The 144,179-nt window shown below is 36.0% G+C and overlaps 5 protein-coding genes and 1 long non-coding RNA gene across 11 annotated transcripts in view; 2 read left to right on the top strand and 4 right to left on the bottom strand.

Annotated features, from left to right (window-relative positions):
* LOC140136206 (uncharacterized) overlaps nucleotides 1-14,797 on the top strand; it is a 40,814-nt gene extending 26,017 nt beyond the window's left edge. For all 3 annotated transcript variants that reach the window (XM_072157924.1, XM_072157925.1, XM_072157923.1), the window contains 4 exons: nucleotides 10,126-10,182; nucleotides 11,334-11,506; nucleotides 11,740-13,848; nucleotides 14,273-14,797. In XM_072157924.1, coding sequence (XP_072014025.1) covers nucleotides 10,126-10,182; nucleotides 11,334-11,506; nucleotides 11,740-12,422 — 913 coding nt within the window. In that variant the 3' untranslated portion in view covers nucleotides 12,423-13,848; nucleotides 14,273-14,797. The remainder of the gene's footprint in view (nucleotides 1-10,125; nucleotides 10,183-11,333; nucleotides 11,507-11,739; nucleotides 13,849-14,272) is intronic.
* A 33,088-nt stretch (nucleotides 14,798-47,885) lies between these two features.
* Nucleotides 47,886-127,275, bottom strand: LOC140136203 (uncharacterized). The gene is made up of 10 exons (XM_072157920.1): nucleotides 127,195-127,275; nucleotides 126,802-126,870; nucleotides 125,484-125,627; nucleotides 124,771-124,839; nucleotides 124,342-124,416; nucleotides 123,716-123,790; nucleotides 122,551-122,607; nucleotides 119,684-119,862; nucleotides 48,536-50,620; nucleotides 47,886-48,120 (listed from the first exon to the last, which is right to left on the bottom strand). Exons 1-10 carry the CDS (start codon nucleotides 127,272-127,274, stop codon nucleotides 47,957-47,959), a joined length of 2,997 nt encoding a protein of 998 aa, XP_072014021.1. The 5' UTR covers nucleotide 127,275; the 3' UTR covers nucleotides 47,886-47,956.
* Nucleotides 62,786-69,224, bottom strand: LOC140136202 (uncharacterized). Of its 4 annotated transcripts, none has more exons than XM_072157915.1 (6): nucleotides 69,068-69,223; nucleotides 67,616-67,836; nucleotides 66,612-66,692; nucleotides 65,397-65,519; nucleotides 65,012-65,064; nucleotides 62,786-64,816 (listed from the first exon to the last, which is right to left on the bottom strand). In XM_072157915.1, the coding sequence occupies exons 2-6, from the start codon at nucleotides 67,806-67,808 to the stop codon at nucleotides 64,733-64,735; spliced, it is 534 nt and encodes a 177-aa protein (XP_072014016.1). In that variant the 5' UTR covers nucleotides 67,809-67,836; nucleotides 69,068-69,223; the 3' UTR covers nucleotides 62,786-64,732. The 4 variants fall into 4 exon arrangements, with proteins under 4 accessions (XP_072014016.1, XP_072014017.1, XP_072014018.1 ...); XM_072157916.1 differs by lacking the exon at nucleotides 69,068-69,223 and adding an exon at nucleotides 69,000-69,019; XM_072157917.1 differs by lacking the exon at nucleotides 66,612-66,692 and having other exon boundaries at nucleotides 69,068-69,224.
* On the top strand, nucleotides 69,299-98,523 carry LOC140136201 (uncharacterized). The gene is made up of 18 exons (XM_072157914.1): nucleotides 69,299-70,987; nucleotides 71,882-71,941; nucleotides 72,815-72,883; nucleotides 75,389-75,460; nucleotides 76,163-76,234; nucleotides 76,391-76,465; nucleotides 82,082-82,144; nucleotides 84,088-84,168; nucleotides 84,767-84,853; nucleotides 85,542-85,610; nucleotides 87,431-87,574; nucleotides 89,650-89,718; nucleotides 90,085-90,159; nucleotides 91,964-92,038; nucleotides 93,228-93,284; nucleotides 94,857-95,035; nucleotides 95,276-97,333; nucleotides 98,248-98,523. The coding sequence occupies exons 3-18, from the start codon at nucleotides 72,852-72,854 to the stop codon at nucleotides 98,412-98,414; spliced, it is 3,375 nt and encodes a 1,124-aa protein (XP_072014015.1). The 5' UTR covers nucleotides 69,299-70,987; nucleotides 71,882-71,941; nucleotides 72,815-72,851; the 3' UTR covers nucleotides 98,415-98,523.
* Nucleotides 115,646-117,872, bottom strand: LOC140136631 (uncharacterized). Its single transcript, XM_072158315.1, has 2 exons — nucleotides 116,722-117,872; nucleotides 115,646-116,315 (listed from the first exon to the last, which is right to left on the bottom strand). Exons 1-2 carry the CDS (start codon nucleotides 117,674-117,676, stop codon nucleotides 116,152-116,154), a joined length of 1,119 nt encoding a protein of 372 aa, XP_072014416.1. The 5' UTR covers nucleotides 117,677-117,872; the 3' UTR covers nucleotides 115,646-116,151.
* Nucleotides 127,276-128,194: 919 nt separating the features above from the next.
* Nucleotides 128,195-132,512, bottom strand: LOC140136630 (uncharacterized). Its single transcript, XR_011856710.1, has 4 exons — nucleotides 132,441-132,512; nucleotides 132,228-132,302; nucleotides 131,817-131,876; nucleotides 128,195-128,269 (listed from the first exon to the last, which is right to left on the bottom strand). It is a non-coding gene; the product is annotated as an uncharacterized lncRNA (long non-coding RNA).
* Between the last annotated feature and the right edge of the window lie 11,667 nt (nucleotides 132,513-144,179).

Raw genomic sequence — 144,179 nt, 5'->3', positions numbered from 1 at the left:
ACAAAGCCCTCTTAAAAGGCTATTAGGGAGTTTGTTTCCCCCCAATTTATATTACAAGGAAAACAGATGAAACCACAGGGTCCAGCATTGTGGTTTGAGAACCGCCCTTTCGGAATTTGCTAATCAACTTGATAATTTTTTTAGCTTTTTCGGATTGAGTCATCACATGATTATAATAGGTCTTACTGATTGGTGAGTAAGGTCAATACAATTGTTTACTTAGTGATAAGGCTGAACATATAGGAAAAATTACACCACATTTCGCCATAATACATTCTAGAAACGCTTGCTGTTAGAATAAGAAAAATTTTAATGCTAATTTATTGCACATTCTAGGGAAGCGTGGTTACCTTTTAAAATAACCGAGTGAGAGGGTTTTCAAGAAAATATTTTTCCTGTCAAAACTGAAGCATCCTCTGTATAAAAGAAAATATGAATATTAACTGCACATCATATATAACGATTCGTGATACCCAATTGTGGCACATTTGATGTCGTTTATGAGGCAGAGAATTTTATTTCAATTTTATATACGCCAAAATATTTTTTTTATTTATCAAGAATAAGGATAGAAAAAACGTTGAAAATTCTATGTATAAATAACATTAGACCCGGCAAAAGATTACTGTTTCGTTTTTATGGTAATCTAATCTTTTATTTCCTGAAAAAAAATTTTGGGTCTAATGTCGAATATTCACATACTTGATCAAAACATCGAACGTGTATACAAGAAAATGGTAGGTTTTTCTCTATAGTATTTTACTGACCATGGAAATGTACTGAGACACAAGCACGTGTCAAAATCGATATAATGTATTGTCCATATAGACGCCCAGTTATCATGCTTATCGTTGATTTTTTTTGTATAAAACACGCAGTTAACAACAATTGAGCGCTAATAATACACATAAATGTTTTTATTTGAAATAAAATTCCAAAATATGGTACGTTTTCTGCCTTTGCTTGTCACGTGGTAGGCCTATGTTGAAGTTGCGATTATCTTCAAATAAGTTTCAACTGAATTCCAACAAGACAAATGGCCGAGTGGTCTAAGGCGCTGATGAGTTCATAGTGTGTCCAAAGCAGTACGCCGTCGTGAGTTCGAACCCCGCCTCCGCCAAATTTTAATGAAGTAAAATTAAAATTAAAATTTTACTTTAAAAAAATTTCATATTGGGGAAATGTGACTGGCAGAATTTATGTATGGCGTGGAGTGGTGTGAGGAAAAATACACTGGATATTTTCAGACAGCCGATTTACTGCCCACTGAAACTTAGTCCACGTTCATGATAAAGAAACTACTGTCTGTTCAATTAGCTTAGATTCTTGAATTTTTAAGATATTTGAAAAAATAGAAAATTGTGGTCAAAGTCATCAAAGAAAAGTGTTAGCACAGCCTTAGACCTAACATGATTTATACTTTTCAAATTCTAAAGTTCAGTTTAGAACCTCATTTCTTTTCAATTTTGGTCTTTTCCCGCGATATTTTTATAAAAAGCCGTAGAACGTCGGGTACCATAAACTTTTTTGAATCAATCCATTTGGAGCAATGGGGACGAATGTCATAATGCCCTGAGATAGTATTTATCCACCAAAAAACGTTGATAACGTAAAGAAAGCAGCAAGTTTAAAAAGCCCCCACCTCGGCTCACTTTTTGAAACTTGGTCCCATTTGTAAAAGATACTGATTTAATCTTTGTCATAATCATCAACTTAAAACATTTCCAGAAGTGTTATGCATCTTTAATGTGCCGATGCGATATTAAGTTGGAACGATCAGAAAGGTTATTATGTTGTTCTTGGCCAATATCCTATATATGTTTTGTTTTATAATAATTATTAAGTTCATGACCAATGATTGAATTAAACGAATAACAAGTAGGCATGTTAATGGCAATGATGCTATTGTTTAAACGTTAAAAACACCGATTTGCTGTTGATATTCAAAATGGGACCAAGTTTCAAAAAGTGAGCCGAGGTGGGGGCTTTTAAACTTGCTGCTTTTTTACGTTATCAACGTTTTTTTGGTGGATTTTCTTTCTTTTTATGAATGTAGCCAAGCAGCTCTAAGCTTGGAAAGTCATCGGGTTACGAAGTACTCCATAAAACGAATAAAACGAAAAATAGATGTTTGAAATTATGTTATCCTTGATTTATGACAGTAAATAATTTAATAAAACTTTATCAGCCGTTTATTTTGAAAACTTGCTGGTCACTGCTACCGCGTGACTGTAATGTTAATAGGGATACATATACATTTTAATATACTTTAATTATTCAAGGCAACTAAGAAAATGTAAATATGAATAACACATACCCAATGTTGACGATGCCAGCGAGACACAGAGTCAGTCCGATTTACTTCAAATTGAAACTATGTAGCAAGGCTTATACTACGGAAGCGTCTAAGTGCCACCACTTAGCAAGATAATTATGTTTTAATGATTTAGTGTTTTAATGATATCCAAACTTCGCGGTCGATAGTTCTTTGTAGCCCTGCGGGGCAATCTAGTTGGATTTCCCGATTAAGCGGCGGTTGTTGGCGGTCTTTTGCGGTTGTAGTTTTAATTTCCCTCATTCTTCATGCCCTACCCTCTATCGGGGGTTAATTTATAGTTTAAGCTCGTTGGATAACTACGGTCGCGGTGTGTGGGTCTTTGTAGCCCTGCGGTTGGATATCCAAATTTCGCGATTGATAGTTGGATTTCCCTATTAAGCGGCGGTTGTTGGCGGTCTTTTGCGGTTTGTAGTTTTAATTTCCCTCATTCTTCATGCCCTACCCTCAATCGGGGGTTAATTTATAGTTTAAGCTTGTTGGATAACTATACTTCGCGGTGTGTGGTTCTTTGTAGATTTGCGGGGCAATCTAGTTGGATATCCAAATTTCGCAGTTGATAGTTATTTAGATTTAGAGATCTAGTTGGATTTCCCTATTAAGCGGCGGTTGTTGGCGGTCTTTCGCGGTTTGTGGTTTTGATTTCCCTCATTCTTTATGCCCTACCCTCTATCGGGGGTTAATTTATAGCTTAAGCTTGTTGGATAACCATACTTCTTTGTAGCCCCGCGGGGCAATTTAGGTGGATATCCAAAATTCGCGGTTTGTGGTTCTTTGTAACCATGTGGAGCAATCTAGTTTGACATCCCTATTGAGCGGCGGTTGTTGGCGGTCTTTCGCGGTTTGTGATTTTAATTTCTCTCATTCTTCAAGCCCTGCTCTCTATCGAGGGTTAATTAAATAGCTTAAGCTTTTTGGCTATCAAAATTTCGCGGCTTGTGGTTCTTTGCAGCCCTGTGGAAAATCTTGTTGCACATTCCTATAGGCTGTGCCAAGTTGTTCTGTGTGTCTGTGGTGGGGACAGTCCCTCCTTTCAATAGGCCTTTGTGTATTTTTGCCGCTTTGCTAATTTGTCTTTACGTATGACTTTAATGGCCTTCCATATTTGGTTGTCTCTTTTTGGATACGTTTTTGTCCCTGCTGGCCTTCCATATTAGTGGAACAATTTTTCACACATAGAGTGTATGCAACAAACCAACCGGAACGGTATAAGAATTGAAATGACAGTCATGTAGGAATACAGTTCTACGATAGCTGAAGATGACAGAGGGACAGGTCTCTAGATCGATTCAACAACCATTCATACATATTACATGTTTTATTGTCCTATTATCATGCGAATGGCCCCGTGGTAGGACAGAACTTTATTTAAATGAGAAAATATTGGTAACCTGATCTAGTTTCTTGTGTTATTCAGATTGTTGTGTTGTTCAGATTTAAATAAATAAAGAAAGTAATAAAGAGATTTCTTTTATTATTTGTTCTGCTAGCGGCTGCACTATAGGTTTTTTTAAATAGGCCCTTAATATAATAAATAATAAACCTGAGAATCAAATATCTTGCTTTGATAAAAAAAAATAATATCACAATAGCACTGGATGATTAAAATTGTGTTATCCTTGATTAATGACAATAAAATTATTGTTTAATACAATATTGAAAAAAAAACACCAGTCGGTCATCGGGTTTCGAACTCGGATCCCCGGATCCGGAGTCGAACGCCGAAACCATTGAGCTACGGGACTCTGATATAAATTGCTGTGTCGAAGTACATTATTTATTATATGAATGGGTGCATCGTCCGGAAAGAACAAAAGAATTGTGAAAAACTTGATTTTTTTGGCGAATGGGACACAGAATTTGTATGTAGGGTATCTCAGAAAATGCTAGGGTATAATTGGAAGTAAATCTGAAAAAGTAGTGTGTAGGTGATTGCCCGCTAGTGCTGTAGCCTTGTCCAAAAATTCTGGATCAGCATTATTTTCCACTAATTTTGGCTATGAAATACCGGGTGAAATGAAGCAAAAGTGTTTGTTTATTATTAAACAATGGTTGACTGTAGGATTGGTGTCCCTTTTGAATTAATGAGTTGTCAAGATATTACATTTGGGACTCTAAATAACATTAAACATGGTTTTAGATACACTTTGTACCCAGCGAAAAATATCATAGAACAATAGAAGTCAAGTGTTTTAATGTTAGGTGTAAATATAGTCTCGCGGGAGCATCTTATTAGTCTTCTTTAACAGTCTTTTAAAAAAAAAAAACTTGCTGGTCACGGCTACCGCGTGACTCTAATTCGACCATCCGTATCAGGAAGTATTGTCCATCAAAATAGCTATATTAGCCAGTATGCCTAATTTGTGTTGAAACCCTACTGTTGAAACATTACGTTATTATTTATGAACTAAGCTGTTCTAAAATATGCCCAGCTTATATATATAAATACATTCCTTGTGTATTTATTTATTTATTTATTTATTTATTTATTTATTTATTTATTTATTTATTTTACGAATTGTTCTGAGAAGGTATAGGCCTATAGGCCTACTATAAAATTACACATTTATTTTCAATTTGTTATTCCGGGTTGTTTTTTTTGTATGAGAAGGACATTTGGAAACAAAAGAATTTTTGCATCAGAAAATATTATTTAAAACAATCAGCTTACAGGAAACAATCAGGTTACAGAAAACACTTCTTGTAAAGTCACTGTATCTGAAAATGTCAAGCGAAAGCTGATATTCCTGGGAAGGAATAATGGTATTAAACAAAACTCAAGTTACATTGTAAACCAGTTGAAATAAGAACGAAATCCATAATTTTAATGTCATTGTTTAGGAAAAAATAATGCTCAGAATAATGTTATGCATAAAACGTAATCGCGCCATAAGTATAGTTTCGTGTAACAAAAACCGGTGGACCATCATCACCTATAGAACCTATCCAATAACCGGAACGATATAACAATTGGAATGGCAGGACAGATTGGTGGACAGATTGTTTTGCCAAATTGGATAGGGTCTATGCCCTAAGTTGAGAATGGACCGTCCCACTCGATTTGTAAAAAGGTCGCGAACCCTTATGGTGGACCCAAGTAACTGCCTAAAATGAGGCAAAATTGAAAAGAAATGGGGTTTTAAATTGAACTTTGGAATTTGAAAAGTATAAACCACATTAGGTCTAAGGCTGTGCTAACACTTTTCTTTGATGACTTTGGCCACAATTATTTATTTTTTCAAATATCTTAAAAATTCAAGAATCTAAGCTAATTGAACAGACAGTAGTGACCTCGTACCTCCATGCTTCATAGAATTTGAATACATGATCTACCAAGTAATGCTTGCTTACCTTTATGTCAATAATTGGAACCCTAATAATGACAAGTTTTGGTATTTATCTAATCTTCCTGAGTCCCTGATTTGTGAAAGTATAGACCTAATTGTCCATGTATAAGTAGCCATCTTATTAAGGCCTTATCTGCATTGTATAATTGAATATGATAGTGATATTGATTTGAAAGCTTATACAGTTAGCAACCTGGACAACCGATTCTTTTGTTCTGCAAGGCTCACTCAGTCATTTAATGAGGCAATACAAACGATCGAATTTGGTGTTGAAATGAGCTAAATTTTGAGTCACACCTTTTCAATGTAAAATTAATTTTCTCGGCCAAATAAAAAGCAATCATTTTCATTTTTTCAGTAAATGTCAGGTCAAATTGTAGTGCTTGATACTGTATTTTTTTTCAAATCCTAGTGTTAAACTTAGGCGTGAAATTCAGTCATTTCGTGTAAGATTTTCGATTTTGATAGGCTTAAACTCTGCCCGCGAGCCTTTTTTGGATCAACCTTTAGCTTTTCAAAGTAATATAGTTCGCTAATGAAGGATTTTTCCCAACTTTCTAACGCACATCACCGTGAGCGATATATCATAGTTTTGTCAGAATTTCCGTTTTGATTTCACCATTTTTACTCCCGCCTGAAATTTTTTCAAAATCAACGCGTGAAATCTAAGGCTAATACTAGCATTGTGGATCGATATCCCTGGGTTTAATAGGAATACCGGCATGGGTACAGTGTTGCCAGAGCTTCAATATAGCAACGAAATTCCCAGGCCTAATAGCGCTCCAACTGATCACAGCGGCGTAGCTGGGATTTTTCCAAGGGGGGCAAGCCTGTATGGGGCGGGGGCCCAAATCCACCAAATTTCCCTGCACTTGGGGGAGAGGGGCGGGGGCCCAAATAGAAAATTTTTGCCAGGCTTATTGAATATAATCGTATGGTATTGCATATCGTATGGATTCTCCATCTCTCTGCCCCTCTTCTCCCTCTCTTCCCCTCTCTCTCCTCTCTTTTTCTTCTTTCGCCCTCTTTTTTCCTCTTTTTCCTTGCACTAGGGGCGGGGGCCCAAATAGGCAAATTTTGCCAGGGGCAATTGCCCCCTGCCCCCGGCAGCTACGCCACTAACTGATCATGTTTATAGCACGATGAGGATCTTTCATGATCATCGGACCAATGTGTTGAAATTTGCTTCTCCTCAAAACAACTTTGCCCGACAATCTTACATGCAATTGGGCAATATTTTTAACAAAACTTTCTTTTACAAAACATAATATTACGCTGTATGTTTTATGATAAAGCAAACTGTTTGGAACACACTTCCAAATAACCTTCGTAACGCCCCCAGACTTTCGTTATATAAACGCCAGCTTGAAACCAATCTTTTATAAATTGATTGTTTTTATGTTTGTTTGTAAATTTCGTGCTTTACGCGCTTTGAGTTCCTCATCAGAGATTGTGCCTTATAAGAACCATTCATTATCATTGCTAACTTAAACAGGTTTTTTTTTTTTTTAAAAAACCTGTTCAAGCAATTATTTAAAATTGCTTGCTTAAAAACAGAATAACTTGGATGTTAATACTTGACGTAGTGTTTCAATTGTCACGAAGGTGACTGGGTATGGTGCCTTTTGTTTGTGTTTGTTTGAAACTGCTTTTGGAAACCCACCGAAAGTCATAGGCCCTAATGAAGCAGCTAAAACAATACCAGGTTAAACATGGAAGTTTATAAAAACCTGTTAAATAACCTTAAGGAAAAAAAAAAACATTTGTGGCAACAATAAGCCTTGCATTAGAAGTCATGGTTAAAGTGTGTTGAGTACCACCCCAAAGTTTTCCTACATACACCCCCACTACCCACCTCACACACCTCTGCACCCACCCCACCTCATAGGCCTACATGTACATGATGATATTACATAATAATATATGGCATAGCTATACATTTAGGTATACGCCTACATCTCAAATTAAAAACAAACCCGAACACAAGTCTGAAGGGTGTAATGAAAATGGCAACCCGCGATGGGGGGGTAGGTCATACAAAATTCACCTGGAGATAGGAGGGACAGAAGATTAAAATCCCGTATAATAACACGCTAATTTTTCTAGGTTTGGACCGTGGATTTTCCCATGGACCTCAAGCGTGCGTCTCTTTTAAGAGAAAATACGGACTAACCTAGGTAAACAAACAAACAGACAGACAAAATGGTTTTCATAATCATAGAATCCATATAAATTGAAATTGCAGGCTATCACGGGAGCAAATTTTAAAAATTCACCTCATTTACCAGAAAACCCGATTTGGGCTACTAAATGGCTGGTCGGGCAATATTTGCTTTTCAATGGAAAATTGCCCTGGATGACAACAATGAAAATATCGACTATTTCTGCTGGTTGCTCACGAGATAAAAGTAGTGAGTTTGACATTTTCGGAGCATGAAGGGAAAAGGGTAAAATAAAACGGAAATTCTGACAAAACTATAATATATAGACCCACACGATGTGCGTTACAGAGGTGGGAAATATCTTTCTTTAGCAAACTATATTAGTTTGAGACGCTAAAAACCAATTCCGTAAAAAGCTCGCGGGCGAACTCAACGCCTATAAAAATCAAAAATATCACACTAAAAGACACAATTTGATGCTTAATTTTAATACCAGGATTTAAAAAAAATATATATATCCAAGCACCAAGTTTTTAACTGACATTACTGAAGAAAAAAAAATATTGCTTTATATTTGACCGAGAAAATTAATTTCATAGCAAAAAGGTGTATCTCTGAATTGTGCTGATTTTAACATGTATCGATCGACTTTTAGCGCGACTAAGCATTTCTAAAGAATCGGTTGTGCAGGTGGCTGACTGTATATTTGAAAAGTTTCTTGCTGGCGAGTTGTATTTATAAGCTTCATTAAATACATCATGGATATAAAATAGGTCTAGAAGTTGTCAGTCTGTACCTATAGGGACTTCTGCACACTATAAATAAAGTTCAGTATTAAAAACAGTAAAAAAGCTTTAAAAAATACAAAATGGAGTTTTTGTTAAATTATTTTCCAGAGTTTTGATGTAGGTATCATTATGCCTCAAATCGTGGGTCGTATCACATACTGACGTATTCCAAATTGTTAACATTTTTGAGAAAACTGGTACAATAGTTTGTTATATTCTACTCTATATATTCACCAAATACCATGCCTCAATTTAATTTTGTCGTACTTGCAAAACCTTGAAATGTCTGCATCACGTATTTGTCGATCACCTATACTGCGCAAGCCCAGTTTGTCGTATCTGCAATTTGAAGAATTTGCCGTTTCACATAGTGACATATTTGCGCGACGTATTTGCGTGACTCTGTCATTGCACGGTAAAATTGCTGTTTTGTCCTTTTCACATAGTGACGTATTTGCGCAACTGTTTCACATAGTGACGTATTTGCACGACGTATTTGTCATTTGAACGGCGAAATTGTCATTAGTACTTTCCACATAGTAATGTATTTTATTTAATATTGATTTTTTTGGCAGAATAAGCTATATTCTGATAGTGATAAGTGAACTACATTGAAAATATAATATATTTGCATTATTCTTAACCGGGTTTTAACCGACAATAATGTTTTAATAATCAAGATTATACAGCAAATGAAAATCTTTAAATTTTAAAATGCGATTATTTCGAAATGCGTATTTTGCAAATACGTCAGTATGTGATACGGTCAACGAAATCACTTATTTATTGTAAAATTAGTGCAGAGTAGATTAGATAAGAAAATTGATCACCTGATCCGTAAACTGTGTATTTTAAAGACCCATCTTGTTTCTTAGTCACCAGACCATCTACCCAGATTCTGATCGCTCAAGAAAGATTAGCCGCGAAAGTCCACTAACCACGCCGCCCATCAAAACGCGCTATAATCAGAGACTTAGTAGATGGTCTGGTAACTCAGAAGAACGGTATGATGACGAAAATGATAATAAAATGGTAGTTATGGCGATGATGATGATTATAATGAAGATAATAATAACGACGACTATGAAGATGATGAAGAGGATCATGACGACGACGACGACGATGATGATGATGATGATGATGATGATGATGATGATGATGATGATGATGATGATGATGATGATGCTGATGATGATGATGATGATGAAGATGAAGACAAATCCGACGACGGCTATGATGATGATGAAGAAGAAGAAGATGATGATGATGATGATGATGATTGATGATGATGATGATGATGATGATGATGATGATGATGATGATGATGATGATGATGATGATGATGATGATGATGATGATGATGATGATGATGATGATGATGATGATGATGATGAACGCCATACCGACGACGACTATGATAATGATGTGGATGGCATTTATTACCATTAGTTTTCCTTATTTTGAATCAATCGGTAAAATAATTTCTTTTGCAGATATTATCCAGTAGACTATCTACAAAATATACCCCACTTTCCACCTAGTGTTGAAATGTAAGTCAAGTATCGATCCGTATTCGCCACTTGCACGGTTCCGCCATTATGCACTATATGCGGGAGAGCCTCGAACTGGCAGCATACATGAAAGGAAGAATTACGTAACCTTACACAGAATGTTATATGACTGGTTCAATTCCCATTCATGTATGCTGCCAGTTCGAGGCTCTCCCGCACATAGTGCATAATGGCGGAACCGTGCAAGTGGCGAATACCATGATACTATTAAGCAGGGGTTCGTGTCTCTGCGCAATTTTTTCAGCAAGATTCATAAACACTGACGTTTAAAAGAGAATATGATAATATCGTCCACTTGTTCAAATAATGAAGCGCTCATATTTCATGACGTGATTCAATCAGCCAATAGGCTACCTCCTAATAAGCATTCTTAGTCAGTGGGAGTGGTCTATAGTTCGTAGACACATTTCTGATTGGACATTCGCATGATTTCGGGTGCCGTCTATCAGGCCGTAGACGACCCCACGTCATCATGCGTCTTGATAATGCGTAACACGCGTGTAGAGATGCGCGTATGTATCGCGCTGGATGCGTAGACTAGTGCGGAATACGCGAACGCGCTAGCAGTACGCGCAACAGAATACGTGAAGTTGTAAACAAGTTTCGTTCATTTTATAATGAGGGGAGTTTTAATGACGGTAACTTAGTTTTTACTTTAAAAAAATTGTTTACAGTTATTAAAATAATATTTAACTGACTAAGAATGAGAATAAACGATAGGAATTTTTATTTTGCCTATCCTCTACCTATGATAGACGACAGGCAGGTCCAATATTTTTATCGTAGTGGATACCGGCTGCGCCGGCATCCACTACTCAAAATATTGGACCTGCCTGTCGTCTATCACACGGTAGAGGATAGGCAAAATAAAAATTCTATCGTTTATTCTCTAAGTACATGCGCTACATCGCCAAAAAGTGTTCATGAACTATAACAAAGGGTGTAGATTTGTCCTGATAATTCAAACCATAAGAATGTATAAAAAAAATAACATTAACAATAACAATAATTTCTGTATTACGTTGTATCGTCCTCTTGTTTTAGTAATATAGTATGCATCTTTCAGTCAACAAATTCTAGTTTCATAGCAAATGATAAGGAGGATTTGGTATTTTCCTTTGATTTTACAGGTCTGGAGTTGGAGATAACATCAATACTTTCTTGGATGCATTGTCTTTCACATGGATCTTGGAAAGAGGCATGATCATATCTGGTTTCCAATGCAAAGGTTCAACTTGTGTTCCATGCAAACCGGGTACCTTCGGTGACGGTATTAACTACGGCTGTATTAGATGCCCGGCTGGTAAGCTTTGAGATTCAAGAATCTGTTCTTGTTTATCATAGAAATGCCAAGTCAATTCTACCAGAAGGAAATCAATATTCAGTGACCTTTGTACTTTTTTTAAGCATGAAAGCTGTCGTTTTGGCTACAATCCATTGTGAGTATCAGTTTAGATTCCATTTAATATCATTATAAATAAAATAGATTTCTCCATGTTCCGCAGCTAAGGTATTTAATATCTTTGTTCATTTCAGGTGGGTATTTTCAAACAAGACAAGCTCAAGTATCAATGGAAGTTGGAGGTATTGGGTGTGATTTGTGTACTAATGGTACTTTTGTTTCGCCTGAACGAGCTCCCGGAGCCCGCATATCAGATTGTCAAGTATGTCCGGTGGGAACCGATAAAAATAAGTTTGCAAGACTACGTGCCTGTCCTTGTTTAGATAAATATTACCGAACAGATAGATTTGGTCCTTGTATGCCCTGCCCCGCAGAAGGTGTCATTTGTAGCAATGAATCGCAGAAGGTTCAGCCTGGATATTGGTGGACATGGGATCGGAATTTGTCGAACACCACCCACGTCCTTGAATTTGCACAGAATAGATCGAGTACAATGTATAGTGCGTTTGTTGAAAATCTACTAACATTTGACAGGTCATATGATCCTGCAAGTACAAGATTTGAAGGTACCCTTCCCAAACCATTTCGTTGCCCAGGAAGAGACGAAGCTTGTCCGGCTTTAAATGGCATAAATGAAAGTTGTGGTGTTGGTTATGAAGGATGGGTTTGTTCCACATGTAGCATAGGCTACTATTCATGGTTTGAATATTGTGTGAAATGTCCTCCACTCTGGCATCTGATCTTGGAGCTGTTGCTTGTAGTTATTCTAATGTGCATACTAGTTGCGATAGTCATTTTGGATCTCAAGAAAAGATGAAGGAGCGTGAGCAACATAGAGATAAAAAGTCGCTCCAAAGATCTCTGGTTTATGTTCTAATCGCTCGATTTAAAATAGTTCTGGGTTATTATCAAATAGCCGGGGCTATATTTACTTCTCTTCATAACATTCATTGGCCAACGAAAGTGTCAAATCTTGCTTACGTGTTCAAGGCTCTAGAGCTGAACATATTCAAGTTACTAGCAAAGCCACGCTGCTATATTGATGAACTTCAGTTGAACATCTACACAGAATTCCTTATCGGGTTAGTGTTTTGTATTCTTGTTGTGTTTTTTCCAAGTATTGTCTTTGCATTTAAATGGTTGTTTCTGCGATTTGATAAAACATTATCTGTCGCTGAAATGAAAAACAAACTACGCAGATTCAGAGGGAACTGCTGCTTGGTTGTCGTCGTAGTTTTGTTCATCTCTTACCTGAGTTTATGTGATGTGATCTTGTCTCTAATGCCAGTGGCTTGTCAAGAATTCTGTGTCGATGTGAATGATGATTACTGCACGGAACGACTGCGATCTGATTATTCAGTTGACTGTAATACTGAGAAACACAAGAACTACGTCACAACAGCCTATGTCTCATTGTTTTTTGTTTTCGGATTATCCCTTGGGCTTGTTCATTTTGATTTTGTCCCAAAAAATAACATTTCGTCGGGAAATGGAGCAAGTCAATGAATCTCCTCAGAACGTAAACATTAATACTGAAATCGGCGGAAATGAAGCGATCGAAAACATTAGAAGAGACGAAGGTAATATCGCAACTGCAGATTTCGATAGCCAATCTGATACGACTCCTTTACTTGACAACCAAACTGACGATGAGCGGTCAATCAATCTCGATGGTACGGAGTTGGATTACGAAGATAATCATGCTTTGAACAGAATTGGAGCTAGTATTCAGAGAAACGAAAGCATTGATTATGAGCAGTCAATAAACTCAGAAGAAGATGAAAACGTGGAGTTGGCAGCATGTAATAACGACGTTCAGAATGTCCAGACAAATGAAGCTAGTACGCAGACAACTGAGAGTATTGACTATTCTAAATACCCATTGTATGTGCAGTTCTTCTGTGAAAACTACAAACGAGAGTACTGGTATTGGGATGTAGTAGAGCTATGCCGTAAAGTGTTGCAGACATCACTTGTAGTTCTCTTTGGGTCAGAGGACCCTCTTACCTTAGGGGCGACTGTAGCTGTGTCCATGGTGTTCATTACAAGTCATGCGTATTTCAAACCAATGAAAGATTCTTTTGAACAATTACTGCAGATGACTTCTCTTGTTGCAATCTTTCTCAACCTGCTCTGTGCTGAGATTCTACTGGTTCCACTAACAGACCCATCTGGACATCGACAAGCAGCAATGTCTGTATTCGTAATTTTACTCAACATGTCGGTTGTGCTCCTTGCTGTGGGTAAGTTTACACTACAAAGTGTTTTATGATCACTAAATGAACATTAAAATATATCGTAGAGGATAATGGAAACAGTAATATGGTTTTTGATAATTTTTAATATTGTGATTAAAATCATATCACCTTTTACCATGCGTGTGAAAGAGTTCCAAAGTTAATGCTGTTAATTAAGTATCACTTCCTATCTTAGGATGGGCTAAATGCGATCAAAGACTTTAAGTTTTGCTAAAGAGCGCAAAATCGCAGAAGAAGAAGAGAAAACACACCAAAACAGGTTTCACGCATTTCACTGTAACAAATTATTTCACTCGAACAAATATATGCGAAAATATCAATATCTTCATAGTCAAGATTGTGTAAACGAATCAAGCATGTTTTTTGCGTCATGTGTGTATAATATCATTTTAATCATTTAATGTTGCAGGTAACTCAATTATGATATTGTGGAGGTCGGTGAAGGAACATGGGTGTAGTGGAGCGTGCTCCTGTCAAAATTGTTTGTCCATCGCAAATGGAATCCTTTCCAGTGCTTCTAATGGCATTCGTCATTGGCCCGCAAGTAATGGAAATAATCCTGCACCAGTTTAGCGAACAATGAATGTAAAATTTGGGAACATTTCAACGAAGCATGTAAAATATTGAGGCAGGCATTATATACCGAGCAATTGAGATGCAATGACCTTTGTCATTTAGGTTTGCATTTTTGGGGGGAATAAAATTAAAATTTGAATGAACTATTTTATTTAGTATGCTTAACGCGCACTCTTGACGTTGTTTTTTTCGATAAATTGAGCTTTATAATAATGTACTTTATAATATTTTTTTACAAGCAAAGAAAATCCAGATTTGTAAACTCCAACTGCATTTTTATGGATATTATTTCACTTGTGCTCGCAATTTAAAAGGAAAGAAAATCTTTGTAGAACCAGCGGAATACACGCGCGCACCAACGCATTCCTGACACTAATATTCAATTACGACATTTTAATTATTCTTCGCTTCTTTGCTTCCCTAATTATATATATATATATATATCCCTATGTATATATATAGAAACACATTAGTGTCAGGAATGTAGGAGAAAACAGAACACCTGTAATATAGATATTCAGTCGTTATCAATATAGTTAATTGATAATTGAACTTGCTACAAACGGGATTTTTATTTTACCTATATTCACGGCATATTATATTATCTGATGTCTGTGGTGTTTATTAACATTTATTAATGGTATTAAGGGGTCGGTCACCCACAATATTAGAAAAAATTGTTCGAACACTTTAAAGGCCTTATTGGAAATGGTCCCCTTCTACCCCCGTACAATGTTGGCATACCCAATATGCTCATCTTCACCATATCTTCTCTCAACATTGATTGGTTGGGAAAGGGGAGGGGATATGCTTAAGATGAACATTAAGAGAACTCTATTATAATTCTTAGTTTCCAGTGACTCATATAGCGTGCGCACTATACTAAGATGAACATGTGAAATACAGTGGGTGTTCGAACACATTTTTTCCGGGATTGCACCATTGCACAGTATTTCGTGTGGGACATGAGAGCTCATCAGACATATCGAATTGCATTTTGAATACGAGGAATGTCCTTCTCATATCAAATAATTGTGAATAATTTGCCATAACATTTGTATTATATCGCAAATTAAAAAAATAAATCGAAATTATTAGATATCAGAAGGACATTCCTCATATTCAGAATGCAATTCGGTATGTCTGATGTGCTCTAGTCATGACCCACAAAAATACTGTGCAAACGTTGCTATTCGAACCCTTAAAGTATTACCAAACACTTGTTTTTGTACAAGCTGTATCAAAATGATGGTTCTCGACACATATGAATCATTTTCAAGAAAATATTCAAATTATATAATCATTTGGAATTGAAATAGTTTGGCAAAACGGGGTTCCTGGTAGGGTCACCGAGCGGGCCGAGCGGCGATGGCGGGTTAAGGTTTGGCCGATAGAAGACCAGGGTGGTGGCTTATTGGTAAAAGTAACTGAGTCTACACACAAATACAATATTTCTTAACTTTTTTCATAAAACAACAACAAACAATGCACACCAATAATAAGAGAAATAGAACTGCCATGCCAACTGCTCGACTCTACAAATGTGATACTAAAATCCACATGTAACACGCTGTCAGCAATATGGGAAGTCAAGCACTTAGCACAACATGATAATTACAGTAATATAAACGTTGCATTATTTATTCATGTATGTAATAATGTTGCAAATGACCACCTAAGGTGCACATTAACTTTTTGTATTTGCAATTTTAACACTGATTAGTTCCGATTATGTCACTCATTTCACGATTTCACCTGTATGCATGCTCCACGATCGCGATAGGCCTATTGCTGCATACCGTTGACTACGATTTAAGGTCCCATACTCACTCCACTAAATTAGTCCAATCTGGCTCAAGGGTTATCACCGTCATAGGTCTCCACAGAAATCACTATGTCAAATCACAAAATCGTAGGTCAAATCACACAATCATCCTTCAGTTGCAAAATTAGTTATGAATCATACAGCTGTTCGTGCTCTTCTATGCAGTCAAAGTCACACGAGCACAAAATCATGCAATACCATGTGGACAGAAGTAACACTTCACATTGACGCACTGCTATTAAATAATGTCAAAATCACGCTGGATCGCTGCAATCAAGCAGGGCGATAATGTCATTACATTACACAAATTAGCCATCATGATTGTCCCTTGATAGGAGATGAACGTTCTTTTCGTTTACAGTTTCACATTATTGCGTCTAGATTTTTCTCATCTCTCTCCAAAGAAACACAGCAAGGATGAGAGAGAGAGAGAGAGCAAGTCCTACAACACAGTCCCCAAGTTGCCAGCCAGTCACAGTTCAGCGATGACACATCCTCTAACTTGAGTGTCAAATGTTATTTATGCATACGGGTCGCGGCTGTCCAATTCTCAGAATGGTTTATTTGAAGGTTATATTTTGTTGTTTGTCCCTGAGGAAGGGCAGTTTATCTGCTCGAAATGTCGGTTGTATTTTTGTTAACTTTGTCCACTATCCCTGTGGTTTTAGATTTTTACTAGTGCAGTAACAGTGTACACCATCATGGTTTACATACTGTATTAATTATTATCTTGTCTTTGTCTTGTTCCCCACACCAAGTTGGTATCCCTGGCTCGAATCTTTCTAATATTAGTAAATTTAAAGTCATTGTTATAAGGAAACTTGATACCTATATTAATAGAGCAGCAAATATTAAAATTATAATTGACTTTGAATCCCCAAAGAAGGATCAATTATTTGACATTCAGTACATAACTTTACTTTTTTTTACTATACCATACATGTGTATATTCTGAAATAGTTTTAAGGTTTACTTACCTTTACAATATAAAATCTAACAAATTTATATAATGATATTATATCAAAATAAAAATGTAATCCAAAATATGCCTTAGTGTGTCAGTGTGTTGCAAATGATTACTATGGGACCTTAGGCTACCTGCCCGTGAAATATAACGCGTCCTAAGTCTATGATTTGATTTTGGTATCAGTGAATTGGTATGGGTCTCTTATTTCTATTTTAAATACCAAAAAGGTACAAACATCCAGATAGACGTAATCTCAAAAATCTCTGAATTCAACCAAAACCAAAAATCGTTTGATTTTTTGCCGTATTTATATCAGTTGAAATGACCCCAACTCTTATTTCAAAATGTGTAAAGTATCTCACAAGTCAGTACCACACAAGGATTGTGGGTGAATAGGTGTGGATGTGTATGTGCCAAGATAGTTAAGCTAGTGCCCCGTGTCATTACCCCTCCGGTTTTTAAACCGCCGAAGCATACGATCAGAAAAAAAACAGGAACCACCACACAAACCGATCGCCGGTGGTTGCAAGAATTTTCGCACCACGCACGTCCAAGTACACTTTCAAAGGGCGAACTGTAGTTAGCATAACAAAAATGACTGGTAAGAAAGTTAACTAGATTACCCCCCAAAAGGTCACGTCGTCTGTGGAAATAAAAAAAGGCCGAAATTGTGACAAGAATGGTCACCCTTTCAAGCGACTGAAAATACAGCTTATTTAAGAGCCGATGGCAACATGGGATCATCAGCAGAAGTATTTTACTAACATATTGGACTAACATTACAGGTATGCGGTTCTTCACAATATAACAGTATTAATGGTAAGTAAAGTCCAAGAGTTCGTCATTTTTTGGCACAAATAATCTTGACTAAAAAAGACGTCACGGACGTAAACATCAATCTCCTAATTTGCATATAGCCGCCATTCGTCCAGTTAGCTCGTCCAATTCCAAGGGGTGCCATGTCAATGCATGTGTCCACAAGAGCATAGAGAGGTATTAGGTCGGGTATGTTTTAGGTCAAACGTCACATGTCAAAATTCATTTGAGGCCATTTTCTAAACTTGTTCAACATGTTCATGCAATTTCATAGGAGTAATGGGTCCTCAGAATTTGGGGTCAACGGTCATTCCCAATTCCAAAGGCCTCTATCCATGTAACATGGACAGAGGGTAAAGATGTGTTACGTATATAAGGTATGTTGTATGTCAAAGGTCGTTGTGAAGTTATTTTTCAAAATTGTTCAAAATGCTCCTTCGTCCACAGAATCCGATGGATTTTTATGCAACGTCAGAGTGAACCATGGTTCATCACCCAAGGTTCACCCCCATTTCCAAAGTTTGAGATATAAAAGCTATGTCGTAGGTCAGAAGCCATTATGCCAAAGGTCATTTGAGCTTATTTTCCAAAAATTCTCAGAATGCTGCTCACACATTCATTCATATCTTTTACATTACTTGACTTATTTAATGGTACAATGTTTTCACCAACCGATAGACTGGCTATATGACTCGTAGTTCGGCTTTGTTGACACAAAAGATTATAGCCTATTAGGTATGAATTATTTTATTTTATTTTTTATGGTGAACATGTTTTAAAGTATTGCTATTTGATTTGTAAGGATAAGAAAGTATGTTTTGCCGTTTCAACGAACGAAAACGAGTGAGTATTGCCAAAGTTATGTTTAAATTAATATTATGACTTTAAAAGTTATAGGTTAGGCCTACATAGGACTACGGTATCATTGACCACTGATACCACTGATATGAGCACAGCAATATATGTTTGGCAGTGCTTGTCAAAACTCTTCCATTGTCTGGGGAAGGTGTGGCTCCTTTCTAACCCTGCGCTTCAGTAAATCCCAAACATGTTATATCGGATTTACGTCCGGCGAGCGAGCTTGTTACGTCACTCCATGCGCTCGATGCCTTCTTCCTCAAGGGAGTTCTCCACCAACCTGGCCGGCCCTGTGGGGACGAGCATTATCGTCCATTAGAACAAAATATTTGCCAACAGCAACAGCGTAAGGAATAACAATGGTACGGAGAATCTCATTCAGATACCGCTTACCAGTGACACCACCTCTGGGAAAGATAAAGAGATCTGTACGTCCTTCAACACTGATGCCACCCCATATCACTATCGAACCACCTCCATAATTGTCATGTTCAAAAACACGCTCTTCATGATATCATCATTGTCCTCGTTCTCTCCAGACTAGTGCACGTCTGTAAGAGCCCAGTACGTAACAAAATCCCAGTACGTATCAATTTGATATGTATTGGGCTCAACCTCTTCTACCTAGAACAAAAAGTGGCAAAAAATAATTCATCCCGCCCAATACGTAACAAAACTAAAATTTGATTAAAACTACTTTATTCATACTCCCTCCCTCTGTAGTGGTTTTTGTTACGTATTGGGCTCTATACATTTTTTTTTTGTTACGTATTGGGCATTGTTTTTCAAGCAAATTATGGATAATATGTGCATGTGTTTTTATAGAAGTACTTTATATTGACCCAGTAACTCATTTTGAGTCTTTCTAGAACAAAATATTTGACAGTGTTTTATCTCTAGACTTGGAATTTATTTGTTACGTATTGGCCTCTGGTTATTTTAAAAGGACATTATCATGATTAAATGCATGTTTTTGTTATAGAATTACTTTATATTGACTCAGTAAATCCTTTTGAGTCATTTTGAGTCGTTCTAGAAAAAAAATTGACAGTGTTTTTCTCTAGACTTAGAATTTTTTGTTACGTATTGGGCTCTGGTTATTTTTAAAGCAAATTATGGGTTTTAGGTGCATGTTTTTGTTATAGAATTACTTTATATTGACTCAGTAAATCCTTTTGAGTCATTTTGATTCTTTCTAGAAAAAAAATTTTGACAGTGTATTTTCTCTAGACTTAGAATTTTTTTTGTTACGTATTGGGCTCTGGTTATTTTTAAAGCAAATTATGGGTTTTAGGTGCATGTTTTTGTTATAGAATTACTTTATATTGACTCAGTAAATCCTTTTGAGTCATTTTGATTCTTTCTAGAAAAAAAATTTTGACAGCGTTTTTTCTCTAGACTTAGAATTTTTTTGTTACGTATTGGGCTCTGGTTATTTTTAAAGCAAATTATGGGTTTTAGGTGCATGTTTTTGTTATAGAATTACTTTATATTGACTCAGTAAATCCTTTTGAGTCATTTTGAGTCTTTCTAGAAAAAAATTTTTGACAGTGTTTTTTCTCTAGACTTAGAATTTTTTTGTTACGTATTGGTCTCTGGTTATTTTTAAAGCAAATTATGGGTTTTAGGTGCATGTTTTTGTTATAGAATTACTTTATATTGACTCAGTAAATCCTTTTGAGTCATTTTGATTCTTTCTAGAAAAAAAATTTTGACAGCGTTTTTTCTCTAGACTTAGAATTTTTTTTGTTACGTATTGGGCTCTGGTTATTTTTAAAGCAAATTATGGGTTTTAGGTGCGTGTTTTGTTATAGAATTACTTTATATTGACTCAGTAAATCCTTTTGAGTCATTTTGAGTCGTTCTAGAAAATTATTTTTTACAGTGTTTTTTCTCTAGACTTAGAATTTTTTGTTACGTATTGGTCTCTGGTTATTGTGGTGATTTGTTGCATTTTTGTTTGCTATAAACTTATTTTATATTGACCCGGTAACTCATTTTGAGTCATCTTAATACTAATTATGGCGTGTCCGTCCGTCCTCTGTCCGCGCGCTATTTTCCCGTTCGCGCGGTGCGTTATCGCGTACGCGCGGTGCGAAATCGCGTGCTCGCGGTGTGCTATCGCGGAGTATCAACGGGGGTGTGCGCAGAGTACCGCATCGCGTAACAGTGTGACAGGTGCATCTCATCGGACCAATATAGGCCTTTTTCAAGATGATTAACATAAAATCATCAGTTATGGTAAGGCCTATATATTAACCCGTTTGCGTTCACATTTCTCCCGATTGAATTGACGGCCTACATCCAGATAGGCCTACTACTAGAATCTCTGGTATTTTTGGGTCCTCCAATGTGGTAGCAGGACAGGGCTTGAAAGAGGCGAACGATGTGTTTTCAGATTATGGGTATACCGAAGTAAACCGACACAGCTACAAAACAGTTGTGAGAGACGTATATCGTAGTAGTTTGAAAGGTATTAAAAAGGTTTTAAAAGTATTATGGGTAACGGTGTTAGTATTAGAGATAGGCCTATCACGAGAACCGCCCAACCCGAGAACCGCGAAATCTAGTTTTGAATAATTCTAGAACAAAGCTGATTATGGTTATTAGGTGCATGTTTTTGTTATAGAATTACTTTATATTGACTCAGTAACTCATTTTGATTAATTTGGAGTCTTCTAGAAAAAAAAAATTGACAGTGTTTTTCTTTAGACATAGAATTTTTCTTGTTACGTATTGGGCTCTGGTTATTTTTAAAGCAAATTATGGTTATTAGTGCGTGTTTTTGTTATAGAATTACTTTATATTGACCCAGTAACTCATTTTGAGTCATTTGTGACTCTTTCTAGAGTCATTTTGAGTATTTTTAGAACAAAATGTTTGTCAGTGTTTTTCGGCTGGATTTTTTTTGTTACGTATTGGGCTCTATACATTTTTTATGTGTTTTGGGGTTACACTGTCGGTAAAGCTCTTTTATCCGGATTTTTTCGCATATATGGACTTGAGCTGACCTCCAGTTAATATTTATTTATCTATACATTTTTTATGTGTTTTGGAGGTTACACTGTCGGTAAAGCTCTTTTATCCGGATTTTTTCGCATACATGGACATGAGCTGACCTCCAGTTAATATTTATCGAAGAAAGAAAACAATTCGAGTGGGTCTAATTTTTTGTTACTTATTGGGCTCTTTACATTTTTTATGTGTTTTGGAGGTTACACTGTCGGAAAAGCTCTTTTATCCGGATTTTTTTGCATATATGGACATGACCTGACCTCCATTTAATATTTATCGAAGAAAAAAGAAAAAAAAAAATTCAATTGGGTCTAATTTTTTGTTACGTATTGAGCTCTATACATTCTTTATGCGTTACACGGTCGGTAAAGCTCTTTTATCCGGATTTTTTCGCATATATGGACATGACCTGACCTCCAGTTAATATTTATCGAAGAAAAAAAAATTCGAGTGGGTCTAATTTTTTGTTACGTATTGTGCTCTATACATTTTTTATGTGTTTTGGAGGTTACACTGTCAGTAAAGCTCTTTTATCCGGATTTTTTTCGCATATATGGACATGAGCTGACCTCCAGTTAATATTTATCGAAGAAAAAGAAAAAATTCGAGTGGGTCTAATTTTTTGTTACGTATTGGGCTCTATACATTTTTTTATGTGTTTTGGAGGTTACACTGTCGGTAAAGCTCTTTTATCCGGATTTTTTCGCATACATGGACATGAGCTGACCTCCAGTTAATATTTATCGAAGAAAGAAAAAAATTCGAGTGGGTCTAATGTTTTGTTACGTATTGGGCTCTTTACATTTTTTATGCGTTTTGGAGGTTACACTGTCGGAAAAGCTCTTTTATCCAGATTTTTTTGCATATATGGACATGACCTGACCTCCAGTTAATATTTATCGAAGAAAGAAAAAAATCGAGTGGGTCTAATTTTTTGTTACGTATTGAGCTCTATACATTCTTTATGCGTTACACGGTCGGTAAAGCTCTTTTATCCGGATTTTTTCGCATATATGGACATGACCTGACCTCCAGTTAATATTTATCGAAGAAAGAAAAAAATTCGAGTGGGTCTAATTTTTTGTTACGTATTGGGCTCTATACATTCTTTATGCGTTACACGGTCGGTAAAGCTCTTTTATCCGCATTTTTCGTATATATGGACATGACCTGACCTCCAGTTAATATTTATCGAACAAAGAAAAAAAATTCGAGTGGGTCTAATTTTTTGTTACGTATTGGGCTCTTTACATTTTTTATGTGTTTTGGAGGTTACACTGTCGGAAAAGCTCTTTTATCCGGATTTTTTCGCATATATGGAAATGACTTGACCTCCGGTTAATATTTATCGAAGAAAGAAAACATTTCGAGTGGGTCTAATTTTTTGTTACGTATTGGGCTCTATACATTTTTTATGTGTTTTGGAAGTTACACTGTCGGTAAAGTTCTTTTATCCGGATTTTTTCGCAAATATGGACATGAGCTGACCTCCAGTTAATATTTATCGAAGAAAGAAAAAAATTCGAGTGGGTCTAATTTTTTGTTACGTATTGGGCTCTTTACATTTTTTATGCGTTTTGGAGGTTACACTGTCGGAAAACCTCTCTTATCCGGATTTTTTCGCATATATGGACATGATCTGACCTCCAGTTAATATTAATCGAAGAAAGAAAACAATTCGAGTGGGTCTAATTTTTTGTTACGTATTGGGCTCTATACATTTTTTATGTGTTTTGGAGGTTACACTGTCGGTAAAGCTCTTTTATCCGGATTTTTTCGCAAACATGGACATGAGCTGACCTCCAGTTAATATTTATCGAAGAAAGAAAAAATTCGAGTGGGTCTAATTTTTTGTTACGTATTGGGCTCTTTACATTCTTTATGCGTTTTGGAGGTTACACTGTCGGAAAAGCTCTTTTATCCGGATTTTTTGCATATATGGACATGACCTGACCTCCATTTAATATTTATCGAAGAAAGAAAACAAATCGAGTGGGTCTAATTTTTTGTTACGTATTGGGCTCTATACATTCTTTATGCGTTACACGGTCGGTAAAGCTCTTTTATCCGGATTTTTTCGCATATATGGACATGAGCTGACCTCCAGTTAATATTTATCGAAGAAAGAAAAAAATTCGAGTGGGTCTAATTTTTTGTTACGTATTGGGGTCTTTACATTTTTTATGCGTTTTGGAGGTTACACTGTCGGAAAAGCTCTTTAATCCGGATTTTACGCCTATATGGATATGACTTGACCTCCGGTTAATATTTATCGAAGAAAGAAAAAATTCGAGTGGGTCTAATTTTTTGTTACGTATTGGGCTCTATACATTTTTTATGTGTTTTGGAGGTTACACTGTCGGTAAAGCTCTTTTATCCGGATTTTTTCGCATACATGGACATGAGCTGACCTCCAGTTAATATTTATCGAAGAAAGAAAACAATTCGAGTGGGTCTAATTTTTTGTTACGTATTGGGCTCTTTACATTTTTTATGTGTTTTGGAGGTTACACTGTCGGAAAAGCTCTTTTATCCGGATTTTTTTGCATATATGGACATGACCTGACCTCCATTTAATATTTATCGAAGAAAGAAAACAAATCGAGTGGGTCTAATTTTTTGTTACGTATTGAGCTCTATACATTCTTTATGCGTTACACGGTCGGTAAAGCTCTTTTATCCGGATTTTTTCGCATATATGGACATGACCTGACCTCCAGTTAATATTTATCGAAGAAAGAAAAAATTCGAGTGGGTCTAATTTTTTGTTACGTATTGGGCTCTATACATTTTTTATGTGTTTTGGAGGTTACACTGTCAGTAAAGCTCTTTTATCCGGATTTTTTCGCATATATGGACATGAGCTGACCTCCAGTTAATATTTATCGAAGAAAGAAAGAAAAAAATTCGAGTGGGTCTAATTTTTGTTACGTATTGGGCTCTATACATTTTTTATGTGTTTTGAAGGTTACACTGTCGGTAAAGCTCTTTTATCCGGATTTTTTTCGCATACATGGACATGAGCTGACCTCCAGTTAATATTTATCGAAGAAAGAAAAACATTCGAGTGGGTCTAATTTTTTGTTACGTATTGGGCTCTGGGAGGGCGAGTTAGCGCAGCGGTAGTTCCCTCGCTTTGCACCACTGAGGTCCCGCGTTCAAGCCCCGGCGCGGCCCAAGGACTCATGTGCACTTGGTTTATCCCGATTCCATGCTCGCTCTCGCAGGTTTTCTCCGGGATCTCCGGTTTCCTCCTGCTTTCAAAAAATCGGTGATTAGTTGTTTGGTTATCAAAACTTCCTTCACCCAATGGAATTTGGGGAGCTGCACAGATAATTGGTGGATGTTACAATCTAAGTGCGGATAGGTCTGCGCCTGAGGTTCGGCTGCAACTGGCCTAGATGATGCGATCTGATTGTGATGATTCACCATGGCAGCGAAATTACAGCGCTTTGAATCCTTCAAGATCTAGCTGGAAAAAGGCGCTATATAAATCCGAAATTTATTTATTATTTATTATACATTCTTTATGCGTTACACGGTCGGTAAAGCTCTTTTATCCGCATTTTTCGCATATATGGACATGACCTGACCTCCAGTTAATATTTATCGAACAAAAAAAAAATTCGAGTGGGTCTAATTTTTGTTACGTATTGGGCTCTTTACATTTTTATGTGTTTTGGAGGTTACACTGTCGGAAAAGCTCTTTTATCCGGATTTTTTCGCATATATGGAAATGACTTGACCTCCGGTTAATATTTATCGAACAAAGAAAAAAATTCGAGTGGGTCTATTTTTTGTTACGTATTGGGCTCTTTTGCATTTTTTATGCGTTTTGGAGGTTACACTGTCGGAAAACCTCTTTATCCGGATTTTTACGCATATATGGACATGACTTGACCTCCGGTTAATATTTATCGAAGAAAGAAAAAAATTCGAGTGGGTCTAATTTTTTGTTACGTATTGGGCTCTTTACATTTTTTATGCGTTTTGGAGGTTACACTGTCGGAAAAGCTCTTTAATCCGGATTTTTACGCCTATATGGACATGACTTGACCTCCGGTTAATATTTATCGAAGAAAGAAAAAAATTCGAGTGGGTCTAATTTTTTGTTACGTATTGGGCTCTATACATTTTTTATGTGTTTTGGAGGTTACACTGTCAGTAAAGCTCTTTATCCGGATTTTTTCGCATATATGGACATGAGCTGACCTCCAGTTAATATTTATCGAAGAAAGAAAAAAAAAAATTCGAATGGGTCTATTTTTTTGTTACGTATTGGGCTCTATACATTTTTTATGTGTTTTGGAGGTTACACTGTCGGAAAAGCTCTTTTATCCGGATTTGTACGCATATATGGACATGACTTGACCTCCGGTTAATATTTATCGAAGAAAGAAAAAAATTCGAGTGGGTATAATTTTTTGTTACGTATTGGGCTCTATACATTTTTTATGTGGGATTTTCGTGTTTCCAAAGCATTGAGTGAGAGTTTACCAGAAATTCTATTGAAATTGGAAGGTTTTTCTCAACACTTTAAAAATAATCCGGTAGAAGTTGGGTACCATTATTTTGGAATGTCTCATTATACAGATTTGTAGGTATGGTGATTTTGGATAGTGAATGGATGAATAGTAAATTAATTATACTCCTCACCAAAAAACATTTTTCTTAGTGTATTCGCTGTCGTAGTGCACGTTAGAATATGACCGTTGCCAGGTCAACTGGATCACGCTTTCCTTGTTACGAACCACTGATCGAAATGATCAAAACACAAAGCCTGGCAAAACAAATCATGGCATATCAAAATTCGGAACAGGTGCTTGAGCCCAGGCTTGGAGCAGTAACCAATGGTTACTAACGTGCACTACGACAGCGAATTAACTCAGTCCCAGCTGTCCCTCAACCAATTGCAACAATTCGGCGTGGTATTTGAATCTTCTATTGTGCATGCTTTTGGCTTGGCCCAATTCTAAAGGCCGGCTTACACGATGCAATTTTCCATGCAATTGCCTGTTGCACAGACCTTGGAAAAATATTGCTCCGTGTATTTTGGATTTGCAAGGAATTAATCCCCCAAGCATCAGGCAAATTAATCCCCCAAGCAACAGGCAAAAAGGTAGAGACATGCCAGGGGGGTGACACTAAATTCACGGCTTTTATTTAGCCACGCAAACCTATGGAAATTTTGTTGGCTTGCTCTCAACAAAGTGAGGCAAGGTATCGATCGGAGATGATAATTCACATCATCTCCTACTCAGCCCATGTGATTGAGGTCACCACATAAAGGTGTCGTAAGTTTAGCGAATCGAACCTGTTGAAGATAGTAAAAAGCGCCCCCAAGCAAGGTTAGACCGGGCGGAAGTGGGTCAACTACTATGATCCCATCAGGCCACAGTGATTTGTTTCTGCAAGAAAGTCTTTTAATTTGATAATGGAATGTCTTGTTGATATAGTAATGTCGAAATTGAGACTAACTATCGATAATACAAAGGAAATATACGACAAGCATAAGATATGAAATACAGTGAGTATTTGAAGTCAAAAATCATGTGACCTTCCAAAATGGCACCCGCGGCAATAGTTTTTGCCATGTGCTTCCTCCCTGTGGAAAAGTATCCCGAAAAATATCAATCTGCCCTAATACACTTATTGGTGTAGCATGCCAGTATGAATTATTGTTGAAAAGTAGAAAAGCACCGTAATTTAAATTTTGACATTTAATTGTATACCGCCACTAATAATCCAAAAATCCGATCTTTATTCATCACGTCTATTGGCTCATTTTCTTACATTGAACTATTATAGGCACTTCAACATCGATGATAACCAGCGTACACCACAAGACCCCAGAAAAAAATCATAGGCTCACGTCAAACCGTCTGTACCTGTCTTCAATCATATAATAGATTGAATACAATACCGTTCTTTTCAAAGAGCCTAATCTTACAGATGCATGTGATTAGCATTTCTTTGACATCTATGGTTCAATGCATCGGTAGGTCCTACTGCATGAACGTGAGTGCGGGCGATATAGTCAAAATTGTATTCATCTATTGTTATGGTAGTTAATCCGATTTAAATACGTCACTTCGCCAGCGTGCCTATAAACGTATTCTGTTAGGGAGTAGCCTACATTAAACAATTACAATTTCAAACTTTGTGATTGGCAATAGGCCCCTACCGGTATGCAAAAAGTATGCATGGCACACCGTCGACGTCCTATACGATAAATATAAATTTAATACTCCGTTGGTGAGCGACGGGCGAGTGGTAGTGAGCGACAGGCGAGTGGTATTTCACTGAACGCAAGAAAAGGAGTTCTATCTGATTGGCTAGCAATCGATCGCTTAGGTCGCTCAGTAGTCAACTACAAACTCATGCATTCAATTCGATTGAAATCGATCATTCTATTATTGACGAAGATAAAGAGCGTGATAGTGTGTCAATAATGCACATTGTATTGCAGCTGGATTTTACATGCATTCTTTTATATACATTTTTCTCAAAGAGTTGAATATGATTACAATTTTTACTCAGGATTTCAAATTTTTACCCGCAAATTGCAGTTAAACATATCCACAGCAAAATACCGGTCCTCACTAATTAGTACATTTAATTTCCAGTTAGTACATTTAAACGAAACCTGTGATTTACGTGACAACAAATAAAATTTTCTTACAATAGAAATATCATATGGGATACTGATATGGTAGGCCGCAACCGCCACAACGTGGAGCTGCTACGCGTAGCTGACTTTTTGTTCCGTGGAGCCAAATTGACCAATCATGTTAGAGTTTTTCATTACTCGGAGGTAAAACTGACCAATCAAGTACGACTTACTCATTACGTGAAGCGAATTTAGTCATTAAGAATTTGCCAGACGAGCTTCACGTAGTTGCAAGATATCCTCGGTCACGATAGTTATGATTCAAAAAGTAATTTATGAAAAGTACGAACCGACTTATTATTAAGATGGACATGCACTCACAAGAAACTCATACAGTATTGTACACAACTATATAGCTAGGCAGAGTGGCGGTAAACCATGCACACAATTCTGCGATCTGCAGTGTATCGCCGGGAGCTGATTTGTACATCTTGCGCGGCGTGGCCTGCGGAATTCGACCTTCAGCAAACCAGTTCGGATTTACTTTATATACTAGTAGTAGGCCATACATACTGTACTGCCCGTTTTCCTATACACAATACTCAGTGCGCTCACCATTGACGCGTGACCTAGTGTATGTTAGAAGTATTATGCCATTGCCTATATGACGTCACTGTGTAAAAATAACCAGTCAATATTTAAAGTATTCTCTGAAATTCTAGAAAATATAGTTTTGTAACATTTCCTAAATTTTTAGCTAATTTAGGTGTTTGGAAATATTGGTACTTTTGTGTTTTAGGAAGGATATGTAAACGACAGATAACACCAAAAAATATGAACAAATTATTTCTAAACCGTGTTAAGTCTGCAAACCATTATGTTTCTCATTTTCAAGAACGCTGGTTAACAATAAGCAGACTATTGTCTCATTTCGTAAACAAAAGCCCAGACAGTATTGTTACCTTGCGTTCGCTTTATAATCATTCACCCAACTGAAACTATAATACCAGCTCATTGTTCATTGCACAGGTAAAACAGACACAAGTGCAGTGTGTATTTAACCAGAGAAGATCTGATGTAACATAGTTGAGCTGTTTTCATTGAGTGTTATCTTGGTTTAATAGCTTTTAATGGGGTTTAAGTCATTCAAAGGTCGTGGTGAATTCTACTGTAGACATGACTGCATCATGATTATTTTAAAGTCAACAACATTCAACAATATGATCACCGTGATAGTATGGCAGTATCAGTACCGTGGGTGTCAGTGATCCTGGCCTGACACAGTAGACAAACAAACAAACACGCCACACACATGGCACATGCATGCAAGGTAACATTGACTATACACTAATCAAACACTGGTATTGATCCTGTACAACTGTTGGTGGTTTATTTACATTAGATTCATTTAAAATCCACATAGTAAACATTAATTTTGGCAAGAGTTTTCTCTCTCTGGAACCACACCACTCCACGCCATACATCAATTCTCCCAGTCACATTTCCCCAATATGAAATTTTAAAAAAAGTGAAATTTTAATTTTATTTCTTTCAAAGTTTGGAAGAGGCGGGGTTCGAACTCACGGCGCGCCGTTCTGCCTATCACATATACCATATATGACATGTATGACCAGCGCCTTAGACCGCTCGACCACGAAGGACTTGATAGTGTCATCGTGAAAATTTAAACATATAATATTAATAAATCGCAACTTCATTACTACATCATATTTTGGAAGTTTATCTGCTTAAAACATTAATGTGTATTATAATAAAGCTACCATTATTTATATTGTTGAATTCTCAAGCGCATAGAAACAATTAATACGAGGGTCCTATGAATAGGCCTACATACACAATACATAAAATCGATTTTGATATCGGCCACGTGCTCCGCTGTGCATGTGGTTTCCTGCAGTGGCGGAAGTAGTATTACGAAGTGCATCCGAACTCCATTTTGAAGCAAATGCTTTTGATAAGGCATTGGATTGTTCCAGTTTGCATCCTAAATCCACATTAGACCCCTAATTTTACTTACAAAATCAAAAGATTAGATTATCATAACAACAAAACGGTAATCTTTTGTCGGGTCTAATGTGAAAATTACATTAAAAAAATACAGTTTTTACAGAATTAATTTTCACTTAATTCCAAAAAAAATGGCGTATATAAGATTGAAATAAATTCTCTACCTTCTATACTAGATCAATTGTGATGCAAGTTGTTATCAAAAATTGTTGTGATAGATGTACAGTTAATATTCATATATTCCATTACCTATCTGATGGTACCGTTTTTACACAGAAAATATTTATTTGAAAAACCTGCCACTCGGCTTTTTCCGGAAAGGTCACAGGGTCGCTGTGACCTGTGCAATAATTACAATTAAAATTTTTCTTATTCTAACAGCAAGCGTTTCTAGAATGTATTATGGCGAAATGTGGTGTACTCTGGAACGATGATGCATCAACTGGCTCCGCGTAATGAAAAGATCTAACATGATTGGTCAATTTAGCTCCGCGAAGCGAAAAGTAAGCTACGCGTAGCAGCTCCACGTTGTGGCGGTTACGGCCAGCCATATACTGATCATGCGAAAATCGTAAAACATAGAATAGAAACAGTGTGGCCGGCTCTCAAAATCTCAAATTGTATGCATAGCCTGAGTCGCACGGCCTATCTCGAACAAAATCACCATGCGTATATGTTGAAAAACGTGAGGATTTATCGTACTACCACGGCAATTTTTAACACGAAGATATAGGGATGTTGACGGTGTGCATGGGTGACACCCAGGAGCGATTATAGTATTTGTTTCCTTGCTACATCATATTTTGATTGTTTCCGTTTGCCATAATTTAACACAGAATAAAAGCAAAACTCACTGAAAAATAACATTTGCTGAAAATCAACTAAGTTTAGGAAGTGTTCAGAAATACTTTGGTGGGGGACAATATATTTTTTCGTGTTACAAATTGTTTAACCCCCCTATCCCCTCTTCGTGAACCCAAAACTTTGTTGACCCCCTGTCTCACAAGTTAATGGACCTAAAACTGTTATGACCCCACCCTCATATTAAGTACAAAAATATTCCCCCCAACCTGTACCATTGTACATCAAACGATAGAGGAAATAATATTATTAAATAATACTAAAACTTGTATTCATGTCAGTGTTGTGAGTCGGTCTTAATTTACATGGTAATTTACCGCCATCTTAATTTACCATAGTAAAATAGGGTAATTTTTTTTAAATTAAAACTTCAAATAATATTGTTTTTGTTTGTTTGTTTTAGATGACAATTACAGTTTCATGCAAAAGAGTTATGCAAATACTTTAAAATGTACGTTCGGCACATAGGCCTACGCGTCATGGCCTATACCTGCCTGGCAAAGCTAGTCTGGTCGGAATGTGCACAATAATTATGTTTCGTTCGGTAGCCGATACAAACGGCAACTACTCTGTCCCTTGATCAAACGTCTATTATATTAACGCCCTCTGGCCAGGTAAGACCATCATTTTAATAACAATATGCTATTAACATATGAATTGGACACATGCAAATTACGAAGTGTCACATCCTGATTTAATAATCCTTGGACATGCTCTACTTTCAAGGTTGTTGCATGCAATCTAACCTCCTTCAGCCAATCAGCTGAATGAGCACCGGCTAGTCACTGCATTCATTTGGGAATGTGTAGGGACCAGCTTGATTCACCATCCACAACATGATAAATGTGTGCACATGCTACATTATAATACACCTGTAGGCCTATGTTGTTGTTGTTGGTGGTGTTTAGCCCTTTTGATCTTAGTTTTCCTTAGCCTTTATGGAAAATTGTATAGATATACAGGAGAGGATGGCAATCTTTTGCTTTCAGGACAACACATGAGCCATTTTGATATTAATACGAAAATCAATAACCAATACTTATGTTTTGAGTATATCCCAAACCTATGGCCACGCTCAAGGAATTGCAAGGCCGAACATTGCTTCGTCTATTTTCATCAATTGCACAGCTTCATGGTCAGTGAGCACATAATCTCACCCACTAATGGGCCTTGCAATGGAAATTTCATCGTGTAAGCCCACCTTAAGGGGTGGGGTATGAACGTTTGGACAGTATTTATTGTGGGATATTAGAGCACATCAGACATATCGAATTGCATTCTGAATACGAAGAATGTCATTCTGATATCAAATAATTTTGATTTTTGAAATTCGCAATTTAATTTTAATTTTATGGCAAATCATTAAAAATTGATATTTTTGATATTTAACAGTACTTGATTTACTTCGAGGACTGTTATATATCAAAATTTGAAAAATATCAAATTTTATAATTTGTCATAAAATTTGTATTATATTGTGATTTTCAAAAATGAAAATTATTTGATATCAGAAAGACATGCTTCGTATTCAGAATGCAATTCGATAGGTCTGAGGTGCTCTCATGTCCCACAAAAATACTGTCGAAACGCAATAAATGCTCATTTTAGAACCCTTAAGAAAATACAAATTGTATGCCCTGTGAATGTTCTGATGTTCACAAAACACTCCAGACGCACCCCAACTTGCCCTATCATTTGTTATAATGCACAAACTGTGACATCTTTTGAGTTACAGAGGTTGTGCATGAAATTATTGATTGGCTCCAAACAAAGGATTTGAACCGGTGTCCTTCACCGAAATCATGGCACAGTGCAGTCCATTCAATCAAATATTGTCATCAACCTATTTGATCGTAGTGTATTTGTTATGCGTGTGAGACAAACTCTCGCGGCAGATTGCAAATATGCTTTTGTTGAATGCATTTGAGTAGACCGCCATTATTGTGAATAGAGGCCTTGCATGTGACGTATCATCCCGTAAATATGGCGGACTACTCAAATGCATTCAATAAAAGCATGATTGCAATCTATCGTGACAGTTCGTCTCACACATAACCCTGCACCTGCCCTGCACTAATATCAAATAGGTTGATGACAACATTTGATTGAATTGACTGCACTCCGCCATATCTACGGTGAAGGACACCGGTTCAAATCCTTTGTTTGGAGCCAATCGATAAAAGAATGCAGGGCCTCTATTAGTAAAAGGATCAAAGAAAACAGGGTGGAATCAATGATCAATATGCATCATTACAATGTTCAAACACCCCTTACTGTAAAATATCCCATCAAAAGTTTCAAGTCGTTAGGCCAAAAAAAAAGGTTCGTCTTAAAGCTTGCGCGCGCGTTTGTAAAATCCACGATTTGACAAAAACAAATGCGGACATTTTTTTTTACTTTTTCCAGAAAAATCGGCGAAAATCAAACTTTTTCTCAAAATACCATGAAAAAAGTCGGGAATAAAAAAAAATCGCATTTCGCATTTGTTTTAAATTTCTCGTGAGCTTTGAGACAAACCTTTTTTTTTTTGCCTTATATAGGAATATTCGGATGGACCCAGCCCAGATATCTTGCTGTAAATCGGTCAAAATTGAACAAAAGGAGACAAGGAAGAATATTTCTTCATCGCTTTACTAATTTCTGTTGGGTCTGACCGTGTTTAGCAACTTTTCTTTCATGACTTTTTGCCAAAGTGAAAACTTTTCGAAATATATCCTAAAAACCGGGTGTCTAAGTTATTTGGACACACAGTAGTTGATCAGGCATGTACAATGTAACTAAGCTGAATTTATACTCAATCGCCGAGCGATTGCGATTAAACGCTTTTGAAAAGCGATGAGCAATCGCCGAATTTTGCGATGCATCGCTCATCGCTTTTGCATTTATACTTATCACGGCGATAGCGATTGCAGACGACAATTAAAATATTCTAAATGCCACAAAATACATTTTTAAAACAACAGTTGCTGTCAATAATTATTGCTTTGAATTAATTCATCACCAAAAATTAATAATCAAGAAAGGTAAATTAATAAGCAAAATAATAGATTCAGATGGTTGTATATGATTGGTTTACAGACGCATTCACGTGTTAAGCGATATCGCTGGGAAGTTGAGATTTCTTCAACTTGCAAAAGCGACTTGCAAAAGCGACGTCGCTTTTCTGCAATAGCGATCGAGTATAAATTCAGCTTAACTGTCAGCACTCAGAAAAAATACATAGAGCCCACGTATAAAAAAAAAGTCCAAATAAAATTGACAAATTATTTGTTCTAGAAAGACTCAAAATTACTCAAAAGTTACTGGGTCAATATAAAATAATTAAAGAGTAAACAATTTACAACCCTTAATTTGTTTTAAATACAACCAGAGCCCAATGCGTATCCAAAATAAATGTATAGAGCCAAAATACGTAATAAAGTTAGTCCATAGGAAAGCCAGTGACAACTAATTTGGTCTAAACAGACTAAAAGGGCGAGTTTCCCGACAAGAGTCTTAGTCTTAAAGGGCGAGTTTCCCGACAGGAGTCTTAGTAAGCCTTGAGGCTACTAAGCCTAGCCCGCTCTCGAAGCACGAGTGTTAACTCTAGCCCAGATTTCTTAAACGCAAATCAAACCTAGTCTTGCAGCTTAACGCTTGACAACCTCGTCCCTTTCTACCAGAGCCCAATACATAACAAATAAAAAACAATTCTAAGTAGGTCAATATAAAGTAATTCTACAGCAAAAAAAAGTATATGGAGAAAAAGCACTGTCAAATATTTTGTCTAGAAATACTCAAAATGACTCAAATTGAGTTACTGAGTCAATATAAAGTAATTCTATAGCAAAAACATGGAGAAAAAAATACTGTCAAATATTTTTTTCTAGAAAACCTCAAAATGAGTTACTGAGTCAATTCTATAACAAAAACATGCACTTAGTAATCATAATTTGCATTGAAAATAACCAGAGCACAATACGTAACAAAAAATGTATAGAGCCCAATATGTAACAAAAAATTCTATAAGTATAGAGAAAAAACAGAGTCAATTTCTTTTCTAGAAAGACTCAAAATGACTCAAAATGAGTTACTGAGTCAATATAAAGTAATTCTATAATAAAAACATGCTCTTAGTAATCATAATTTGCATTGAAAATAACCAGAGCCCAATACGTAACAAAAATGTATAGAGCCACGTAACAAAAAATTCTATAGGCCTAAGTATAAAGAAAAAACACTGTCAAATTTTTTTCTAGAAAGACTCAAAATGAGTTACTGAGTCAATATAAAGTAATTCTATAAAGAAAAAACACTGTCAAATTTTTTTCTAGAAAGACTCAAAATGAGTTACTGAGTCAAAATAAAGTAATTCTATAACAAAAACATGCACTTAGTAACCATAATTTGCATTGAAAATAACCAGAGCCCAATACGTAACAAAAAATGTTAGACCCACACGTAACAAAAAATTCTATAAGTATAGAGAAAAAACACTGTCAAATTTCTTTTCTAGAAAGACTCAAAATGAGTTACTGAGTCAATATAAAGTAATTTTATAACAAAAACATACACCTTATAACCATAATTTGCTTAAAAAATAACCAGAGCCCAATACGTAACAAAAAATTAGACCCACTCAAAATGTGTTCTTTCTTCGATAAATATTAACTGGGGTCAGGTCATGTCCATTATGTGAAAAAATCCGGATAAAAGAGCTTTTCCAACAATGTTGCCTGTAAAACGCATACTAATTGTATAGAGCCCAATACGTAACAAGAAATTAGACCCACTCAATTTTTTTTGTCTTTCTTCGATAATTTTTAACTGCAGGTCAAGTCATGTCCATATATGCGAAAAAATCCGGATAAAAGCTCCAAAACGCATACAAAATGTAAAGAGCCCAATACGTAACAAAAAATTAGACCCACTCGAATTTTTTTCTTTGTTCGATAAATATTAACCGGAGGTCAAGTCATGTCCATATATGAAAAAAAAAAATCCGGATAAAAGAGCTTTTCCGACAGTGTAACCTCCAAAACGCAAAACGTAACAAAAAATTAGACCCACTCGATTTTTTTTTTCTTTCTTCGGTAAATATTAACTGGAGGTCAGGTCCTGTCCATATATGCGAAAAAATCCGGATAAAAGAGCTTTTCCGACAGTGTTACCTCAAAAACGCATAAAAAATATACAGAGCCCAATACGTAACAAAAAATTAGACCCACTCGAATTTTTTTCTTTCTTCGATAAATATTAACTGGAGTTCAGGTCCTGTCCATATATGCGAAAAATCCGGATAAAAGAGCTTTTCCGACAGTGTAACCTTCAAAACGCATAAAAAATGTATAGATCCCAATACGTAACAAAAAATTAGACCCACTCGAATTTTTTTCATATATGGACATGACTTAACCGGATGTCAAGTCATGTCCATATATGAGAAAAAATCCGGATAAAAGAGCTTTTCCGACAGTGTAACCTCCAAAACGCATAACGTAACAAAAAATTAGACCCGCTCGATTTTTTTCTTTCTTCGATAAATATTAACTGGAGGTCAGGTCATGTCCATATATGCGAAAAAATCAGGATAAAAGAGTTTTTCCGACAGTGTTACCTCAAAAACGCATAAAAAATATACAGAGCCCAATACGTAACAAAAAATTAGACCCACTCGAATTTTTTTTCTTTCTTCGATAAATATTAACCGGAGGTCAAGTCATGTCCATATATGAGAAAAAATCAGGATAAAAGAGCTTTTCCGACAGTGTAACCTCCAAAACACATAAAAAATGTAAAGAGCCCAATACGTAACAAAAAATTAGACCCACTCGAATTTTTTTCTTTGTTCGATAAATATTAACTGGAGGTCAGGTCATGTCCATATATGCGAAAAATCCGGATAAAAGAGCTTTACCGACCGTGTAACGCATAAAGAATGTATAGAGCCCAATACGTAACAAAAAATTAGACCCACTCGAATTTTTTTTCTTTCTTCGATAAATATTAAATGGAAGTCAGGTCATGTCCATATATGCGAAAAAATCCGGATAAAAGAGGTTTTCCGACAGTGTAACCTCCAAAACGCATAAAATGTAAAGAGCCCAATACGTAATAAAAAATTAGACCCACTCGAATTTTTTTCTTTCTTCGATAAATATTAACTGGAGGTCAGCTCATGTCCATATTTGCGAAAAATCCGAATAAAAGAACTTTACCGACAGTGTAACCTCCAAACCACATAAAAATGTAAAGAGCCCAATACGTAACAAAAAATTAGACCCACTCGAATTTTTTTTTTTCTTCGATAAATATTAACCGGAGGTCAAGTCATGTCCATATATGCGAAAAATCCGGATAAAAGAGCTTTACTGACAGTGTAACCTCCAAAACACATAAAAAATGTATAGAGCCCAATACGTAACAAAAAATTAGACCCACTCGAATTTTTTTCTTTCTTCGATATATATTAACCGGAGGTCAAGTCATGTCCATATAGGCGTAACAATCCGGATTAAAGAGCTTTTCCGACAGTGTAACCTCCAAAACGCATAAAAAATGTAAAGAGCCCAATACGTAACAAAAAATTAGACCCACTCGAATTTTTTTCTTTCTTCGATAAATATTAACTGGAGGTCAGCTCATGTCCATATATGCGAAAAAATCCGGATAAAAGAGCTTTACCGACAGTGTAACCTCCAAAACACATAAAAAATGTATAGAGCCCAATACGTAACAAAAAAAATCCAGCCGAAAAACACTGACAAACATGTTGTTCTAAAAATACTCAAAATGACTCTAGAAAGAGTCACAAATGACTCAAAATGAGTTACTGGGTCAATATAAAGTAATTCTATAACAAAACACGCACTAATAACCATAATTTGCTTTAAAAATAACCAGAGCCCAATACGTAACAAGAAAAATTCTATGTCTAAAGAAAAAACATGGTCAAATTTTTTTCTAGAAGACTCAAAATGACTCAAAATGAGTTTCTGAGTCAATATAAAGTAATTCTATAACAAAAAAATGCACCTAATAACCATAATCAGCTTTGTTCTAGAATTATTCAAAACTAGATTTCGCGGTTCTCGGGTTGGGCGGTTCTCGTTATAGGCCTATCTCTAATACTAACACCGTTACCCATAATACTTTTAAAACCTTTTTAATACCTTTCAAACTACTACGATATACGTCTCTCACAACTGTTTTGTAGCTGTGTCGGTTTACTTCGGTATACCCATAATCTGAAAACACATCGTTCGCCTCTTTCAAGCCCTGTCCTGCTACCACATTGGAGGACCCAAAAATACCCAGAGATTCTAGTAGTAGGCCTATCTGGATGTAGGCCGTCAATTCAATCGGGAGAAATGTGAACGCAAACGGGTTAATATATAGGCCTTACCATAACTGATGATTTTATGTTAATCATCTTGAAAAAAGGCCTATATTGGTCCGATGAGATGCACCTGTCACACTGTTACGGTACTCTGCGCACACCCCCGTTGATACCATGCGATAGCACACCGCGAGCACGCGATTTCGCACCGCGCGTACGCGATAACGCACCGCGCGAACGCGATAGCGCGCGGACAGAGGACGGACGGACACGCCATAATTAGTATTAAGATGACTCAAAATGAGTTACCGGGTCAATATAAAGTAAGTTTATAGCAAACAAAAAATGCAACAAATCACCACAATAACCAGAGACCAACACGTAACAAAAAAATTCTAAGTCTAGAGAAAAAACATTGTAAAAAATAATTTTCTAGAACGACTCAAAATTACTCAAAAGGATTTACTGAGTCAATATAAAGTAATTCTATAACAAAAACATGCACCTAAAACCCATAATTTGCTTTAAAAATAACCAGAGCCCAATACGTAACAAAAAAATTCTAAGTCTAGAGAAAAAACACTGTAAAAAATTTTTTTCTAGAAAGACTCAAAATGACTCAAAAGGATTTACTGAGTCAATATAAAGTAATTCTATAACAAAAACATGCACCTAAAACCCATAATTTGCTTTAAAAATAACCAGAGCCCAATACGTAACAAAAAATTCTAAGTCTAGAGAAGAAACACTGTCAAAAATTTTTTCTAGAAAGACTCAAAATGACTCAAAAGGATTTACTGAGTCAATATAAAGTAATTCTATAACAAAAACATGCACCTAAAACCCATAATTTGCTTTAAAAATAACCAGAGCCCAATACGTAACAAAAAATTCTAAGTCTAGAGAAAAACACTGTCAAAATTTTTTTTTTCTAGAAAGACTCAAAATGACTCAAAAGGATTTACTGAGTCAATATAAAGTAATTCTATAACAAAAACATGCACCTAAAACCCATAATTTGCTTTAAAAATAACCAGAGCCCAATACGTAACAAAAAAATTCTAAGTCTAGAGAAAAAACACTGTCAATTTTTTTTTCTAGAAAGACTCAAAATGACTCAAAAGGATTTACTGAGTCAATATAAAGTAATTCTATAACAAAAACATGCATTTAATCATGATAATGTCCTTTTAAAATAACCAGAGGCCAATACGTAACAAATAAATTCCAAGTCTAGAGATAAAACACTGTCAAATATTTTGTGCTAGAAAGACTCAAAATGAGTTACTGGGTCAATATAAAGTACTTCTATAAAAACACATGCACATAATATCCATAATTTGCTTGAAAAACAACCGGAGCCCAATACGTAACAAAAAAAATGTATAGAGCCCAATACGTAACAAAACCACTACAGAGGGAGGGAGTATGAATAAAGTAATTTTAATCAAATTTTAGTTTTGTTACGTATTGGGCGGGATGAATTATTTTTTGCCACTTTTTGTTCTAGGTAGAAGAGGTTGAGCCCAATACGTATCAAATTGATACGTACTGGGATTTTGTTACGTACTGGGCTCTTACACACGTCCGTCATTTGAGAGGAGACACAATCTAGACTCATTCGTTAAGAACAGGTGTCCAATTCACATGTGCATGTGCGAAGTTTAATAGGGCTCTACGGTGTTCTACAGTCAACGGGGGCACAACATTTGGTCTTCTGGCATGAAGTCCGAAGCTGTGGAGTCGATCACGTAAAGCTTGGTCAGAAAGTTCCACCCCCGTGGCATTGTCGCAGTTGGATTGCCGTATGAAATCTGTTTCTGGCAGCTAAAATTCGCAGATAACGGTCTTAGGCTGGTGTTGTCAACCTCCAACGACCTTGTCCTGTTTGTCTGTGTCATGTGATGGCTCTGCTGATCACGCTCTGACACACTTCGAGGTTAGCAGCTGCTTGACGCTGAGTCCGTCCATCTGCAGTAAACAACATCATCAATCGCAGAAGTGGCTCGTCTGGTCGGGTTAAAAAAAACCCACGTGTGTTCTAATGTTTTCTAATCAGAAACGAGTCTCCGAGTATTTCTATTTTTTAGCACTGGTGAAGACCTTGAACTTTTGCCATGTTTAAAGACTTTTGTCTGACACGGCGTTTATTTTTATAGGCCTATTGGTCTAACGGCTCGCATCCAACACTTTACTTGGAAAACCACTTTTATTACCTACTTTGCGTGCCTACGTAGCAACCTTGTCTTCTAACTTTTAAATATTATTCGCTACGACTCCAGTCAAGCTCTACCAAGTTTGTACTGAACTTTGGTCATCATAATCATCCGACTCCAGTTATGTTCATCCTCCCCACCCAGCCTGTACAACATCATGGACTGTGCGTCAGTGTTTGTGTCTCTAGTTGCGTCTTCCATTTGCGCCTGTCGTGTGTTAAACCACGCGGGGCTTGAACGTCGTACGCCTATTACTTGGAATGCCTCTACCATCTGGCAGCTCTGCAGTAAACAACATCATCAACCGCAAAAGTGGCTCGTCTGCTCGGGTTAGAAAAACACGTTTGTGCTAATGTTTTCTAATCAGAAACGAGTCTCCCAGTACTTCTATTTTATAGTACTGGGGCCTATTGGTCTAACGGCTCGCATCCAACACTTTACTTGGAAACCACTTTTATTGCAATCATTTGGACAGTCCTTGCCACTTCATTTTTACTCAGATGTCTTCTGACAGCTTGACAGCATACCACAACCAGAATCAAACCAAAAACACGAACAAACACTGTCATTTTGGAGCTGAACTATATCAATACAATAGACTGTATGGAGTCCTTTTTGACTTGTCCAGCAACCTGCACATCACCCGAATGAGCACTTGCAATTGCATCATCAACCTTTTTTACAGTGTTCAGACCATGGACATGGCCACATAATATAAAAAAAGATAATCCGATTAGGTACAAGCATGGTCCAGATAATCTGGATCAAATATTTGATCCTTTAATCAATTTGAGGAGTGTATAACCTAGACGACGGACACCCCTTGGAATTGGTATATGAAAATATTAGGAGATTGATGTTTACGGCCGTTACGTCTTTTTTTGTCAAAATTATTAGTGCCTAAAATTGACGAACGTTTGCATTTTTCTTACCATTACTGTTATATTGTGAAACACCACATAGCTGTTATGTTAGTCCAATAATTTATGTTAGGAAAATATTTCTGCTAAATATGCTGTATTTTCGCTTGAAAGGTTGACCATTCTTGTCACAATTTCGTCATTTTTAATTTTCACAGACGACTTGATCGTTTTTGTTATCCTAACTACAGTTCGCCCTTTGAAAAATTTCTTGGCACCAGCGACAATCGGTTTTTGTGGCGGTTCCAGTTTTTTTCTGATCGTATGGTTCAGCGGTGTCTGAAACCCAGAGGGGTAATGACACGGGAGACTAGCTTAACTACCTTGACACATACATACCCCACACCCATACACCCACAATCCTTGTGTGGTACTGACTTGTGCGAAACATTACACATGTTCAAATATAGAGTTGGGTCATTTCAAGTGATAAATACGGTAAAAATGTTGGTTGAAATGAGCAAATTTGCATGTTTGTATTTTTATTTGGTATTTTAAAATAGAAAGAAGAGACCCATACCTATTCATTGATACTAAAATCAAATTATAGACTTAAGGGATGGGGTATGAACGTTTGGACAGTATTTATTGTGGGACATAAAAGCACATCAGACATATCGAATTGCATTTTGAATACGAAGAATGTTCTTCTGATATCAAATAATTTTGATTTTTTTGAAATTCGCAATGTAATACACATTTGATGACAAATGATTAAAAATTGATATTTTTGATATTTAACAGTACTCGAAGTAAACTTTATAAATCTGATGATTTATACTTAAAGTGTATGTAGGTGGGATGAAAAGCCGACGATCAATTGAAAATTTTGACCTTTCGTATTGAAGATATGGATTTTTTTCCCAACAAAAAAATAGGTGTTTTGGGGGAAAAAATCCATATCTTCAATATGAAAGGTCAAAATTTTCAATTGATCGTCGGCTTTTCCTCCCAACTACATACACTTTAAGAATATATCATTAGATTTATAAAATTTACTTCGAGGACTGTTATACCGGGTGTCCCAAAAAAAGGTTACATGTAGATTTTTGAAAATAATCTAAGTTAATGTTAACAAATATAAATATCCTTTTCATGACATAATCTATGTACCGTCTACTAGTACCCCTGTGAATGTCAAGTTCACAACCTATGTACTAATTCGCATTCCACGCATTCCTGAGCAAGCTCTTTACGTGACATAATGCAACACGAGGTTCATTTGGCATATACCACCATCACAGTCACCATGCAATTGGCGGGGCACTTGAATAGGCCCAGCCATAGCATGGCAGATGCAGTATTCTATTCTGATAAACAAAGAATAAAACTTGTTCATTTTAATTTAAAGAGTTCAGTTAGAAATGTAAAATCAAACATCAGCGATTTCAAGTCAACAAAATCCAAGCAAAAGATTGCTATTCATTTCAGTTTCATTGATGACTGGAGATACAGCGTGCAGAACTGCTTTCACCAAAAACGTGTTCTTCTCTAATGACCATCTTCCTTTATTTGTTACCACCTAGAGTCAAGAAGCGCTAAAACTGATTTATTTTCAGTGTGCAATATTTAATTTTTCAATACGTTTCTTTTGTGCAATAAGTTCAACAATGAAAAATAAGAGAAACATAAAAAGTAATAAAGAAAAAAAAAATCTGAAAACAAAGTTGTGCTTGTGTTCAACTTTCGTTGTGCGATATTTAGATGGTTAGCCGCTCTTGACACCCCTGTCATCTTGCGCTCATAAGTTAAGTTGCTTTTACGATACGGAATTGAAACTTGGCAAACAGTTACAAGAAGGATGAATAAATAATATCTGAAAAAATAACATTGTTTTGTTGTACCATCACGAAACCCGGTTCATTTTCTACATGTAACCTTTTTATGGGACACCTTGTATATGTGAAAAATATCAAATTTTAATAATTCATCATAAAATTTGTATTATATCGTGAATTTCAAAAAATTAAAATTATTTGATATCAGAAAGACATTCTTCGTATTCAGGATGCAATTCGATATGTCTGATGTGCTCTCATGTCCCACAAAAATACTGTCGAAACGCTCAAAACGCTCATTCCAGATACCTTAAGACGTGTTATATTTCACGGGCAGCTGGCCCACGGCCCCAACTTAATTACTTGCAACACTGCCCCACAGTATATAGCTAAAACTTAACACAGCGTAGTTTTCTACAAGAATACTGACACACTAAGGCATATCTTGGATTACATTTTTATTTTTATATACATCAATATACAAATTTGTTAGATTTTATATTGCATTTTGATGTGACAATATAATTAGGATATACACATGTATGGTATAGTAACAAAAAATAAAGTAAAGTCCTTCTGACCCTTTGGGTCAAAGCTTGTACTGAATGTCACATAACTGATCCTTCTTTGAGTCTGAGTAATTATTTAATATATGCTGCTATATAGCTATCAAAGAGGCCAGCGAAGAAAAACACCTTCTCCTGAACACAAAGAAGACAAAAATAATGGTTGTAGACAGAGAGCGGAAAAGTGATGAGTTTGTGATAGATGGACAGCAGATTGAGGAGGTGAAGCAATTTGAATATCTGGGTTCAATGATTAACAACAGTGGTGACAGCACAACTGAAATTAAGAGAAGACTGGCTATTGCAAGGACAACTGTGCAGGGCATGTCAAGCATATGGAAAAGCAGAGGCCTATCCATTGACCTCAAGGTACGCCTACTTCGTGCAACTGTGTTTTCCATTGCCACTTATGGATGCGAGTCTTGGGCTATGACCAAGAATGATAGGAAAAGAGTAGATGCTTTTGAGATGTGGTGTTACAGGAGGCTTCTACGAGTGACATGGAAAGACAGGAGAACAAATTCCTGGATCCTCGACAAGATTGGTACTAGTCTAACCATCAGAAGCGGCATAATGGAGAGAAAGCTGAAGTACTTTGGCCATATTGTCAGGAAACATGGAGGTGTAGAAAAACAGATTTTGCAAGGGGCTATGGAAGGCAAACGAGGAAGAGGACGTCCACCAACATCTTGGACTAATGACGTGAAGCTGGTTTCTAACCAGGGAATGCAAGGTGCAACGCACTTGGCATCAGATCGAGTGAGATGGCGTACTCTTGTGAAGACCACAGCAGCGCTACACAGCGCCACCTGACACAGAGAGAGAGAGATATAGCTATCAAGTTTCCTGATCAAGTTTCCTATGACTTCATATTTACTAATTGAACATATCAAATTTCGTACATTGAAATTCCTAGTCAAATATATAGCATCTATTTTAGTTCCTCAACCCTTAACTTGTGTTACTGACGTCTTTTTGGTAACAAGTTTAGGCAAAAATAAGGGTACGCTTTACAGTTCGTGAAATTCTATTACAACCTCAATGTTGTTTTATTTGATACCAATCGATAGCTATGCGTCTTCTCTATTCAGTGATTTCATAATGAGTATCAACATTCGTACAAACATGCAGTTTTGGCTATGAATAGAAATCACTCATATAAATTAAATATTAATATGAGTTGTATTAAGCGCAAAAAATAAATTTCCGTGGTCATCAACACTCCCCCTCCCGATCCTCCTAGTTTGACCAATCACACTACCTCCTGGGTAAGGTGGTACATGTTGGTCAAATTTGTTTCGCTAAAATATGCGGAAGGGATGAACTAAAGATTTGGAAGCTTATTTCAGCGTTTTAATACACCAGAAAAATCTATTAGGGGTATGGCACAACCCCCTCTCCCAAGTAACACAAGGCTTAAGATTAACCAATACCGCACCATGTACAAATAATATTTATATGAAACCATCGCTTTTCAGGTTTCTGTGACGATATGGTTAAAAGTAATAAAGAACATAATTCTTATTGAATGTACAGAGCCAAGATTTCATCAACATCTGTTGAAAGCTGTCACCATTAAATATAGCTGACATACTGTACAAGCTGTATCTAAATGATTCTCCGGCTTTTTCATCATGTTACTGACATTTGTTGAAACCTATGTTTAAATATTCAATTTTCTAAGAATGCCAGGTTTAATAAGAATTTTAGTTTATGAGAATAGCACATTCTGTGAAGAAATTGAGCGTTATTTATGGAAGTCCTTCTTTTCACGATTCTATTACAAAACGTGTATGGTGGCGTATTCCCATAACAATGTGTGATTTGCGTTACAAGAAAATGGGTGAAAGCCGTTTGCTTTCTTAACTAAGTAATAAAGAATCAATAGGTATATATTTTAAACATGTTTACAGCCCTAGTATTATATTTCAGTATTATATTGGTTGAAAAAAACATAATCGCAAAGTACAGGAACTGTTGTTTTGCTTGGCACAGTGGAAGCACTAGTGTTTAATCTTGCTAGCAATGTGGTGTGAGTGAAATTCGCGGTATCACCTTCTTTCATTCAAAGGACAATATTTCAAAAATACAACGGCAAATTCCAAATAAATCATCAGATCGATTAAAAGCGATCAATTAAAAAATTAGTACGTATATACTATTTCAATCGGTATACTTATGTTCCAAATGATTTTATATTTGAATATATTCTTTAAAATGACTCATCATGATGTGTCGAGAACAATAATTTTGATACAGCTTGTACAAACAAAATAAATGCACGGTAATACTTTAATACACTATAATAAATGGTTATAAACACCACAAACATCAGATAATGATGAATATATTGAGCAATTAATTATATTGATATAGAGTGTAACAAAATGATTGGTACCCGTCAGTATTGAAGTTTATTAAAAATAATATAACATTGGATATCACATCGAAATGACCACAATTTATAGTTTTATGACCATTATAAAATGTATCCAAAAACTAGGTGGATCATAATTATGTTGCATCACAGATGAGTATCTGTAGCTGTATTTTGATGTAGCAGTCTTGTCAAAAATCACTAGAAACTGATGGGTACCAATCATTTTGATACAGCCTGTAGCTACTGAATATGTATAGTACATTTCCGGACAGCAATGTGTTGCTATATAATTATATTTATATTACCTAGTGACAAAACTATGATAGTAAATGCCATTTTTTCTCAATTCATCCCATACCTGGAGGGTGTGAGTTCATTTAATAAGGCCAAAGATAAACAGCATAAAAATACGGAAAATCTTACAACAATCGGAAATGTTTCTTAAGGGATCGGATAGTACCGTTTGCAGGCCTCGAAATAAGAATAATGAGAAATTTCAAGGGTCCTCAATACCTCATCAATTTCCAAGGGTCCGACCCCGGACCCTTGCCTTTGAAATGTGAAGAGAGAGAATTGGCTACGGCGTTCACGGTATATAGATTGTAAAATATTAAAAAACCCGGGTTGAAAACTTGATGGGGAACTAAAATAAAAGTGCAGGGAGCTGGACGTATCATGTGAACCAAATTTTTAAATGAAACAACAAATCTAGGATTTTCTGCTCTTTGCTTGGTTCAAATTTTACGGATCACGCGGACCCGTACCGTAGGAAATGTGCGGGTCCGCACCTACTTTCACGGGTATTTGACGCAGGGACGCGCCTTATTTCGAGCGCTGACCGTTTGCGCAAAATTGTTGCGGGACATGGGAGCTCATCAGACATATTGAATTGCATTCTGAATACATATCGAATGTCCTGATGATATCAAATAATTTAGATTTTTTGAAATTCGCAATACACATTTTATGGCAAGTTATTAAAAAATGATATTTTTGACATTTAACAGTACTCGAAGTAAACTTTATCAATCTAATGATAATGTACTTAAAGTGTATGTAGCTGGGAGGAAAAGCCCTCCGTCATTTGAACATTTTGACCTTTCGTATTGAAGATATACCTTTCCCCCAAAAGATTAGGTGTTTTTGAAAATGAAAAATATTGATTTTTAATCATTTGCCATAAAAATCGTATTATATTGCGAATTTCAAAACAAAAAGGCAAACCTAAATGACAAAGGTCATTGCATCTCAATTGCTCGGTATATAATGTGTGCCTCTATATTTTTACATGCTTCGTTAAAATGTTCCTTTTATTTATTCTACACCTATCACCAAACCTAATTTTACATTCATTGCTCGCTAAACTGGTGCAGGATTATTTCCATTACTTGCGGGCCAATGCCGACTGCCATCAGAAGCACTGGAAAGGATTCTACTTGCGATGGACAAACAATTTTGACAGGAACATGCGCCACTACACCCATGTTGCTTCACCGACCTCCACAATATCATAATTGAGTTACCTGCAACATTAAATGATTAAAATGATTTTATACAGAGTTACACATGTGACGCACAAGAACATGTTTGAATCGTTTAAACAATCTTGATATTTGAGCTGCATATATTTGTTAGAGTGAAATAATTGGTTACAGTGAAATGCGTTAAATTTGTTGTGGTGGGTTTTTTCTTCTTCTTCAATTGAGTTCTTTGACAAACCTTCAATCGCACATCATGAGATAGCTGATATTATTATATTGAACACATTGATTATGGAACTCTTTTACACGTGGTAAGAACTCTTTTACACGTGGTAAAGGGTGGCATAACTACAATAATCACAATATCAAAGCCATAATATTGTTTCAAATATCCTTTTATGCATTTTATTTTAATGTCCATTTAGTGATGATAAAACAATTTGTAGTGTAAACTTACCCAGAGCAAGGAGCACAACCGACATGTTGAGTAAAATTACGAATACAGCCATCGCTGCTTGTCGATGTCCTGATGGGTCTGTTAGTGGAACCAGTAGAATCTCAGCACAGAGCAGGTTGAGAAAGATTGCCACAAGAGAAGTCATCTGCAGTAATTGTTCAAACGAATCCTTCATTGGTTTGAAATACGCATGACTTGTAATGAACACCATTGACACAGCTACAGTCGCCCCTAAGGTAAGCGGGTCCTCTGACCCAAAGAGAACTATAAGTGATGTCTGCAACACTTTACGGCATAGCTCTACTACATCCCAATACCAGTACTCTCGTTTGTAGTTTTCACAGAAGAACTGCACATACAGTGGATATTTAGAATAGTCGATACTCTCATTCATAGTCGTACTAGCTTCATTTGCCTGGACATCTTGAACGTCGTTATTACATGCTGCCAACTCCACATTTCCATCTTCTTCTGAGTTAATTGACTGCTCATAATCAATGATTTCGTTTGTCTGAATACTACCTCCAATTCTGTCTATAGCTTGATTATCTTCGGAATCCAACTCCGTAACATCGGAAATGATTGAGCGCTCATTGTCAGTGTAGTTGTCAAGTAAAGGAGTCGTATCAGATTGGCTATCGATTTCTGCAGTTGTGATATTGCCTTCGTCTTGTGTATTGTTTTCGATCCCTTCATTTCCAGTATTAAAGTTCTCAGGAGATTCGTTGACTTGTTTCATTTCCCGACGAAATCTTATTTTTTGGGAAAGAATCAAAAAGAACAAGCACAAAGGATATCCGAAAACAAAAACCAATGAGACATAGGCTGTTGTGACGTAGTTCTTGTGTTTCTCAGTATTACAGTCAACTGAATAATCAGATCGAAGTCGTTTCGTGCAGTAATCATCATTCACATCGACACAGAATTCTTGACAAGCCACTGGCATTAGGGACAAGATCACATCACACAAACTCAGGTAAGATATGAACAAAACTACGACGACAACCAAGCAGCAGTTCCCTCTGAATCTGTGTAGTTTGTTTTTCACTTCAGCGGCAGATAATGTTTTATCAAATCGCAGAAACACCCATTTAGATGCAAATACAATACTTGGAAAAAACACAACAAGAATACAAAACACTAAGCCGATAAGGAATTCTGTGTAGATGTTCAACTGGAGTTCATCAATGTAACAGCGAGGCTTTGCTAGTAACTTGAATATGTTCAGCTCTAAAGCCTTAAACACGTAAGCAAGATTTGACACATCCTTTGGCCAATGAATGTTATGAAGGGAAGTAAAAATAGCCCCAGCTATTTGATAATAACCCAGAACTATTTTAAATCGAGCGATTAGAACATAAACCAGAGATCTTTTGAGCGATTTGTCATCTCCCATTTCCTCGCGCTCTTTCATCTTTTTCTTGAGATCCAAAACGATGATCGCAACCAGTATGCACATTAAAATAACTACAAGCAATAGCTCCAAGATCAGATGCCAGATAGGAGGACATTCTACACAATATTCAAACCATGAATAGTAGCCGCTACTACATCTGGAACAAACCCATCCTTGATAACCCACACCACAACTTCCATTAAAAAAAGAACAAGCTTCTTCTCCTCCTGGGCAAGGAAATGGTTTGGGAAGGGGACCTTCAAATCTTGCACTTGCAGGATCATAGGATCTATCAAATATTAGCAGATTTTCAACGAATGCAGCATACATTCTACTCGAACTATTCTGTGCAAATGCAAGGACGTGGGTAGTGTTCGACAAATTCCAATCCCATGTCCACCAATATCCAGGCTGGACCTTCTGCGATTCATTGCTACAAATGACACCTTGTTCGGGGCAGGGCATACAAGGACCAAATCTATCTTTTCGGTAGTATCCATCTAAACAAGGACAAGCACGGAGTCCTGCAAACGTATTTTTGTCTGTTCCCGCCGGACATACTTGACAATCTGATATGCGGGCTCCAGGAGCTCGTTCAGAGGAAACAAAAGTACCATTAGTACACAAATCACATCCAATACCTCCAGCTTCCACTGATATTTGAGCACGTCGTGTTTGAAAATATCCACCTGGAATGAACAAAGAAATTAGATACCTAATAGCTAGCTGTGCAACAGAGAACCATGAAACATCCATGTTGTTATATATAGTGATATTAATGTAAACTTATTAATCGCAATGGATTGTAGCCAAAATGATAGCTTTCATGCTTAAAAGTACAAAATGCGAATGCGAATAGAATTGATTTGGTATTTCTATGATAAAAAGACACATTTTTGAATCTCAAAGCTTACCAGCCGGGCAATTAACACAACCGTGGTAAATACCGTCACCGAAGGTACCCGGTTTGCATGGAACACAGGATGGATAATTGCATTGGAAACCAAATTTTTCCATGCCTGCTCTCATGATGTAACTGAAAGACATATGATTTTCATCAAAGAGAGTATTGGTGTTATCTCCAACGCCAAACCTGTAATATCAAAATGAGAATATAACAACAACATCAAAAAAGTAACTACCCCCTCAATGAATGAACATTATTTTAAAACGGGTTATCGTATGCCACATTTGTCAATTAATTTCTGTGCATTATGACACCTTAATTGTTGTAATGGCAAAATTGATGTCAAATCGTACATGTAAATGATAGTTACCCAAGATTTGATAGTTGCGGCAAAATCCTTTTGGTTTGTATTCAGTATTCATGGAAGGAAATGTTTTTGGGTCTCCAACATTTCAGTTCTCCTTGGATCATTCCTGTTGTTTCATGAATTTGGAGGAGGTCAAAATATGTGATAATCAATAATAAAAAAATGTCATTATTCACACCAGTGGTCATTGTTTACTTAATCACATTAAAACATACGTTTCAATTTGACATTCAATGAATTATGACCACTGATGTGAAAAATCACAATTGGTATTGATTATCCTTATTATTATGTTTTCATCCCCTCCAAATACATAAAACAAAAAGAATAATTAATTATGAGAGCCGAAAAGATTTCCTGCAATGCATAATAGGTTGTGCCTAAAAGTCCGCTTATGTCAAGTGAGCCCATAGCGTCATTAGGCGAATCTTTACAGTAACATAATTTTATATAATGTATTGTGCAATATCTGAATAAAATATGAATGAATGGTACAAAATCATGTTTGACTTAAGGTGCGAACTAATAGGATGATGCAATGTTATACAGAACTGGAATGAATGAAAATTATGAAATGCAATACTTTTTAATTCCAATGCTACACATTTTCATACATTATCAGGACACATCAATATGAGCTGAAAAAGCGCAGTGATTTATAGTGCGCTACGCACAGGTACAACGCCTAGACGTTGATCCACAAACCTCAGCACACTTTACTTTAGCCCATTACGTATGTTTCGAAGGCAAATCTTTATTAGGTCATCTTAATTTAATAGTTCGTCTCAAAGCTCTTCCCAAATTGAAAACCTAAGCGGAATGCGTTTTTTAGGTTTTTTTTTAATTTTTAAGATGGCCTTGTATAAATAAATCAACAATGAGGTGTGAAAATCTGAGTTTATTTATACGTGAAATGGAATGCCGCCCTCCAATGACAGCTAGTGGTCAGTGCTGTTTGATATTTTTTCCAAATGATGCGCAGAGCCTGGTTTGCATGATACGATATTATATAGAATGTTTATGACTTCAATGGTATGAATATTATCATGAGCTGAAATATGGGCTGTTCCATTCAACGAGGCTTTACCGAGTTGAATGGAACAGTTCGTATTTCACCGAATGGAAATATTCTTTCCATTGAACGAATAAAAACATTCAATATTTGTTTTATATTATATAACTCATAAGTTCCCTTTCTTCCACTTAATTTGATAACTCACCAGGAAAACAAAATAAATAAAAAATAATAAAATAAATAAAAATATCTAAATGTATATTTATTTTAGTAGCAACACCCACACCCGCATAATTGGCGAGTCGAGGGGGAAACTTCTCGCTATACCCTCGCGAGTTTGTCAGCGTTGCTTTGGTAGCTGCGTGTCATTGTAATGGAAAATGACTATTGCACTCGCGCGAAGTGCAATAGTCCTTTTGCAGGTGGCTGCTAAAAATAGCAGAAATAATCAATAGTAATTGGCCAATCAAATGACAAGAAATTTTGTATGAGTTATATAGAGGTAAATTATTATAGTTGACTTACATTCCAACACTAGATGGAAAGTCAGGCATTTCTGATAGATATTCCACTGGATAATATCTGCAATGGAATATATATGGTAGAATTCGCAATTGTCATAAATTAAATCAACACCATAATCGTAGTGGTCGACCACGATCTCAATATCTACCTTCATTATCATCATCATAGCCATAGTCGTCATTATCTTCATTATCATCATCACGATTATTAGTATGATGATCATCATCATTGGCATCTTCATTATCATCATCATCATCATCATCATCATCATCATCATCATCATCATCATCATCATCATCATCATCATTATCAACAACTTCCATCAACATATCATCATTTTTGTAATCATACCAATGCTTTACTAAAACAATTTGGTCCACTTATGGATCTGGCCAATACGCGCCAGCGAGCACAAACGGGGATCCTTTGAAATATTTCAGCCTTGGTAAGACAGATTCGCCGACTGCTTTTTTCATCAAATAGCAAGATCACGGGACGGTCATTATCCCAAATAACCGGTTATACATGAAGATTAAAGTATGAATTTCTGCAGTTGATTCTTGTATTGGACTCTTATTATGAGTTTGAGGGCCAATTTTTGGAAAAATTTAAGAAGTGGTGACGTCACAGCATTGTTTTAAGTATTATTTTTTGCCCCAGGGGACCCACTCAGATATATATGAGCTACGCATCCGCTTTTAATAAACACGTGGAAAAAGGATCGGGTTTTCGCCATCGCACGTCGTTTTGGGAATAAGAGGTCATTTTACACTGTTTTGACATTAATGGTGTGTTTTTGGAACAACGCTCATCGCCATCTAGGCCTAGGGTAATGTTTATGGACCTTCATTTAACATTGCCCAATTGTTTATGTATTTTACCCCAGAGCGTTCTGCAATATACGCCTCATTATGATTTTTATATCCTACACCACAAGACCTTGTGCAGGGTGACTTATATAAAAGCTATTGTTAAGATTAATTTGTAGCCTACGCACTATGTTATGATATATGAAAGTTCCACGTATGATTTCCAGCAAGGGCCGTTTGCCTTTGTGGTTAGCTCAGTCGCCTCTCACGCAGGCGGTCGGGGTTCAATCCCCGAATATGTCAGTATTTTGTTTTCACATCCATTTTAACTCCAAAATTATTTATTTTCATGTGAAAATTTATACATTGCATTGGGAAATATATGTTGTGCACTTTTTTCTGTAGCGGGGCCAACAAGAGCAAAAAACGCAGCTCGGCTCGGGAAAAAAATTGCGTCCAACGTCCAGGCAGTGTTGCCGTCATATTGTCTGTTTTGCTTACGATATTGGCTGTTGCCGCAAAGAATGACGTTTGCTATTTTGAGCCAAACAAATTTTGAGCCAAAAAGTTGTTGTCACAATTATTGATGCCGCATAAAACTTACACTTTGCTGCCACTTTCTGCTAAGCAATCAAACGATCCTTCCTCAACTACAGTTAAAGGGTTCTGGTAAATATGTCTAGAAATCGTGAGTATAGATCGACAACTGTAATGGTTGTTCTGAATTTCTGAATTTGAGGTTTGAGGTGATATTTACTGAACCTAAATACTAATAATCTTAAAAGTGGTACGCACTCAAGAAGCTTGAATGGCCCCCTGGGGCAAAATGTTATAAGCCTATTGGACACAAAGAAACAGCGTGAGTTCATTGCAGGAATCCGCGCAGTTGTTTTTGTACCATAAAAGTCGTGTTCACATTTTGACTTACACCCGGCGTAAACTAAAATTCCACAAATATTTTCCCTACTCCTACCGCGTGTCCACGCCTAGCCTACTCCTAGCACTACGCCAATTAGTTCCACCAAGCATTCTGGTCGGCGTAAACATTGGCTACCACTTCCGGTGTTTCTGTGACCTTTATTAACCGCGCGTTACGGAGGTTACACCCAGCTCGCTACTAGTAAATCGTCGGACGTACGCCTGGCGGAACTTACGCTGACCATTGTTCACACTGCACCTACTCCTAGCAGCGCCTACCGCTACTCCTAGCAACTTACGCCGATCAAGTTCCGCCGGGCGTACGTCCGACAATGTGAACACGACTAAATTTATAATATTTGACCCCAGGGAGCCTTTAAACTCTCTGAGTACGTATCACTTTAAAGAGCCATATGTTTAAGCTCCTAACATTTTCCAAAATATGGTATATTGAAAGTGTATGTCAGCTGTGACTAACGCAAATTGCTGACGAATGAAGTTTTGGAAATATCACCGCAAACCCCAATAAATTTGACAATAACAGAACAATGTTGCATAAAGTCCGAAATTGTGCCCCCCCCCACAAAGCTCAAATGCAGCCTCTTTAAATCCGCTACATTATGAGCACTATAATGTTAACCCGTGAAAAGCACATTTTCTATCAAACTATTATTTAATTTTACACCATCACCCGACACACCCCACACACACAGTGACAGATCCAGGCAGGGGCACACCCAGCTCCTGCCCCCCCCTTCGTGCTAAATAAACAAAAAATAGCCCACCAACTGGCTTCAATTGGGCCTTTATTTGTGACATTTCTCTAAAGACCCCCTTTCCCTGCCTGCGTATGCAAAAAAGAGCGTTCTTTTTGGCTTCTGTTTTAGACACCGGTAGGGGCCTTACACTTTTGTATTAAGCTATCATAATAATAATTTAAAAGTGTTCCACGAAATGGCTTTTATAAAGTAATGACATTATGATATCATAGGTGCAAAAATGGTCCACGAAATGGCCTTGCTCAATTGGGCATTTATTTTAACAAATTTCCAACTTGAATTATGAAGTATGAAGGGGTACCCCCCCGACACCCCCTGTGTATAGATAAAGTAGTGTCCGTTTTGGCTTCAATTGTGGACACCCGAACACTTGCAATAATAACAACAATAGTGTAAAAATGGTCTACGAAATGGCTTCAATTAGGCCTTTATTTTGAAAAAATTCTAAGGGAACGCATCCACCTTGCATACTGATAAAGAAGTGGCCTCCTATTTTAGACTCGACACCCGGATACTTGCAATGATAACAATAATAGTGTAAACTGGTCTACGAAATGGCTTCAATTTGGCCTTTGAAATGTTTTAAAAATGTTTAAAAATGTTTTGAAATGTTTTAAAATTCTAACATTCTCACATCCCCCGTCATACACCCTCCTTACGGTCATTCAAACAGGTAGCACCAAAGATTCGAGTGTGCCCCGGCCCCTTTCACAAATTCCTGAATCCACCACGGCCCTCTCGGTCTGCCAAAAATTGCCCCACCCCCGCCTTCAAAAATATCTTCGCCCCTTCCCTTACACATTTCCAACCCTTTTTAAAACAAGCAAATTTTGACAGGTCCAAGGGGGGGTGAGATCTTTAGCAAATCAAAAGGGGGTAAAACATTTTTGGCACCCATTTATGGGCTCTTTTTAAATAAAACGCTCTAAAAAGTTTACGTATTTATTTAATTTCATATTTTGTATGGATTAGTTTTATTTTTCTGAAAGAAAGAAAGAGTGACAAAGGGAGGGGAGGGGAAGAGAGGGAGAGTGCAGGAGTAATACAAAATCCTAGTAACATAAAATACCATAAACGCCCAGATATTTCATTTTTGGTGAATTCTAGTAACATAATATACCACGTGTGGTTGCAGCTGTATACAGACTAAATTGCTACATTATTTTATTGACCTGCTAACTCTGAGGCTACACTCGCCGTCCTAATCCAAATAGTACAAGATATTTGAGTGATAGAGGTGAAGTTTATGATGTTGTTTCTTTGCAAATTCCCAATGTTTTTCGCGTCCAAATGTATTGGGAACTTTCATAATGATTGCATATTATCATTTGGAAGAAAAAAAGAAAATCTAAAAATTTAAAAAGATCGTACATTAAGGCTTTAATTAGTGCAGTATGGCTGTCAACATGGTCAATCAGATAACAATACAAAATCATACAAAATTAAACTTTAAGTATTACACAGACTTCTTTTTACTATGATTAATTATCTAAGCCTGGTGATCTTGATTACCAAGTGGGCACAGGTTAGGATTTCGACGTTGAATCAACGTTGATACAACGTCGAAGTTTAAACCTAACCTGATTTCAACCTGATTCCAACCTACAGGTTAGTTGAAATAAGGTTGAAATTTAAACGTTGATACAACGTTGAAATTTCAACCTGATTTCAGGTTGAAATCAGGTCCAAAATGAAGGTGTATTGGCTATATAACGGGCTAAATGCAAGGTGAAAAATGTGGGTGCCCTGAGCCCGGGCCATCTGGCATAATGGTAACTCTTGGAACTCTTGATCTTGGATATCTGGGATAAAATTGGCAAAGTTCATAAATGGGGGAAAGGCCTTTAGATCTAATAGTATCACGGTCAACATACGGGGTCCTTTGTAGTTTTAGAGCCAGCTTTGATGATAGCCTTATATTTAACATTCGGGGCCCTGGGCCCATATTAGATGACCAACTTGTATTTTGGGAATATATAATGCTCTAGAATTATCAGTGTACCAACTCTGATTCTATAGAAACTGTATTCACAAATCTTAAATTTGGGCCCCTGGGGCCCTTGACCTCTTGCTGGGGCCAAAACGGGAAAAATGAAACTTTTTGGGGTAGGGCCCAAGGTGTGCCACATACCGGGCCTGATATTTTTTTAGTATTAGGGCTGCTATAGCCTTGACACTCACGTGGATCGAGGAGAAGGAGAAGGAGAAGCAACCTATGAATCATACATGTGGGCATAAATAGAATGGTCTCTTGCACGTACGGGCATACAACCTATTCATTACTATTTTCACCGCACCTTTAAACCTTGAAGCAAAAAACAAACAAAAACAAAAACAAAAACAAACAAAAAAACAGGGGGGCCTTTGGTCAAAATGGCAGGGGGCCTTGTCAGCAACTGCTGACTTGCTGGCAGCTGAAATCCGCCTTTGGGAACAAGAACTAATCAGCAAGCGGAGACGATGTATAGTTGCTGCTGATAAATCATGGTAGTCACACGAAATAGCCTAATGATGGTAAAAAAAGACTTAGTCTGAAGCAAAACAACTGTTAAAAAAAAGTGAAACAAATACAACTAAAGGTTGACTGATGAAATTATGTTGCGCTTGCTAGAATCTTTTTCTCCTCCATAAATAGTACAGGAACCAATACCGTAGTTCCTTTAACTACTGCCATCCTGATAAGGGGCTGTGCAATAATTACGAGCCCCTGGGGGGATACATTTTCAAATGGCATGCCAAAAATTACTTGACACTCCTCTCGGCCTGCCAATAATTGAATACATGAATACAAAAGCCACCTAAGTCCATGCGAAGTTATTTTGAGAGAAAAACCCGTGTATCATTTTAATTCCTTCAGTTAGATTTACCTGGTCAATATGGTAAGTTTTACGTGCAAATGAGTGGATTAACCTGTATTAGGTATGACGATTAGCATTTCAGGGACTTCGTGGGGTTCATTTTACATTTTGGACTTGAATCATATACAAAGACAACAATGTTAGAATGAGATTTCCATCCAAAATGCCACATCCACAAGCTCCTTCAAACATCATTTTAAGAGCAATTTGCTTTCTAAACCGGTTTACCAGTAATTATTCTTTGACTCCTGTTCCCATCTTTTTTTTTTTTTGTAAGGTCTTGTCCTGTCCTGTTTGTATTTGTATTTTCGTTTGTACTGTTTGCCGGCAACCCACACCCACGAGCTTGCTCCCCGCGTGTTGCCCCACAACTTTATTTTAGGTTTTTTATTGATGCCCCTCATTATCTTGTCTCAGGCCCACTCTTGACCTGTCTCTTGCCTTTTAATAGGTTGTTTGTTCTTACGTGATCGCATTTGACTGTCATCAGTGGGCCTGTGATCGGATTCATTACTTTGCTTTGTATGTAATTGGTTTGAAAATTATGGCATTTGTCATTTATACTATGTATTTTTGAAGTTGTGAAATAAATGTTTCTTGAATTGAATTGAATTGAAATTGAATTGAATACAAGATTACCACTAGTAAGATAATACAAAATAAAGCACACAGGTATGTATAATGTTGATAAGCATTCTGCCATGTAATATAAACCACACACTTTCCTTTATTAAACCCATTTTTTGTTCAAAAGTCATTCTCTAGCAATGAATGTGTTACAAGTGGACTTGTATACATACTGGATTTCAATCAATGTGTTACAAGACTCAAATCATGAAATTGGGTGATTCTTTCATACATGCTATTTTTCACATGCCCAATAGACACAGAGAATGAATTTGAGTTGTTCTTTCATGCATATGACAGGCCTATGTATAGCAACAATTTCCCATGCTTAACTCAATTTGGCCAAAGTATGGACTTAGGTGGCTTTTGCATTCATATATTCAATTGATTGCCCCCTCTCTGCCCCCCTGCCAACACATTTTCCCCTCCCCCTACCCACATGCCCAATTTTTGGCTTCCCAATTTGCAAACTTTAAATGGTCTAGATATATGATGCGAGCACATCGAGCAGGTCATTTTGCATATTTGAACGTTTCTGTAGTGTTTTCTTAAGCCTTTTACGAGCGTAGAACGTGTTATTTAAAAGGTGCCCTGTAAATGTGTGCCAAAAATTGCTTGCACCCCTCTCAGCCTGCCAAAATTGCTTCCCCCCACCCAGCACACGGCTTGCCTAAAAATATTTGGGACCAATGGGACAATATTTTGTGTTGGGACCAACACAATTTGTGTACGAGGGACTTTCAGGATTACGAAGAAATAGGATATAAAAAAATAAATCATTCAGGTGCATAGCAAAGCCACCTGGTGACTAGACTACTAGGCACGTACACACATACCAAAAACTCTCTATTGCATGTTGGCTTACACTGCATTCCTTAATGACCCAACTTGTCGCAACACTGCAAGTATCTTAAATTCATTCAATGCTAAATAATCCCCCAAAAAGGAAGGTTAGCGGATAGCTTGACCAAAATATAAAAGATAATTAGTCTGGCATAACTTCCTCGGGACTTTCCAGTCTTTATTATATATTTATGAATAAAGTTAAAGTATGTCATGATTGGTAAGACTCTTTATCACAGTTTTCTATTCAACAACTTTTCAATGAAGTTTCGAATCCACCTGTTGTTGGTATTACACAATAATAAATGGAAATACCCAAACTCAAACACGCTACAATAATTAATACAGGTATAACTAGTACTAGCATTTTTAATATGAATCTGCTTGTGCAAATTGCAAACGTGAAACCAATATCATAAAGACGAAGCGAAAACTGACATTCAACATGATAAGAAATACTGTGACGCTGTTAAATTTGGAAATATTAGTTTAAAACACCCGTTACTTTAAAGGGACAATCAGTAGTGATCAGTAATTATATTTTGCGAGTGCATATTGCAAACGTGAAACCAATCTCATAAAGACGTTGCGAAAGCCATACGCGGAAACAAATAAACCTTTTCAATGAAGTTTCGAATCCACCTGTTTTTGATATTACACAACAATGGATGGTAATACCCACCTGTTATCATAAAGGGCTACCTTGGCTACCTACGGGAAGACAAATTTGGGAACGTTGTAACCTTTAATTAATGAAGTTATACCTTTACATGCTTAGATATCCTATCTAAGAAACATTGGTCATTTTTAACTGCCGGAATTTCGAGTCCGTTAAAAACTAAGGTCATTCATCATATTTCAATTGTCATCAGTTATTGTTGCATAAAGGTAGATGGTGGTGGTGGTGGTGGAGGTGGCTGTAAATACCCTCATTATTTGACCCAAGAGCCCACCAACGTCATTTTGACCATTTCAGGTTTAGCTCTCAAATGCCGTTTGTTTTGTTCAAAAGACTTTTGCGCCCGTATGCTCCAGTTTAGAGGCATGTTTGACCATTTTAGCCTCAAAATTGCAATTGTAAATTTTCTCCATTCAATCTGTTCACGATATTACACCAACCTCCATTATCCATGTCAAAAAGGCATCTACGCCACTGATTATCATGATTATTGTCTCTAAATAATGGCTGCTTAAAGGACTATCTATTGCAAAAACAAGTTTATCTCTATTCGAAGAGAATAATTATTACATTACAAGTTGACAATTGTTACAATTTTTTATGCGTATTTCTCCTGAAAAAGGAGAAATTGTGTGGGTAAGTTCGGCCTCGTACGTGTTCTTCCACCGTTTGAGGCGTACGTGTTCTCCCCCGTTTGGCTGATGACGTAGGTAAATGAAGCGGACACTTTATCATGCTCTCATCATACAAACACAATCACTTTGACAAGTTTGACATTAGCAACAATGAGTTGTACTATATATCATTTACCATATAACAATGCTGCATAACAATATGCAGACTTTGTTTTCATTTCGGAAACAAAGCTCACACAGTATTGTTACTATGCATTTGCTTTGTAATATTTTATCCAACTGAAACTATAGCATTGCAATATACAGGGAAATCAGATACATGAGTTTGTGGCCTTAACACGGTTTATATGCTAGTCTCAGATGAAATTCTAAGCTCAACATATTATTTTTTTAGGCCTAATATTTCTCATGATATTGATATACATATGAATTGTAATATCACAATTTACTAATATAAAAAAAGAAGCGACTGATTTTATCCATATGTTTAAAAACCATTAAATTTGTAATACTTAATTTGGATTTTTTCTGTGAACAGCAACAGTATACGTTCTGTAAATTGAGAGCGTTTATAGTCCCTTTTCTCAAAGTGGGCACATCTCATTTCATGACGTCACCTTTTTTCTAGGCCATATCTGTCTCGTTCGAAGGAACTCATCGCTTAAGTTGGTTTTTGCGGAATATCAATTTTAAACGCCTTATTTTCTCAAAAAGGAGTCATTTTCATTGTCCTCATAATATTAGTTTGCCAATGATATGATGTTGTTTTTGCAATAGACCTGCCCTTTAAAGTGTTAATGCATATTTACATGGTTCACTTAATTGTACAAAGTATTAATAATTTGAAAATAAAATATTTTTATAAATTGTATCAATACTTCTATAAGCTTTGGCAATATTTTAAACGGACATTTCCTTAATTTAAAAATCTACTTGTAACATTTTTTATATTTAATGTGTTCGTCGGGACTTCCCGTTTTCGGATTGTGCAACATTAGGTATATAAAGGAGTTATTTATATACTTCTTTTATTCCAAACTCGCGTGATCGGATTGACACGTCATGGATCATTATGTTTATGTGAATACTTTACTTGTTACAAATCAACATGTGTAAAACTGCGATAAGTCTTGCAATTGATTATAAATCGCCCCAAAGCACTCTTGTTTGTCCATGAGACTTAAGGGTAGACGAGGTATTGTTGGTCGAAGCAACCTAAAAAGCGATTTTCATTATCTAGATCAATATATTATTGAAAAATAACACCTTGATGTTTTGCAAAAGATCATTCTACAAATCGTATACTTTGCAAACTTGCTTAATTTATTGTTGTTAATGAGTTATGTACGTTTTACTAAAGTGTTGTTGTTTCAGCCCTCTTTACAACGTAACTCAAGAACCGCAGCACATATAAAAATATATCTGTGATATTTTAATTCCTCTACACGCTCGCTATAAATTGAGCAATGCAGTTTTTGCCGAAGCTCACTACAATTCGTAAGATGCTGTGAACTACCAAATCACAACAGTTTAAAATAATTAATAACCTTAAGGGGGTACTACACCCTTTGTGCCTATTTTTGTATTTTTCTCAAAAAGTATAGCGCATTGGTGACAAGTAAGATATGTATATTATAGGGGCAAGGACTAACAACTACTGCACTGAAAATTCAGCAACTCAAGGCAAGCAGTTATTGATTTATTGATCAAATATTGGTTTTCCCTCATTTTTGACTGTAACTCCACAACTGTTGTCTGTGCTGAAATAAAATTCCCAGTGCAGTAGTTTGTAGTCCTTGCCCCTATAGTATACATATCTTACTTGCCACCAATGCACTATAATTTTTGAGAAAAATGCAAAAATAGGCAATAAATTGTGCAGGGTGTAGAACCCCTTAAAGGCCCATTCAGTGATTTGCTCACCCGGACGATCGTAAAAATCATAAAAAAATCAGATTTTGGTACCTTTGTCATTGTCATAGAAGGCTAACATAGCCTGCCTGATAGTATGAATTAGCTACATGTATTTAAATGGGGCTTCAACTTGCGCTGGGATCACTGAATAGGTCTTTAAGGGGCTGTACAATTATTATGCGCCCGGGAACAAAGCGAAGCATTTCTAAATGGCGTGATAAAAATTATTGCCCTTTACCCTCTCGGTGTCCAAATCGATGTGCCCCTCCCCCTTCCTTGCACAATCGAAACTGTGGTGATCTTATATCCAAAACTTTAAGTTGCCTAAATAGCGAGCAGATAATTATGCTTGTCGTTTTCAAACCAAGTAGAGAACTACAGGGTGTCCCAGAAAAAAATTACGGGGTAAATGAATTTGGTCGAGAAATAGCCATCAGAATCCAAAAATATAAAAAACAGCGTGTAGCTCAAATATCGTATACGCTAATTTTACCTGAATCGGTTGACAGATTTCAAGAAAAATGAGCGATTACATAACGCAAACGTCAATTCACTTCATTGCAAGTTTTAAAGAAAGATCATAAGTACAACACAATGCGCACTGGTTAATTGTCAATGGACTATATATTTTGTTCGGTGAATCCTTTTAGTGATTTTAAAACATTCTGTTTCTTGCAAAACATTTAATTGGGTTTTGTTCAAATTTGAACTTTCTCACACACATTAATGTTTTTGGAATATTTCCAAGAAATGGTAATGCAAAGTTTAAATCTTTCAAAATTTCAACATAATGTTGCATGATATCTAAAAACACACGTAAAGATGTTAAAGCACTTGGTCAATGTCATTCTTGGCTCAAATATTATTTGGAAATTTGAAATATAATAATATTATATTTGCACAACATAAAGAGTTATAGCTGGGGAGATTCCAATTGCAGAAATCGAAGTTTTCTCGGACAAACTGTTGTTCATCTTCAGTGAAATATCAATACGAAAAGTACTGAATAACATGACGTCGTCGGATTATAAAATGAGGACTAAATTTAATGAGAATACACAAACTTTAGGAAGGGGTTAGAGAGTATGAAAGAAGGGCCTGCTGATCAAACTTGGAATGAACCGCATTGATGCGTGCATTATGAAATCGTTAATGTCTTTGCAACTAGTCAACAGAATCAAATAAAATTTGCGTATATCGTCGGTCGCAACACATAATGGCGTAGAGTGATTTTCAAAATTTTCCGTTTCACATAGTGGCGTATATGTTTAGAGCTAGCTATTATCATATAATATTTATTCCTTGTTAACTATTAAAGATATAGTTTAATAGTTTGAACCTTTAACTTCAATTACAAATGGAATCGGGCCACTGAAAGATAACAGGGGAGGAGTATCGACTCCGTTACTAGTAGCATATCCTTCAAAATCGCTTTGATCAGAAACGTATTTTGTCCTTCACGTACGCCACTATGTGTTGCGACCGACGATATGATGCACGATAAAAGGAGCTACAGGCTACATGTAGTAAATCTTTGATCCTGATGTCTATTTCTCGACTTATGACCAAATTCATTCACCCAGTAATTTTTTCTGGGACACCCTGTATAGTCCATTTATTTCTATTGTATGTTAAAACGTGCCTTACACGTGAATGTGGTAAAATGTACTTGTCCAATCCATTTTGACAAACAAAATTGCTTGCTTGCCAAAGATGTATTCACCAATCTCCTCCCACCACCAAATTTTACGCCCCCAATGGTATAAAATGACTGCACCACCCCTATCCACAGGGTGGTTTTAAAAAAGTAAACCCACTTCAAACAGAAATTATAACCTACTTCCCAAAAATATCTAAAACTTAAGTTTACATAATGAAGTATATAGACCTTTATGCTGGTTTTTAACCACACTGTACATGATAGCCTATGGTAATTTTATATCGAGCGATAAACAAAGAAGGACTTCATCGTAGCTATTAGAAACCGTAGCCTTTCCTACGTAATGGCCCTGTTAAAGAAAGAAAAATATGAAACCAAAGGATAATAACAAAAATATATACATAAATATCAATTATTAAATAAAGTGATTTTTTATAATTAGTGTCATATTATTATTTTATTATGTCGATCGGCGTTTATCGAATCTATAGCTAGTCTGTAGGTCATCGACAATTTAAACGCGAACAAATGCACCCCTTCTCACCTTGTACAGGCTTAATGATGACATAGTGACTTTAAATGTGAACGAGTAAGTTTCTGTGAAATAATAATAATAATAATAATAATAATAATAATAATAATAATAATAATAATAATAATAATAATAATAATAATAATAATAATAATATAATAATAATAATAATAATAATAATAATAATGATAATAATAATAATAATAATAATAATAATAATAATAATATTTAATAATAATAATAATAATAATAATAATAATAATAATAATAATAATAATAATTATATGATAATAATTACTTCTTTCATCAAACATGCTGATGGTCAACGTACAATCGTTTCTATGAATTAAAAAAATATAGCTTGGTGACAAATCATAATTATTTAAAATTTATTTACCTCCTTTTTTAATGGGACAAAACGTCTCTCCTTTTTCCAATGCGAAGTCACAAACATCTACCTCTATGTTGTATGGCCACTGGTTAAGAGTTATTATAATATCTCCGTCAATAAGTGTGTGTGCTAATAACAAAGATACATTAGGAAAACAATAGGCGCAAATTATTTTTATTGCGTTTGTAACCGACACTTGTTTGTGCCAATTTAGTTTCCCGGGAAATTAAAAAAAAAGTAATCGTATCATTAAAAAACCTTCTTTTTTGTCCTTATACAGTTTGATCTTTATACCTCAACACCCATAAAAAATCAATGTTTGCCACAAAAGTGTTGATAACATTTGCAAACTGTTCTCATGACCTTTAAAAACCACGGCATTTAAATGCTATTAAAACACTTGCATCAAAACCAAAACGAGTTTATAATAAGTTATAATGTTTAAAAACAGTGTGTTTGCTGGAGGTAGCGGACCCCGCATTAAAAGGGAAAGAACGGGTGCAAAACGCAAACTGCAGACTGCAGCATCTATTCATCTATTGTGTCCGATTTGATTGCTGACATTTTGGAAACCGTTGTCAATCATCAATATTCATGGACGTGCACATTCAACGTCCAGTTTTTGAAATATGGTGACTTGGGACAACCTTATGCGAGTGAATTGAAAACAAAACAAAAAACATTATGATTTTAATTGTGATGAAAATGTGTATCCATTGAAATTTCCTGACATTAATAACCGGAGAAACGTTCCCACACTAGCCACACACGCACAATCGACAGGCCTACTTCTAAAACAATAGTATCTAAAAGTAGTGGCTGAATGATTGACAACTGTACGAGTCAAGCTCTGAACGCATCGATGGTGACCATGCAATGAATTGCAACGTATAACAAACATTTTCGAAAAATGCCCAATTTGTCTTTGTGTGCGAGTTACAATTTGTAAATCAAAGGTTTGAATCGACCCACTGCACTGGGTACGTCCAATGCACCACACAACCATTCATATTTTTTTTTACTTTTTGTGCTTTAACAGTGGACTATCGGGCCAAAATTTCTCTGTCCGTAATCAAGGTGATAAGATGTGTACCGCAATCACTATGATTTAAGTAACTCAAGCTCATTGATTTTCTCTGATCTTCCCATTTTATCTTTTCTGCTTTATTCACAATTACTTTCTAATAATTACCCCCGAAAAAAACGGACAATAACAGATACCTGCTGTGTAAATAACAACCACCCTTGTTGTGCCGCCCATTTGAATAGGATATGGAGTTACAGTAAAGTTGAACGGAGGTCCTGTAAAAATAAAACGAAGATGGTAGTAGTAGTAGTAGTAGTAGTAGTAGTAGTAGTAGTAGTAGTAGTAGTAGTTGTAGTAGTAGTAGTAGTAGTAGTAGTAGTAGTAGTAGTAGTAGTAGTAGTAGTAGTAGTAGTAGTAGTAGTAGTAGTAGTTTTCATTATCATCATCATCACCACCATCATCATTATTACTACTACTAAATATACGAAGGGGTGGGTGTAACAAAGTCCTAACCCACCTAAAACACATGTTACTGGTTTCGCGATAAGTTGTTTTTGACCAAGTACATGAGAATTTCCATAAAAAAGTATACAAGCATAAAGTATAGGACTTCTTCAACAGACTAACTGTTTTGTTGGAATCATTTGTACAATTTTAAAACCGGTCACTTGTAAGTGGGTTACGACTTTTTGCCCCAAGAATTTCACACTAGTTTCTAGAACTACTTATGAGATGGATATTTCTTTCAAAAAATATCGCATCTAGTCGTTGTTGGTGTAAGAAACACGTTCTCAATGATTCCAGATCAAAATTGTTGTTCATAGATAATCTAGGACCCCAGGTTTAAAGTCGGTGGCAATATAGTGCTAACCCACATTTCTTTTTGAAGAAAAACAGGGAACATAACCATGACATTTATAATCATGCCAATAAATTCATATTGGTGCAAAAATTACACATTATTTTATTTTTATACAATATAATGATTACTTTTTATAAAAATGGATTAAGTATTTGTCCAATCTATATGTTTTAACTGCAATTGATTCGAAACCAGTAACAAGTGCACCAAAAAAAAGGTGACGGTTAGGACTTTATTACACCCACCTCTTCTTATTTTCTGTCGTTGTCATTGTCGGAAGTATTGATGTTATTGTTGTTGTTGTTGTTGTTGTTGTAAATGTTTCTACTGACTCACCACAATTTGTCCCTCGAAGTGGTCCGAATGGGGTATCCAAAGAGATGTTTGAAGAAATTCCTTCTACAAAGGTTTGTTTGTACCCAAATTTACCACCTTTAGCAGACGTATAGATAAGGTAAGCAAGAATCATGACAAACACCGATGACATGTGTGTCATTGTAATGGATCTCATCTTCGATGGATTTGGCATTCATCGAATAGAATCTTGTGAATTAAGCCTGCAAAGATAAACACATGAATTTATCCGATTGTTATTACAATCGTCCAGTTGTCTTGTGTTTTGACGGTCTGCCTTGAAACTGAAATATTTGAGCATAAGCATTCAGAAAGCTAGTTAGTCGATGGCTATTGATATACAAGACCCACTCAGTCACTTAATTAGGCAAATTTTTAGTTACACCTTTTCACGACATAATTAATTTTTTCAGTCAAAATTTCTTCTGCAAATGTCAGAAAAACCACACTTTTTGTCGGACTCGGCTCGGACTCGGACACAAAAGTCCGATCCGAGTCCAGTTCAATTAAATCTATGTAAAATGTAAAATACCAAATTTGATCTCAAATTTGGTTCAAAGTTAGTTACTTTACTTATTTACCCATTTCCTAATTAGTTTGGGCTGTTAACTCTTTCATCTGTCTTATATGCTACATATCCACCAAATTATTTAGGCTTATCTGTCACTTAGCTGAATTATATTTTTGTTATCATTAATGAAATAAACAGATTTTGATAATTAATTACACATATTTTTAATTTTAATTTAATATTCTGACTACCATATATACAAATATACTAAGGAACTTGGTGCTAATTTATATGGATAGGGCTAGTTTCATATAGTTTGTGTTATGTTATATTTCCCAACTTTCTAAAGCACATTATAGGGCTATATGTCATAATCTTGTCAGAATTTCGCTTTTGACTGCACCATTTTTCAATTCCGACTGCCAATTTTGTCAAAATCAACTCGCGAATGTACCCATAGATTAATCATTTTGCAGGCCACAATAGAAATGTCGATTATTTCTGCTGGTTATATTAGAAATGAAGTACTGAGTTGGACATGTTGGCAGTCGCAAGTGCAAAAAGGTGAAATCAAAACGGATATTCTGACAAAACTATAATATATAGACCCACACGATATGCCTTATAGAGCGAACTTTACTGTTTTGAAACGCTATAAAGTTAATTCCAAAAAAAAGCTCACGGTCAAAGTTGAGGCCTATTGAAATAAAAAAATCTTACACTAAAAGACACAATTTCATGCCTAATTTTAGAATTTGACATGCAAAAAAGCAATCCAGAAAACAATAGTATGCAAATATATATATACAACATTGAAAGCACTTACACATAATAGTACATTGAAAAAACACCTACCAATAAGCAATGAAGCACGCTATAAAGACGAAGTAATTGTGATAAAAGAGGAAGGGAAACACACTCACCTATATGCTCGGAAGGCAAGACGAGGAAACATAAGCACGACGACACGATAATGATTTGATTGTTTTCTATTGTGACATGAGCTCCAATAACCATTTGGTCATGATCCGGGAAATCCCAAACCCATGCATGGTTTATTTTTAGGTTGCATAGACAATGCAATACTGTACGTAAAATATTATATATATATCATGCTTCCTCTTTTGCCAATGAGATCAGTTAGGTTTTAGGACCTGACTATAATGGTTACAAAAATGTTCACTTGCGCAAAAATCTTACTTTTGTTGCCAATGCTTACGACTTTCATCTGCATAGCAGCGCAAACGATTAATGGTAATGATATCAACAATAAGACAACATGTAGCGTGTGTAATTGCAGCCCATTTGAAGAATATGAATTAGTTGATTGTTCTTTCCGACAACTACGAGGGCTTCCGACGAATATTCCTCCAAATACTGTGCAACTGTAAGTACGAATCCTAAAGCTTATATTGCTTCGTTGTGTTATTTAAAATGCTTAATAATAGATATATTGAATGACCATAAAAGGTAGATAATAATATGATCTCAATGACCAAATAAAGAGCCCGAGGGTAACTGATGATAAAGGAGACTAAATCTCAACACTGTTGAGAAAACATCCACTGAGAAAACAAAAACGTGCACAAAATCACATATCGTGTAGACTACCCCGTTGTCCACTTGCCCATTGTGCATACTCTGGATATTGTATTTAAGCTTAAAACTCTGATTTAATTAATGTGTGCACAATTGATAGATTTTCACATCTGATCTTTTCAGTCACCCTACTCCCTCTCTTTATTAGCTTCCCAAGTAGACTACTGACTTTGCCTTGCGGTTAAGAGTTTTAACACGGGACTCTATGGAGAGTTAGGCCAATTTCTGCCCTAACTAAAATTAGCCATGATGTAATGCATCTTTAAATGGATCTGCCTTGTGATTGGTCGCCCATATCTCGCTATGGTTTAAATCTTCTGGGCCCGCGCCATTACCATTAACTACACCGAACACAACTGTCTATGGTATTTGCGGCGCTTTTATGTTGACGCGAAAGTTAATCTCTCATCAAACATCTAGCGCGTACTTATGGTTAATGGACTGATAAACAAGTATGCTTGGCAGTGTGTTTTTAGAGAGCAAAGTCCAGGGGGTAAAGTTCTGCTTACAATTCAAAGTCCATAGTCGAATTTTTGGGGTTCGCAATCAATAAACTGGTAGATTCCAAAATCAGAATTGTTCAGTATTAAAGTGAGCCATTATAATTATGCAAGATAATGTTGCATTCAATTACTTTTATTGTCACTAATCATCTGATATTTTTAACTCTTTATGACCATTTTACTATTGAATACTTTAATTTTAATAAACATCAGTATAATTTTGAGTTCAAGGAAATGGGTTCATCATGACTAATAATAACATATTTTTTATAAATTCGACTACGCATTCAAGAGTGAAATAGTGGAGGAACTACTTCGGGTTTCTGCTTAATAATGATGTCCGCACCCATTATTAGTTCTCTCCTTCAGCTGGAGAATATCTGCCAATGATAATGAGTTGAACCTTCTACACTAGAGCCATGTAAGTAATGAATGTAAATAAAGTAGCTGGAGAAGCAATTCGGAATGGTGGCAAAGCAAGAAGAAGTTTGTAATTAAATCTTTTTATACTTAAACTTACCTTGCACAACCTCGCTACGTGTCATATTGTTATACGTGTTATATCACTGTGTAGTAATAACCAAAGCTTTTACCTGGTTCAGGGTTATTCAGGCCTATTCATACATCGTCAACTGTATTTGTTTTCCACTTTAACATTTCATTCAACAGTACTCTACAAGATAACGAATTATACATCATAACCGACAATGCTTTGGCTTCTCTAAAATATCTGACGTATTTGTGAGTATTGTAGTTAATATAAATGATGGTAGTACAGTAGGCCAATGAATGAAATACGCTAAATCAACCCGGGAAAATTAAACGTGCGCTAAGCTCCAAGAGCTTGAATGAAGTAGTTCAAAACTGCTCAAAGTGGGACTAAAATTGAATGCAAATTTGCAAAAGAACTTTCCTTGTGATATTATGTTTGCTGAAGTTTGTTCGGCTTATAATGGGCATAAATTATACGTTTTTTGTTGCTGCGTGGGTCAACAATGTCCCAACTCATGCTAGCGTATATTCACATGCATTCTCATGCATTACGCAACGCGCAACTAGCGTAAGTGCTGCGCACAACTGCGTGCACGCCATTCTATATCAATGCACGGATGTTATGAGTCATTTTTCACCTATGCGAACTAACTTTAGTAAACGATCTTGGATCTTATTGTTGTCCAGTTTACAGTTCATTGTCAAGTTTGAGATCTATGTGATGCGATCAAGCAAAATCAGTTGGAACTCGGAAAAATTAAATTTTCAGTTTCTTATAGGATAGTAAAAAGCATTTACAAAGCTGGATTTAGCAGAAAACCCCATTGAAATTGAACAACCAGTACCAAAGATGTGAGCAATTTAAGAGTTTCAAAAACAAGAGGTAACAAAAAGAAATATTTCCATTGTAATAGGCTATATCTCAAAACCAACATTTGCGAGTTCCGACTGATTTTGCATGATCGCATCACATATTTCACAAACCACACGTATTCGGATCCCTGGGTGTTTTCTGCCTACTGAGGGCGACATTACCATTGTTTGAGTAAAAAGCCAGTATGTAGAAAAGCGTAAAGTAAAATATACTGCAAACCACTTTTGTTAACACTAGAGCAATAAATCGTCATCGTTGTATTTTTTCAGGAACTTTACAAATAATCATGTCCAATCGCAGTTCAAGCTACCGTTATCATTAACACGTTTGTAAGTACATTTTTACGAAACAATATTTAATAATACTACGTATTTTTTAAAATAGTCACATGACACAATAGTCACACAGTTGTCATGTTGTCATGTGTGATGGATTCTTATTTGTCAATTGCATTTATCACTTGTTATACCAGCCTTCTTGTTTAAATTTTAAGGGCTTTTTTAGTATGGGACGTAATTAACAAACATTGGAAATGATTCCACGATTTTTATGAGCAGGTCAAACAAGGCACTAACAGCAGCTATTATATACTATACAAGTAAAGTACGCCCCCGTGGTAAAATGTCCGAACAGTTTACCACCCCCCCCTTGCATCTCGGCCCGCCAAAAATCGCTTCCCCCCTCTCGGCCTGCAATAAAAAAAACCTTTGCACATGCCCAATTTTTGAGATCCAAAATTGGAAACCTTTAATAGTCAAGATACATGTTGCGAGCGCAGCGAGCAGGAAAATTTGCACATTTAAGCGTTCACGTACTGTTTTCATGAGCCGTTTTAGAGCGTTTTATTTAGAAGGTGCCCCATGAATGTGTGCCAAAATTCGCTAGCCCCCCCTCTCGGTGCCAACAAATTTTGCCCCCCCCCTTTCGACTAGCCAAAAGTTTTTGCCTCCCCCTCCCAATTTTACCCTCCCACCAGACCCTTATACAACTAGGTAGTGCTAACATATTGGAGCTGACCAAGTGAAATCTGATCAGATGAATATCCCTTTCCATTCGGAAATGGATATCATATCCAAATGTCAGTTGCACTTTAAACGAAATGAGAACTAATTTTCATGTACAATTTTTACACACAAACCGGTCAAATCATGTCAAAGCTCGACTAAAATAGGATGCTGGCTTTCTAATTTTGTGATTTCCAGGTATGGCGGATTTAATAACTTGACAAATATCTTCGGCATGTTTAATGAATCCAGGCATTTGAAAGTTATGTAAGTAAAATGGTTATGTTATACAAATATAATGCATATGTGACCCCTCGGCACAACTGAGCCCTGAAGTCGCCAATCATCATTTTTGAGATATTCAACCAAAATATTCTGCTTGAAATTAGCTTTAAAATGATGTATATCATGTCTATAGTACTTGACATTTAAGTAGTGAAAAAGCAATAAAACAGTCAATAAATCCTTTGTTTCCTATTGTTTATTGTTAAGTTCGATGGAGCATATCTCAGTAGTGGCACTGGCGACATCCGGGCTCAGTTGTGCCGAGGGGTCACATATAACAGTTGGACTTTCTTTTACTCAATGCAAAGATGGCAGAGCGTATACAATTGATAAGTATTGACCTGTCGGAATAGAAGTCGTTCATGCTTACGCAATCGTCACACAACTATACGATGGTATATTTTGGCATAGACCGTGGAGACATGGACGGTCATCCACGGCATATCCTTAAAAGCTATGCTAGTCTTGCCTGAACGCAACGACACGATAGTACCCAAACCTGCCAGACTGTCGGGTTGCGAGGGCTTTAAGCCATGTTGTTATGCACACTTTAATCGGATTACATAACTGATCTGCCCCGGTGATTGCACTGACGCTGACCCGTGCAGTAAAGAACACATTTTGGGGATTAAATTAAGTTAAGAAGCAACCAAAAACATTCCGTGACAATTTGATTATCAACAACGTAAACTTGAACCCCGACTTATCCGACAATCGGCCACACAACGGCCGAGATGCATGTAAATATTAAATGTACACAAAACCTGTTCAATTCGGCACAGACACGGTGGCTAAAACAATGTTCAAAATTCACCTTTTGAAATTTAAAATTTAGGTTGAAACATGTTTTCTAGGAATTTGCAGAAAATTGTATGACGAGGCGATATTGCGCGCAACAGAAGCACGTTTTACTATCGCCATGGAAATTCTTGTCCCATTAAAATTCGATCTTAATCCGACACACAACGAGCAAGATGCGTGCAAGTACGTTTTGTAGACAACCCTGTTGAATTCGGGTATAGACCACTTGACATCACTGTTTATCAACAAAGGCGAGGGACTCATCTGTCGATATGGTCGAACGAGCCGCTACACTGTTCAATGGCTTTCCTGTACTATATGAAATGTGGCGGGCGATTTAAAATGCATGTGCCCTTAGCAGACTACGATGCGTTCGCACACTGCAGGGCAAAGAACAATGGAAATTGCCATAATGCGCACGTATACTGCCGGGCAATGACGTCACATGGCAAGTGGTCTAAAGATAGTGGTGAAAACAACGGTCAAAAATTACTTTTTTTAAATTTATACTCCTCCAGATTTCAGATTAAGGTTGAGACAGGTATTCTAGAAACTTGCATGACGATATGTATTAATTGTGTGAGTGAAAAAGAAGCACTTTTTTACTAACGCTATGGAATATTTAGACCCAGTAGTAAAATTCAAACACACGATGTAAATTTCTGGGGGTTGTGTTACACTTGTTAACTGGGTCTGGTTATGTACTGGGGGTTACGTTCACCAAAAATTGTAAAAATATTGAAAACTTAGCATTATTGTCTTTCTGATATTTTGTGAGTTATAACAGGGATTTCTTTGAATTATTTTTCCAAAATACACACATTCTTGAAAGTGATAGACACAAAGCATGGTCCTAAATCTCTGTGTTAAAAGGCTACCGAGCGTAAGATGTCTCATTTGCATAACAAGGAACAACTTCAAGGAACATCTTTTATTTCTTGACTAGCGAACCATACTCAGCCAGTTCAAAATAAAAATAAAGAAAACCTGTTAGTCCGGTATCTATGGGAAGTTAATGATGACCCGACCCCCCCCTCCAGGACTCTACCATACTTTTTTGGCTTCTTTTTATGGTCCTATAAAACACTCTGGCCATATTCAAGGTGAAAGGTCAACGCAGTGGTCAAATTTCAAAGTTGCTCAAATATGGTTAACAAGCACACAAAATTATTTCTCTCATTGCAAGGATTCAAAAAGTATAGTTTGACCTACCTGCGACATACCGTTCTTGAGTTATAAGCAAAAAGGCCAAATTTCGGGCGGTGGTCAGTTTTTTTGGCCACACAGGGGCCAAAAATTAAATGCTCCGATTTCAACGAAATTGGTCTCAAATTGCTTGTCATGTAAAAACAAGTCAAATAAGGAATGGCTGTAATAGGGATTGACCTTTATTGACCAATTTGGTCAATAACAAAGCATTTAGACAGTGCAAACGATTCCTTCTTTGACTTGTTTTTACATGACGAGCTATTTGAGACCATTTTCGTTGAAATCGAAGTATTTATAATTTTTATATCACTTGCAGCAGAAATTGCTCGATGCATATATTATTTGATTATTAATTGATTAATTCATTTTTCTATTTACTTTTCATTTTTGTGCTTACTTTATTTCTTGTTATAATCGATCAAATTTCTCTTCGTTTAATAAATATTATTATCTTCTTCACTAATACTTAATTTCCAGAAATCTTATCAGGAACCAAATCTCTTCAATTCCAAAAGGAACTTTTGCTTCTTGTCACAAATTAACTACTCTGTAAGTATTGATATGGACATGACTTTTAATCACTGTCTTACCGTATTGCCTTGGCTCTGTTGGTTAACTGTTTTTAATAGGTTATATTTTGGGTTTTGGTTTAGGTAAAAACGTTTTAATAACATTAAAATGTCGGGTTATACAAAGGTCATGAAATCGTTTTAAGATGTGTCCAGCCCATTTCAAACGTCTCCGGCAGATAGCATCATTCATGGAGCAAGTGATGTTGAGACTCTGTCTGATGGAATTGTTGCGTATTTAGTAGGGAAACCCCAAGCATTGCCATAAGGCATCGCATTTCAAATCGGTCACACGATTACGTAACAAACTGAAATGAAAACCGAAACGGCAAGTTTTCGGTTTCTAACAAAGGGTACAGACAAAGGCATAGGTTAAAATATCCGTCAAGAGCTTAGGTAGTATAAAAGGAAAACACGTGACCAATTTAACCAAAGCCAAACCCAAAACTTTTAATTTAAGTCAATGTAGGTGTGATTGGCTTTATGGGAGGGGTCATAGTTCACGGACATGTAGATGCATATTAATTAAAATTATTACTTTTTGATGCACACACATCCTGATGGAACGATGTGACCTTTAGATTCCGAAAACCTGCACTTATCGATGTGTGATACATTATTACGCGAATATTATTTATAACCAAAAAAAGAGACATTAATTGTTCATTTATGGCATCAACAGGAAGCTGTCATATAATGAATTACAAGACCTTAGTCCAGGATCCTTCTTGGGATTGAACAAGCTGCATATTCTGTAAGTATCTTATTTTAACCAATAGTTCTGGGAAATCAAATTTTGTTTGTATATGTTGATTTATAAACCACCGATATATAAAACTCTACTCTGGGTGAATAACCAGGGATATATTTCTTCTATCCACTCCTCTTACTTACTTTTCTCTATTTGCAGCGAAATGTACGGCATGCAAATGGATTCAATCAAGGCAGATTTGTTTAGTGAAATTCGACGAACAATTCGACAGCTGTAAGTGAAGTTCGTTTCTTAACAATCAAGATGCAACAAGAACTAACAGGAAATTTCCATTTAATTTAAAATATCCGTGCTTTTACTTCATTTGACAAAAACATCAAAATCTCATTTCCAAATATTGTACAAGTTCAGACATATCAATACTGTATTTCTATATTGCACTGGATGCATTATATTAAAGCGGTGAAATATATTTTTTAATGAATTGCACTATTTTGTAGAACACACGACACTTAGTTGAAATGCATGAAATAATCTAATGAGCTTTTAAAATCCCAATTGATTTCCCTAAAAATTCGTAACTTTGAAACAGAAAAGTGGAAACGCTGGCTTTTCTTAAGAAGTGGTCATAAACCAAATAAAATAAAAACACATGCAGGTCGCCTTTCCATCTAATCGTACTAAGGATCATACCTTTGGAATTTAACTGAAACATTAACCGGCGTGCAATAGAGGAACATTACGAACTGACCCAATGATATCCTAAACATAAACCAGAATAACAAAGTAGATTTAATGCTTTGTTCGTTTGATGCCGATTAGAAGTTGCGACAGGCTATTCATAAAAGTGGTACAATTGTTTCCAACAAAGGGGTTCCGCCATTAAATTGATCACTGATCCGGCATCATATTAACACTCTACACAACAGGCGAGTATCAATAAGTGACCACAATACAGTCATGTGTAAGGGCAGTCATGTGTTAAGTGGTACCATTGTTCCCACGTATCCCAAATGTGTGCTTGTGTGGGTCTGAAGTCTATAAAGGAGGCTTTAGCTGTCTATCCAATCATCTTTACCACCCACCTGACTTTAGGCGCTTTATTTAAATAAATTGAATGCTCTTGCTGATCGATTACATATTAGAATGTATGAAGGCTGCCATTTCCACATATCTATATTACACTATATTATAAATGTTAGGCGCTATACGTATACATGTAAGTATAAGTATAGGCCTATAAAGGTTGTTTTTAAGAAATGTCCATATAATTTTATTTTAAGAAGGAGATTGGTATAGAAATAGTGGCGTACCCAAAGAGGGGAGGGGTTGGGAAGGGGCAGATTCACCCCTGTGAGAAGTCTTGGGAGGGGAGGAAGGAGGAAGAGGGGAGGAGGATATTTCGGCCCTGATTTGGTAAAACGATCTAACTTGAAATTTGGACATTTTGAGATAAATCCATATCATTGGTAATGTGAGGGCGCTCTTTCCATTGGTGACATCCTAAAATCACCACCATGCCACCAAATAATGAGATTTTTATATTTTTAAGACATTAGATCTGTTTAATAATTTATTTTATTCAAAAAGAAAAACATCAAGTGTTTTGACGGCATTTTTAATTTCAAGTTAGATCATTTTACCAAATCAGGGCCGATTTGGAGAATGAGAGAGGGCTGGAGGAAGGAGGGAGAAATGAACAGATATAATAAAGACAAGTAGATAAATAGAAATAAGAGGAAAATGATGGGAATGAAAGAGGGAGGGTGAGAGGGGACAAGGAGAGCGAGAGAGTGATAAAGTGTAAGCCTATGAAAGAATAAGTACAGAGAAGGGAAAAGAAAGGAATGATGAATACATTTAATAATCATTATTAGTCCTATATAATAACTAAACACATAACAGCACTGGGCAGCCATTCATACATACATACATACATCGATGATGTCAATGCCTTTATTCGTTACGTAATTAAAACGCCCCGTCAGATGTATTTCACACTTGCCAAACACAAGTCACCCAATTTCGAAAACTGGACGTTAAATGTACACTCTCATGAATATTGATTGGCAACATTTTCCAATAAGTCAGCGCTCTAATCGGAAACAATAAAATAATATACCCTGCAGAGCGTTGCCTACCACAGTGTCTCGATAGCTATACAGAAACAATTCATGCTGCCACCGGCCACGAAAGTAATAGGCGCGAAAAAAAAAAAAAACATGAAAAAACATTTGCATGAAACCTAAGCCACTCTAAACCTCCAGATTTTTATTCATGACTTCAATATAGAGTAGTTTCCCTTTTTTTAGCAATTGACGAGTTTCTAAGGAAACTACATAATACAAACAGTCCAATGAACAAGCTAGTGGCATGGAATAATTGATAGGAAGAGGCACTCCCTAATTAGCATGAGGCCGCATTCTTATTTAAATTAGCCATTGTGTTATAAATTCATATTCATGTTTACCGGTAGCACTTTACACCACCGCGTAGGGTAAGTCATGAATAATTAAGTGTTCTAAAGTCAAATAAGCTTCATTCTTTCCAGTCTTGAACAAAATAGTAGGCAGAGGCGGGAATCGATCTCGGTACCTCTCGGTTGAAAGGCACAGCGTACGACCACTAAGCTAAGTAACTATCTGATGTGAGACGTGTGATTTTAATCCTTGATATTGCTCAATGGAATAAATCATGAAATTAAATCAATAATAAAAGAAGCAGAGTTTTATTTAGGGCTCAAATTGGAGAAACCTCTACTAGAAAAAGGGAAAATATTTGTCTTTGCTCTAAAGAAAATATTTAAGTTAGAAAATAATCAAATAAATTTAAATAAATATTTTGAAACAGAATGTTACGCCTCTATTGGAAAAAAATATATTACAATAACTTGTCTATACTATAATGTATTATTTATTTATTATTTATTTATTTATTTATTTATTTATTTATTATTTAATCACTGACATTTATACTCACTTCATCACTCACTCACTTAAAATTAATCTCATTCTGATGACAAAACAACCCAATTAATTATATCATGAACAATATTATTTAAATTATTTAAATTTTGTAAATTTGACCAAATAGTTTATAAATGTCCCAGATAAATCAATTTGATTGTAGGTGCATGCAGTAGAAAATAGTCTAAAGACAATATATGCAAAGTTTAAGGCCTATTATGGTGGGTATACTTTTGGAGCTACATTTTATCTAAGGTCGAAATATGGTAAAAAAAATGAAATGTGTAAAAACGCGTTTGAAAATTTAAAAAAAACGTTGTTTTTAAATCTTTTATCCGATATGCATAACTTTTAAAATTTTGTTTAATGTATTATCAAAAGTGCATTTATATGTTAATGTGTCTAATAATGAAAAACACATTGATATAATGATGATTTTTTGATTTCTCTTGACACCTGTCTCACTTTAACTTCAAAATGGCAATTTATTGCTCGCATTTATTTCAGAAAAATTAATTCATCCACCAATGCCAAGAAATCTACCGTCACCACTGTCTATTTTACCATAATGACAGATTCAGTGATCATCCATCTTACAAAATAATATTGTGTGAAATAATATGTGGTCAGTAAATCAATCAACTCCCTTCTCTCAATGTTTTTGTTTTGTTTTCATAAAATTGTTGTAAGCCTATTTCTCTTTTGAAATCATTAGGGGCTGTGCAATAATTATGAGCCCTGGGGCAGGGTAAAATTGGGGGGGGCAAGAATTTTTGGCGAGCCACAAGGGGGGGGCAAGCAATTTTGGCCAGCCGAGAGGGGGGAAGCGATTTTGGCACACATCCTTGGGGTGCGTTTTAAATAAAACGCTCAAGGCTTCGGAAAACAGTACGGAAACGCTTTAATATGCAAAAGTTTCCTGCTCGCTGCGCTCGCAACATAACAAGCCATACCGCATGATACCGGTATAATGTTTGCAAATGGATCCCAAAAATTTGGCAAGTGCAAGGGGGGGTCGCTAAGAATGTTTGGCGGACCGAGAGGGGGGGGGTGCAAGCGATTTTGGCAGGCTGAGAGGGCGGGCCGTTCGGAAATTTTACCCCCGGGGGCTCATTATGGGTCCCCGGTGATAGAATTTCAAACGGCGTGTCAAAAATGCCCCCCCACCGGCCTGCCAAAAATCGCTTATCTGCAAATAAAATTGTGACACCCCACCCCTCGTTGCACATCCAAATTATTGGGATCCCGCAAACCTTAAATTAAATAGATTCATGAGATTGGTGGATAGGCCCTCCTATAGGCTTACCGTAAAGAAACATATTTTTTTGAACAAACTTGACCGATTATTGACCATAGGCCTATTAAACAGGCGAAGAATTTGGTTTTGTTCAAAAGACAATTTGCATAATTAAGCGTTTCCGGACGCGTACTGTTATCCTAGCCTTTTCGGAGCGTTTTATTTTATAATAGGCGTAGGCCTACCATAAATGTGTGCAAAAAAGCCCCCTCCCCCCGGCTCAGAATTATCATTTACATGAAGCCCTTGATAAACTCCAAAATCATTCAATCATTCTTTTGATAGACCTAAATAATTCTTCTAGTAGGCCTTTACACGTAATTCAGCAAGTGACATATCATCAGTGCAATGTACAAGTGCTATAAACGCCGTGCATCAGTGTGTCACTTCATTAATATTACTAACCGGCTCACACGCGGTAGTGTATAAATCAAAATTAAAACACTCGGGTGATTATATAATCAGTGGCCTCAGCTCAATTGAGGGCGTTTCAATTTATTACGTGATTTGGGAAATGCACAAGATCAAATAGAATGGCGAGTAATGATTATTTACTTGTTTTTAAAAACAAACTGCTTAGGGCGGTAATAAACAACGTATACGTCCGATAACTATAGATTGAATGATATTTATCATCACACGAGGAAACAAAAACAAACGAGGTCAGGGAGGTCAGTGGTCTCAGCTCTCATAGCGGGCGTACTTTCAAGCTTGGTACTCGCATTGAACAGACAAAGTTCGCAAAACTGAATGGCGGCTTTTTTTGTCAACCGTAATTAACATGATCAAGGGGTCGAACATGATATATTCATAACCGATCGATAACTGGACTCATTTTCTACCAAGCAAACTAAACCAGCGGGATTTGTCATAGGTTTGCGTGCTTAATAGAATAACCGTGAATTTAGTGTCACCCCCGTGCTAGTGGTTACCGCACCATATCTGAACCATGGAGCTGTGGCAGTAGGGTCACTCACTTTGGGTTATATGGACCCAACATGAAAATCAGCTGATGAGATAATGTTACAGCCCCCTCTATTGAATCATTGGGTCGAATGTCCTTTTAGCTAGCTGTAAACATAGAAATACAATGTTGCAGCCTTATAAGAAATTAATTAATGTATGTATAACCAAGGTCAAATACCATAGGTTGCCATTTGACCCTATTGAGATTATTGACCTATGCAATATTTGTCTCCGTAACTCATCAACCAGACAGGAGCTAATGTAAACTGTTATGTTTCTGAATTCCTATTGGTAGAAAAATAATTTCCTACAACTTTTATTGGGCGTAGACGAATAATTTGATATACTTTGAGGTGATATTTGAACACTTTCAATTTTGGACCCCTGTATAATCCTATGGGGTCATTTTGGGGTCATTTATTTCAAAATGCCAGATAGGTCTCAGAGATACAGAAAACACGATAAAACAATGTGCGGACGCTACATTCAGATTTTTGGCCTAGGCACCAGACTTATTACACTAAATTCATTATCCTTATCATAATGATAACATGTGCGCTATAAACCTTAAAAGAAAATTTAAAGGAATAGATATTGACAAAGTATATAAAATGATCAAGTGATTCAATCTTGATTTGACGTTAATATAAATTATTTCAGGAGTATCACCGCTGCAGGACTCAAGGAGATAGAGCCGGGGGCAATGAATTTTTCATTTGCGGAGTGAGTATTCCTTTAATTAATTAGTTAATATTTGCAGAGGCATACAGACCGAGGGCCGAAGGAGGCCAAGTTGCCTCGATGGGTCAAAATACTGGGACAAAACAGAAAGTGATCAAAAGTTATTCTTTGGTAGATTGTTAATTCTAATTAATAAAAGTAAGAGGAAATAATAATCTAGCCTCATTATACTTTTTGCTATTTATGTAAATATGCCATGCAAATGTTAATTACGGAAAAAATATTGTTCCATACGTTACGGCAATTCAGATTAAATCCATGCTTGGGGAATAGGTCTTTGACAGATGGCCTGTAATCGCTTATTTAAAATATTCTTTATGTCCTCTAATTAACCCATTGCACGATGCGTAAATTGGTGTCGTGTTATTCCTTGTTTCATTGCAATTGCAGTCTGTCGACAGACAAAGTTACCGAAATATCGATATGTACTGTTGCAGCCGTATAAGTATATGGAATCACACCACTAAAAGTTCCAACAGTCTGTAATTGTTGAGCATATTTTCAATTCCCCATATCCATCCACCCCCTGAAGTAAATTTAGCATAAAACTTACCCCGAAACAGAAAAAAGTCACTTAAACATGAGCAATCTGAGAGTGCATTGCCTCACGCTGTATAGGCAGTAAATCAAGGGATCACACCACTAAACCAAGTTCCTATTCTTTTATGTATTAAGAGGTACCTAAGAAACATACTGCAGTTACTGTCCGTTTTCCTATACACAATACACAGTGCTCTTTCCCATTGACGCGTGACCTCTACAAATAGCCTACGTTAAAAGTATGAGGATATGCCTAGTTAACGTCGCTGTGTGAAAAATAACCGGCCAATATTAAAAGTACTCTTCTAAAGTTCTAGAAAATATAGTTTTGTAACATGTCCTAAATTTTTAGCTAATTTAGATGTTTGGAAATATGCGTACTTTGGTGTTTTAGTTAATGTTATATGTAATAGTACTTGCCTAGTTAACGTCGCTGTGTGAAAAATAACCGGCCAATATTAAAAGTACTCTTCTAAAATTCTAGACAATATAGTTTTGTAACATGTCCTAAATTTTTAGCTAATTTAGATGTTTGGAAATATGCGTACTTTGGTGTTTTAGGAAGGATATGTAAACACCAAAAAATATGAAGAAATTATTTCCAAACCGTGTTAAGTCTGCAAACCACCATGTTTCTTATTTTCAAGAACGCTGGTTAACAATAAGCACGTATTGTCTCATTTCGTAAACAAAGACCACACACAATTGTTCTCTAGCGCTCGCTTTATAATCGTTCACTCAACTGAAAGTATAATCCCAGCGCATTGCTCCATTGTTCGTGTAAAGCAGACACATATGTTGTGTGTATTTAACCAGAGAAGATATGATTTAATCAGTTGAGCTGTTTTCAATGAGTGTTATCTTGGTTTAATAGCTTTTAATGGGGTTTAAGTCCTGCAAAGGTCGAGTTGAACTCTACTGTAGACATGACTGCATCATGATCGTCATTTTCTCATGGTTAAAACCTGCTAGGGCATTCAAAACACATCTATTTTTCTAAAAGTTTGTGATATATTCTACCATAAAACCATGTAGTTGAGCTGCTCGATGTTTCGTGGTGCATTGAACATGATGTTAACCATACCAAAGCCTACAGCTCAGCGCCTCTATGCTGTGACGTTATTTAGTACATAGAACCAAAAAACCTTCCTAAAATGTCAGAATTGTAATATTTTGTATTATTTTATGCTTGGATGGTAAGAAAAACATCCACAGAGCACAACTATCATCAAAATGGGTACATCTGCCGTCATTTCAAACTTTTTCCATTAAAATGCACCAGGTATGGTCAGCGAATAAAAGCACCGGTTGTTATTTCATCAGGCAGATAGGGTTAGACCTGATTTAGTGGTGTGATCTCATATGCATGATTTGAATTTTTACAGGCACTTGAACATAGGGTATATGCATTCCTTTCCCGGCAAAATATTTGCTCCATCAGACGGTGACACGGAAATCTACGAAATGTAAGTTTGAATCAGATGACGATAACATTTTCTGTATGCAAAATGATACAAATATAAATGTATCATGAACTCCTGTAGTAAGAAGATAATAAGGCCCCCTACCTCGTTCCTTCTCAGAGAGCAACGATATACGAAGAGTGATCAATTATGCAATGAAAATTTTACCTTTGACCCCATGCATTGATTATTTTGATAACATTTCTTAATCATCATATAAAGTACGAACCATTTTTTTTGTAACCATACATGTATAAATGAATTTTTTCGACCAATTTTTTTAAATTAGCAATTACTATAACATTAACAATAGCTCTATTACGTAACAACAGCACAATTTCGTAACACATTAATATTTTATATGACTCTTGAAATTTACCGACAATCACACATAGTTTTGAATACATTTGCCGACAATCGCATGGTTTTGAAGACAAAATTGTGTTTCGGGGTGTCACTCTCTAGCGTCGGCCCAATCCGAGATCCAATGTCCTTTAACCTTTTCCCAAACTCTAAGATCATTTAAAAAGTTATAACATATTTAACAACGAGCGAGATAGGATTATTGTGTTAACTTGAACTTTGCTATTACATGTTTCAGTGATATTTTGGCTGGCCTTTCTGCAGAAGAAAAACTAACTGATATCTCACCAAAGGCATTTGATGGAGTACGAAAGATAACAACACTGTAAGTACGGATCTTTTACACACTTCCCAATCGGAATTGTGGTGTCCTTAGATTTCTCCATAGTCCACTTGCCCATTTTAGATACTCTGGCTATTACATTTAAGCATACAACTGATCTTCTTCTTAGTCACCGTATTCCCTCTGTTTGTTAGCAGCCTCCAACTTTTACTCGGGCTTTTGCTATCAATAAACTTAAAACTGGTGGATTCCAAAATCAGAATTGTTCAGTATTGAAGTGAGCCATAATTATGCAAGATATGTTGCATTAAATACATAGACAGACCTACGTATACTTTGCTTTTACTGTCACTAATTATTATATGAACCCTTTATAACCATTTACTATTGAACATTGTAATAAACATCAGCATAATTTTTGAGTTCATCGGAATGCGTTCATCATGATTAATAATAACATAAATTCGACTATGGCATAGTCTATGGGGTCCCAAAAACGTATTTGAAAAACAAAATTTGATTTACTATTTCAAAGATCCACTTTCTAGTGGAATCGTCGAATGGCGTCATATGATCTTTCACTTTACTCGAATAGGCTTATTGTATGAATATGAGGAGGATTCAGGAAGGAGAAAGCGGATAAACCAGGACCTCCAAGGCTGTTTGAGAAAATTGAGGTATAGTAATAATAGTACATTAGGTTTTTTTTTCTTTGCAATTAAATATACAGTTACTTGTGTGGACACAACTTGAAATACTTGCCAGGAGATCTGCTTACTAACACTGAATTTATGTCTGTGTAAGTATCTTTGACTATATTGTTGTGGAAATGTTTTCCTTGCCAGGCAGAAAGCTTATACACCAGGTACAAAAAGAAACTCGTCAGTTATATTCATCCTTGCTGTTCAATAACTTGATAATTTTGGATTATTCTGAAATATACATTTTGTTAATTGGACTTTTCTTTCTCATTTTACACCCTGTTCGTGAGCATTGGGCAAGAATTGACCAAGATACGCGCCTCCAAACTCTCAAACCCCAAAATGAAAAGTTGCAATTTTAACGATTCCATTGTGCCTGTTACACTGTGTGCTTTATTGATTGGCCCGTGGTGCTTGTGTGCAATACAACGATCCGTTCCCATTGCAAATCGTTGAAAATGTAACTTTTGATGTTGGGGTTTGAGGCTTTGGAGGCGCATATCTTGGTCAATTCTTGTCCGTTTTTCACAAACAGGGTGTCAAATGAGAAAGCAAAGTCCAAATAACAAAATGTATATTTCAGAATAATCCAAAATTATCAAGTTATTGAACAGCAAGGATGAATATAACTGACGAGTTTCTTTTTGTGCCTGGTGTAGTTTTTGCATACCACATTTTATGTCACTTCAAGTTAATGGGTATCAACTTCCGGAAAGTCCCATCTGCAAAGTTAAGCTAGCTCAGATTCTGAGCATTGATATGGGTCCTCAATAAAGTTGTCATGTTAATAATGTGAAAATCATGACCTACCCTCTCAGTTATTCTACATGTGCCTGTGAATCAAGATTCTGAGCCTTGATGTGAGTCCTTAATAATAAATCCTTGTTCTAGATGTGCCTGTGACAGCGGTCACTAAATATTTCGCGATCAAAGAGAAGGACGCAATCTGGAGGCATGTAGTGTGATCAGAGATTTTGTGCACGGTGCACTGAACTGTCATATCTCAAGGGTCTTCGATCACTAAACATTTTGCAATCAGATTGAAGGGGCAGTTTCAGGACCTTGTTGTGATCAAAGGGTTTGTGCATGGTTTATGCCCTAGTCACTGGACTGGACTTGTGTTACTAAGTATATCACAAGGGCTCAGATTAAGAGCTAAGTTAAACAAGTTGTGGTGTGAGTAATGCGGCCATTGTGGAACTTTACTATAAATAATTTGATTCGAAGTGCAACAATTACCTGCAGTAAATAATCACATTTGCAAGTTTGAGCGTCGGTGACTCTCTTTCAAAATAGCATACAAGATATTCAATATTAATTTACCTCCATACTTGTTCTTCGCATTATTAAAAACTAAATTGCTTGTTGTTTTTTGAAGACAAGGACGAAGGACACCCTCGACAAAAACATGTATAGTTTATTACTGATACAAGCGGCTGTAAAAAAAACCCATATATTATTGTGATACCAATCTATTGTAATGTTTTTGTGGAAGGTGTCTGCCTTTCGTCTGTTTTGTCAATGAAACAACACTCATTTTAGAGGCATAATGCCTGTAGAAGGAATTCTAGTACACAGTTAAACTTTCATATAAGATAATTATAGTTTTGTTATTCCAGAAAAATAATGCCGAAATGATGTATTTGTAGAACAGTAATAACATTTCACTTTAGCTTGCAGGACTTCAACATATTTTTATGACGTATAATATTTACTACTGGAATTCCTAATTGATTACTAATTAAATGGCTAATTATTAACCGAAATTTATAATTAGTCAATAATTAGTCATTTAATTAGTCATTACCAATTGCTAGAAGGTTTGTATGAAAAACGTACCTTTTCTACCTATAAGGCAGGGCATATTTATTCCGTAAATGTTATTAGCATTATTTCAATCCATTTGTTTCGTATTTAGGTCCCTAACCCAAAATCTTCTAGAAGAATTACCCGACGGATTTCTGCGATCATCACCTAATTTGAAGATGCTCAGCTTGTATGGAAACCGACTGAAATATATCTCGAACGAAACTTTTCTGGGATTAACAAGTTTACGGACATTGTAAGCCTCTATGTATTTTAAGTTTAAAGTTGAAAAGTTGATTGGAGTTAAAAGCCTTTTATTGTAATATTCAAAGTTGTATGCACTGTCTATACACTGGCGAAGTTATGTAATAATCGGATTAACTACCATAGCAATATGTTCAAATTTGTTTGAATAAATGCTGCACTGGTACGTTCACGCGGTACCTCTGCATTGAACCATATAATAGCATGTTGATCACTTGCACCGGCAAGATAAGTATCTTTGAAAAGACCGGTATTGTATTTAATCTATGATTACAGACATACACAGGTGATGATTGCAACCTGCTTGTAGTGCTGCGCGATATATTCAAATTTGTTTGAATATATTTGCTATGGTAGTTAATCCGACTTATACTTATGTTCAAATTGTGATTATAGTCCGGTAAAATTTGCTTGTGAGTGTACATTTAGGTATGACTAACATTTTCGCTCTTATGTTGTTGCCTGAGGTGTATAGAATAAATATGGGCACCCATGGGATTCCGAAATTTCCAGGGTCAAAAGGGATCAAAATTCATATTTTTTTCCGATTTGGTTTAAATCTATTCTAAAATATTTCTTTGTTGTTAATGATTCAATTGACCTATCAGTCTGTAGTTATTAGTGAAAAAAGGTCGAAGGCCCGCATTTGAGGTCCACGGGGCTCAAAACAATAAAAAAGAAAGAGTAGTTTGCAATATGTAAATCATTTTCTTACCTAGGTATAGCAAAGCAAAATGGGTCAGTACCCATTCAGTCCTATTAGTTGTGATTTTTTTTGGATTGCTATATATATCAAGATATACAATTTGAGACCATTTTCATCAAAATCATATGGAAAGGTTTGGCTACAAAACGATTCTCAGTTTCGTCTAAGCAGCAGTACCTTGTAGAGAGCACAGTCCGTGTTTACTCTACACGGTTGAGTGCATAGCATCATAAGAGCTGTGTGAGCTTCTAGCTGGTGACTAGTGGAGAATAAGCATCTGTGATCTGCGGTTTTTGTCAAAACATCAAGTGTTCCCTTTATCCAATCAGAAATATTTTTATATCGAACGAAAGCTAACACTTCCTGCTAAAAACGTTTTTTCTTTGCGTCAATAGCAAGGCGAATGTGGTAAATCTGTTGAAAACAACCTATTCACGCAAATATTTTGACCAAAATGCAAGTTTTAAAAGTCAAAACCTCAAGTGATACTTACAATATTTTTCAAATTTTATATCATTAAATGAAAGAGCACACTTGAGCAATGGCCAATTCTCTTTATGTTGCAAATCTTGTGCAAAAAGTTACTATTTTCGTCTGTTTTGTCATACGGTTGTAAATTCAATGAACTATGACTTTGCTAAAGAGAGCTTACAAATTGATATGTGGAGGTTTGTTCTCTTTTGACCTTTCACCAATAACTCCAGACATAGTGCCAATACATGAGGAATGTTTGTACTTATTTTGTAATCAGTGGATAAAGGAAATACATAGCTAGCTATACATTGCTATAACAGTATGACGTTTAATATAAGGAAAGGGGGGGGACTTCCCCCACTTTTGGTATTTAATGTTACCCAAAAAGGGCTTAGTAGAACGAGCGTTAATTAAGTTATTTGCTATGGTAATTTACACATTTCATTTTGAATCGGTCTGTTTGATGTAATATGACTAGAGTCATTATTCATATAAGTAGATGGCATTATTTATTTTAAATCTTGTTTGCATATTTTACAAGGGTTAAAACTCTTTTATATTGTCAATGCCATTAAAACATCAGAAAAATGAATGTCAAAGAGCAAGGAAGTTTGCTAATATTTTATTTAAGAAATAATGGGCAATGCATTATCCTTTACACCCAAATAATGTGTCCGAGGCAGTAAAAACGTAAATAATGGGTGAGGCGCAGCCGAACCCATTATTTAAACGTTTTTACTGCCGAGGCTAATATTTGCGCATAGTGTGAAAAGCTGTTGGTATTTTCCATGTGTATAATTTATAATTGCAAATTATATAATGTTTTGTTAAAAACAAAAGATAATGAAACATCGCAAGAAACAACCGTTGGTTTATCTTTTTTTCAGGCTGTTGTTTCGAAATCAAATCACTTACATTCCTCCGTTGACTTTTCAAAACACGAACTTAGCAGAATTGTGAGTACCTGTTTAGAATAAATGAACTCGTTTAGTACAAAAGTTACTCCCCAATCAAAATCCCCACGTGACAGAACATTGAAACACAGGGCAGAATGTTTTGAGCATGATCCATATGTTAATGATGATTTCATTCATGCATGATATTTCTCCCCTCTCTTAAACAAATAACACGATAGGAATCTTCTCCAACTTTTTAAAACTCTATTTATCAAATTCACCATCAGTCAGCTCTAAAACAATAACAGATAGAATACTCAGTACCAACATTTTTGCCATCACTTACCCAGCCAATCTGTTTACATCAATTTATATACAAATGCATGATTTATGTACGTAACAACAATTTGTTTTCTTCATATTTAGGTTTATATTCAGCAACAATATTGCAAATATAAGCAAAGGTGCGCTACAAACAAGCAATTGCACTATTAGCAAATTGTAAGTATATGTTTGCTTTAAGGGATCTAGATTGAGCGTTTATTGCGTTTCGACCGTATTTTTTGTGGGACATGAGAGCACCTCAGACCTATCGAATTGCATTCTGAATACGAAGCATGTCTTTCTGATATCAAATAATTTTCATTTTTGAAAATCACAATATAATACAAATTTTATGACAAATTATAAAAATTTTATATTTTTCAAATTTTTGATATATAACAGTCCTCGAAGTAAATTATATAAATCTAATGATATATTCTTAAAGTGTATGTAGCTGGGAGGAAAAACCGACGGTCAATTGAAAATTTTGACATTTCATATTGAAGATATGGATTTTTTTCTCAAAAAGACCTAATTTTTTTTTGAAAAAAAAAAAAAAATCCATATCTTCAATACGAAAGGTCAAAATTTTCAATTGATCGTCGGCTTTTCATCCCACCTACATACTCTTTAAGTATAAATCATCAGATTTATAAAGTTTACTTCGAGTACTGTTAGATATCTTAAATATCAATTTTAATGATTTGCCATAAAATGTGTATTAAATTGCGAATTTCAAAAAATCAAAATTATTTGATATCAGAAAGACATTCTCCGTATTCAGAATGCAATTCGATATGTCTGATGTGCTCTAATGTCCCAAAAATAAATACTGTCCAAACGTTCATACCCCAGCCCTTAAGGGCTCTGTAACCCACTTTTGCACAGTATTTTTTGTGGGACCTGAGACCATATCAAAAAAATAACCATGACGTCATTGCTCTAGACAATTTCGTCGCGGGAATTTTGAATATAGGGTGTTGAGAGCCGGTTGTTTTTATTCGTTTTTATGGTCAATATGAGTTTGTTTAAAATAGAATAGAATATAATTATTTTTCTAACATATAAGGCATAATGTTGTGATTGCCGCACACTTCCTTTAACCATATCTGGCCTTATATAAATCATTATATACCTCATATATAAATTCCTGTCATCTTATTGGTTGAAAGTGCAGTCATTGAATTAACTATGGCCTCAAAATGAACTATGGACCAGTCATGGAAATGAACTATAGATTGGTCACGTGCGTCGCAGTCAAACTGTGCAATCGCAACATCCACGTATCCATTCCGTATATAAAACAAATATTGACTGCTTTATATTCGGAACATGGTTAAGATTATGGTCCCGTGGTGGTCTCAAAACCATGGTATGTCATAGCATGGGTTTGAGATCTCCTTGGGCCTATAATCTTAACCATGCCCCTCATAGCATATACTATGTTTCCCAATATAAATTTACAATGATTTTTAATTTGAGGACAAAAATTGACAATGAGATTTAAATAATATCGCCCCACCACGACAACAGGACGCAACCGATACCTCTGTTAAAAAAAAAAAAAAAAAAAAAAGAGCAAATGCTGCGCACTACCAAGAGTAATGAAAAAGGCAAGCAAAATAAGAAGTGAAAAAGACAAAAAGCATGAAAACACAAAGGCAACTGTTGGGTTCCCCTGCCATGGGTGGGCAGAATCAGCACCATGAAAATTGTATAATAAGAGGAAACAAATAATGTTGGTTACGAGTGCATCAATAAACTAGACCAGGGATTTTCTACACACACCCACCCATCCCCAAACACACATACAAGAAAAATTTAACAAATATTGACCAGAATACTGGTCTTTCATTCAGACCAACCATTAAACGTGTCGAACTATACTTACCTCCGTAACATTTTGAAAGTATTATATTTCATCACTGGTCTGCAACAATGAAACCGTTTTGTTTTCTCACTCAAAATCTACGATTTCTAGACATATTTACCAGAACCCATTGAGTGTAATTGAGGAGGGATCTTTTGACTACTTATCAGAAAGTGGCAGCAAAGTGTAAGTTTTATGCGGCATCAATAATCGTGACAATTCGTGATAACAACTTTTGTTAATATTTTCAAAATAGCAACAGTTTATCATGAAGATGATAATGAAGGGCAATTTGTGAGGTTAGTGACTTTATAAAAAGTAGGGTTTGGGAAATCGTGATGCTTATGAAAGTAAGACCAATATTTCAAGTTTCAAGAATTATTTGGTAGCGGGTACCGCGCCCTTAAACATTTAATAAAATAAGCATTAGATTTTAGACTTATATAGAGCATTTTTCTTTGCTCCCACACTGGTGAATCATCTGTTATCGAAAGCCCGTCACCCATATCCACCGTACGTAGAGATAGCCCGTCACAAAATTGTTTCTTTGTAAGCCTGCGGCGTAACCTTGAACAATATTGTCTTTGAGCTAACGCCCCGTAGCCATAGAACTTAGTCATTTCCCTCGGATCACGATGTCCAACAGTAGAGGCGCGTAGCGCCGACATCGAGGCGCTTAAGCGTCGAGATGTAAAGAGGCGCGTAGCGCCGACATCGAAGCGCTTTAGCGCCGACTGCCCAGTCAGAACTCAGATTGCTTGTACATGGTATAGTCAGACCTCATAATTACTTCTCCTATTGGGCAGTGGCAGACTACTAGAGCTACGTAGCCACCGAAAACCAGCCCCATACCTCATTTCAGTTTTTAACTCAGCAAAATTCTGCTTTTTGTATTCTATAGTATCACCAAAGTATTAACTCATAATATAGTATAGTATTAACTCAAATATTTATTAACTTCGTTAAAAATACTTACCAAAGTGAATTTTGATCAACATAGGGCGCTGTTTACTGCCGTATAAATTGATGATGATCGAGTCTTCATCCTTGGCTACTGCGCATCCATTCTTGCGCATGGTCTAATAATAATACATTTTAACTGCTTTGTCCATTTGTATTATAAATACAAAATAAGGACGAGAATGGGTTGGATGATAATGATGATGATGATAATGGTGATGATGATAATAGAGATAATGACGACGATGACTATGATGATGATGATGATAATGATGATGATGATGATGATGATGATGATGATGATGATGATGATGATGATGATGATGATGAAGGTAATGATGAACGCACTATCGACCACCACGACTATGCAATATTTATTACCATTGCGAATTCTACCTTGTATATCCCATTGCAGATATTATCCAGTGGAATATTTATCAGAAATACCATACTTTCCATCTAGTGTTAGAATGTAAGTCAACAATTGACCTTTATCGCATCATGCAATTTACCAGGCTCTGCGCATTATTTTCTGAAAAATATCATACAACACTGACCACAAGTTGTCAATAAATGAACTCAGATTTTCACACCTCACTGTTGCTTTATTTCTAAAGGTGTAGCTCATACCGATGTGTCCTGATAATGTATGAAAATTTGTAACATAGGAATTTTAAAAAGTATTGCAATTTTCATTCTGTCAGTTCTGTATTCCGTTGCATCATCCTTGGCTCCTATTATTTTAGTATTATAGTCCGAAGGAAATTAAGCAGGATGATTCTGTACCATTCATTCGTTTATTCATTTATTTATTCATTCATTCATTCATTCATTCATTCATTCATTCATTCATTCATTCATTCAGTCAGTCAGTCAGTCATTCAGTCATTCAATCATTCATACATTCATTTATTCATTCATTCATTTATTCATTTATTCATTCATTCATTCATTCATTCATTCATTTTCTATTCACATATTCCACAATACATTAAATAAATATGGTAGGCTGGTAAAAGGATATGTAATATAATAACTGGAAGAAGTTATAATAAAAATGCAAGTACAATAACAACAAAATAATAATAATCGTGACATTCGTATTACAAAATAATTACCCCCAAATAAAATACCATTATTCTAAAATGATTTATCCTATGCCAAATTTGGAATATGCATTCAAAGCAGAATTGAATTCTCAGGAAAAATGCTCTATATAAATCTAAAATCTATTTTTTTTTAAATTTAACTGTTTAAAGGATCTGGAATGAGCGTTTTGAGCGTTTCGACAGTATTTTTTGTTGGACATGAGAGCACATCAGACATATCGAATTGCATTCTGATAACGAAGACTGTCTTTCTGATATCAAATAATTTTCATTTTTGAAATTCACGATATAATACAAATTTTATGACAAATTATTAAAATTTTATATTTTTCACAATTATAACCGTCCTCGGAGAAAATTTTATAAATCTAATGATATATTCTTAAAGTGTATGTAGCTGGGAGGAAAAGCCGACGACCAATTGAAAATTTTGACCTTTCATATTGAAGATATGGATTTTTCCCCCAAAAGACGTATTTTTTGTGGATATTTTGGGGGAAAAATCCATATCTTCAATACGAAAAGTTTACTTCGACTACTGTTAAATATCAAAAATATCAATTTTAATCATTTGCCGTAAAATGTGTATTACATTGCTAATTTCAAAAAATCAAAATTATTTGATATCAGAATGACATTCTTCGTATTCACAATGCAATTCGATATGTCTGATGTGCTCTAATGTCCCACAATAAATACTGTCCAAACGTTCATACCCCATCCCTTAATACAAACCAATAGGATTTTGCTGCAACTATCAAATCTGTGCCATTACAACAATAATATAAAGGTGCCATAATGCGCAGAAATAAATTTTGCTTCCAATACTGTGACAAATTTGGCATACGATAACTCGTTTTAGAATAACGGTAAATCATTCAGGGGATACGTATTTTTGTTGATGTATTTATTATATTCTCATTTTGGGTTTACAGCTTTGGCGTTGGAAATAACATCAATACTTTCTTTAGTGCAAATCAAATGTCTTTCAAATACGTCATGGAAGCAGGCATGAACAAATTTGGTTTCCAATGCAATGGTTCATCTTGTGTTCCATGCAAACCGGGTACCTTCGGTGACGGTATTGACTCAGGTTGTATTAGTTGCCCAGCTGGTAAGCTTTGAGAATATGTCTTTGTTTATTATATAAAATATACCATATATAAAAATACCAAATCAATTCTAGCAGAAGGAATTCAATATTCAGCGGCTTTTGTAAGCATGAAAATTGTCGTGCATTGTGAGTAATCTATTACATTTATACCCCATTCCATTTTAATATCACTATAACAACATGGATAATTTATGGTTCTCTGTTGCACAGCTAAGGTATTTATTTCTTTGTTCATTTCAGGTGGATATTTTCAAACACGACGTGCTCAAATATCAATGGAAGCGGGAGGTATTGGATGTGATTTGTGTACTAATGGTACTTTTGTTTCTCCTGAACGAGCTCCTGGAGCACGCATATCAGACTGTCAAGTATGTCCGGCGGGAACAGACAAAAATAAGTTTGCAGGACTCCGTGCTTGTCCTTGTTTAGATGGATTAGATGGATACTACCGAAAAGATAGATTTGGTCCTTGTATGCCCTGCCCCGCAGAAGGTGTCATTTGCAGCAATGAATCGCAAAAGGTTCAGCCTGGATATTGGTGGACATGGGATTGGAATTTGTCGAACACCACAAACGTCCTTGGATTTGCACCGAATAGTTTGAGTAGCATGTATACTGCATTCGTTGAAAATCTGCTAATATTTGATAGATCATATGATCCTGCAAGTGCAAGATTTGAAGGTCCCCTTCCCAAACCATTTCCTTGCCCAGGAGGAGAAGAAGCGTGTCCCTTTTTTAATGGAAGTTGTGGTGTTGGTTATGAAGGATGGGTTTGTTCCACATGTAGCAAAGGCTACTATTCATGGTTTGAATATTGTGTCAACTGTCCTCCAATCTGGCATCTGATCTTGGAGCTTTTGCTTGTAGTTATTCTAACGTGTATACTGGTTGTAATCGTCATTTTGGATCTCAAGAAAAAGATGAAGGAGCGTGAGCAACATAGAGATAACAAGTCGCTCAAAAGATCTCTGGTTTATGTTCTAATCGGTCGATTTAAGATAGTTTTGGGATATTATCAAATAGCTGGGGCAATTTTTACTTCTCTTCATAATATTCATTGGCCAAAGAATGTGTCAAATCTTGCTTACGTGTTCAAGGCTCTAGAGTTGAACATATTCAAGTTACTAGCAAAGCCTCGTTGTTACATTGATGAACTTCAGTTGAACATCTACGCAGAATTCCTTATAGGGTTAGTGTTTTGTATTCTTGTTGTGTTTTTTCCAAGCATTGTCTTTGCATCTAAATGGTTGTTTCTGCGATTTAATAAAACATTGTCTGCCGCTGAAGTGAAAAACAAACTACACAGATTCAGAGGGAACTGCTGCTTGGTTGTCGTCGTAGTTTTGTTCATCTCTTACCTGAGTTTGTGTGATGTGATCTTGTCCCTAATGCCGGTGGCTTGTCAAGAATTCTGTGTCGATGTGAATGATGATTACTGCACAGAACGACTGCGATCTGATTATTCAGTTGATTGTGATACTGAGGAACACAAGAACTACGTCACAACAGCCTATGTATCATTGTTTTTTGTTGTCGGATATCCCTTGTGCTTGTTCTTTTTGATTTTTTTCCAAAAAATAACATTTCGTCGGGAAAATGAAAAAGTCAACGAATCTCGTGAGAACGAAATCGGCGGAAATGAAGAGACCGAAACCATTAGACAAGACGAAGGCAATATCACAACTGCAGAAATCGATAGCCAGTCGGATACGACTCCTTTGCTTGACAACCCTACTGACAATGAGCGCTCTATCATTCCCGGTGTTACGGAGTTGGCTAGCATTCAGACAAACGAGAACATTGATTATGAGCAATCAATTAACTCAGAAGAAGATGAAAATGTGGAGTTGGCAGCATGCAATAATGACGTTCAGGATGTCCAGACAAATGAAGCTAGTACGCAGACTAATGAGAGTATCGACTATTCTAAATACCCATTGTATGTGCAGTTCTTCTGTGAAAACTACAAACGAGAGTACTGGTACTGGGATGTACTAGAGCTATGCCGAAAACTGTTGCAGACATCACTTGTAGTTCTGTATGGGTCAGAGGACCCGCTTACCTTAGGGGCGACTATAGCTGTGTCAATGGTGTTCATTACCAGCCATGCGTATTTCAAACCAATGAAGGATTCTTTTGAGCACTTACTACAGATGACTTCACTTGTGGCAATATTTCTCAACTTACTTTGTGCTGAGATTCTACTGGTTCCATTAAAAGACCCATCAGGACATCAACAAGCAGCGATGGCTGTATTCGTGATCTTACTCAACATGTCAGTTGTGCTCCTTGCCCTGGGTAAGTTTACACTACAACGTATTTTACGAGCACTTAATGAATATCGTAAAGGAGATTAGAAACACTTATATGGTTTTTGAAATTTAAAAAAGTTTGTAAAAGAGTTCCATAATGTTTCTTATTTAGGATCACGTCTTATCTCATGATGGGTAAATGCAATCGAAGAGTTTAAGTTTGGCTTAAGAACGCAATCGAAAAAGAAGAACAAAAAGCACCACAACAAGATTTACACATGTCACTGAACCAATAATTTCAAAATATACTGCGCCAATAAAGTATCCAAGAAGCAAAGTTACAAGCATTTGATTAGACGAAGGTTCAGTTTTAAAAGTGACAAACTGGCCTATTCAAAACTCCACAGACTAGACATCTGGTTTGAGAGTGTTGAATGGCTAATTTATGCGTTTGGCTTTAATTTAAAAACAAAAGGAATAAAAGAAAACTGAAACAAAAGAACTGACAAATAAAATGAAAGTTATGAAAAATATAGAGAAGTAAAAACTGAAATAAAAACTGTTTTAAATAACACTTCATTGAAGAAACTGTGTTGTCTCTTTGTTTCGCTTGTTGGAATCTTTTTACGCCTTGTATAGGCCAGTTTGTCACTTTTAAAATTGGACCCTCGTCTATTCAATTGCTTGTAACTTTACTTCTAGGTCACATTGGAATCAATGTGGTGTCATAATGTGCAGGATTAGATAGTGCATCTATTCAAAACACAAATTTACTCAAATATTGTTCAGTTTTGAAATTGTGATTATTTTTCCAACTGTAAGGATACTTTATTGGCGCAGTATATATGCAGCTAAAGTATCATTATCTTCATAGTCAAGATTGCGTAAACGATTTAACATGTTTTTATGTGTCATATGTGTAACTGTGTATAATATCAATTTAATTATTTAATATTACAGGTAACTCAATTATGATATTGTGGAGGTCGGTGAAGCAACATGGGTGTAGTGGCGCATGTTCCTGTCAAAATTGTTTGTCCATCGCAAGTAGAATCCTTTCCAGTGCTTCAAATGGCAGTCGACGGCATTGGCCCGCAAGTAATGGAAATAATCCGGCACCAGTTTAGCGAATAATGAATGTAAACCTTTGGTGATAGGTGTAGAATAAATCGAAGGAATGTTTGAACGAAGCATGTAAAATATTGAGGCATACATTATAATACCGAGCAATTGAAATTTCCGACGGTTGTATGATTTTCCGCTTTTTTACGCTGTTTGTCCAGTTTGCCCTGTACTTATTATAGGAACTCTCACCCTCCTGGTATCGGGTGCATAGAAAAAAAAAATCACACTTAATAACCCTAGTTTTGTCATTAGGTTACATACTTATATTTATATAATATATGGCCGTGTGTCTTGAAGTGGTAGTCCTTTGCGTTTCGTTAGTAAATTTCTAGGATCGCGCATCATTTTGTATTGAAACATTCATAACTTCCAAATTATATATCCTATCATAGCAAAAGTAAACATTTTCCAAAAATGGCATCCAATTTTTAGTAGGGGTAAGTCTAAATCAGGTAAAAATCCAAATATGCATGAAAAAGTTGTCAAAAAGTAGCACCTCCTCAAAAACATGTAACATCCAAACCACAGCACCTATCTAAAAAACAACCTTATTGGTGCAAAGTAGAGGCAATAGCCCACCCAAAAATGTATACTTTGATAGGGTTACCCCTACTTGATGTACTTTTGTGATACACGGAATGACACGTTACAAAATTTTCCATCAAAATTTGAGGAAAATACAAAAATAATACTTGATTGCTAAAAGAGCCTCTTTATACTAAAATTTATTAGTGTATTCTTTTAACATTAATACATTTGTAAAGTGCAAGCAACAACCATCCTAAAAATGTTTACTTTGATAAGGTTACACCTAAATAGGGTACTTTCTGTGGTGTGATGTCACAGTACACCGAAACATGCCGACATAAAAGACGTAAATTTTGTTCAGTTTAAAAAATTAAAAGAACTAATCTCTTGTGTTGACTTCAAACATGTTAAAACTACAGGTATCATGAGTATTTTAAACCACAAGTTTAACTCACTTCAGATTCTTCCTAGCAATACTTTCAGGCTCTATTGTTTATACCGGTACTATCCAGAGAGGTTGCATGTTTCGGGCTCTGTGTTGCTTTTATCCAAATTCACCTGAATTTTTATTACTCTTGACACTCTTTAATAGCTCACATGCAGTGACAGGGACTGCCTTCTGAGGAGAGCAAGAGCAATCACTCTCTACTGCTTTCCTTAAATCTGATATAGGAGTCATTTTAGCTCTCCTTATTTTAGTTGATCATTCTCTCCTTATTGCATATGCTCTAAACAGCTCTCCTTGAAGGCTCCAGAAGAGCTATTTAATGCTCTCCTGCAAATTCCAAAAGACAGTCTCTGCAGTGAGCAATTATAAAAAATATAATCATTTATAATATAAATGTGTCCAATGCCAATTTTAAAATTCCAATATTATGAATGAGGCTGAGCAAATATTAAATTTTGGTCTGTAGCATTTATTTATTTATTTATTTATTATTTATTAATTAATTAGATAATTAATTAATAATTAATTTATAAAATTATTTAATTTAATGGCTATTTAATACAGGCCTGTTAAAATCAATTACAATTGCTTTATGGCAGTTAAAAAAACCTGAGATGGTTGTCTTCAAATTTCGGTGTCCCAAGATCAGTGTTAATTTAAAATTAATTAATCAATTATATTAAATAATTAATTAAATTAATTAATTAAAATTAATTAATTAAAATTAATTAATTAATTAAAATTAATTAATTAATTAAAATTAATTAATTAATTAAAATTAATTAATTAATTAAAATTAATTAATTAATTAAAATTAATTACAAAACAAATAGATCTTTAGTATAAAAGTAGAGATTTAAAGATTTCATTCATTGTTGTAATGTAGAAACCCATGATGAACTGATGAATGCTTGTTTCTCCCATAGACTTTACATTGTGCCGTATCCCAATTTTGCACCACCCGGCATCTTCGTTTACTTAATTAATTAAATCTTATTTATTTCAAATCTCAGAACATCAAATTTGGTACCAAATTAAAGAGTACATTCTAGGCCTTTAGGCAGTATCTTATTTAAAGACTTTATTCATTGTTGTAATATAGAAAAACCTTGATGAGCAGAGTGCTCATTTCTCCCATAGACTTTACATGGTGCCGTATCCCAATTCCGTATCCCAATTGCACCACCCTGCGTCTTCGTTTACTTAATTACTTACAACTTTTTAATTAAAAACCTCAGAATATTATGTTTGGTATCAAATTAAGGAGTACACTATAGGCTTTAAAATGAATGTAAATTTGATGGCATTAGAAATGATTAAAGGTGCTTGCTTATTACAAATAAGTCATTTTTCACTAAAATATGAAACAACACCACCCTATTGAGAACACCAGTTCACGACGCACGGCCATATAAACAAATTGGTGTCAGGAATGTATAAGAGAAAACAGAACACCTGTACATATTTATTAGCTATCAATATAATTAATTGTACAATTCGTAACCTCATGAATATGCATGATGCGTGTGATCCAATCATATTTTATTATTTGTGAAAACGCGAACGCAATTCGAGGTCATTAATATCTCACAATTGACTCCGGACGCGCAACAATGACTTCCGCGTCTGACGTAGCAATCAAAACATGGGGTGATCGGGGCCCCGAACATGGATAAAGAATTGGCATCATTGCGAATTGCACCGTCCAATTCAAATGGCGACTACCTTAAAAAAAAAATAAAAGCAGCCCCGATCACAGCAGGTAAACCAATAAATATGCACACACATTCTAAACAAAACAGGGTCCTGTTTTGAATGAATTATTGAATAAATATAAACAATTTTTCCTAATATATTTGTCCCTGTGTTACGTTGATCGAGTGAGCTCCCGGAGTGAGCTTTACGACCTGCGTCTAGGTCTCAGCTGCTTCCGATCCCGGCATCTATTGCTCTCAATAATTATGATTGCACAAAATTGTAATTAATATTTTGCACTTTCGCACAGTGAAACGCCAAAGATCATTTGCAAATTGGCTCAACTTACCCCAACGGTGGGTTATGTTGAGCCAGTCGCGGGGGCAAGTTGAGCCACCATAGAAATGCACAGTATATGCCATAGCTGTGAAATTCAATTTTGCCATTTTTTTTCATTGTTGTTTTCAGGTAAAAATTTCGAAAAATAGTTTGATATAGAAGCAGTTTGCTCTAAATATTGCATACAAGTAATTTCTGACAAGATTTGACTTTGAAAAAAAAAGGAAATTTCTGCAGGTTTTTCCTATGCTCAACTTGCCCCATGGCCGGTGGCTCAACTTACCCCATGTGACCCTTTTTGTCAACAACCAAGTCTCCCGCCTGACTAAAACTTGTTACTGTTGTAAATAGTTTTCTAAAATAGTGTTCATATATCACATCCTCAATACCCAAAATGCTATCATTTTAGCCTTTTTCTTTCTGGGTGAAACATGAAAAAAAAATGGTTTTTGCCAAAAGTTCAACAAAAGTGCGAAAAATGAACTTTCTAATGCAGCTTTCTTACCCTATGTGCAAGTGATTCCATATTACACTTGAGAAGCCTCTGTTATGTCATATACAAATAAGTGGAACTGCAAAGTAAGATAAGTTTTACTTTTCTTTCTAGCGGGGTGGCTCAACTCAACCCCACTCTCCCCTACTGTGTGCAGTGCAAATGTGGACGAGCGGGAACACGGCTTCCCCCCCCCCAAAAAAAAACACAAAAAAAAACAAAAAAACAACAGGAAAACAGCAGTATGGTGCATGCCATGGTGGACTATAGACAAAACTGGAAAATAAATCTTATATTTTGTTTGTAAAATAAATTACACGTCCGGCTTTCGGCTTTAAAACCACTACCGGTAACAAAATCTGAATCTTGATTTTTATTATCATCCAGATGAGAAAATTACTGCGGCCTATTTATTATTTTGTATAGTATTAGTAATTTGAAGCTCAAAATATCATTCATGGCCCTATAAATAGTTATGCTGGCCGGGCATGCTGGTTGTTCTTTCCCATGTTCCTCACAATATAAACAATTAATTTCTTCAGGTATTTATTCACAATCATTTTGTAAATGGTAGGCCTAACAAATATCATGTAGCCGAAACATCATGGCACAGGGGGCCTAGCATGCTAGCTAGGCCTATCATTTGTTGTTCCTCACCATAGAAAGTCAGTCATCGTAGTGACGGAGGTGTGACGATGTGAGTAGGCTACCTCGGACTAGGTAATTTAAACCTGGAACTGTTTTTAAATTCATTTTTAGAGCATCATTCCATTAAATTTTTCTCGGATCATTCTGCAAGTTTGTTTAAACGGTCCTCGCATGCTTGGTAAACGGTCGCGCCGTGCAGAGACACTTGCATGCTCGCGCTCATGATGCCGGGCAGGCATGATGCCTGGTTGGGCCAGCAATGCCAGACTTAAACAAAATGCTCAAGCCAGACTAAAAAGCGTAGTAATCATGATGATATAAATTAAAAGCATGCTGGCCAATATGGAAAAATAGGGCCTACAGATTTGAAGATACAGTGCAAAGAAAACTTGAGCTTTATTTTTACTGTCAGCCACCGTCAGTACGTATAATTGTCAACCTTTGGTGGGTCAAGAGAAAATTCTGATTTTAAGCCAATAAAATTGTAATCACATTTATAAAACCTATAAAACCTACTTACCGGGTGTAAACCCTAATGGTAGAACTATTCATCCATTTAAATCCAAGTATACAATATATCCAGGTCCACTTGTAAACATGAGAATATAAACTCGGCGTGCAATAATCATGACATGATTGATGCAACTCATTCACGCATTCAGAAAATCTGCATCTTGGGCAAGAGTGAGCGTCCAATTCATGAATTTCACACACGTAGGGCCTACACGTCTCATGCATGCATAATTACGATAGCCAAATATTCAACATGAATATATATGCTATTGTTCTCCAGATAATGTCACGATATAAAAATAAAGTTTCATGTAAAAATACATTTCTGTAGCAAAAATCAACAGTACCGCAGTCAGTCAACGGTCAAATTAATCAATTAATCAAGGGGCCCCAGAATATGGATAGCAAAAATCCCTGTATCCACGCCAATGACGTCATGTAGTCAGGATTCGCCCATTATTAATGAGGGATGACGACTAAATAAATTGAAATATTCGAAAAATTTCCAGCAAATAATACGAAGGAAAGATAGGATTTTGTACAAAAAACGGTAATGAATGACAATAATAACTTTGCACCACACACGCGCCCGCGGAAAATACCTCGGCCCAAAACAAAACCCTCCAATTTCACACAATGACCTCAAAATAGATGGTGCGCAGTTATTATTGTCTAATTATAACTTGCTATAAGCAGGATTTTTATTTCGCCCATATTCACTGTATATTATATTATCTGATGTTTGTGGTGTTTATTAACATTTGTTAGTGGTATTAAAGTATTACCGAGCACTTTTGTTGTACAAAACAAATCATCGAAATGATTGTTTTCGACACATATGAGTCATTTACAAAAATATATTAAAAATATAAAATCTTTTGGAATTTCAATTACACCGATTGAAATAGTATACCGTATAAGTATCTGATAATTTGTTGGAATTTGCCGTTGTATTTTGGAAATACTGTCCTTTGAATGATGGAAGGTAATACCGCAAATTTCACTCACACTACACTGCTTGTAAGATATATAACACGAGTTCTTCCACTGTGACAAGCAAAACGGCAGTTTATGTATCTTGCGATCATAGTTTGTTCAAACAATGTAATACTGAAATACTAAGGCTGTAAACATGTTTTAAACCAATACTAATTGATTCTTGATTATTAAAAAAGCAAACTGCTTTCACACATTAATTTAAAAGATCACATTAATTAAAAAAGTTTGTCTCAAACCTCCCAAACAATACCTGTATTGTCAAAGAAACAATTTATTTTTTCCTTTTTATCATCGAACCATGAAAAAAGGTTCATTATAAAGGTGATTTGCATGTCCCTCAGAATAAAATAAAGAACAAAAGAATAAGTGTTTTTTTTATCTATTTTGTGTAGCATTTATGGGCAATATTACAAGAAATACAAAAAACCGAGGTCACCTCAATCGTAAATGAAATCTTTCAAAAATGAAAATTAAAAAAAGATATTTCGAAAAACACCTATTCCGCATTAATTAGATTTTGAACATCATAGATAAACCTGCAAATGAATAGGGCCAAACGTAAATTACACCATTATTATGAAAATACGCCACGAAGCATGTTTTGTGATAAAAACGAAGGTCTTATAATAACTCTTGAGATTTGTATATGGCGTGGTGTGGGTTAATCTTAACTATGGGAAAGGGCGTTGTACCACACCCGTAAAAGATTGTCCCGGTGCACTAAAATGCTGAACTGTACGTCAAAGTCGTAAGTTCTTCTCTTGTGCTCATTATAGCGAAAAAAAATTGACCTACATGTACCACCTAACCCGATTCAACTTTGAGGATTGGGAAGTGGTGTTGATGACCACGGGTCTTTATTTTTGCGCTTATAATTCAGATTTATATTTAATTTAGATGAGTGATTTCAATTCATATTTTTATTCTGTTTCTTCCAAAACTGGGATGAAACCGCAGGTTGTACGAATATTGATTCTTTTTCTGAAATTACTGGATAGAGAAGACGCATATAGCTATTCATAGGTATCAAATAAGGGGGTTGGTATATAATTATTTCACGAAGTGTAAAGCGTGTGCCAAAATGTGTTTTTAAAAAATACGTCTGTAACACAAGGGTTAAGGGGTGGGGTATGAACGTTTGGACAGTATTTTTTGTGGGACATTAGAGCACATCAGACATATCGAATTGCATTCTGAATACGAAGAATGTCCTTCTGATATCAAATAATTTTGATTTTTTGAAATTCGCAATGTAATACACATTTTATGGCAAATGCTTAAATATTGATATTTTTGATAACAGTACTCGAAGTAAACTTTATAAATCTGATGATTTATACTTAAAGTGTATGTAAGTGGGATAAAAAGCTGACGATCAATTGAAAATTTTGACCTTTCGTATTGAAGATATAGATTTTTTTTCCAAAACACCAAACAAAATTAGGTCTTTTTGGGAAAAAATCCATATCTTCAATATGAAAGGTCCAAATTTTCAATTGATCGTCGGCTTTTCCTCCCAACTACATACACTTTAAGAATATGTCATTAGATTTATAAAATTTACTTCGAGGACTGTTATATATCAAAATGTAAAAAATATTAAATTTGTCATAAAATTTGTATTACATTGTGAATTTCAAAAAATGAATATTATTTGATATCAGAAACACATTATTCGTATTCAGAATGCAATTCGATATATCTGATGTGCTCTCATACCCCAAAAAATACTGTGGAAACGCTCAAAACGCTCATTCCAGATCCCTTAAGGAACTAAAATAGCTGTCACATTTGACTAGGAATAATTACGAAATTTGAAATTATAAGGAAACTTGATACCTATATTAATAGAGCAGCAAATTTTACAATTATATACTCACACTTTAAATCATCAAAGATGGATCAATTATTTGACATTCGGTAAATACTTTGTCCCAAATGGTCAGAATGACTTTACGTGTTTTACTGATACAGTCTACAATGTGTGTATCCTGAAATATTATTAAGTTTTGTTTACCTTTCCTATATTGTCACATCTGACTGCAATATAAAATCCAACAAATTTGTATATTGATGTATATTTAGAAATAAAAAAATGTAATCCAAAATATGCCTTAGTGTGTCAGTGAACTGTGTCGCTTTTAGCATGGGGCAGTATTGCAAATAATTTGACCTTGGGCCAACTGCCCGTGAAATATAACACTTCCTAAGTCTATGATTTGATTTTGGTATCAGTGAATAGGTATGGGTCTCTTCTTTTTATTTTAAAATACCAAAAAGGTACAATCATCCAGATAGACGTAACCTCAATAATAATAATAATAATACACAGGCTTTTATAAAGCGCCATTTCAGGTGATCACAGCGCATGAAACAATATACATAAAAACATAACAATAAGAAAATGAAGCAAAAAAAAGCAACATGATACAATGCAAGAACAATTATTGTGGAAAAAGGTGGGATTTGAGGCCCTTTTTGTAGTCTGGAAGTGAGCCGGTGGATCTTACGGTTTGAGGCAGGCTGTTCCACATGGATGGTGCTGTAAAGGAGAATGTCTTGTCAGCGGCTGATTTGAGAGTTCTGCTGTTTATTGTTGGTAATTCAAGACGAGTGACGTCGGTGGATGAGCGCAATCCCCCACGGGCAGGAGAGTACAAAGTCAGGAGCGATGACAAATAGGCTGGTGCAATATCATTGATGGCCTTAAACACACACAGCAAGATCTTAAAAGCTATCCGCTCCTTGACTGGCAGCCAATGAAGTTGTTGGAGAAAGGGGGATGCATGGTCATATTTGGTGGCGCGAAAGATCAGTTAACCTCAAAATTCGCTAAATTCAACCAAAACCAAAAATCGTTTGATTTTTTGCCGTATTTATATCAGTTGAAATGACCCCAACTCACAAGTCAGAACCACACAAGGATTGTGGGTGTATAGGTGTGAGGTGTGTATGTGCCAAGGTAAGCCAGTGCCCCGTGTCATTACCCCTCCGGTTTTCAGACACTGCCGAAGCATACGATCAGAAAAAACGGGAACCGCCACAAAGACCGATCGCCGCTGGTTGCAAGAATGTTCGCACCACGTACGTCCAAGTACACTTTCAAAGGTTGAACTGTAGTTAGGATAATAAAAATGACTGGTAAGAAAGTTACTAATATCTAGATTACCTCCCAAAAGGTCACCGCGTCTGTGGAAGTAAAAAATGACAAGAATGGCCACCCTTTCAAGCGACTGAAAATACAGCTTATTTAATAGCCGATATCAACATGGGATCATCAGCAGAAATATTTTCCTAACATATTGGACTAACAGCTATGTGGTACTTCACAATTATAACAGTATTAATGGTAAGTAAAGTGCTAAGAGTTCGCATTTTTTGGCACAAATAATCTTGACTGACCAAGACGTCGCGGACGTGAACATCATTCTCCTAATTTGCATATAGCCGCTATTCGTCCAGTTAGCTCGTCCAATTCCAATGGGTGCCATCCCAGCAAACACAAAAACGTTTTTAAAACGTTTTAATAACATTAAAATGTCGTGATATATAAAGGTCATGAAATCGTTTAAAACGTTTTGTATGAAAACACACAGCAACATTATTTTTAAAATGTTTTCGAAATGTCATTGTAAACTATTTTTGCAAACATTTTTGGCCAAATATTTTGTCAACACTTAAATAACATTATGTTAAAATTATTGCACCCAGCAAACACAGAAATGTTCTTAAAATGTTTTTTTACAAAACGTTTTAATAACATTTAAATGTCGGCTTATATAAAGGTCGTGATAACATTTTAAAAACGTTATTGTAAATATTTTGGGCAAACATTTTTTGCAAAATATTTTTCAACCCCAAATAACATTCTGTTTAGAATGATTTGTACCAAGTTTTCAAAAATGTTTTTGGAAAGTTACTAAAACCCTTTGTATAACCCGACATTTAAATGTTTTCTGTAAAACATTTGTGTTTGCTGTGCAGTAAATTACCAACAAATGTTATTTAATGTTATAAAACCTTTTATACCATTAATGTACCCTTTATATAACCCGACATTTAATCGTTTTCTGTCGAAAACGTTTTGTGTTTGCTGGGATGTCAATGCAAGTGGCCACAAGAGCATAGAGAGGTATTAGGTCGGGTATGTTTTAGGTCAAACGTCACATGTCAAAATTCATTTGAGGCCATTTTCTAAACTTGTTCAACATGTTCATGCAATTTCATAGGAGTAATGGGTCCTGAGGATTTAGGGTCAACGGTCATTCCCAATTCCAACGTTTGAGGCCTATATCCATGTAACATGGACAGAAGGTAAAGATGTGTTACGTATAAGGTATGTTGTAGGTCAAAGGTCATTGTGAGGTTATTTTTCAAAAAATTTCAAAAATGCTCCTTCGTCCACAGAATCCGATGGATTTTTATGCAACGTCAGAGTGAACCTTTCCAAAGGTTCAAGGCCTTTGTCAATGTGACTTGGACACAATGTCAATGAGATATTATAAAAGCTATGTCGTAGGTCAGAAGCCATTCTGCCAAAGGTCATTTGAGCTTATTTTCCAAAATTCTCAGAATGCTGCTCATACATTCATTCATATGTTTTACATTACTTGACTAATTTAATGGTACAATGTTTTCACCAACCGATAGGCTGGCTATATGATTCGTAGTTCGGCTTTGTTGACACAAAAGATTATAGCCTATTAGTATTGGTATGAATTATTTTATTTTGTTTTTTATGGTGAACATGTTTTAAAGTATTGCTTACAATAAATAACAAATAAAATAAATAAATAAACGAAAAGGATTTCACCGAACAAAATATAAAGCCCATCGATATCTATTATCAGCTGAATATTAACTGTCAGGCGACTGGTAAGAAAGTCCACAATTACCCCAAAAGGTCACGTCGTCTGTGGAAATAAAAAATGGCGAAATTATGACAAGAATGGTCACCCTTTCAAGCGACTGAAAATTCAGCTTATTTTATAGCCGATGGCAACATGGGATCATCAGCAGAAGTATTTTCCTAACATATTGGACTAACATTACAGCTATGCGGTACTTCGAAATATAACAGTATTAATGGTAAGTTAAGTGCAAAAGTTCGTAATTTTTCGGCACAAATAATCTTGACTAAAAAAGACGCCACGGACGTAAACATCAATCTGCTAATTTGCATATAGCCGCTATTCGTCCAGTTAGCTCGTCCAACTACAAGGTGTGCCATGTCAATGCAAGTGTCCACAAATGCTTTAAATTGAAATTGAAAAGGCGGGAATAATGAAACCGTCTTGGGTCAGTGAATCAGCTCTAAAACCATTGAATAGGCTTCTTTGCAATTTTCATATTTCGACTTCGTGTTACTTAAACATTCATATCTTTTCTCAGGAGTGTCGTAGGGTAGTGATTGAGGTGTCAAAATGCGCAGGACAATCTCCCGCATGCGATTATTTAGTACAAACGTACAAAATTGGTCGCTACATTTTAATAGTGGGTAAATTTCCTAACCATAAAGAAACTTTTTTTGCGTAGTTTATTAGGTCGGGTATGTTTTAGGTTAAACGTCACATGTCAAAATTCATTTGAGGCCATTTTCCAAACTTGTTCAACATGTTCATGCAATTTCATTGGAGCAATGGGTCCTCAGAATGTGGGGTCAACGGTCATTCCCAATTCCAAAGTTTAAGGCCTCTATCCATGTAACATGGAGAGAGGGTAAAGATGCGTTACGTATATAAGGTATGTTGTACAGGTCAAAGGACGTTGTGAGGTTATTTTTCAAAATTGTTAAAAAATGCTCCTTCGTTCACAGAATCCGATGGATGTTTATGCAACGTCAGAGTGATCCTTGGTTCCTCACCCAAGGTTCACCCCATTTCCGAAGATTCAAGGCCTTTGTCAATGTAACTTGAACACTAATGTCAATGAGATATTATAAAAGCTATGTCGTAGGTCAGAAGCCATTATGCCAAAGGTCATTTAATTGAGCTTATTTTCCAAAAATTATCAGAATGCTGCTAATACATTCATTCATATAATTACTTGACTAATTTAATGGTACAATATTTTCGCCAGCCGTAGTTCGGCTTTGTTGGCACAAAAGATTATAGCCTACAAGTATTGGTATGATTTGTTTTTATGGTGAACATGTTTTAAAGTATTGCTATTCGATTTGTAAGTAGAAAAAAGTATGTTTTGCCGTTTTAACGAACGAAAACGAGTGAGTATCGCCAAAGTTATGTTTGAATTAATTATGACTTTAAAAGTTATAGGTTAGGCCTACATAGGACTACCGTATCATCGACCACTGATACCACTGAGCACAGCATGATATGTTTGGCAGTGTTTGTCCAAACTCTTCCAACGTCTGGGGAAGGTGTGGCTCATTTCTAACCCCTGTGTTTCAGCAAATCCCAAACATGTTATATCGGATTTAAGTCCGGCGAGCGAGATGGCCACTCAATGCGCTCGATGCTTTCTTCCTCCACCAACCTGGCCCTGTGGGGACGAGCATTATCGTCCATTACAGCAAAATGTTCTCCAGCAGCAGCATAAGGAAGAACAATGGTATGGAGAAGTTCATTCAGATGCCGCTCACCAGTGACACCACCTTTGGGATAGAGATCTGTACGTCCTGCAACACTGATGTCACCCCATATCATGATCGAACCACATCCACAATTGTCATGTTCAACAACATGCTCTTCATGATATCGTTGTCCTCGTTCTTTCCAGACTAGTGCACGTCCGTCATTTGAGAAGAGACACAATCTAGACTCAGTCGTGAAAAGAACAGGTGTCCATTGTGCAAGGTTCCAATTGACATGTGCATGTGCGAAGTTTAGGGCTCTAAGGTGTTCTACAGTCAACGGGGGCACAACATTTGGTCTTCTGGCATGAAGTCCGAAGCTGTGGAGTCGATCACGTACAGCTTGGTCAGAAAGTTTTACCCCGTGGCATTGTGGAATGCTTCTCGCAGTTGGGTTGTTTCTGGCAGCTAAAATTCGCAGATAACGGTCTTGGGCTGGTGTTGTCAACCTCCGACGACCTTGTCCTGTTTGTCTGTGTCGTGTGATGGCTCTGCTGATCACGCTCTGACACACTCCAAGTTTAGCAGCTGATTGATGCTAAGTCCGTCCATCTGCAAAAATTTGGACAGCCCTTGCCACTTCATTTTTTGTGACAGCATACCACAACCAAAATCAAACCAAAAACACGAAGAAACAGCTGAACCATATCAATGCAATAGACTCTATGCAACCTGCACACTGACTCACATGAATGAGCACTTGCATCATCAAACTTTTGAAAGTGTTCATGGCCACATAATATAAAAAAGAGAAATCCGATTAGGTACAAGCATGGTCCAGATAATCTGGATCAAATATTTGATCCTTTAATAAATTTAAGGAGTGTATATACAAACCTAGACGACGGACACCCCTTGGAATTGGTATATGAAAATATTAGGAGATTGATGTTTACGGCCGTTACGTCTTTTTTTGTCAAAATTATTAGTCCCTAAAAATGACGAACGTTTGTATTTTACTTACCATTACTGTTATATTGTGAAACACCACATAGCTGTTATGTTAGTCCAATAATTTATGTTAGGAAAATATTTCTGCTAAATATGCTGTATTTTCGCTTGAAAAGTTGACCATTCTTGTCACAATTTCGTCATTTTTAATTTTCACAGACGACTTGATCGTTTTTGTTATCCTAACTACAGTTCGCCCTTTGAAAAATTTCTTGGCACCAGCGACAATCGGTTTTTGTGGCGGTTCCAGTTTTTTTCTGATTGTATGGTTCAGCGGTGTCTGAAACCCAGAGGGGTAATGACACGGGAGACTAGCTAAACTACCTTGACACATACACACCCCACACCCATACACCCACAATCCTTGGGTACTGACTTGTGCGAAACATTACACATGTTCAAATATAGAGTTGGGTCATTTCAAGTGATAAATACGGTAAAAATGTTGGTTGAAATGAGCAAATTTTTATTTGGTATTTTAAAATAGAAAGAAGAGACCCATACCTATTCATTGATACTAAAATCAAATTATAGACTTAAGGGATGGGGTATGAACGTTTGGACAGTATTTATTGTGGGACATAAAAGCACATCAGACATATCGAATTGCATTTTGAATACGAAGAATGTTCTTCTGATATCAAATAATTTTGATTTTTTGAAATTCGCAATGTAATACACATTTGATGACAAATGATTAAAAATTGATATTTTGATATTTAACAGTACTTGAAGTAAACTTTATAAATCTGATGATTTATACTTAAAGTGTATGTAGGTGGGATGAAAAGCCGACGATCAATTGAAAATTTTGACCTTTCGTATTGAAGATATGGATTAAAAAAATAAAAAAATAGGTGTTTTTATGAAAAAAATCCATATCTTCAATATGAAAGGTCAAAATTTTCAATTGATCGTCGGCTTTTCCTCCCAACTACATACACTTTAAGAATATATCATTAGATTTATAAAATTTACTTCGAGGACTGTTATATATCAAAAATGTGAAAAATATCAAATTTTAATAATTTATCATAAAATTTGTATTATATCGTGAATTTCAAAAAATGAAAATTATTTGATATCAGAAAGACATTCGTCGTATTCAGGATGCAATTCGATATGTCTGATGTGCTCTCATGTTCCACAAAAATACTGTCGAAACGCTCAAAACGCTCATTCCAGATACCTTAAGACGTGTTATATTTCACGGGCAGCTGGCCCACGGCCCCAACTTAATTACTTGCAACACTGCCCCACAGTATATAGCTAAAACTTAACACAGCTTAGTTTTCTACAAGAATACTGACACACTAAGGCATATCTTGGATTACATTTTTATTTGTATATACATCAATATACAAATTTGTTAGATTTTATATTGCATTTTGATGTGACAATATAATTAGGATATACACATGTATGGTATAGTAACAAAAAATAAAGTAAAGTCCTTCTGACCCTTTGGGTCAAAGCTTGTACTGAATGTCACATAACTGATCCGTCTTTGAGGATGATTAAAAGTCTGAGTAATTATTTAATATATGCTGCTATATAGCTATCAAGTTTCCTGATCAAGTTTCCTATGACTTCATATTTACTAATTGAACATATCAAATTTCGTACATTGAAATTCCTAGTCAAATATATCTATTTTAGTTCCTCAACCCTTAACTTGTGTTACTGACGTCTTTTTGGTAACAAGTTTAGGCAAAAATAAGGGTACGCTTTACAGTTCGTGAAATTCTATTACAACCTCAATGTTGTTTTATTTGATACCAATCGATAGCTATGCGTCTTCTCTATTCAGTGATTTCATAATGAGTATCAACATTCGTACAAACAAGCAGTTTTGGCTATAGAAATCACTCATATAAATGAAATAATAATATGAGTTGTATTAAGCGCAAAAAATAAATTTCCGTGGTCATCAACACTCCCCCTCCCGATCCTCCTAGTTTGACCAATCACACTACCTCCTGGGTAAGGTGGTACATGTTGGTCAAATTTGTTTCGCTAACATAATGCGGAAGGGATGAACTAAAGATTTGGAAGCTTATTTCAGCGTTTTAATGCACCAGAAAAATCTATTAGGGGTGTGGCACAACCCCCTCTCCCAAGTAACACAAGGCTTAAGATTAACCAATACCGCACCATTTACAAATAATATTAATATGAAACCATCTCTTTTCAGGTTTCTGTGACAATATAGTTAAAATTAATAAAAACATAATGCTTATTGAATGTACAGAGCCAAGATTTCATCAACATCTGTTGAAAGCTGTCCCTATTAAATATAGCTGACATACTGTACAAGCTGTATCTAAATGATTCTCCGGCTTTTTCATCATGTTACTGACATTTGTTGAAACCTATGTTTAAATATTCAATTTTCTAAGAATGCCAGGTTTAATAAGAATTTTAGTTTATGAGAATAGCACATTCTGTGATGAAATTGAACGTTATTTAAGGGGGTACTACACCCCTGCCCAATTTTGTGCCTATTTTTGCATTTTTCTCAAAAATTATAGCACATTGGTGACAAGTAAGATATGTATGTTATAGGGGCAAGGACTACAACTACTGCACTGGAAATTTTATTTCAGCACAAACAACAGTTGTGGAGTTAGAGTCAAAAATGAGGGAAAACCAATATTTGATCAATAAATCTATAACTACTTGTCTTGCGTTGCTGAATTTTCAGTGCAGTAGTTGTAATCCTTGCCCCTATAATATACATATCTTACGTGTCACCAATGTGCTATAATTTTTGAGAAAAATGCAAAAATAGGCACAAAATTGGTCAGGGGTGTAGTACCCCTTAAGGAAGTCCTTGTTTTCACGATTCTATTACAAAACATGTATGGTGGCGTATTCCCATAACAATGTGTGATTTGCGTTACAAGAAAATGGGTGAAAGCCGTTTGCTTTCTTAACTAAGCAATAAGAATCAATAGGTATATGTTTTAAACATGTTTACAGCTCTAGTATTATATTTCAGTATTTTAATATTGTTTGAAAAAAAAAACATAATCGCAAAGTACAGGACTGTTGTTTTGCTTGGTACAGCGGAAGCACTCGTGTTATAAATCTTACTAGCAATATGGTGTGAGTGAAATTCGCGGTATCACCTTCATTCATTCAAAGGACAATATTTCAAAAATACAACGGCAAATTCCAAATAAATCATCAGATCAATTAAAAGCGATCAATTAAAAAATTAGTACGTATATAATATTTCAATCGGTATACTTATGTTCCAAATGAGTTTATATTTGAATATTTTCTTTAAAATGACATTTTATTATGTGTCGAGAACAATAACTGTGATACAGCTTGTACAAACAAAAATAAGTGCACGGTAATACTTTAATAATACACTATAATAAATAGTAATAAAAACCACAAACATCAGATAATATAATTTAAAGTGAATATAGGTATAAATCTTGTTTATAGCAATTAATTATATTGATACAGAGCGTATGAAAATGATTGGTACCCATCAGTATTGAAGTTTATTGAAAATCCTGTAACATTGGATCATATTGAAATGACCACAATTTATAGTTTTATGACCATTTATAACATTTATCCAAAAATAGGTGGATCATAATGTTGCATCACAGATGAGTATCTGTGGCTGAATTTTGATGTAGCAGTTTTGTCCAAAATCACTAGAAACTGATGGGTACCAATCATTTTGATACAGCCTGTAGCTACTGAATATGTTTAGTACATTTCCGGATACCAATGTGTTGCTATATATATTTATAGTACCTAGTGACAAAACTATGATAGTAAATGCCATTTTCTCTCAATTCATCCCATACTTGGAGGGTGTGAGTTCATATAATAAGGCCAAAGACAAACAGCATAAAAATACGGAAAATCTTACAACAATCGGAAATGTATCTTAAGGGATCGGATAGTACCGTTTGCACATTATTGTTGTGGGACAAATATGAAATAATTTTAGATTTTTTGAAATTCGCAATACAAATTTTATGGCAAATTATTAAAAAAATGATATTTTTGACATTTAACAGTACTCGAAGTAAACTTTATCAATCTAATGATAATGTACTTAAAGTGTATGTAGCTGGGAGGAAAAGCCCTCCGTAATTTGAAAATTTTGACCTTTCGTATTGAAGATATACATTTTTCCCAAAAAGATTAGGTGTTTTTGAAAATGAAAAATATAGATATTTAATCATTTGCCATAAAATCGTATTATATCGCGAATTCTAAAACAATCAAAATTATTTGATATCAGAAGAACATTCGATTTGTCTGATGTGCTCTCATGTCCCACAAAAAATACTGTGCCTTAAGCGTACTAAATAAAATAGTTCATTCAAATTTTCATTTTATTCCCCCCAAAAAAATGCAAACCTAAATGACAAAGGTCATTGCATCTCAATTGCTCGACATATAATGTGTGCCTCAATATTTTATATACATGCTTCGTTGAAATGTTCCTTTCATTTATTCTACACCTATCACCAAACCAAATTTTACATTCATTGCTCGCTAAATTGGTGCAAGATTATTTCCATTACTTGCGGGCCAATGCCGACTGCCATCAGAAGCACTGGAAAGGATTCTACTTGCGATGGACAAACAATTTTGACAGGAACATGCGCCACTACACCCATGTTGCTTCACCGACCTCCACAATATCAGAATTGAGTTACCTGTAACATTAAATTATTAAATTAATATTATACAGAGTTACACATATGACGCACAAGAACATGTTTGAATCGTTTAAACAATCTTGACAATGATAATGATATTTGAGCTGCATATATTTGTTAGAGTGAAATGATTGGTTACAGTGAAATGCGTTAAATTTGTTGTGGTGGGTTTTTTCTTCTTCTTCAATTGAGTTTTTTGACAAACCTTCAATCGCACATCATGAGATAGCTGATATTATTATTTTAAACACATTCATTATGGAACTCTTTTACACGTGGTAAGAACTCTTTTACACGTGGTAAAGGGTGGCATAACTACAATAATCACAATATCAAAGCCATATATGCATTTTATTTTAATGTCCATTTAGTGATGATAAAACAATTTGTAGTGCAAACTTACCCAGAGCAAGGAGCACAACCGACATGTTGAGTAAAATTACGAATACAGCCATCGCCGCTTGTCGATGTCCTGATGGGTCTGTTAGTGGAACCAGTAGAATCTCAGCACAGAGCAGGTTGAGAAAGATTGCCACAAGAGAAGTCATCTGCAGTATTTGTTCAAAAGAATCCTTCATTGGTTTGAAATACGCATGACTTGTAATGAACACCATTGACACAGCTACAGTCGCCCCTAAAGTAAGAGGGTCCTCTGACCCAAAGAGAACTATAAGTGATGTCTGCAACACTTTACGGCATAGCTCTACTACATCCCAATACCAGTACTCTCGTTTGTAGTTTTCACAGAAGAACTGCACATACAATGGGTATTTAGAATAGTCAATACTCTCATTAGTCTGCGGACTAGCTTCATTTGTCTGGATATCCTGAACGTCGTTATTACATGCTACCAACTCCACGTTTTCATCTTCTTCCGAGTTGATTGACTGCTCATAATCGAGGCTTTCGTTTGTCTGAATACAAGCTCCAATTCTGTTCAAAGCTTGATTATCTTCGGAATACAACTCCGTAACATCGGGAATGAAAAAGCGCTCATCGTCAGTGTGGTTGTCAAGTAAAGGAGTCGTATCAGATTGGCTATCGATTTCTGCAGTTGTGATATTGCTTTCGTCTTGTCTATGGTTTTCGGTCTCTTCATTGCCGTCGATTTCAGTATTAAAGTTCTCAGGAGATTCGTTGACTTGTTTCATTTCCCGACGAAATCTTATTTTGTGAGAAAAAATCAAAAAGAACAAGCACAAGGGATATCCGAAAACAAAAAACAATGAGACATAGGCTGTTGTGACGTAGTTCTTGTGTTTCTCAGTATTACAGTCAACTGAATAATCAGATCGAAGTCGTTCTGTGCAGTAATCATCATTCACATCGACACAGAATTCTTGACAAGCCACCGGCATTAGGGACAAGATCACATCACACAAACTCAGGTAAGAGATGAACAAAATTACGACAACAACCAAGCAGCAGTTCCCTCTGAATCTGTGTAGTTTATTTTTCACTTCAGCGGCAGATAATGTTTTATCAAATCGCAGAAACACCCATTTAGATACAAATACAATACTTGGAAAAAACACAACAAGAATACAAAACACTAAGCCGATAAGGAATTCTGTGTAGATGTTCAACTGGAGTTTATCAATGTAACAGCGAGGCTTTGCTAGTAACTTGAATATGTTTAGCTCTAAAGCCTTAAACACGTAAGCAAGATTTGACACATCCTTTGGCCAATGAATGTTATGCAGGGAAGTAAAAATAGCCCCAGCTATTTGATAATAACCCAGAACTATTTTAAATCGAGCGATTAGAACATAAACCAGAGATCTTTTGAGCGATTTGTCATCTCCCATTTCCGCACGCTCTTTCATCTTTTTCTTGAGATCTAAAACGATGATCGCAACCAGTATGCACATTAAAATAACAACAAGCAATAGCTCCAAGATCAGATGCCAGATAGGAGGACATTCTACACAATATTCAAACCATGAATAGTAGCCGCTACTACATCTGGAACAAACCCATCCTTGATAACCCACACCACAACTTCCATTAAAAAAGGACAAGCTTCTTCTCCTACTGGGCAAGGAAACGGTTTGGGAAGGGGACCTTCAAATCTTGCACTTGCAGGATCATAGGATCTGTCAAATATTAGCAGATTCTCAACGAATGCAGCATACATGCTACTCGAACTATTCTGTGCAAATTCAAGGACGTGGATGGTGTTCAACAAATTCCAATCCCATGTCCACCAATATCCAGACTGGACCTTCTGCCATTCATTGCTACAAATGACGCCTTCTGCGGGGCAAGGCATACAAGGACCAAATCTATCTTTTCGGTAGTATCCTTCTAAACAAGGACAAGCACGGAGTCCTGCAAACTTATTTTTATCGGTTCCCGCTGGACATACTTGACAATCTGATATGCGTGCTCCAGGAGCTCGTTCAGGGGAAACAAACGTACCATTGGTACACAAATCACATCCAATACCTCCAGCTTCCATTGATATTTGAGCACGTCGTGTTTGAAAATACCCACCTGGAATGAACAAAGAAATTAGATACCTTAGCTGTGCAACAGAGAACCATGAAACATCCATGTTGTTATAAACACAGCCAAAAAAGAAAGTCTCCAGTAGTTCCATCCCCATTTAATCAGAGTCTGATGAGTTTATGGCAAAATAATTCATATAATAATTTTCTATACACTTTCCCTCAAACGTTGATACCAAATTTGATATCAAAAGTTTAATCATCATGAGCAAAGGAGCCGTTGTTTGGAAATTCGTGCAATTTTAAAAATGACAAATTACGAATTGACCACGCAAAATCCAATGCATGGTATCAGCTTATTATGTGGCCTGAAGCAACCCGTACAGGAATCATTGCACACTTGCCTGCGCACAATTGAAAGAGCGGGGTATTTGATTTGCATTTTGACATGCATGGGTAAACCTTTAACCTGCCGGCCTATTCAAGCGAAGTAATTCTTGGCACTCACGCTAGCTCTGCTACGTGATACAATTCCTTATGTCATTTTTAAAATTGCGCGAATTTCCAAACAACGGTTTCTATGCTCACGATGATTAAACTTTTGATATCAAATTTGGTATCAACCTTTGAAGGAAAGTGTATAGAAAACTATTATATAAATTATTTTGCCATGAACTCATCAGACTCTGATTAAATGGGGACGGAACTACTGGAGACTTTCTTTTTTGGCTGTGTTTATATAGTGATATTAAAATGGAATGGGGAATAAATGTAAACTAATCACAATGGATTGTAGCCAAAATGATAGCTTTCATGCTTAAAAGTTCAAAATTCGCTGAATATTGAATCCCTTCTGCTAGAATTGATTTGGTATTTCTATGATAAAAAGACAGATTTTTGAATCTCAAAGCTTACCAGCCGGGCAACTAACACAACCGTGGTAAATACCGTCACCGAAGGTACCTGGTTTGCATGGAACACAAGATGGATAATTGCATTGGAAACCGAATTTTTCCATGCCTGCTCTCATGATGTAACTGAAAGACATATGATTTTCATCAAAGAGAGTATTGGTGTTATCTCCAACGCCAAACCTGTAATATCAAAATGAGAATATAATAACAACATCAATGAATGAACATTATTTTAAAACGGGTTATTGAAGGCCAAATTTGTCAAAATTAGTGCAAACAGAATTAATTTCTGTGCATTATGACACATCAATTGTTGTAATGGCAAAATTGATGTCAAATCGTACATGTAAATGATAGTTAACCAAGATTTGATAGTTGCGGCAAAATCCTTTTGGTTTGTATTCAGTATCCATGGAATGAAATGTTTTTTGGATCTCCAACATTTCAGTTCTCCTTGGATTATTCCTGTTGTTTCATGAATTTGGAGGAGGTCAAAATACGTGATAATCGATAAAAAAAAATGTCATTATTCACACCAGTGCTCATTGTTTACTTATCACATTAAAACATGATACGTTTCAACTTGACATTCAATGAATAATGACCACTGATGTGAAAAATTACAATTGGTATTGATTATCCTTATTATTATGTGTTGATCCCCTCCAAATACATGAAACAAAAAGAATAATTAATTATGAGAGCCGAAAAGATTTCCTGCAATGGATATATAGGCTGTGCCTAAAAGTCCACTTATGTCAAGTGAGCCCATAGCGCCATTACTAATTAGGCGAAACTTTACGGTAACATAACGGTAACATCTCTGATGATGATCTAATTAAATCTTATCTCTGAGGGTTGGGCCCTTAAAACCGGTTTAACCCACCAGGGTCTGGTCCTAAGTCCAGAGACCTCAGAGAATTTATTGATGCCTACCCAAGACAAGGAGATATGCAGATCAAGAAATACCTCCCAAGACACATTCAAAGAGGCATTATAATGGAGTGCTCATCTCTATAAGGGTGAAATAAGGCTCCGAAGGTGACTGCGCTGGTGCTCTACTAATGAATTACTTCTCAATGTATAATGTATTGTGGAATATGTGAATAAAATATGAATGAATGGTACAAAATCATGTTTGACTTAAGATGCGAACTAATAGGATGATGCAATGTTATACAGAACTGGAATTATGAAATGCAATACTTTTTAATTCCTATGCTACACATTTTCATACATTATCAGGGCACATCAGTATGAGCTAAAAAACGCAGTAATTTATTGTGCGCTACGCACAGGTACAACGCCTAAACGTTGATCCATAAGCCTCAGCACACTTTACAGCCTTTATATTCGCGCTTTGTGCCGATTTAGCGCATTACGTATGTTTCGAAGGCAAATCTTTATCAGGTCATCTTAATTAAATAGTTCGTCTCAAAGCCCTTCCCAAATTGAAAACATAAGCGGAATGCGTTTATAATTATTATTATTATTTGCTTTATTTTTTTTTATCTGTGGGACCAGCTTTTTGACAAGCATAGACCACCTTTTAATCTGTCAAGGAGGTTTCACTGTGGTCAAGACGAAGAATTTGAGGTTTACGATTGAGGCTATTTTGACGTCTGACGATGTCAGACGTAATGTTTTTGTGTGTTAGATATGGAAAATAAAACAGCGCCAAAAAACCCTGAAATTTACTAAATTCAGCGGGAATAACGCGCAAAGCTGTGAGACGAACTATTAAATTACGATGGCCTTGTATAAATAAATGAACAATGAGGTGTGAAAATCTGAGTTTATTTATACGTGAAATGGAATGCCGCTCTCCATTGACAGCTAGTGGCCAGTGCTGTTTGATATTTTTTTCCAAATGATGCGCAGAGCCTGGTTTGCATGATACGATATTATATAGAATGTTTATGACTTCAATTGTATGAATATTATCATGAGCTGAAATATGTGACCCGTTACAGCAAAAGGTACCTTAAGTCGGGAGCTACAAATGTCTCATTTTGCTAGTGCCAAATGCATTCTAAACCAATCATTAATCCTATTGTTGTAGAGGATAATAAGCTTGTACCTGTCTATAGAACTGTTTGTTATACAGCTCCAGTCTTTATTGCTATGGCTAATCCCTATTCAAATGGCATGAGTGGTGGGTTACAAAAGCATTGTATTACATTTGTATAGGTATGTATTAGCCACCCACTAACCTCGTTGACTTGGAGACGATTTGAAATGACCGCCACTTCAGATTGTCATTATTGTTTGATATTTGCTGCCAACAATATGGAAAAACAGACACATGTAGCAGCCGACATAAGGTACCTTTCGCTGTAACGGGTCACATATGGACTGTTCCATTCAACGAGGCTCTGCTGAGTTGAATGGAACAGTTCGTATTTCACCGAATGGAAATATTATTTCCATTGAAAGAATAAAAACATTCAATATTTGTTTTATATAACTCATAAGTTCCCTTTCTTCCACTTAATTTGATAACTCACCAGGAAAAACATTAAATTAAAATATAACTCTAATTTATTTAGTTATTTATATCTGGATGAATGATAATCTTCATAATCGTATCTAAATGTATATTTATTTTAGAACCAACACCCACACCCGCATAATTGGCGAGTCGAGGTGGAAACTTCTTGATATACCCTCGCGAGTCTGTCAGCGTTGCTATGGTACCTGCGCGTCAGTGCAATGGAAAAATGACTATTGCACTCGCGTGAAGTGCAATAGTCCTTTTGCAGCTGGCCGTTAAAAATAGCAGAAATAATCAATAGTAATTGGCCAATCAAATGACAAGAAACTTTGTATGAGTTATATAGAGGTAAATAATTATTATAGTTGACTTACATTCCAACACTAGATGGAAAGTCAGGTATTTCTGATAGATATTCCACTGGATAATATCTGCAATGGAATATATAAGGTAGAATTCGCAATGGTAATAAATTGAATCAACGCCATAATCGTGGTGGTCGACCACGATCTCAATTTACCTTAATTATCATCATCATGGTCATCGTCGTCATTATCTTTATTATCATCATCACCATTATTAGTATGATCATCATCGTCATTGACATCTTCAGATTCGCCGGCTGCTTTTGTCATCAAATAGCAAGATCTAAGGAACGGTCATTATCCCAAATAACCGGTTATATATGAAAATAGATTATTAAAGTATGAATTTCTGCAGTTGATTCTTGTATTGGACTCTTATTATGAATTTGAGGGCCAATTTTTGGAAAATTTTAAGAAGTGGTGACGTCACAGTATAATTTTAAGTATTATTTTCTTGCCCCGGGTGACCCACTCACATATATGAGCTACGCATTCGCTTTTAATAAACACGTGGAAAAAGGACCGGATTTTTGCCATCGCACGTCGTTTTGGGAATAAGGGGTACATCTTGCACTGTTTTGACATTAATGGTGTGTTTTTGGAGCAACACTCATTCGCCATTTAGGCCTAGGGTAATGTTTATGGACCTTCATTTAACATTGGCCAATATTCTATGTATTTTCCTCGGAGTGTTCTGCAATATCCGCCTCATTATAATTTTTATATCCTACACCACAAGACCTTGTGACTTTGCATATATCGTCGATGTGCGGCGTGACTTATATAAAAGATATTGTTAAGATTAATTTGTAGTCTACGCACTATGTTATGATATTATATTGAAAGTTCCACGTAGGTTTTCCAGCAAGTGGTTAGTGGTTAGCTCTCTCGTCTATGTCATTTTTTCACATCCATTTTAACTCCAAAATTATTTATTTTCATGTGAAAATGTATACACTGCATTGGGAAATATATTTTGTGTACTTTTTTGTAACGTGGCCAATAAGAGCTAAAAACGCACCTCGGCTCGGGGAAAAAATTGCGTCCAATATCCAGTCTGTTTTGCTTACAATATCGGCTGTTGCCGCATTGAATGACGTTTGTTATTTTGAGCACAAAAATAAATTGAGCCAAAAAGTTGTTGTCACAATTATTGATGCCGCATAAAACTTACACTTTGCTGCCACTTTCTGCTAAGCAATCAAACGATCCTTCCTCAACTACAGTTAAAGGGTTCTGGTAAATATGTCTAGAAATCGTGAGTCAGAAAACAAAACGATTACAATGCAGACAAGTGATGAAATATAATAATTTGCTTCAAAAATGTTATGGAGGTCTGTATAGTAATAATTGTTCTGAATTTCTGATTTTTTAATAGCAAGACTATTATGAGGTTTGAGGTGATATTTACTGAACCTAAATACCAATAATTGTTCGTAAGAACTGAAATGAACTTGTAATCTACCAGTTTTGAAGCGTGAGGAGCTTAAAAAATATGGTTCTTAAAAGTGGTACGCACTCAGGAAGCTTGAATATAAATGGCCCCCTGGGGCCAAATGTAATAAGCCTATTGGACACAAAGAAACAGCGTAAGTTCATAGCAGGAATCCGCAGTTGTTTTTGTACCGTAAATTAGAGCCATATGTTTAAGTTCCTAACACCGGTAGGGGCCTTACACTCTTGTGTTAAACTATTATAATAATAATTTAAAAGTGTTCCATGTAAATTTTTAATAATTTGCCATAAAACATGTAAAATTTGTATTATATCGCGAATTTTTATTTTATAACATATACTTACAATTTGCTAATAGTGCGATTGCTTGTTTGTAGCGCACCTTTGCTTATATTTGCGATATTGTTGGTGAATATAAACCTAAATATGAAGAAAACGAATTGTTATTACGTGTACATAAATTATATATTTTTTGCATAGATTAATGTAAACAGGTGAATGGCACAAATATTGGTACTGAATATTGTTACTGCTTTAGAGCTGAATTTATAATTAATTTAAACAGAGTTTAAAAAAAAAGTTGGAGGAGATTCCCGTCGTGTTATTTATTTAAAAGAGGGATGCATAAATTCATCATTAACATTATGGAATATCATCAAGACACAAAACAAACACCCCTTCATTCTGCCCAGTGTTTTAATGTTCTGTCAGAAGAGCACAATGGGATTTTGATTGGAGGGTTAACATTTCGTATTATTTTAAACAGGTACTTACAATTCTGCCAAGTTTGTGTTTTGAAAAGTCAACGGAGGAATGTAAGTGATTCGGTTTCGAAACAACAGCCTGAAAAAAAGGATAAACCTCTTGCTTATTCCCCGGTTGTTTTTTGATTATTTTTTCTAACAAAACATTTGCAATTATAAATTATAGACTTGGAAAATACGAACTATTTTTCACACTATTGTCTACATTTTACATTAATTTTCTTTCTTTATCAAATTATTCAGTTTTCTCCTTTTTATGGTGAATTTTTTATTCTATTAACTGTATATTTGTGTGACAATTGAGAGCGCTATTTATGTAGATTTTAAATTTAGACAAATAATATGACAGGTATATGAGGAAAATTTTCCTTTTATTTCACGATTTTTTAGAAAACTTCCTTGCTCTTTTTCATTCATTTTATTGATGTTTAAATGGCAGTATCAAAGTAAAATTATGAATTTTGACCCCTGTATAAACTTTGACCCTGGCTATTTCGTAATGCCCACGGGTTATTCTCTACACCTCGGACAACATGAAAGCAAAAAAAATGTTAGTCATACCTAACATGCCTAAATTTACACTCACAATCAATTTTTACCCGACTATAATCACAATTTGAACATTTCCCAGATGTCTGAGAGTATACACAACTTTGAATACCGTATTACATCTAGAAAGGGTTTTTATCTTGAACAACGTTTCAACTTGAAGCTTTTGCTTACAATGTCCGTAAACTTGTTAATCCCAGAAAAGTTCCGTTAGAGATATATTTCAGCCGATTTCCATACAAGCTGAGAATCTTCAAATTAGGTGATGATCGTAGAAATCCGTCGGGTAATTCTTCTAGAAGATTTTGGTTTAGGGACCTATATGAGTAACAAATGGATTTGAATAATGTTAATGAAATTTACGGATTAGATATGCCCTCTCTAAAGTAATTTTTCATACAAACCTTCTATAGCCATTGGTAATGCTTAATTATTAATCAAAAATCAGATTTTCGATTAATAATTATTAGTCATTTAATTAGTCAGTCAAATATTAATTCATGTAAATAACTAATTATATCAAGATAAATCACGAAGTCGTAAATTACAGACTTGAAATAGTTTTTGGAAAATTCCAAGATTGGTCTGCAATGGTGCGGTAACCGCTCTAGTTAAGTAGTATTTCTCACTATTTCATGTTTCGTTAGATTAGATTTCCATTCATGTTTTAACAATGTGAAGAAAAAGTAAAGGCCATTGTGAAAGAGACCACCAAAGCTCAAACTCGCAGATGTGATTGCTGGCTGCACTTCGAATCAAATCATCTATATCATTAAAATAACCAGCGGAATTTATCCGGCTATGCGTTTGACCGCGCTTCGGATATGAATCGGTACCGTAAAAAGCGTGCTGACCGAATGGTTTTCAAGGTCATCCGAGGTCAAGGGTCAAAATTTCAAATTTGATCGGGCTCAATCTTGGTGGGTGGAATCCTCGATACGAGGGGAATACATGCGCAAAATAAGATCGAGATCATCCGAAGTCAAATGTCATCTGGGATCAAGATTGTAAGCTTCGCCTGATTGGACCATAACAAAATCAAACCGAGGTCAAATGTTATATGGGGTTAATCGTTAAGGTATGCACAATTGGGCTCAAACGTGGTAAGAAGAATCCTCGATATGACGGGAACATGTCAAAAAGTCAAAAGGGTCATCAGGGGTGAAACAGTATCGCTAACAGTCATGCTACCACTGCTCTCACCAGCTGGGTCAAACAGTATCGCTATTATGCTGCCGGTGCTCTCAGAGCTACAGAGCACTCACAGCTACAGGTGCACTCGTTTAATAAAGTTCTATAACCTTGATAAGTACCACATTAGTCACATTACAACTTGCTCAAGTTTAATACTTTTGCAGCTGGAGCTTTCAGGAAATGGATGCTCTTTAACTTGAACTGACATAGAATGCCACAAATTTGGTATGGAAAAACAACTATAAGCTTTCTGCCTGGCCAGGAAAACATTTCCACAACAATAATGAAAAATACTTACACAGACATAAATTCAGTGTTAGTAAGCAGATCTCCTGGCAGGTATTTCAAGTTGTGTCCACATATCGAACTATATGTTTAATTGTAAAGAAAAAAAATAGTATTACTGTACATCAATAATCCTAATTCCTGAAGTACATTATGTTTCCACAAACAGCCTGGGTTTAGCTCTTTTTTCCTTACGCAATCTTGCTCATAACATATTCATATAGGCCTATTCGACTGAAAGGTCCTATGACGCCATTCGACGCCTCTACCAGAAAGTGGATCTTTGCAGATGTTAACAACATAATTTTTTTTTCAAATATTAATTTTAAAGATTTTACAATGGTAAGGGTACGTTTCTGGGACATCAGAATTCCGATTGGGAAGCGTGTAAAAAGTGCGAACTTACAGTTTTCTTATATGTTGTATTCCAACAAATGCCTTTGTTGAGATATCAGTTAGTTTTTCATCTTCAGAAAGGACAGTCATAGTTTCACTAAAACATGAAAAAGTAAAGTTCAAGTTAACAAAATAATGAGGGGGAGTTGGAAAGCGGGAGAGAAAGGGGCCCTCATATGGGTGAGACATTTGTATTTCAATTTGTACCAGTTTATTTGAGGTTGAGATTATCCGTAAAATCTCACACTAATCATTAATTTTTTTACGAGGCATTCATGAAATTTCGTAATTTTCATACATTTCCAGCATTCAGTATTTGTCATCCCATCTACGCATGCGCAAAATGTTGTTTAATTTGAATCAACTATCATTGTACTGAATACAAACTCTTACACTTGTTTCATTGTTAATATCTGAATTTACATCGTCCCACTTTTTGTTGCTTCCATTCAAGTCCTAAAATTGTTGAAGTTTATTGACGCCCTGTTTCTATCCAAGTTTAATGGCGTGTCTCTGGTTTTACTAAAGGCAGACCATACCTCAGACCCACTTTTTCTTGATGACCCAAACTAGATATGTTTCTAATGTAGGTTCTCCAGTCCTCTGACGAATTAAGCGCGTGTCTTCACTACAAAAGGCTCGCCTTTGTGTGTGACTTTGTAGTGTCTGCAATTTACTGATTTTATGCTAATGATTTTACATATTCAAGTATGTGGTATCATTTTTATACATGTATGGTTACAAAGACAAAGGTTTATTCTTTATGATGATTAAGAAATTTTAAGAAAATAATCAATGTATGGGGTTAAAGGTAAACAAAATTCATTACATATTGACCACTCTCGTAGATCTTTGCTCTCTGAGAAGGAGTAAGGTAAGAGGTCGTACGACGAAGGAGACCGAAACATTGGCTAGCTGTTCTTACCATCTTGTTACTACAGGAGTTCATGATACATTTGCATCATTTTGTATATTAAAATATAAAATGTTATCGTCATCTGATTCAAACTTACAATTCCGTGTCACCGTCTGATGTAGCAAATATTCTACCGGGAAAGGAGTGCATATATCCTATCTCCAACTCTCTGTAAAAATTCAAATCATGTAAATCAGTAATGTGATGTGATCAAGCAAAATCAGTCGAACCTCAGTAATATTGATTTTGAGATATAGCTAAACAAAGATATTCCCTTTTGTTTCCTGTTGTTTTGGAACCTATTTAATTGCTCATATCTTTGGAACTAGTTGTTCAATTTTGATGGAGTTTTCTGCAAAATGCAGCTTTGTAAATGCCTTTGACTATCGTGCAATAGGTTAATTAGAGGGCATAAAGGATATTAATAATACATGAACTAAGCGATTACAGTCCATCCAAGCATGGATTGAATCTGAATTACCGTAACGAATAGAAGTTTTGTATTGTAAATTGTAATTACTAACCAATAATAATTAGCCAATTATAGGCATGTCAAGCTTCCATTCCAACTGAACATTGTATTTATTTTTTTACTTTAATATTTCACATTTCGATGGCCCAGCGCAATACTGCTTATCTAAATTTTCAAAACATAATGGACTTTCCAGTGACAACAAAGAAATAATCCATTTCAAACCAGCCACAGCCAAAGTCAAGTGACATACCGTCAGTCACCCGATAAGAGGGTTTAATTGAAGGGAACCGACCATTCCTGGCAATTTTTGAACCGGGTTTATTATCTTTGCGCTCTTTTGCCCCTACAATGCTAGGCCAAATGGCGTAAATGACGGTAGCAAATTGACCACCCTAAACATTGCGTTACTGTCAAGATTAAATACCTTAAATGGCGTATTATCCTTAAATGGGGTATGATGTTGGTAAAACAATACTATTATTATGTATTTATGAATATTATCAATCATCCAGGTAGATCAAATAGTTGACTAAATTATAATTCTATTCAACTGGACTTACTATTTGTGATGGCTACGGTATCACGTCATATCCATGACGCATCATCAGGCCGACTGGTCTTGAATTGGCTCTGTATTCTTGACCTGTGACGTCACGATGGTAGAAGTGACGTCACACGAGAGTCGTCGAGGGATCTTCCTGATGGTCGGTTCGTAACTCTTGGACAAGGAACAGCGGGAGGCGATTGTAGCACTAAACCAAGACTCTGACATCTTAGTGCTACCGGCTGATAAAGGTAGATGCACAGTAGTTATTGACAAATCTGACTATGTAAACAAAGCCAACGATCTTTTGAGTGATACAAAAGTTTACCAACCTCTCAAGAGGGATCCTACTTCTGGTTACAAGAAGAAAGTTAGTGATTCCCTCAAAGCTTTGGAAGAATCTGAGGCCATCGATCGTACGTTGTATTACAAACTCAGCCCATCTGAGTCAGTGACTCGATTCGACGGCCTACCAAAAATTCATAAACAAAATGTGCCTTTGAGACCAATTGTCAGTTGTATTTCATCAGTGACTTATAATCTCGCTAAGCATTTGGCTGGAATTATTGGGCCCTTAGTTGGCAAATCTTGTCATCATGTTGTCAACTCTACCGATCTTGTGGACAAATTGAAGGACATTAAGGTTGAATCTGACGAAACTATCACCTCATACGACGTTTCGGCCTTGTTCACTAGTGTCCCACCGGAGGGCGCTGTAAACGCAGTCAAGGAAGCTTTACACGCTGATAATACCCTAGGTCAACGAACCAACTTGAACGTGGACCAAATTTGTTCGCTTTTGGAATTGTGCCTCAATTCAACTTATTTCGTGTTTGAAGGAAATTTTACAAACAAAATCATGGATGTGCGATGGGGTCCCCTGTTTCCCCAATTGTCGCGAACCTTTACATGGAACGCTTTGAACAGACTGCACTAGACTCTTACAGTGGTATTTCACCGTCGCATTGGTTCCGATATGTCGATGACACTCTCGTTAAGATCAAAAAGAGCGAACTAGATCCGTTTTTTGACCACATTAACTCTGTTGACAGCAATATCAAGTTCACCCAAGAAGGTGCGACCAATAACGAGTTACCCTTTTTGGATTGTTTGGTCAAAATTCAGTCAGACGGCACTCTCTCAACATCAGTATACAGGAAAGCCACACATACGGACCAATATTTACAGTTCGATTCCCATCATCCACTTATTCACAAACTCGGTGTGATCAAAACGCTCTTTCACCGCGCGGAGACCATCCGTCAACGGACGAAGCTAAAGCTGGTGAACGCGAACATCTGAAGTCGGCCTTGGGTACCTGTGGGTACAAGGACTGGACGTTCCATAAAGCTTTGAAACCGCAAAAGGACCAAACATCGTCCAAACAATCTTCTACCACCGCTTCGAGCACCCGCAAGTTCGGTATCACTCTCCCTTATGTCTCAGATGTTTCTGAGAAGTTAAAGAGGATCTTCGGACAGCACCAGATCCCTGTCTCATTAAAACCTTGCAACACTCTGAGACAAAAGTTAGTCCATCCGAAGGATAAGATCCCGCAACGCAAACAAAGCGACATTGTTTATGCGATTAACTGCCAGGATTCGGATTGTGAGAACTACTACATAGGGGAGACAAAACAACCGCTTCACAAGCGCATGTATCAACATCGTCGACCCAGTTCAACAGGGTTCAACGACTCGGCGGTATACACGCACCTCAAAGCAGCCAAACACAACTTTGAGGACAAGGACGTTATTGTGCTTGATAAAGAACATAGGTGGTATGAAAGAGGGGTGAAGGAAGCTATATATGTTCGCAGGGAGGAGCCAACTTTGAATCGCGGAGGGGGACTACGCCACAACTTGTCCAAGAGTTACGAACCGACCATCAGGAAGATCCCTCGACGACTCTCGTGTGACGTCACTTCTACCATCGTGACGTCACAGGTCAAGAATACAGAGCCAATTCAAGACCAGTCGGCCTGATGATGCGTCATGGATATGACGTGATACCGTAGCCATCACAAATAGTAAGTCCAGTTGAATAGAATTATAATTTAGTCAACTAATACTATTATTATCTAACAATACTATTGTTATTTTCTAGATACGTCTCAAACTTGGAGCTTGTAAAGATTTTAAAATTATATTTTCACTAATTGATGGTGTTAGTTCACACAAGAAGAAAATAATGCTCTTTAACCACAAAATGGAACTTTAAATGGGATTATAAGGTTAAAATATATAATAGCCAAAACTGGAGTCGTAAACGTCTATAATGCCAAAAATGACCCCCTAACAAGTTTGCGTAGCATTTTTATATTCGAGTGACACCCGAGGGTTGTAAAATTCACCGACCCTCCCAATGACGTCACTAGGATATTATATTTCTGTAAAAAATCTGTGATCTGTTGATTTTTCAACCGGACACAGATTTTTGTGTTTAACGACTGTACCGGGACAAATAAGCGCAAAAATTTGCAAATGTCAATTGTGTGACCCAAGCCCGGACCACAGAAAGATGCACATTAGAATTTTTGATTCCGATATTTTGACCTATCGGGGTAATTTGACCTCCCCCTGCCCTCGGACTGTACACCTCTGCGTATATTACGTGTTATTATAGTTCGGCAACATATTGAGCTACAAGATTTTCAAAATACATTACTGCATTTTCAATTATTAGAGGAATACTTACGTTAATGAGAAGTTCAGTGCCCCCGGTTCTATCTCGTTGAGTCCTACAGCAGTGAAATACCTGAAATAATTTTTATATTAACATTCAATTAAGATCAAATCAAGATTTAATCATTTACTTTGTTAACATCTATTCCTTTCAATTTCCTTTTAAGGTTTAAGAGAGATTTAAATGACTATTGCCCGGGAAAGAGTAAAAAAACAACAACAACAAATGAACTATTGCCCGAGGAATAGTCCAGTGTTTACGTAATTCTTTAAAGATGGGCGTAGCTAATTTAATGACCACACTTCTAACCAATCCGATGACAGGAATTTATATATGAGGTATATAATGCCATCTACAACACGGGCAAGAACCAATGAAATTAAAGGAAAAACGACAACTGTTTGAAAATGGAACTTCACTTACAGTATTTGAATTGTTTGCCGAATTTTGTTAAACAAATCTGCCTTGATTGAAGTCATTTGCATGCCGTACATTTCACTGCAAATAAATAAAAGTAAGTTAGAGGAGCGGTTGGAAGAAATAAAGGTCAAATTTTTATACATTGGTGGTTTATAAATCAAAATTATACAAAAAAATTAGAAGTCCCAGAACTATTGGTTAAAATAAGATACTTACAGCATGTTCAAATTGTTCAATCCCAAGAAGGATCCCGGACTAAGGTTTTGTATTTTGTTATATGACAGGTACCTGTTGACGCCATAAAAGAACAATTAATTTATCGGTTTTTTTTTCATAAAAAATCTTCGTATAATAATGCATCACACATCGATAATCTCTCCCAATCACAGTGTAGGTTGTCGGTATCTGAAGGTCATGGTGCTCATCAGAACGTATAGGCCTACATGTCGAAAATTAATATTTATGCATCGCTCGGCATCTCCGTCGTGACATGTGACACAAAACCTTTGCACAAACCCATGGCACCTACGTTTTTACATTGTTTCAAATTAAAAGTTTTAGAATTGGTCAAGGAGGTGACACTAAATCACGGTTGCTCTATTAGCAAAGCAAACCTATGACAAATGCCGCTATTTTGCGAGCTAAAAAAGGAAGCCAGCTATCGATTGGTTATGAATAATTCATAATATTAGATTCCTAGATTATGGTAAAGGTTTGCAAATAACTAAGCCGTTAGTTTTGCGAACGTTTCTTGTTCTATGAGAGTAAACAATCTTGAAAGCGCGTCCCCTATTTTGTAATTATTTATTTATTTATTTATTTATTTATTTATTTATTTATTTATTTATTTATTTATTTATTTATTTATTTATTTAGTATTTCTCATTTACTCATTTGTTTATTTACTTTTTTGTCGGGGAGGCAAAGAAAAAAATGTCCAGTGAGCATTAGTTCGGCCCAATTTTACGGAGATACAGGGTGAGTCAAAAAAACTGCAATAGAGCAAAGAATCGATATTTATGTAAGAACCAAATCGAATTTTCCCAATATTGAAAGAGTCTATAAATGCTACACTAAGTAGCCACCTTCTGTGAAAATATGAAGTGAATCGCAACTACCGTTTAATTTTGATGAGTCCTTTTGTTGCGATACCCAATTTCGTTATTTGTCCACGAGGTACCATGCATTTTGAATGAGAGCACACAGTGCGCGGTGAAGGCGCGATATCTAAAACTGACTTTAACTTAAATAAGGTTGATTTTTGCGTTATTTTAATTTCTTTTTTTCTGTTCAAACAAACTTTCTAACATTACTTTAAGTCCTTCATACCTCACTCGACTCCAACTCCAGTTTTTTAATCCCAATATGTCCAACTTACTGGATATTTTGTAATTCATTCCATTTCAATTTGCGCGCATTTCATTTTGACATTTGAAAAACCCGCCTGCAAATTTGTATGTTTTTGATAGAGAATGAACATCTTTAAAGTAAAGGTAAAATGAAAATAACAACAAATAATGTTTCTTCTCCTTAAACAAGACCAAGGGCAATAACACTTTGGGTGCTCCATTTTATTTCAATGCCAATGAGGTTAAGAAAATGCCAGTTGTTCCAAATCTACCTTACAGAGTGCACTGATATTCAAATATTAGATGTCTCTTGGACAAACATTAAAATTGGGTATCGCTATAAAATGTGTAATAAAAACAAAACGGTAAATGCTACTTCCTTAATTTTTTCACACAAGGTCACTGATGAATATACCATATATAAAATGTTTTCAAACCTAAAAAGTTCAACTCGGTTCTTAAGTAAAAATTGATTCTTTTCTCTATTGCACTTTTTTTGACTCACCCTGTATCTGCGAGCGCGCGAAAATTTTCCGTGTCACACTATTTGAAGTAAAAGTTCAAAGCCCTACACATTGAATCATTTCGCGCGAAGCAGCCGACAATGTGTAGTGATTGGTTAGTCACATTGAGAAAGTGCTATAAAATCTTCGCACGAAATTGTAATTGAGGTACGTACGTAACATCAACTCAAATTTTGGATTTATAGAAAAGAATTCTGAAATCATATACCAGTTAACTTGTTTTGCATATTTGGCTAGGTTTCTCGGCACTGAGTTATTTTATACATACAAAATGTATCCTTTGGTGTCATTTGAAAACGTTTGCCTATAATAGTTAAATTTCAAGTTTAGCTTTTTAACTCAATAGAAAATCTTAATAAACAAAGAACAAACAGAGCCATGACAATACCGTAAAACAGTGGTTGTCATGTCCATATCAATACTTACAAAGTAGTTAAATTGTGACAAGAATCAAAAGTTCCTTTTTGAATTGAAGAGATTTGGTTCCTGTTCAGATCTCTGCAAATTAATTATTTATCATGTTCAGTGGTAAATGGAAAAATAGAAAAATAGAAAATAAATTGATAAACAATATGATATACTCTATCTGTACTAATAAAATCATGAGCTATGTGTGTCTGTCCGGCTATGCGTTTCGCCGCGCTTCGACGCAAACTTCGTCCGATTAGGCTTAAACTGGTGGGTGGGATTTTTCATATGCGGGGAGCATGAAAAGAAGCAATGGTAAAGCAATTACACGCAACACAGAGCAAATACGAAAGCAAGAGATAGAAAAATCAAAATTAAATAAACAGGTCTAAAAGAAACAAAAGAAAAGATTAAATTTGAAAGAATCAAATTTGGTGTTTAGCCCACTGGGATATAAGGTTCCGAGCTTGAATATGACATGGTGCTCGGCTTCAAATTAAGTTAGCTCAATCGATAAGGCGTTCGACTATAGTGCGAGGGGTTGCGGGTTCAACCCCGGCGGTGCCAAGTGCGGTCTCGTGGAAAAATTGAGTTAGCTTGAAATTCCCCTGGACAAGTAACTTACTGATAATTGTCTCGTTGTAACCCGTGCGAAACTCGGGGAGCTGATCTTGGTTGTGAAGGTTATTTGTGGAATGTGAGGGTGTGCGCTCTCGTAGCATCAAAGTATCTGAATTGTTGTTAAATGGTGTAAGGAATGATGTGGGCCTGTAGTGGTCAGCGACAACCTGTAAAAGTGTGCTGAGGCTTGTGGATCAACGGCTAGGTGTTATGCCTGTGCACACACTCTTACCGGAGAAGTTAAGATTGCGCTGTTTACGAAACATTGCTTACGATTTTAACCAATATCTGTTTAAAGGCACATATTTTCTTTTAAACAATTTGGTTTAACAGGTTTAAACAGAAAAGTTTAAGATCCGTTAACTTTTCACAAGTTAAAGCCTTAAAGCAAGTGGGTTAGTTACGGAAAAATCCTAGTTGTTCAAAGGGACATTTACAGATTTTGTGGGCATGGTCAACGGAATTTTTAGAATGTTAATATTTTGATCTCATGATGTGGCGCAATCAACTTAAAATAACAAATGAAAATTGCAACAATATTTATTTTGACAAAACAGCATGATTTGTGAAAGTTATGAATTTCTCAACACTATAGGCCTATACTCAAAACTATATGTTTGTGGGGGTGGGTGTGTGTGGGGTGTGTGGGGTGTGGGGGTGGGTGGGGGTGCGTGCGTTTTCACCTACGAACGAGGACACCCACTTGACATTTCACTTATAAACTGCAGACACACACAAAAACGAGGACGTCCTCGTTTTTTAACGCTTGCAGAGGGCGCTATACAGCTCAAAATTGCATAGGGGGTAGGTCCCCAATGCCGGTAATATGTCGAGGTCCTCGGTTAGTCGATTAATTGTCATGTTTTCACACAAAAGTCCACGGTTAGAATGTGAAAATTCAAATGTATAAGGTCCTCGGTTTTACTGTTAAAAGTTAGGTGTCCTCGTTTGGCGGTGGATACGAGTAGGGGTGTGTGTGTGTGTGTGTGTGTGAATATATCGTTTTGTTGCAAGCGTATTTTGATCACAAGATAAAGTAAGTCTAAATTTTATAGCGGCAAATGCCTGCAATCCTAATAAAGGAATATTAATTAATGTGATCAAGGCAGGATCTTGGAACGCACTGGGCATAACAGACATGATCACTTGACGTGCCAAAATAGTTTTCTTCATATTTAACTTGTCTATAATACGTTTATGGGACCTTTGGACGTCCAACCGATCGATTTGAACGTACCATTGGCCTGGAGAGGAGGCATCTCTGCAGACGATAAATCAATAATGATCTTCATCAAGTGAGGATCAGCCAAGCACGAAAAGTTTCTTGTTTAGCGTAACTATTATCTTATAAAAGTATATTTACCGTAGGCCTATAATCATAATACAGGCCTGCCTCAAGTGTAATGTGCGGGTATATAGGATGATTTCTTTGATATTCTTCTTGATTTGATTAATATATTACCTATTTCTTTTCTTTTAATACCTTTACATCATAGGCCTATAACTTGTATTAATGAAAATATAGTCTATAACAAAATGGAATTTCCCTCCACGTTTTCTTTTTCAAAGAAAGTATTCAAGCTGGAAATAATGTCACAGATATTTTTGCGGCCATTTTTAAAGATACGGAATACCTATGTGATGGTTGATGAAGGTTCTGATATCAACTACGGGGTCAATTAACTAAAATGGCATGGGAGATATATCGATTGTGTGAAGAATACTTTGTGGAAACAAGTTAAATTTAATGTAGTATATTATTCTGAATTACAAAGTATTGGTTTGTACTTTTGTGATTTTTTTATTTTGTGTTAAACATGTTTAATACATGCCTGCATTTATAATGCTTGTTGGTGAGTAAACAAAATATTCTGTGTGTATGGCCTGAACTAAAGGTCCGTAGTGCAAATCCGTCTATTTATCCCGGGTTTAGAGAATGTGTACTCAACCGTTGCTGTCAAAAGACCTTTGATTCTGGATACTCGTCCTAGTATCTAATGACATTGTACCACATATGCCTACTGCGGATGCGGTGACATAGCATAATTCTCCACTGACGTATATAGAACATCATTAACAAACTTTAGTAATTCTCGGACATAAAGATTATAAGAGATTATACACTTGGACGATGTTGTATTCATACTTGTATCTACCAGCATCTACTGCGACGTCGCCTGAAGCTAACCTTTCGAATATGCTTCTTGTGTGACATGTGTAAATAAATGAATTAGGTATAAAGCATGCACGCAAGGTTAACATCGTCATACGTCTGCACATGTCCGTAGGTGCTAGGCCAAGTATAAACTTTCATTTAACATTCTAACCAAGCACATGCACCTCAAATCAACCTTCTACCTCTCTTCCTGCAAACTTGGTCCAAGGGTCCCTTAAACGTACTATAGTTTATACTATAATGGTCGGTTATTATACAAGTCTTTTTGCAAACATTGAAACTTAAAAATTTACCAGAACATGCTGAATGTCCCTTTAACGATACATCTCGCCGATTCTCGCGCCGCGGAATTTTAACCAATTATTGTTTAAAATGACAAAGCATGGCGGCCACGAGTGAATGCTGGTCGTGTCGCTTATAGTCCTGAAACTTCGTTCAAATAGGTAGGTTTGAGTCAATCAGGTTGCACCAAACTCGAGATTCGTTTGATAAGTTATGCATAGACATCGTTGAGACATAAAGGATGGATATTTATGGGTTTATTTGCTAGATTTAACAACATCATTGGGATTGACATTCTAGCGATACTGTACTGTACTGTTCTACCATGGAGGTATATAAATAAATGGAGAATGATCCAGCCAAGCCTCTTTTGTACTACGTTGGTTATGACCAATTATTGTTGAATAGGCAATATCAGGTTTATATTGATTATGCTAAGCTGATTACATTGTGAAGTCTGTTTCACTGGCCATTGATTTCAATGGGGTAAAATGAAGTTTATACTTATTGGAAATTAAGTGCTCATGTTTCATAAAATTTTGATATCAAAATCTCATTTTCGCCAAAAATTGAGTGCTTAAATTGCATCAAGAAATCAGTCTTTTTGAAAAAAGAAACACCTTATCTGTTGTCATCTTGTGACTCCCTACATTTTGGTCATGAAAAATTGAATTATGACTTTTTTCCAAAAAGTTATGACCCCCCGTATATTTGGAACCCCTCCCTCCAAAGAAAATTATAGCCTCCTAATAATATTAATAATCATTCAGGCCTAAATACTGGTAATTATTTATTATACAATGAGAAGTTTATTGATGATGATTTAGGCGGCCTATACGATTTCATGACAATAGGCCTACAGAATTAAAAGTTTAAAATAACATGACATATCCGTCATGGCACTCAATCAATTTGACCCGAAGCTTCAACCAAAATCACGATTATCATACACTAAACTATGAGAAACTGTTTAAACAAAGTATATAGGGCCTATACATTCCGTAAATCAATTTCTCTCTAGAAAAGATTGTCTGATCATCACTTTGCTTGAATTCCGAAGTACTTCCGGTAAATTTTGCTCGCTCGTAACTCAAATGGCCCAAATTGGCCCAACATAATTGTTTCACAATCGGAAGGTAAAAACGTTTTGCTTTCATTTGCACTATATTTGAACTCCCTTAGACCCCCTTAAAAGCTTGATATATGAACATGAAAACTAAGTATATTTGTCAAGTTACGGCACAACTAGTGTAGAAAACAGTTTCATAACTTGAGAACAGAACATCCGAATTTCTTCGGGTTTTCGCACGATCATACATTGAAACTATAAGCTATCAAAACTGGTGACTTTGAACCAGCTGATTGACTAGCTGACGTCATTATACAGTCTCTTTTACAAGGCTTCCGGTACGGGTCAATGTAGGGTCAATTCCTATGAGGAAATTTTGGGAGTGACAATCAATGAACCATGGTAGAGGCTCATAACCATCGTGTAGATCAATAGCTTGGCTGAAGTGGCTGGTCAATTCAAGTTTGGTGACTCATTGAATAGAGGTAACGGGATAATCTCCACTTAGGAGATTAGAATTCTGGCGATCATTCTCCATTTATTTATATACCTCCATGGTTCTACGTGCACGGTGCATGTATCACCAATGTGTGTACCGCGATGTTCAGTATAGGGCATACGTACATAGCTTACAATGTAGACGAGATGGATACCATATCGATTGTGTGAGTTTATTAGGGTTGATGCATTGTATTTTAGCATTGTATCGTAATGCATGCGAGAGAGAAAGGCTTATACTAGATTTTAATTTTTTACTCGGATATATTGCCCGGATACATAGCGGGTTGAACTGATAAAAAAAACCCAAAATACTTTATGCATGAAATTGTATTTTTGAACGAATCTCACAGCTGACCAAGATCTGATGACTTCAAATCTATCATGAATTATGTTTCAGTATAAAATAAAAAAAAAAGAATGAAAGAAAGCCCCAATCATATTGACCTATTCATATATTTAAGCAATTATTGTTTAAGACGAGCGTCTTTTAAGCAATAAACGTTTAAAATCTTTAAACAATTGGTTGTTTAAAGCCTTAAACGTGCAATTGTTTAAAGCATTTAAGCATTTATTGGGTTAAGGTTTAAGCAATAATTGTATAAGATGTTAAACAGTGGCAAAGTTTAAGGCTTTTAACCAATAATTAGAAGAGAGGGCCACGTAAACACTGATTGGTTAAGATTGGTTAAGGATTTCTATATCGGAGTATAAGAGTGCACTGGTGCATAGCCCACTATAAATCACTGCGCTTTTTTTTTTTCAAGGCGTTCTTTAGGCTGCGTTCACATAGAAGTATACTATTCGGGTATACGGTGCACGTTTTGTAGGTGCACGCGTATAGCTTAAATCGAGCAATGCAATTCCATAGTACCGGGTCACATAAGGCTACGATCAGATAGAAGTATACTATTCGGGTATACGGTGCACGTTTTGCAGGTGCACGCGTATAGCTTAAATCGGGCAATGTAATTTCATAGTACCGGGTCACATAAGGCACTATTCGAAAAGGCCGTATACCTGCGTATAGTATAGTATAGCATGTATAGTGGAAATCGTGCGTGGTCGATTTTAGGGCAGCGTATACCGTCCTAATTTTAAAACTAAACCATATGTGGGTAAATTCATTTTTTTTGTAATAGATGCACTATCTAATTCTGCACATTATGACACCTCATTGAATGCAATGTGACCTCAAGAAGTAAAGTTACAAGCATTTGATTAGACGAAGAAAATTGGTAAACTGACCTACAAATGTATACTCGCTATTAGCTATACGAAATACGCTCATTTGACCAGGCTGAGTTCACATAGTATACTCCTATATGAACTCAGCCTGATCGAATGAGCGTATTTCGTATAGCGAATACCGTATACCGTATACTTCTATGTGAACGCAGCCTTAGCGGAACCAAAGAATGACACCAGTGACGCTAAAATCACTGATGTTTCAATCAGAGGGAGAATTTGCCCGGCGCATAGCGCAATAATCTAGAGGTACACTATTTTGCACTCCGTAGGTGACAAGCAAACATAGTAAAGTCGGTACTCTGTGTTGGTTTAAAGTTAAACCGGGTCTAACTTGCTTTATGCATACGGGTCTAAAGGGTCACTTACGGTATAAAACGTAATACCAAGTAGGACACTAACGGTATGTTCACACATGAATTATGGTTTAATGCCCAGTGTATATGTGGTTTTTAATTGTGGTCAAAGGTCATTAAGGGGTCACTTCTGGTATAAAACGAAATACCGTCAATATAAGTTGTATTCAAAAGTCTAATATAAAACACAACATAGCCCTTTTACTTACATAACTGTCAAATTACTGGATCCATTAAACATGCCGAAGATGTTTTTCAAGTTATTAAATCTGCCATACCTGGAAATCACAAAATTAGAAAGCCCGCATCCTATTTAGTCGAGCTTCGGATCCAGGTGTAAAATTTGACATGCAAAACTTTAACATTTCGTTTAAATCACAACTGACATTTGGATAGCACACTCATTTCAGAATGAAAAGAGATGTTCATGTGACCTTAGAAAGATACATAATGGCTTGTCACACGATCTTACTCTCAACGTTCCTAGCCAGACTTCACTTGGTCAGCCCCAAACTGTTAGCACTACCTAGTTGTATAAAGCTTGTGTACAGCAACTAACTTTAAACCTTTGGCCTGTTAACTTTGTTGGAACTCTTTACTTGTATAAAGCCTTGATTGACCTGCCCATACAAAATCGTGGAATCATTTTCCATGTTTGTTAATTACACCACATGCTAAAAAAGCCCTCAAATTTAAAACAAGAAGGGTGGTGTAACAATTGATAAATTTGATTGTCAAATAAGATCCCATCACACGTGACAATAATTATGACCATCGTGACCATCGTTGTATTAAGTATTGTTTCTTTAAAGATCTTATACAATTTACTTACAAATGTGTTAGTGATAACGGTAGCTTGAACTGTGATTGGACATGATTATTTGCGAAGTCCCTGAAATAAAAAAATTACAACCGTAGAGTGACAGGTTATCATTGACCATTTATTGATTGAGTGTTAACAAAAGTGGTTTGTATTGTATTGTTGTGATTCACGTGAAGTACTTTGCGCGAATCGACAAACGAGCTTTTCACTCAACTCAAAATATCGCCCTCTGTAAAGAGAAAACCCCAATTTGTCTGAATTCGCCAGCGAAGTTACGTAATCGAACCACGATCGAAACAATCACCACGCAAAGTATTTGGCACTCGCAGGCATACCAAAATAGACTGATCCGGTACCCAGGTGAATTACTGAACCACTTCGATGCTGAATACGGGTGGTTTGATACTGGCCTGTAAAACTGGTCAACAATGTGATCAAAGATCGCTAACTTAAATTGTTCCGCTTATAATAGGTGAAAAAATAAGACTCATAACATCTATTGATATAGAGAATGGCGTGCACGCAGTTGAGCGCAGCACTTACGCTAGTTGCGCGTTGTGTAATACATGACGGGTGCATGCTTATGTGAATTTAAGCGAGCGTGAGTTGGGACTTTATTGATGCGCGCAGTAACAAAAACAGAATAATTTTTGCCTATTATTAGCCCTATCACAGGGCCTTTTTTACACACTATATACTCCGAGACACCATCCTGAGAACTGAAAAACCCAGTGACAGCTCACAACCCAGTGGCCGCTCACCCCGGGAAACACTGGGTTTAGCAGTTCTCATGATTTTGCATGGTTTCTTGGAGTTTGCTCATATAGTTTGTTTAAAAAAATGTCATGTGGTAGGGCTACCCATTATAAGCCGAACAAACTTTAGCAAACATAATATCACAAAGAAAGTTCATTTGCAAGTTTACATTTAATTTTAGCCCCACTTTGATCAGTTTTGGGCAGCTTCAAGCACTTGAAGTTCACCGCATGTTTAAGGGTATAGCCGGTATACGATGTATTGTTGGTCGAAGCAGCAACAAAAAAGTAGTTCACAGCATTTTGCGAATGGTAGTGAGCTTTAGCAAAAAGTGCATTACTCAATTCATAGCGAGCGTGTAGAAGAATTCAAATATTACAAATATACTTTTGTAGGTTCTGTGGTTCTTACGTTATGTTGTAAAGAGGGCTGAAACAACAACACTTTTGTAAAAAGTAAAAAGTCATTCAAGGGCCTACCGTACTGTCATATCATTTATATTAACCACAATACTCACAATATCCACAGATATTTTAGAGAAGCCAAATCATTGTCGGTGATGATGTGTATTTCGTTATCTTGTAGGATACTGTTGAATGAAATGCCAATGTGAAAAAATATGGTTAACGATGTACGAATAGGAAAGTGAATAGGAATGTGAAAAGTCGTGTACCCTCTTGCCCCCCACCCGTGATGGAGGCTGCCCCGATATTTATGACTTCCCCCTTAAATTTTGTCCCCCCCCCCCACTCTTTGGTGGCGGACACTCATATAAAGCAGAGAACCAAAGTAGTTCCCCCACTTAAATGCGTAGTTTAACTTTCATTTTCACGATATTTGATTTTGTGCAAGTTTGGTTTTCTCATCGGATTATTTTTAATGACTCCGTCTCCGTGGTCTCCTGCTTCATCAGCTACCCTCAGCCTTTTTTATTTGGTCATTGAGATTATAATTATTATCTGCATTTTATGTTCATTCAATGTATCTATTAATTATTCAGCCTCTAGCATCGCTCCCTATTTACATGTATACCAGTAATAGTCTTATACACTCCTCAAAGGAATTAAAGGATCATTTGAATATAATCAGCATTTTTGAAAACATTGGATGTGATGATAATATTATTGATAATTGTGCTTGATCTCTCATTACATAATTTCCCTAAGTTCCCTAAGTTGTAAACAAAATTAACTCATTACAAATATCCGCTATCACCCACATCTTGAGAGGAGGGCGAAAATCGAGGCTAATTTCCTGGGGCATGACGTCATGGTTATTTGTGCATAATTGTCGTCACCCTTCATTGTGTTACTGGGACGTAATTGCCACCGGCAATCTCGGTGCCCGGGTGAGAGACGGCTGTTTGAGGTCAATATGAGTTTGTTTTAAATAAAACCACATGATTCGCGCTTGATAATTATTTTTCTAACATATAAGGCTTAATGTTCCTTTAACTTCCTTTAACAAAAATAAAGAATGTACATGAATCTGTAATTTATATACTGACTGAAAAATTAGCAACATGTATTTGAATGGGGCTTCAACTCGTCAATTCTGCTGTTTTCTTTTGAATGACTTATTCTTCACTTTTAAGCAATTTATAAACAATTTCAATATTTAGCACTTTCGCTGGGATCACTGAATGGGACTTTAATTAAGGCCCGCATGAGATTTAGCTCATAGACTGTATTAAATTGGGCAGTATAAATAACGCAACGAAGCAATAATACTATAGCTTTAGGGTTCGTACTTACAGGTTTGCAGTATTTGGAGGAATATTTGTCGGCAGATCTCGTAGTTGTCGGAAAGAACAATTAACAAACTCATATTTATCAAATGAGCTGC

This window comes from Amphiura filiformis, chromosome 16 (genome assembly GCF_039555335.1).
Source record: "Amphiura filiformis chromosome 16, Afil_fr2py, whole genome shotgun sequence".
NCBI classification, from domain to species: domain Eukaryota; kingdom Metazoa; phylum Echinodermata; class Ophiuroidea; order Amphilepidida; family Amphiuridae; genus Amphiura; species Amphiura filiformis.
The sequence above is the reverse complement of the archived record's forward strand: the minus strand, read 5'-3'. Positions and strand labels throughout refer to the sequence as shown.

What these genes read in the sequence shown, in the direction of transcription:
- LOC140136201 (XM_072157914.1), top strand. Translation starts at nt 72,852, where the DNA reads ATGTTTAATGAATCCAGGCATTTGAAAGTTAT. An exon ending in GACACGGAAATCTACGAAAT is followed by an intron (nt 84,169 to 84,766) that starts GTAAGTTTGAAT and finishes TACATGTTTCAG; the next exon opens with TGATATTTTGGCTGGCCTTT. An exon ending in TTGTATTAGTTGCCCAGCTG is followed by an intron (nt 95,036 to 95,275) that starts GTAAGCTTTGAG and finishes TGTTCATTTCAG; the next exon opens with GTGGATATTTTCAAACACGA.
- LOC140136202 (XM_072157915.1), bottom strand. Translation starts at nt 67,808, where the DNA reads ATGCCAAATCCATCGAAGATGAGATCCATTACAATGACACACATGTCA. An exon ending in ACTTCGAGGGACAAATTGTG is followed by an intron (nt 66,693 to 67,615) that starts GTGAGTCAGTAG and finishes TTATTTTTACAG; the next exon opens with GACCTCCGTTCAACTTTACT. An exon ending in TTGTCCCATTAAAAAAGGAG is followed by an intron (nt 65,065 to 65,396) that starts GTAAATAAATTT and finishes ATTATTTCACAG; the next exon opens with AAACTTACTCGTTCACATTT.
- LOC140136203 (XM_072157920.1), bottom strand. Translation starts at nt 127,274, where the DNA reads ATGACTGTCCTTTCTGAAGATGAAAAACTAACTGATATCTCAACAAAG. An exon ending in ATACAACATATAAGAAAACT is followed by an intron (nt 126,871 to 127,194) that starts GTAAGTTCGCAC and finishes TTAAACATATAG; the next exon opens with TTCGATATGTGGACACAACT. An exon ending in AACACAAACTTGGCAGAATT is followed by an intron (nt 124,417 to 124,770) that starts GTAAGTACCTGT and finishes CTTCATATTTAG; the next exon opens with GTTTATATTCACCAACAATA.
- LOC140136631 (XM_072158315.1), bottom strand. Translation starts at nt 117,676, where the DNA reads ATGCCGGTGGCTTGTCAAGAATTCTGTGTCGATGTGAATGATGATTAC. An exon ending in GGTTGTGCTCCTTGCTCTGG is followed by an intron (nt 116,316 to 116,721) that starts GTAAGTTTGCAC and finishes TTAATGTTACAG; the next exon opens with GTAACTCAATTCTGATATTG.